Below are 125,525 nucleotides of genomic sequence, written 5' to 3'. Positions count from 1 at the left end.
GTAGCACAAGTCACATTAGCCTCTGAATATGTTTGACAAGGATATATTTGATGCTATACATGAACCTGAACCAAAGACAATGCAAGCAAATCATAATTCTATAAGAATGTTTCTTCATTGTTTATTTTATTTCAATGAATGCCTTACATGACACATTGTTATGTTATGTTTCTATTACAACATGATGTCACCATATCAGTAGAGCCACCAATGAGAATGTACCGTTCATGTCTATATTTGTATAAGTAATTTGATTCTTTATTCCACTGAACGACATGTAGTTTGCAAAAATCTAATAAAATAATTGATTTAATAAAAATATAGGGTAAAATGTACATGGCAGTAATCTAAATAAATCTGTGAGACTGTGACATGTTGTTCTGCAAGCCATGATTTTACATATGGGAGGACATTACCAATTAACTTATTGTATGTCCTTCGAGGTTCAGAAGCCCTGTGGAAAGAATACTGACAATGAGTGTTCTGGTACCACACTATTGGAATGATCATTAAAGAAAGATGTCATTTCAAATGTGTACATTCAATATAAAGTATTGGTACATTCATTCTCCATACTGTATATCTGATGCCCACATACTCCCTCTGGGTAATATGAAGTAGAAAGATGGCATGAATTATACACCTGGTATGTGTTTCTGCTGACCCTCATCATTTGAGGTTATCAAAATGTTCGAAGCTACAAAAAGGTTCTTCAAAGCAAACATTCTAAACATTATTAACCATAATCCTTCAAGATACATCAACATCCATGCCGTGTTACTCGCCTGATACTGATTACTGCTTTATCACTTTATCATGCTCATCAACTAGATGCCATGGGTGCAGGCTGGGGTAAAGATCACATCAGTTGGGTATCTAAAGGATTTTCGCACATTACTCAGGATCCTGTGCTTGGCCTGTTACAAGTTATGGACCCTGCATGTAGTTCGATATCAAATATTCAGAAGATAGCTAGGTGAAATGTATGTATACAATAAAAAGGCATGGTGGTGATCGACAACATCACTAAATTACAGTCCTTAGCCCAGCCTTATAGATTCATCACAAAATGTCTGGATTTTCTTCAAATAATTCCAGCTGAGGTCTAGCATTAACCTTATTAATTATTATGTTATTAAGTCCATCATCTTGTTAAAGTTGTAAATAGTATGCATCATAAGTGATATAGACCTCTGAATACATAAGGAAGGTTTGACCTGGGCCTTATATTTGTTGTATTTTCAAAATGTATAGGACAAGGTATATTTAATCACGATGCACTGATGTCCATGTTCCAGAACGGGAAAGTACATTTGTGTTAAAAGACTTGGCATCCTCTGTTCAGAAATATTTAACCTTGCAAATGAAAAAAAGGAGCCAGGGATATGAAGGATGCAGAAGAAGATGCTTCCATTCGCTAAACTGAGATAATATAAGGGATTATGCCAAATAGAAAATACTCAGGATCAACCCTTGATCTCATGACAACTCAGGCTGTCTTTTTAAGCAAAGATTAAAAAGTGTTCATATTTTTTCAGATATTAGTTTGAACCAAGTTTCCTCTCAGATGACAGGTCAGGTTGTAAATGAATTAAGCGCTACGTCTCAGAATGCATTAAAGCCACACTAGTTAAAAGTTTCTTTGGAACCAAAGGGGACGGAGACTGTACTAAAATAAGCGGCCTAGAGTTTTGTTATTATTAGAAAACATGGCAAACAGCTGACAGCTATATTTGCCTAGTCCTACTGTCTTCTTATCTCAGATCAGGACATCAGGGGTTACTACCTCCAAGTCACCTTAGATGTATTGGATTGACCCTTGTTAAAATATTGCCCCAAACATGCACCTGACCATATTTTTTTCCTGAATGTGATATATTGTTTTCACAAAAACACTTGTGTCAAGGTGTGGCAGTATTGTAGTTTTGCCATTTTCTTCAGATACTACAATGAGATTGCAGAAGATATGCTGTGTCAATTTAGTAATTAATATTACAATATAGAGGCATAAACTCAATGTGTCAACTGCATATGATCTATGTGTTTGCCAGGTATACCCAGGAAGCCAGCTATGTACAATATCCCAGTGTGAATATGAATTCTATAAAATGAAAGAAAGAAAAGGAGCACTTACTTGATGTAGAAGCTACAGTTGCCCTCCTCTATGATGACAATTCTTGCCACCGATGGGCTGCCTGAAAAAGCCAATCTGTGGCATGGAAACTCGCCCATTGAACTCGATGAGAGTGCTTTCTGTACATGTGCATGGGATTCTGAACAGACCCCCGCCTGCAGTGTTTCCCAATCCAGCTCTGGAGCTGACAGTTAGTATATGTGCTCACTATATGTGCATTGAGATGTGTTCAGTTGAACAACTCCTCAGCCATCATATGTATTAAACTGGCCTGATCGCCTTTACTATTATAAAGTGGTTAGTACAGATGTCCCTATGGCATATGTGTAAGGGCTCTCTTGGTGATTGAATCAGTATTTTCAGCCCCTCTCCCCGTGCAAGCAGAATTTTCTTGGAGGTTTTGATGGGGAGGGACCCTCTTCTGGCAAAACTATCCAAACTCTTCCTTGTTTCTTCTGATAAGTGTGTCAGGCATCTGAGGATATGGGCAAACGGGATACCTCCATTATGCTTTATTAACGTGCAACTTGGTCGGACCCCTGTGGGTGTTTCAGTTACTCTCAGTTATTTTTGAGGCCCTGGTTTCAGCCAGTGCCCTTATCCCCTTATTGGGACCAACAATTCTCATGCTCTCTTTGAAATTTGATCAGTTGCTAGCCTGGGTCAAGTTCTTGTACAAGATGTCAATAAACACTTTTATACTTTAAGGTAGATTGAGTTTTACTAAATGGCTATACTCTTGATAGAGGTTTTGACTGATTTGGTTGTTGGAATCATTTGACGTTCCTCCCATCCTTCTGCATGAGCACTGGGAAGTTTATACTGTAGAATCTAGCAAAACGAAGTAATGATGTCTTAACAGTTTGTTATTATATTGCGTTCCTTGGCCTAGAACTGGTCTGCATGTTTCACAGCTCCTGTTGGTTGCTGAGAACCTGCAGGTGAGGTTGAGGATGGAACAATAGGACAACCCACAGAATAGCAAAATAGTGTTGGTGGTGCCCACTGTAAATGGGAAAGTAGCAACAGAATAACACTCCAAGAAAGATTGGAATCCACAAAGAGTTTGGTCTCTCTCTTCTAGACCCACTTTTACCTAAAGCGATTTACCAGATAGGTGGTGGGGGCATGGTAGATGCAGGCTTGCAAAATTTTATGTGCATATTTTTTGTTTTAGGATTGTATCTTTTGTTTTTGCTTAATGTAATGTTTTAATAGCCCTATATCTGCTAATATTTTCCAAAACATCTGTGTATAATAAAAAAAAACTCAATAAAGGCAATTAAAGGCAACATAAACGAAGCCCTGTTTATCATACAGCCCAAGCCATGCTCTCTGAAGTACTTTCCAAGAATAGCTCTTGTTGTAATATCATTTAGGAACTCATGGTTCCAAGGGATACGTGACAAGTGATAAAATTATGACTTGGCTTAACTGCGTACTGTTAGTTGAGAGAAGGTCCAGACAAACGTGTATAGATTTGAGGAGCGCAGTTAAAAGTTTTATGAGCCATGAACGTGTGCATTCTTTGGAATCCATGTCGAAGACTCCCTCTGCCTGCCTTAATACTTTTGGCAATAGAGCACAATGATTTGTGACTCACCCTAGTATTTTACAGTATTTGAATTTCACATATGCAAGGCAGTGATATGTGGGAATGTCAAATGGTATTGGAGATATGTAACTGAAACATTGCACATCTGCAATGCATTAATCCTTTTATCACTAGAGCCGCATCTCAGATTTTAACAAATGTCTTGAGATATGAATTCTGCTTTGATAACAGTGAACACCATGCATATCTCTGCATTTCCATACTACATGCGTGTGAGAGTGTATGCCCATTATGTTAAAACAGAAGCTGCAAAGTACCGTTCAAGTTCTTAGTGACAGTGTATATTTTGTAAAGCACACCTTTCACTTAACCCAAAACAAACACTAAATGGTATAATATATTAATAATGATTACAGCAATAAGAAGAAATCGATGAAATGTTAAAAACACACACATACACATATATATTGTGTTTGTGCTTGTACACAATGAATACCCTTAGTATTTTTTTTACTTTATTTTCAGTTAGAAAAATATACCAAGTTCACTGATCAGACTGTACACTCACACAGACAACAGGTGCGGGAATGGAAAGATGTCTTGGAGGGACAGTCTTCTGGACAGCTTGGGCCAGCTGGCCCTAAAGTGCTGAGAGTGGGTACTTGCATACCTGTGACTCTCAATATTAGGGGGCTTGCATTTAGTCATTCTGAGTGGATCCTATCAAGCTAAATCACTGACCAACCAATCACAAGACCACATTCTACAATCTCTATTTGGTACACCTGGAGCAAGAAGAACAATTTGATTCTTTGGTTCAGGGGACTTATAGAATCTCTGAACCTACCATTCCACCCGCACATTAGTACGCTATTAGGTCATTGCCAAGTTCCAGCAGGGTATGCAGAGTCAGTTAAATCTACCTTCAAAGAGTGGATTGGTCCAGTCCATTTCCTGCGAACAACATGTTAAAGAACCAGATATAACACACATCCACCTACACACACAATAACTACACTTAACAAGCAAAGCTGCGTTACATATAATGAAGCTTGTCAACATATCATTTTTTCAACTGAATATATGAGTTCAACTGAGCTCATTTTTTTTGCGTCAAATTAAATGTTAAAAAATCTTACTTATGCTATATACTATCTTTTGTAGATAGTGTTATTTGGTTGACAATATCACATCGTCCAGTTCATTAGTCATATCTTAATCATGGTATACGTTGTTTGTATTTTCTAAAGCGTTTCCTGTGTTGCTTGTCAGCCAAATATCAGTATATATATATATATATATATATATACATACATATTAAACTTCAGTCTACTTCCATAATATGTTGTTTGCAAAGCACAACATAAAAAATAAGATCTAAATGATTAACGTGTTATATGCATAACAAATTTTAATTGGCAGCCTTTGTAGACAAACAAAATGTTCTAAAACAGCACCACAAAGTATACAAAGTATATATAAATTAGAAGTAATGTTCAGAGACACTGTTTTATTCTACTATATTGGATGTGAAATACTCTTGCATTGCAGACTAACTCATGTGTGTATGCAGACAAACACCATGTGCACAGTGCCAACTGGCAGTCATATTACTTTAGCATTTTACATGTGTTACATGCAAAGTGTGAAACCAGGCAAGACCAGGCCCAGACATAAAATGGGCATTTGCACTTTAAGACCAGTGGCCCATAGATCACAGGCTTCCCTCTACTTGTTGAGTACATGTGGCTACACAGTGGACTTTTACATCTGCCTAGATGTAAGGAGTATAGCTTGTTGCCACATATATCCTATCCTACAGTACTTCATTCCATCGCAGTCTGAGTGTCTTTGACAGTATGTTGCTGGACAGTAATTTCCACAGGGCGAGAAGGGGATCTGCCCCAGGTGGCACAAGGTGAGGGGCATAATTGAGCTCCTTGACAGAAATGCCCCCGCTCCTGCTTCCAGCATGGGGTGGAACCTCTGAACCTGACTCAGGAGCCAAGGGCCCAGTTAAAGGTTTGGTAGGTGGGAGGTGCATTGGACATTTGCATGGTGTGTGTTGGTCCCTGTCTGAAATCAGGTCTTTGTGCCTTCTCTTTTTTTTGCTAAGCTGTTTTGGCATTTATACTAATATTCATGAAAAATGCTCAGTTGAAAATGTACTTAAAATCTATTGCCTGATTTCCACATGCCTATAACTTTTATGTATATACATACACACATATATACATACATATACACATATATATACATACATGTACACACACACATTTATATAAAATCACAAAACCAGTTGTAATATAGAAGTCACAATACCACATTAAGCCATAAAACAAAAGCAAGGTATTGCATACATGTCATGCTCTTGTAACACTTCAAGCAGTGTCATAAAAAATAATAACGGGACAAGCCCTGTATATATTACATTTAAAGTAACATCTATGTTACATGTCAAACACTGTATACCCGTGCAGTGCTTTTTATAAGTACAATACAAGGCAGAACATTCCCTAGCCTCACAGAATACATGCTCTCTTTATCGGGACAGCACTGTGAATTACACATAGACAGAAGCTCAAACCTTCCACATGTAAGCAACAGAGAAGAAGCAAACGCATCAGTGGTAAGACCACATAAATGAGGACTGAACCAAACCACTGTTTATTTTGTCAACATGTAAAACCTCATATGCCTTCCTGTTCCACGGGTCAGTGTTTCTCAGTCTGGACCCTGAATAAGAAGCAGTCACATTGTCACCTCCCTCTTATAATGATAAGACCAGTATGGTGTGAAAGTCTTATCACACAGGAGGAAGGTCCCAGGTTGCTGTTGGTTGGGGAAGGTAGTCAGGTGCATGCAGGAAGTTCAGCTTAGCTGGCGTGGTTGGGGTGTTGGAGGGTAGGTGCTATTTCTGCATGTCACACTGCAGAAGCAGCACTATAGAGGGGTCACTTTTAGCTGCCTCTTTAAACTCTTCTAGGGTGATCTGGTCATCTCTGTCCTTGTCCATTTTTGTGAAGATTTTATCAACTCTCTGCTGTGGAGTGAGGCCGTCCTGATTCATTCGCATCATAATGACAGTGCCCACCATCTTATAGATTGCCTAAAATATAAAACAAGAGAGAGTTAGACTATAAGAGATAGTGGTGTATATTTAAACAAAACATTATGTGACCCCAGTAAATGCATGTGCACCGGTGAACCAGATGTGCCTTTTACACAGATAAATATTGTTATAAATATACACAGTATAGATCAGAAAACTGACTCATGTCATAACTTAAAAAAGTATTCCTTCCAAGCATCTTTCTAACCTATAAAATTGGGGTATGTGCAACAAGCAGAATGGAGTTGGCCTAAGAAACAATCTAGCCATTAATTAATTAAGCCTTTTTGCTTTTTACATTGGATGCTTTACTACTAAGGAGTCTATCTTCATTAAAATTTTGATTTTTTTTTGTCCTCAATAAGAATGATTACAAAAAGTCACAAAAAGTTACACCTGGGATTCTCTAAGACACTTCAGAAGAAAACTCGGCTTTTCTGAGCATTGTGATATCTAATTTCAACTGATTCAATGTGTCAAATTTCAGTCCAGTTGGCTTTTTCCCTTACAGAAATAAAAGATTCTGCAATGTAAGTAACATGAACTATCTGGTTCTTCCAGAAGGTGACCTCTGTTCTGGAGACCTTGTATTTTTACAGGAGGTTCTCCCGGACAAGATAAAACAAATAGGTAATCCCTTTCACAACCACCTTTGGTTGCTACTACCAGATTATAAAATAACTACAGCAACATATGATAAGGAAGTATGTTTTAAATTCATTATTAATATGGATAGAACTCCATTTTCCCCCTTTTTTCTCAGTTTCCTTCTCTTACTGCTTACAACATTGTTTTCTCTCTTTCATGACTATTCCTCCTTTACAGATATCCAATAACATGACAAATCCTTTTTTGTCACACTGTCCAATTCACTTCCCACTCGTTGACATACCTCGATAATCTCCAGCATCTCCAGGCGTGTGATTTTGCCATCTCCATCCAGGTCGTACATCTCAAAGGCCCAGTTCAATTTCTGCTCAAAGCTCCCACGTGAGGTAACACTCAGAGCACAAATGAATTCCCGGAAATCAATGGTCCCATCTCCATTTTTGTCAAATGTGCGGAAGGCATGCTGAGCAAACTTAGAAGCATCCCCATATGGGAAGAACTAAAGGCACATATTGGATAGAGGAAAGATTGGAGGGTGAATAACATCACAAAAACACATATCATATATTGAAAAGGACTAGAGTGATGCAGGCTCAATTAGGGTTGCCCTAACCCTCCTCTTTTAAAATGTTTAAAACTAGAATGTGGGCAAGGCCTATGTTTTCGGGTCTACCTTATGCTTTGCACTCGGTGGCTAACTTAATAAATAACTGCCCTAAACTGTTTTTTTAACTTCCATAGTAGTACCTTACTAATCATCATGCTGATAGAGCATTGCTATGGTCTAATTGTCAATAAACATTGGTTAAACCATTAAAAACAGCTGCACTGTTGCAAGTGTTTGCTAAAAAGTTTAGATATATTTATAAACAGGTGAATGTGTATAAGATAGAGATCCTATACAGTCCTATACCATGGAAATGATGACAATATTCCACCCTTTTAAGGCCTAGTAGTATCAATGAACAGTGGCCAGTACAAATCAACACAAAACATCACTAAAAAGGAACAAATGGGTAGGAAGCCCATTAAGGAAACACAGAAATGGTGTCTGACCAAAGGCCTACATTGTGCAACTCGCAGTATCTCAATGGACTCTAGCAACCGCTTGAAAGGCCTTCACTGGCCTGGATAAACTATGGGAACTTCCAGAGTGTCATAACAGGCTGGTACTTTTGCTTACATGGGTTTTTGTTGTTGCTACTACCTCAGGATGAATTGTTTCATTATATTTTTTTTAAATTCTACATCATTTTGTTCCACTTCAAGAATTTTCAGGTCCAAAGCCAGGTTTGATATCACCTTCACAATTGCATTGCTAGCTACTGAAGGGATCCGCTTGTTGGTAAATGGGAACCAAACCTGTGTATCTCCTGTATTATTATTATTATTATCTTTTATTTGTATATAATGAGTATCAATATATGGCAGAAGATAAAAACACAATACCTTAATGTAGAGCTGCTGGAACTCTTGCAGGTTGAGAATCCCTGATGGGCAATCCTTCAGGAAGCCTTTGTACCAATGTTTGAGCTCTTGCTCTGTGAATTCCGTGCTTTGGACAAGGTCTTGCAACATCTCAGGTGCCAACTTACTGTTTGGTTTTCCCATTGCTACCAAGAAAGGCACCACAATCTAGGAACTAATAAGAGGATTTATATGGGTATAAATCTTTTAATAATGTTTTGCTGATGACTATAGAGAATGTAACAGTTTTTATCAATCATAATAAAACATTTTTAGTAGGGTGTGTCAAGCTACTAATGCATATTAGAAAAGGGTTAGTATTCAAGGAGGGAACAAATATAGACTAGCATACCAGTTCAATCATGCATTTTAAAAGGAACCATTCACATATGATCATTTAAACATATTCTTTTATATGCATATATAGCCAACATTCAATCCCCTCCACCAGACATTCAACAAAACTATGTAAGCAGAAAACCCATAAAAAGGACGCAGAAAAGATTAGGTCACTGTCTGAATGTAACCTAAATGTCTTTCGTCTAGATCTAGACTAACCAGTGGCTATTTGAAACAGTAAGTAAGACACATAATACAAAAACAAATGCTTCTGGCATTTTTATTCCATCATTGTCTTCCCTTGCAACTAGGTAAAGACTCCAGGGTGTTACTCAGCATCCATCAGACCTTGTTGTGCATAGGACATCAATAAGCAAGCAGGCAACCTAAGCTTGCACAATGACAGTAACGGCCTGGAACTGGAGTCTGTTTTAGACCTCACCAAAGCTCTTCTATCTGATGGGTGCTGCTGTGGTGAATGGGTTAAAATGCATACCCACCCTGTGGGCTATATGACAGCACTTGCAATGATGTCCTCTCCCACAACAAGCGCTGCCATTTTGGTGGAAGTTCACACCGGGTTACCAGCATACCTGGGAACTCTCCGGGTTTGACCCGGAGATTGCCGGGTGATTGCTGCTCCTCCGGTTCTCTGAGTCAAGACCCGAATCCTCCGGGTCGCGGGGTCTTGACACACCCCGCTCCCCCCCCCCATTTTTTCCTTCAAAGCGGGGTGTTTCCCCCTGCCGTCAGCAGGAACTCCCCCGACATCAGCAGGACCGCCCACAAACATCAGCGACCAACGTCGGTGGGACTGTCCACCAACGTCAGCGGGGCCGCCCGCTGACGTCAGTGTGCAGCCCTGGCCACGTCATGCAGGGGAAGGCTCCGGGTACCCGGAGCCAAGAAGTTCCCAGGTATGGTTACGGGTTATGTCCACAGAGATGCGGACGAAGAAAGAAGATACCAGATTAAGGATTGAATATAGAATAGAAAGAGAAGGGAGAAGATGAAGAAGATGTGGAAAAGAAGCAAGTGTCTGACCTGGGTCCGACAAAAAGAATTACTTTTCTGGAATTGTTTCCTATCGGCTGTGGTGAAAATTTAGGGGACAGTGTTAGGAACGGCAAACAATTTAAGAGTGGTTGACGCGATTAATCACTTATTGTCATCCTCACTTCCTGTTACTCGATTGCTTTAATACTTGGTATTGCAATGTTTGCAGCATGACATGTGGATTAGGGCGGTGTACGTTCTGGCTGTTGACAACTGTGTTGCAGATGATTTATCTTGACAGCAATAGGTGAGGTTCTACGAGTTGGCACGAGTTTATTTCAATTGTGGCTTCAGGCTTCCCATGTTGAATGATCAAGTATTATTTTAGCCCAATAACAAAAGTATAATTCCATAGCACATTACTTTTGGAAATTATGAATGCCCCCCCCAGTTTGACTGTGGTATCTTGTGTGCCCCCCCTATATATTGTTTCTAGCGTCGCCACTGGCTGTGTGAATTACAGCGTAACGAGATTCTAATACCTGTATGGTGTAGATCGTGGGACATACTTTTAGATTGCCAGGCTAGATTGTTTATGTTATGTTTAAAATGTATGACACCAATTTCAAATCCAGAAGGTCTCTGCCCTTGTCTGTTATTTTGTGGGGTGTTTAAGGTAAAAGTGGGGGAAATCCCTGACATGGGCAGTGTGTCATGTCATGTGCAATATCTACTCAGGCCCTATTCTTAACTTCTGACAGTAAATGTAAAGTTCTGCCTGTCACTGAATACTATCCATATGCTCACACCAGGGAACCATTTAATTACTTAATCATGGTGGCTCCTACAAGATCCATGCTGCAATTTATTGATTTCCTTCCATGAGTCACCATCAGCAGCATATTACATAGTTACATAGTTAGATAGGCTGAAAAAAGACATGCGTCCATCAAGTTCAGCCTTTCCTATATCTGTTTCTTGCTGTTGATCCAAAACAAGGCAAAAAAACCCAGTTGTGGCTCTTTCCAATTTTGCACAAACTAGAAAAAAAAATTCCTTCTTGACCCCAGATGTCTCCTTGGATCAAAAGTTGTTTCCCCATAATTAAAAAATGATATCCCTGAATATTATGTTTTTACAAGCATTCATCCAATTGTTGTTTAAACGTCTGTACAGACTCTGATAAAACTACCTCTGCAGGCAGATAATTCCACATCCTTATTGTCCTAACTGTAAAAAAAACCCTTTCCTTTGCCTTAGATTTAATCATAGTCCTGTTTATGAATAGATTTCCACACAATGGTTGGTATTGGTCCAGAATATATTTATATAACGCTATAATGATACCTTTCTGAGGCACTGTTTTTCTAAACTAAACAGATTTAATTTAATTAATCTTTCTTCATAACTAAAGTGTTCCATTCCTTTTATTAATTTTGTAGCCCATCTCTGCACCTTTTCCAGTGCTATAATATCCTTCTTTAGAATGCCCAAAATTGCACAGCATATTTTTATCCTGCGAATTGATGCCCCTTTTTATACATGAGAATACCTTACTGGCCTTAGCAACTGCTGACTGACATTGCACATTGTTGCCTAGTTTGTTGTCTATAACAATTCCCAAATCCTTCTCATTTGTTGTTATCCCTAATTCACTACCATTTAGAGTGTAAATTGCTTGTGCATTTCTTACCCCAAAGTGCCCAGTCCCCCAATCTATCTAAATCCCTCTGCAGCAAAGTAATATCCGGCTCACATTTTATTACTTTACAGAGTTTAGCGTCATCTGCAAACACGGAAACATCACTTTCAATGCCTATTGCAAGGTCGTTTATAAATACGTATCTGAGGAAGCCTAAAGGCCAAACGCGTAATACGTGCTGACGTTTACAGCAGGAGGAGATTCTCTCTATCGTCCCATGTGCAGGACAGATTCAACCACAGCAGGACGCGGGATGCCGCGAATTTGAATCTGAACCCGAGACTGCTGAGAAAGGAATAAGTGAACCTTTTTACTCTTTACCTACTCCCACGTTGCGGATTGTATTTACAAAGAAGCTGAACCACAACATCTTGTTTAACACCACCAACCTTCATTATTATCTCTTGATGTTGATGAGATAATGTCCGGATGAAAGGCAGCACCTTCACTCCGGAATAGGCGCATTATATGGGCTTGGGGAAGCCCCATCAAATGTAAGAGTCCACTGATCTTTTAAATAATTATTTTTGAATAATTACATATTGCACTATTTTTTGTTTCTGTTTCTATATTTTTCATGTGAGACTCACACATCGTTCAACACACCTATTAGGTAGTATTCATTTATTTTCTTCACTGATTGGATTTAATTAAGCGCAGTCACCTGGTGTTAATTTACGTTTTCATTTATAAATATGTTGAATAAAATTGGTCCTAGAACAGAACCCTGAGGGACACCACTTACCACTTTTGTCCAGCTTGAAGATTTACCATTTATAACAACTCTCTGTACTCTATCTCTCAGCCAATGTTCTACCCAAGAACAAGAATTTGCATCTAGACCAATTTCTTTCAGTTTTAATACTAACCTATTGTGCGGAACCGTGTCAAACGCCTTGGCAAAATTCAAGCAGATTACATCCACTGCAACACCCTGATCTACACTTCTACTTACTTCTTCGTAGAATGCAATTAAATTAGTTTGACATGACCTATGTTTCATAAAACCATGCTGATTTTTGCTAACACTGTTCTTCCTGAATATTATCCCTTAATAGCCCTTCAAATAATTTCCCAGCCACAGAAGTTAAGCTCAGAGGTCTATAATTTCCAGGCAGAGTTTGAACCCTTTTTGAATATAGGAACCACATCTGCCTTCCTCCGATCCTCTGGTACAATTCCTGAAAGAAAAGAATCCCGAAGATTAGGGTAAGTGGTGTTCCTCAGGGTTATGTTCTGGGACCAATTTAATTTAACATATTTATTCAGGCCCCGGTGCTTTGTGGACATTGGTCTGCATTTTTTTGTAGTAGTCATTTGCATTTCCATTGCCATAGGTTCCTTCTTAATATATACTGAGGAAAAATAGTTATTTAAAGTTTCTGCTTTTTCCTAGTCCTCGTTAACTAACACTCCCATGTTTTTAGTGTATCTACACTTTCCTTTTTTGTTTTTTTTTAGAATTTATGTACTTAAATAATTTTTTGGGGTTACTTTTGCTCTCTTTGGCTATCCATCTCTCATTTTCTAGTTTAGCCCATCCAATCACCCTTTTGCATGCATTATTCATTATTGGCTTCCTTATATCTTATATAAGATGCCTCTGATCTGTATGATTTAAATTTAAATGCTTTAAAAGCCCTTTTCAGATTTTTAATTTCTTGGTTTACTTCCCCACTAAGCCACATCGGTTTCAATCTCTTTCTTTTATATTTATTACCCAATGGTACATACTGAGAAGTGTACCTTTCTAATATTTGTTTGAAGATACTCAATTTCTCCTCAGTGTTTTATCACAAAAGAGTTTATGCCAGTCAATATGTTATAAAGGTGCACTTATCTTATTAAAATTGGCCTTTTTGAAACTATCTGTTTTAGCAATTCTTTTTTTAGTTTATTTCAAAAGACACCATATTGTGATCACTATTACCCAAGTGCTCCCCAACTTGAATGTTTGACAGTAGATCAACATTGTTTGTTATAACAAGATCCAGGCAAGAATCCTTTCTACCGTATTTACTCGATTATAAGATGACCCTGATTATAAGACGACCCTCCAAAATCTGAATATTAATTTAGGAAAAAAAGAAAAAGCCTGAATATAAGACAACCCTATAGGAAAAAAGTTTTACCAGTAAATGTTAATTCATATAAACTATGTGAACAATTTTTTTTTAATAAAAGCTATGATTGAGAAAAATATTTTGTTTTTATTTCCTTTTTTTTTCAACCTTCCCTCCCAGTTATGCACATCTGCCCCAGAAATGCCTTATACCCCCTATATGCCACTGTGCCCCATGATATGCCTTTTAACACTCTAAATGCCACTGTGCCCCATGATATGCCTTTTGAGCCCCTATGTGCCACTCTGCCTCCAGAATTGCCTTATACCCCTATATGCCACTCTGGCATTTAGGAGGTTAAAAGGCATATTATGGGGCAGAGTGGCATATAGGGAGGTATAAGGCATTTCAGGAGGCAGAGTGGCGTATAGAGGGTTAAAAGGCATTTCTGGAGGCAGAGTGGCATTAAGGGGGTTAAAAGCCATTTCACAGACCACTCTGCCTCCAGAAATGCCTTATGCCACCCATTTAACACTCCCTTCCCCTCCCTCCTCCAAACTTACCGGTGCATAGTCCGGGCAGCGTGTAGAGCTCTACGCGATTCGCGTAGACAATTTCCGCTGCAGCCGGGAGGAGGTGCGGCTAGCAGCGGGGGTTGTCTGCGTCCATCGCGCAGACCTTCCCCGGGGGTCAGAGATCACGGGAAACTCTGATCTCTGACAGCCGGGGAAGGTCTGCTGGATGGACGCAGACAACCCCCGCTGCCAAACCGCACCTCCTCCCGCCTGCAGCGGAACTTGTGTACGCAAATCGTGTAGAGCTCTACGCGAATCGCGTAGAGCTCTACACGCTGCCCGGACTAAGCACCGGGGACTCAGAAGTACCGGTAAGTGGGGGGGGGGACAGGAGGATCCAGGTCCCCTGCATCGCTGCGGGGATCTGGATCTTAGTCTCATAGTCAAACCTAGTTGAGGTCTGATTATAAGACGACCCCGATTATAAGACGAGGGGTATTTTTCAGAGCATTTGCTCTGGAAAAAACTTTGTCTTATAATCGAGCAAATGCGGTAGTTGGTGCTTGTACCAGTTGTGACATGAAGGTGTCATTTAACAGATTCAAAAACCTGAATCCCCTTGCAGGACTTTTAGTCCTTCTACGTACAGTAAAACAATGGCTAACACTTAGTTACAAGTATTTAGCTCTATTATTCTTACCTTTTCTGCAAATAAATACCCAAACCTAATTCACCTTACCAAATTGTCCCAAAATCAAGAAGACCGCGGACTGATTATGTTTGTTTTTCACCACATGACAACCCTGGAGTAAGGGGAATGTCAAGAAAATATGCCTCAACAATGATGCTAGAGTTTTTGAGAAATGTTGCCCTACTAATTCTAACAATAGTATTTCAAAGGGCTAGATGACAACAGTCCTCCAATGCTTCCCATCGGCAACCACACATCTACGGATCCCCCCAGGGAACACGTGCTGAAGACAAATAAATATTCTGGCTTTGCACTCCAAGAATAAATATAAAGTGCTTTAATATGCGATAAAGCGCCAATATACACGCATATAGGTGGGAGAGAAAAGTGCGAAGCCTGAATATTTATAACTAATTATAAGCTTGAAGCGTGAGTAGAAGAACATGTCATAAAAGTGTTATTGCATTATGAATTTAATTTACACAGCAATTCCTAACTTTGTCATTTTATTAACATGGCAACTGTATGCATCAAAGCCCATGTGTTATCCTATTCACATAAAAGGCAACATCCAGGCTCCAGCCATTTTTCAGGAATGCAAGGAGGCCGCCCCGCTGACATCAGCGAGCACTTCCCCTGACGTCAGCCCACTGCCCTGCAGGCTGTTGCATGCATGCAGGGAAACTCGCGATGGTCGGAAGGGAGTGGGCAGGGAGTGGGGCGTGCTGCAACCCTGCTCCTGCAACCCGGAGTTTCTCTATGGTTTCCTGAAAGTTCCCATAGGTTTTGCCTGGGATGAAATTTGGAGTCTGACAAAATCATGTAATATTTTTACTGGAAAACAACATGTATGCTTACTTCCCAAGTGTCCCAGTTTTCTCAGGATGGTCCTGATTTTTTAACTGTGTCCTAGTGTCCTAATGTCCTGGGTAACTGCTCCACTGATCTCCGCTGACTGGCCCAAGGAGCTGTAAATTCAATGGATTTACAAGGGGACACCCTAAGAATGTAAGGGTTCAGATATACAAAAGGAAAGACAAACAAAACAAAAAGGGAGTCTATGTACAAAGATCAATGGACAAATCAATACTTGAGTGGTACAGCGTGCAAAGCATGAAATTATCAAGATGATTTGGACTGCAAAATGGACATCCAAGTTGCGAACATCAACACCATTTTCATAATTGTCCTTAAACCAATTTAAACAAATAGTAACTTAATAAACATAGTTTAACCATATAAAATACTGTGAAAAATATGTGATTATTTCCAGGGGGTCGCTCCTCAATTAGTGAACAGTCTTCAATCAGTTTCTAGCAACCCCATTTTAAATGCCAAAGACAATTTGCTGTTGAAAAAAGCCTTAGCTGGGATGTAGGATGCACCCATTGATGTAAGATGGTCTTTCGAGCAGCAGCCAAAAGGATCCGTAGTAATGTTGAATGGGAATGCCTATACTCACCCATAACCCCATGAATTGGCATTACAGGGGTGAGGCAAAGAGTAAGACAGCTAGGACATCTAACCAAAGGTGTCATATCTTTCCAAAACCTAGGACAGGTCCAAAAGTAATGGTAGAGATCGGCTGCTGCAGCAGAGCACTTAAGGCAGATATCAAAGTATTTCTAGACTATACCCTGCAGTTACTAGCATCCTAAATAACCTCCCCACAGCAGCAGAAATTGTATCCTTATCATGGTTAAGTGCTAACAGGGGCCGGATCCTGTATGTGTCACCCCCCCCCAAAAAAAATAATATTATTGGCAAGAATATTTATTTCACAAAATTGTAAATTGTATGTCAACTGCAAAAAAATAGAAATCTTAAAAAATAAACTAAATAAGTTTAAATAAATAACATTTACTGATCAGATATGGTACAGCATAACTCCTATCACTATACACTGAGGTAGACATTGACAGCAATGCAGCATAACCCCTATCACTATATTGTAAGCCAGACATTGGTGTGATAGGCCTCTGCACCTTTAGCATCCTTCCTGTGCTACCTTTGCCCCCCCCATCCTGCCTGCCTGTCTGTATGTCCCATTTCTGCCCTTAAACACTCCTTCATTCTTTCACCCCTTACCTCTCATTCCACCACTGCCACTTTTGCAAACTACTTCTATTATCGACTCAAGCGGAGTGTTATTTGAATTTTAATCTTTATTCATTTATTTTTATTGTGCATATTTGTGGTATTTTATAGTTTTACAATAGATCAACTGAAAGCATGCTGGCTCTTCAACATTTTGTGGAACATCATGTGTTACCATGGTAGCAAGTGGCCATATTGGCTAAAGGCTGTGAGTGGGTGTTTTTTTAAACCTTAGGTTATTATCAAAGAAAGTGCTGATCCGTTGCAGACCAATAACACAGAATATTGAAAACTGTTCTCCACGACTGAGCTAAACCATTATACTGGACTTTCAAAGTGACATAATATTGTCTCTAATATGTCGCTTTGGTCTAATGTTAGAGACCTGAAACATTTTCTGTTGTTGATATGCACATAACTATGAGTCTTAGGGCTGGAGAACACTGTCATACACTCGTGATCCACAAAAATATTCTGTTCTCTTAGAAAAGAGGGAACCTAGAAGAGAACAGAGGAACAAATTGATTGTCAGACAGCTAAAGCATGATTTGACAACTAAAACTGTACCTCCACCCATGCTCAAGCTCACTTAATGGAAGGTGTAGTCCAATTCTCCAAGAACTGCTGAATAACCAAGGTTATCTACAGCATGGTTAGAATCTGTACAATACAACCAAAATGGTGAAAATATTAATTACAAATGATCAGTTAACTGATAATACTAATATGCTAATTTACACCTTCCATAAGTTAGGTGGTACATGTGGCTGCCCTCAAGGGCAGATGAATGTTAGCTGTGTGCAACATTATACAAGGTATAAAAAAAGCATGTGGACTGACCATCACACCTATATGAGCTTGTTGGCTCCAAAACCAAGGACATTAATATGGAGTTGCCTCCCCTCTTTGCAGCTATAACAGCCCCTCTGGAAGTTTGCATCCATTCTGCCAAAAGAGCACTAGTGAGGTCAGGCACTAATGTTGGACAAGAATAAGTGGTTCGCAATAAGTATTCCAATTCATCCAAAAGGTGTTCAGTCAGGTTAAGGTCTGACCACCCATGTTTCTCCACACCAGAAAACAGTGGGACTCTGGTACAACCATCTACTGGAGAAGTTTGGTAAAAAGTGACCTTCATAGAAGGCTTGTGGCCAAAAAGCCATACCTCCAACATGGAAACAAGGCTAAGCGACTCAACTATTCACAAAAACACAGAAACTAGGGTGCAAAAAAGGTCAGCAGGTGCTCTGGACTGAAGAGTCAAAATTTGAAATACTGTGCTGTAGCAGAAGGAAGCCAAAGGGCTGGAGAGCCGCACAAGAAGAGTCTTTGTAGGCAACAGGGAAACATGATAGAGGTTCCTTGCAAGTTTGGGGCTGCATTTCTGCAAATGGAGTTGTCGATTTAGTCGGAATTAACAGTCTCTTCAATGCTGAGAAGTACAGGCAGATAATTATCCATCATGCAATACTATCAGGGGGCATACGATTGGCTCCAATGATTGCTGTATGACAATGACTTCATACATACAGTGTAAAGAAGAACAAGAAGTCCTGAAAGCCCTGATGTCAACGTCATCGAGTCTGTCCAGGAAGAGAGAGAAGCAACTTAGGCTGTCTAAATCCACAGAAGAACTGTGGTTAGTGTGCATTAGCAAGCCATTGTCTGCTCAATATGATCACTACATTTCCCTTATACACCAGCCATAACATTATAACATATGAAGGTGTGCTGTGGTATCTGGAACCACAGCATTAATAGAAGATTCTTTAAGTTGCAAGGTGGGGCTTCGATGGATCAGACTTGTTTATCCAGCACATCCCACAGATGCAAGATTGGATTAAGATCTGGGGAACTTGGAGGCCAAGACAACACAAAACCTTCAACTCAGGTTCACCTTCAACTCATTGTTGCGTTCCTATTCCTGAACCATTTTTGCTTTGTGGCAGGCGCATTATCCTGCTGAAAGAGGCCAATGCCATCAGGGAATACCATGTCCATGAAAGGGTGTTCATGGTCTGCAACATCCTCATGAATGGCAGGACTTAAGGTTTTCCAGTAGAACATTGCCCAAAGCATCACACTGCCAGCTTGTCTTCTTCTTATAGTGCATCCTGGTGCCATGTGTTCTCAAGGTAAGGGAAGCACATGCACTTAGCAATCCAGGTGATGTAAAAGAAAACATGATTCATCAGACCAGGCCTTCCTCTGTTGCTCCGTTCTTATGCCCATCGGCAGTGGATAGGGGTGAGCATGGGCACCCTGACTGGTCTACAATAGGCAACAAACTGTGTGTTCTGAAACCTTTCTATCAGAACCAGCATGAACTTTTTCAGCAATTTGAGCTAAGTAGCTCGTCTTTTGGATTTGTCCACATGGGCCAGCCTTCACTCTCCTCCGCTGATTCACCACTTTTCCTTCCTTCGACCACTTTTGATACTGTACAGTAGTACTGCAGACCAGGAAAATCCCACTAGAGCTGCAGTTTTGGAGATGCTCTGATTCAGTCATTTAGCCATCACAATTTGGCCCTTGTCAAAGTCGCTCAGCTCCTTATTCATTTTTTCTGCTTCTAACACATCAACTTTGAGGACGACATGTTAACTAGATGCCTAATATATCCCACCCGCTGACAGGTGCCATGATAGAAATAAAATGACGTAATAGATTTTTCAAAGTCGCATTTCTCTGCTTTGGCGCAGAGGGAGGTCACTTGGAGGAGTTGCAAAACATTTGTTATAATAATATGGCTGATCAGTGTACAAATCTAATACTTTTTGATTTACCCATAGGCAGTCACAGCACAACTCAGCCTGGATATGGCAAGCTCCAGACGGCATGATGCACAAAAATTTTGCATCATTTTGCATCAGATTTCAGGGGATAGGAAGCAAGCCACAGACACGAGGCGCCATTAGTCAAAGAAAGTTTTTGTTCCCAGAAAGCTAGTTAGTATGCTAAATAAATGTCAACAGCTAAACAATTACCCATCAGATAAGACACAGAAGTAAAAATATTATTTTACTTCTATTATGAAAGTTGCTTCTGTCTAGCGTTGCTATGTTGATAGACATAGAGAAACAAACAGGGCCAGTATCAGGTGGGGTGCAACCATTACAGTTGTAAGGGGCCTGGCTGTCCTGGGGGACCTGCTCTGGGACACAGTCTCCCTCCGTTTGATAATAAAAGAGCTCTACACTGGACCACTAATTAGGGTGGGCTTCACTAGAGTGAAAGAGGCCTCAGCCAATGGAGGGGGGTTAATTGTCTGAGACTGCTCATGACTGGTAATGGAGGGGGTTAAGTCTCTGACACTGCTCATTGTTAATGACAATATGTATATTATAATATAAATATATCATTACATCTGAAATCAGCATGCTTCCCAAGGCTTTCTAATATTTTTTTTTTATAATAATGCACCATATTTGCCACCATAAAAGATGAGTAGAATAGAAACTAGTGGTGGTGTGGAGGGGGAGGTCATCTGAAGAGGGCTCCGAAACTTCTGATCCAATATGCAGGAAGTATAGACTCATGGAAGCAGGGCCGGTCCGACAATGGAGCCGAGTGGGACTTTGCCGCCCCAAGCCTTTTTTTTTTTTAAAGCGAAAGAGAGAGAAAGGGGCGCCGAGTGGTCAGTACCCGCTCGGCGCCCCTCTCTCTCTCCTCTGCGGCAAGTCTCCCTGTTCGGTCTCGGTGCCAGCTTGTAATTCTGAGTGCAGGAAGATTTCCGGCGCTCAGCATTACAAGCCGGCACCGAGACCGAACAGGGAGACTCGCCGCAGGACTGCTGAAAGGTAAGTACAAGGGGGGGAGGGTAGATAATGGGGGGTGGGGCGGCAGGGGGGAGGGAGAGGAAGGGTAGATAAGGGGGGGCGGCATTTTTAAATTCGCATTTTGCCTTGGGTCGGCCCTGCATGGAAGGGAACCAACTAGTCAATTATACATCCCCCATAATGCAGGGCAGCATTTTATCTGGTCAGCAATATCTAAAAAGTATATGTGTCCTGGAAAACATGGCTGATGTGGTCACCCAAGTTGGCAGCCCTGGACACAAATACATACATATATACGTACATACCCTGATATACTTAATAGGCACAACCACTTGCATGCATGCAAAGATATCCCCACATAAATTCATACACAAACATGCATACACTGTTACTTTCATATTCCATTAATACAGATACAAGTTGATACCCGGAGATGATATCTTTTCCTGTACCTGAAGCTTCCTGGCTGAGGCATTGTAACACAGTAACTCTGAGCCTTGCCTTTTTATTACAAGCAGAGAGCCATGCAGCTTCCACTCTTACTGAATGCAGCATGTGACTGCAAAAGGGGCTACTTACTCACAGACCCTTTAACATGACAGGAAGTAGGAAGCTGACTCTGCCATTATACCCATAATGGAATCTATATCTCTGCAAACATCCTGCTGCAGGAGACAGGCTCTATGTACCAAGTGGGCCCCATCTGGGCCCCTACATCACACGGCACAGGTCCTGTATTCACGCTGTGCAGTTTAGGGAAATACATCAATTGCACTGAATCAAGTGGCCCCTTGCTACTGGGGGTGTTGGGGTAAATACCGCTTTTCCCATGATGTTAATTTGCTCCTGGTTATGGTAGCTTTACTCTTCTGTATGTTAGTTTACCATTTTTACCACAATGGTTTACAAGCCAGGTTTGTTTCTAAAAGGAATGGTACTAGATCACCCATTTTTGAGACCTTGTATTCATCAATAGATGGCCCATATACAGCATATTAAGGTATTATGCATTTGGAGGAGCGTGTAAGCAGCACTGTATCTCTGTGTACAAGGTCATCAATATACATTATGTGCATGATATTGTGTTTATCAGTATATTAGTGTATGCGTGGACATATTTGTTAGTCAGCTTGCATGTTTGTCAGGTAGTGTTTATATTATATATTTGTATATGTATTTATGTTTATTATTATGTTCGGTTACATGCCAATAACATCTATGTGAATCTGCATTCTGGGATGGGCATGTGGATGTATATTTATTTATCATTAGTTATATAAGACAATTGTATCTGTATATGTGTATATTAGTGTGATGTATGTGTGAATCATATTTTTTTTTTATATTTCCTACCACAGCTTTTCTCTTAATGTTTTTCCTAAAAGGATATAATCTTACACTATAACTACCACACTTACACAAACACTGAACTTGCTACACCTAAAACATATCACATATTGCAACATTGGTCAATATGTGCTTTGTATGTCATTTACATGTCAATTATCAACATTTATATACAAGTCACCAACAGATTCCATAGTGCTGTCCACAAAAACAGGTGTTATGGCGCTCTTAGAATATAAGACACACACACACACACACACACATATATATATCTATATATAATTTTATAGGTATAGGATGAATATTTGAATATTAGTATTTTGCATTTCTGTACACCTGACAGCTTATCAGTATGCCTCTGGATGTGCATGTGAACATGTTAGTATATATACAGGTTTTTATGCTTTTCATCTTGAATTATGCCAATGTATCAGAATGCATATCATGTATATCAATTTATCAGTGTGTATATAAATGTACCTTCCCCTCTCCCTCTGCCCCTCCTGTCCTAACTCCCACCCTCTTTGTGCAGAAGGAGCAGCCCTGTTTTCCATCCTGTGTAAGTGTGAGCTGGTACTGAGGTGGTTTCCATGGTAACTGCTGGCTGGTACACACAGCACTTCCACAGTGCACTTGCGAGGGATACAGACACCTTCATTTTCATTGTAAAACCATGTAAGCCTCATTAATCACACATACATGTACGCATGTGTCCTGCTTTAATCATTTCATTCATGCTATGCCACACATACACCTATTGTGTGTATATATATATATATATATATATATATATATATATATATATATAGATTAACATTATAGCAATATCAAGTTATATCAAAAATCCTTTAACAATTTGTCGCTGTGTTCATCATTGAATTGCCTGGGTGATGTGATGGTATGGGGAAACGCATGTGATATTATAGCTAAGTAGACATATGTCATATGTGACCAAGCCAGTGAAACACAAGCATTTCATTTCACAGAAATATGTCTGCGACATGGAAAGAAATCTGTTTTTGAAAACCAGCATTTACATTGCTACTCACCTAAGTATGCTATTACATAACATTACTCGGTTACACAGATCATACATACATGCATTGCAGTGAACGGAAAACTGAATGTGAAATAAAATCATTCATGCTAGCGTGAGCATTCATGAAATGCATTAGACAATTGCACATGTACACGTAGCCTTGCGCCAAGACAGTAATGACGTGAAGGTCCCACAGTGTTGTCCTTATTATATTTGCTCCACCTGTTGGATGTGTATTTGGATTATGTAGGTGCCACATAGAAGGCACCATCCTTAATCACCTTTCATTCCATGATACATTGATGATACAGAACGCAGACAGTGTGGTACAAAAAGACAATCGTGAAAATTATATACTGTGCTAGCAATTAGCTTTCACACTGGCGTACCTTTCTTAGAGCAATCTCTTTCAAGGAGATTATCTCCCTGTTTACTGTACACTTGATATTCCGCAGACTATTGCAATATAAATCATATTGTCGTAGGTGCCGTAGGTGCACAGTGTACCACGTACAGCGTTCATATATGTTTCTGCAAGAAAAACAAAAAAAATCACTTACCGTGTGAATAACAGATAGCCTTCTGTATATGTATCAAATTTTCTCTCTTGCGTCTTTTTCTCTCTGATCACAATGAGAAGATTTTGGGGGGCAACAAGCAGAACCTGGATCACGATGTGTCTCTGTCACAGCTGATTTGCATAGGACCTACCCCTCATATGAACTGGCTCTTGCCATTGGTGGGTGGCCCTGTCAGTTAGATGAGGTGCTGTGTGGCTGAGTAGACTGCCGTTTGTAAAAAGGACAGGTTTGGCTACTGGTAGCTCAAGAGCCAGAAACTGAGAGCATGTGGTCCAATGCTGAGGTAGTGCAGACTCCATAGAGAACAATCCTGAGTAGTTTCTATGGCAACAGTATTCATCTGTGCTGCTGAAACAAAGATAACGTAGAAAATGCACAAAACATGCATCAATGTCCACATATGCAGTAGGTTTGCAATACATTCTTTTAAATACCCTCATGAAAACTGCTCACTGAACTTGTTTAATAAGCATATAATAAGAATGCCAGCTGCTTAACCAATACCAAATACATTCCATGAGGAGATTCTTGTTTAACTTATATACAAACAGTTTGACTTGTCACGCCAGGTACAGGTGCCAGAATAAGGATCCACAATGCAGAGTTGGCATCCTTGGTTCGTATACAGCACAGGAACAACAGGATCGTAGTCAAGGCAGCCTGAGGTCAGGTACATTGGAGCAGGACTCAAGACGTCAGGATACAGGGATTAGGCAGAAACGAAGGTCAAGGTCAAACAGAGGTCTAATACACAGTTGAAGATCCAACGGCAGCAGTACAATAGGATAAGACAAACTCGTGGTCAACCCTGCGTAAAACCTATGTTTTAGGAAGATGAGGCCTTAGGTCTGCCACTGTCAAGACTATCAGGAATGTAGTTAAGATTACCCCTGTCTGTAAGAAACACATTTATATCCTCAAAACTCACAAAGCCAAGTGGAGCACATGGGTGGGCTTGTCAGGATGAGCAACATTGAAGGCGCGTGCACAGCACAGAGGTGAGCTGCAGGCCCATGCAGGAGTGGTTGTTGTAGGCTCAAGGGGCCCAGTCATTCCTGGTGGGGCCCATAACAGCTGCCCCTTTTGCCCCATGTTAACAACACCTCTGAGGAGATGTCTCCATTATTTGAGAGCCAACTTGATGGCTAATAACACTATCTCTCTCCTCATAGTTTTCTCATAGCGCTTTTCAGTAGATGAGCATCTTTTAGAGAAGAACGAACAGAGGTATGGCTGTTTATGGGCTTCAACTTCCATCAACTTCCACAATGAAAGGTAGAGAGGGATCTGGATAATGGAAAACGGGAGTCGTGGTAAAAGCTATTTTTACTACTCAAAGGTGGGAAGAGCCTTTTCTTCAGATTAGCCCTTTCCTGGTCAAGGCTACGACAGGCGCTATGATGCAAGATAAATTGGGTATAAATCTCCTATAATAGCTCACAAACCATAGGAAACATTGACCAGCTCTAAGGTTCAGGTTAACAGGCCAATCCATCACAGCTTTAACTTCAAGTCCATCTCTAGACCTTTGGATAAAATGATGTAACCCAAAAATGACATAATAGATTTTTCAAAGTGGCATTTCTCTGCTTTGGCACAGAGGGAGGTCACTTAGAGGAATTGCAAAACCCTTGTTATGTGACTCATGTGTTCTGCCATAGATTTGGAATAGATATACCACCTACGACCAATGTTCCATTAGTTGGCGTGCGCAGAAAATTTCTCTTGTGCAAAAATTTTCACAGAGCAAAAATTTTGTGCGCACAATATCTGCGCCGCATAAAGTTTCAAAAAAAATATTATTTTTTTCTTTTTTTGGGAAAAACTATTGTGCGAACAATTTTTGGACGCGTGCGCTCTCTAAAAAAGCTATGTGCGCGCGCACAGCTTAGAGGAAGCACTGCCTACGACCTTAACATTTCTCTGAAGATGTCATTGACGAAAGACTGAAAAACTGCATTACACAGGTATTCACAGTGGCCATACCGCGTGTTAAATGCAGTTTTCCCACCTTCCTTGATCCAAATGAGATTATATGCTCCTCTAACACCCAATTTTGCTAAGTAGTTGGATCCTTGGAGTTGGTCGCGTAGTTCGGATATAAATGGTTGCGGATCCGGATATATGCTGATGACCTCCAAGGTTAATATATTCCTAATGCAAGACCTTAACAGAGAGACTTAACGGAATGGTGTCATGGGTCACTTGACTGGAACCTACAGTAAAGGTTTGCCATCTAGGGCACCATGGGTACTTAATTGTGTTTAGCCCATGTGTGGTCAATGTAAATGCATACAGCACCTAAATCAAAGAAACTTACTGTGGTGGTCCTATACCTCTGCCAGGAGAGGCTCACAGGGACTTAAATGCAATTTGGGGGATTAGAGGTATGGCATATGATTAGAAACACTCCTCCATTTGGCTGTAAGCTTGGTAGTTTCTTGGCTTCTGGCAACCTTCACATACCAGGTGACCCTTTTCTTTTTAAGCACTGTAAGCTGTTTTATCCTACCCACCTTCACAGGATCCTCAGGTGGGGAAGTGATGGTAAAGATACACTTACTGGAGATGTGGGAGGATGATAAGTAGAGAACAGGCAAGGATGGCATTTGTTCTCCTCTTTCTTAGCATGTCGGTCCTGGATACGGTTATCAAGCTGAAAACACATGGTTACAAATTCCTCCACATTGTCAGGAAGTTCTCTGCAGGTGAGCTCATCTTTAAGGCATTCATTTAAGCCTCTCCATCAGGCGGTAATCAGGGCAGCATTTTTCAGTCAGTGTCAGACGTTAAGGTACTAAATATCACCGCATATGCACTAAGTGGCCATAATGCTTGATGAAGATCCATTATGACTAGGAGCATCAAAAACTGATTTGAAGGGCTTAATGAATTCGCCATAACCCTCCAATAAATGCAAGTCCTCCTCCACTAGGGGGTTTACTCAGGCCAAAGCCTCACCTGTCAGCAGAGAAATGATAAAAGTAACCCTTGTAGAGGGTGACTGGAATGTGTCAGCATCCAATTTCTAGGCAGCACTGGTTAAGGACTCCTCTGCATTTAGGATGGCCAGCATATTTCTTAGGAAAAGGCAGTTTGGGAAGCTTATAAGAATCCCAGGTACGTGGAGTTTCACAGGAATTATGGCTGACTGCAGGAATGGGTGGAGGCCATAATACAGAACATCTCAAGCCGTATGTTGGATGGCTTGTAGCTGGGAGTCATGTGAAAAAAAGAGTCTGCTCCTGCCTGGATAGGACTTGACTTGCAACTCTTTGGAATCCATTTTTCTGGCCCATGCAAGAGTGTCACGCCAGGTATACGTTTCAGAATAAAGATCCACAATTAAGAGTTGGTATCACCTGATGCACAGCACAGGAAAAACAGGATCGTAGTTAAGGCAGGCCGAGGCACAGTATACTGGAGCAAGACAAAGATGTCGGGATACAGAGATATGGCAGGAACGAAGGTCAAGCAGAAGTCTATTACAAAGATCAAGATCCAAAGGCAGCAGTACAATAGGATGATAAGCTTGTGGTCAGGGCATGGCTAAAAATGGAAACCTGTGCAGGACTCAGAACAAGACAACCCAGAGACTATAGATAGTTCTTGCATGGGCAAGGGCTACAAGGAAAGTAAGGTTATTTAAGGGAAAGGAAGTGAATACCAATCAATTAGAACAGGACGTGTGTTCCCCGTTTAAAAATAGAGGCCAGGCTTTGCCCTTTGAATCCTTAATGAGTAGCATGCAAACATACCCCGGGATACCCAGTGGGACCGAAGCAGCAGGAACCCAGGGACGCATGTGACATCAATACTACATTGAAACATCAAATGTTATGTCAAATAAGAATCATTTGGCCCATCTAGTCACCCCATTTTACCTAAACCTTCTACAACATTAATTAATTGGTCTAACTATTCGATTGGACCACTCCTCCCTGTCATCACTTGAAACCTCACTTGAATAGACCAACAGAAACACAATTGTGACTAAAGAAAACTGTTCTCAAAACTTAATCATTCTGATCCACCCTAATATTCTGCTAAACATATTTTAGGAAAATGAGACCTTGCGACTTCCACTGCCAATAGTATCAAAAGTGTAGTTAGAGGGTACTTAATTAATTATTTCTGTTTGGATGGCTCTCATCAGGGCCAGCCATGATGGAACACATGAACATCAGCTCAATACGATATACAGCATAATCTCCCTCTACGCCTCGTCAACTAAGCATTTCTACAACAAAATTCTATCAAAAAGTATAAGATAAGACCAGCAGCTATCCCCTTTCTATTTCTTCCAGTTTGAATGTGATTTTATGACAACATCAATTGTGTTCATAGCTGTCTGTATTGCCTTTTTTTTTTTTGCATATGTAGACAACTTGTTATTTATTCTTTCATAAAGAGATGCTACAGTTACAAGTTTACACGTGTTAATTGCTGGGTATAATACACATGGTTGAAATGAACATTCTATTTTGCATTATTTTTTAAAAACGTTCCTATCCCTAACCAAATCTTTCATCCACCCTGTATGGTCAAAAAAAAATGAGTTTGCTCTGTCCAAAATGCAACAGGGCCTTGTTCTCTCTCAGTCAAAGTCACTGGATGGAGAACCACATAATTAAACACCTTTGTGGATATCTTTAAATACCGCCTACCAACCCATAACATTCAGTTTGTAACACTATCAGTCTTGAACCCCGACTAGGATTGAGGAGCTTTGCTTAAAGGGATTTCTGCTTCTTTAACATATCCCCTTGGTGAAGGATTAGTTGTAGATTCACCCTCATTAATGGGAATATATAAATAACCCCTACAAAATTAGAAGTTGGTACTCTTCTACACATCAAACGGGACAAAGACACATACATTCTAGACACATGCACGGGATTCTGCTCTAGACTTCACACCGGCAAAACTCCACCATGTGAAAAATTAATTATCGGGGTCTCTTACACTCAACATGAAATAGCCTTATAAGATTGCAATGGAGATGACCCAATAAATTTTCATTTAAGTAGTGGGTTTTTGAGAAAAGGGTAACTGAGTTTCAACTAGTTTCTAATGAGTGACTACTTAAATATTCCAAGGACAACCTTTAAGGATAAACCACATCCTCCCATCCCCTGCGCACTTGAAGAGCAGCGGGCATCCACAAAACTCATCCGAGGGCCATCCAATCCTTTAACACATAGTGTGCAGCTGCCTGTTGGAGTCAAAGAGCTGCATTAAGTATGATGCCACACACACTAACAATTCAATGTAAGGGTGCATAGAGGACTGTGTTTGGCCACATAATACATACAGGCAGCCACATAATCCAATGCTAAAGTAGATCGTGCATCTGCCTGTATTCATTATGTAGCCACATGCAGTCAGCTATGTTGGAGACCACATGCAGTCATCAATTCTAATTAATAGTTGAACTTAAACATTGACAAGCCCAGTTTTAGCCTCATCATCAAGCGTTGTAGTTGTATGTAAGATGATGCAGCTAGAGCTGGGCTTGGCCAGTGTCATAATCATCAACTGAATATAGCCTATCTTTTGTGCTCCCGCTCTTCTCTCTGGGGCCTGTGGGTTGTCACTGCTGTGCTGTCTTTTAGAACATGAGGTCATAGTCTAAAACTAGAAAGTCAGTGGTTTTAATGTAATGTAAGGAACTTTTACTTTACCGAGAAGGTGGTCGATATATTGAACAGCCTCCCATCAGATGTGATTGAGGCTAATACAGTGAATTTTAAAACATATATGGGATAGACATAAGACAAGATCTGATTAAGACTACAGTCCTACTTCTGGAAAAATGGACAAATGGACAAATGGACAAAAACGGCCCATTGCCGTTCTTCTCTGCTGTTAAATTCTGTAAGGGCAGCAGTATGTCAGTGACATCTGACATCTATCCTTTTTCTCTTATCTGTGGTATATTCAGAGATGCTGTTGCATTGTGTCATGTTCCACTCGTTGTGGTTTTGCCAAGGTATCTCAATTTCTGGCTCAAAACCATCCAAAGTTCAAGTATATAAAATATGTTTACTAATAAAATGTATCTATTTTTTATTTAAAAGATATTTTTTTCCCTCTCATTATCGCTGCCCGTTTCTTAGTCTTCCTACGAAAATCAGTTAACCTCGTTGTTAAAAAATGTGTAAAATGTTTTTTTTAAAACTTTAAGAAATGGCCAAAAAGTACTTATTTAGAAGAAATCCTAAGCAAATTTGTGTTTTTGTTCTCATTAATGTTTCAAATACATACATACACACACACACACACACACAGTACCGTGCAAATGTTTTTGGTAGGTGTGAAAAAAATGCTGTAAAGTAAGCATGCTATAAAAAATAGACATGTTAATAGTTTATTTATCATTTAACAAAATGTGAGTGAACAGAAGAGAAAACGAAATCAAATCAATATTTGGTGTGACCACCCTTTGTTTTAAAACAAAATTAACAAAAAAAGAGAAAATATAGCCATGCCCTTTTCCAGGTATAATGAATAAATATATATTTAGAAGAAATCCTAAGAAGATTTAGTAGTCAGCCTTCTAGGGTGAATGATGCCCAGCATACGTCCAACTCAGTTTCAATGTTTATTCTGTGAAAGTAACACCATAGGTCAAAGTAAACATAACAAACTACTTGCTTTTACTTGAGCACTTGCTAGACACAGCAACAGCTATCTACAGTTGGGTCATTGTCCCACTTACTAAGTCAGATTCCAATAGCAACACGTGTTTTAGAGAAAACCACTCCTCAGTCCATCAGTTCTCTTAGCTGGCTTAATAATGCCTTCGCTCTGCTGCATTAGGATGATTCCCTCTATTTACACAATAAATGATCAGCCACAGGTGAGCTCCCATTAGTCCACACCTGTCTAACATAAGCAGTAAATGTTGCTGTTGGAACACTGGCCCACCAAGCTCTCTAGATGCTCCACCCCATGGACCCTACCCATGGTTTGCACATTACTAGCAATGTATGGTGTTTGCAAACCCAGAATCTTTGCCCCGGGACATTCTTTAAACCCGTTAATCCCTTCGTGACAAAGGCTGGTGTTATTTTTTTTGTACCCTTTGTGACAATGGCTGTTAGCATTTCTGTTGTGCTCATGTTTAGCTGCAATTTTCTTCTTTCCCATTTACTAAACCCACACAAGTTATATATTGTTGTTTTCAGGACAAGAAGATTGTTCTTTTGATGTCATTATTTTGATTGTATCATATCATTTTCTATAAAAAAGTATAAAATTTGGTGAGGTTCCCGAAAAATCATGTGTCTTGCAGTCTTCAACACTAGTCCTGCCTGACGGTTAAAGTTTCGTGTTCCCGGTGGCCATGGGGAGAAGGAAGCATCGTCTGGCAGGTGTACCCAGTCGGGGTACAGGTCGTTCCTGTCACAACATGGAAACAGAACTGCAGGTATAAATCAAATGAATAAGACACACAAACCCTGTATTTGGAGGTATATATGAATTATGTATGAAAACATACCATAGCAGATATAGATCAACAGAATAACACAAACCAGGTATAAATCATCTGGAAATCACATGTAAACTTATGTATGTATAAAAACCCCAAATTACAGACATAGCTCACAGGTTGCACACCCTAAAGGCCAGACCTGGCGTCCACATTGCCCAAATAGAACCATCACCCAGATTACACAAAAACAGATTACAGTCCAGAGTCTGTCTCCAAACAGCCCACTGTGAGCCAGCTTTGTCCCCAAACAGCCCATCTTGAGCCATCTTTGTCCCCAAATAGCCCATCCTGTGCCATCTTTGTCCCATAAACACCCTGTTTGTGCCATCTTAGTCCCCAAGGCTCAAACACCCTGCTTATCCCATCTTTGCCTTTCCCTAAATCACATCCATGATTCACATATCCATTAATGCATTATCACAAATCATTCAAGCAATTCACCCACACATTCATTAATTCATTCTCTCATTTATACACACAAATCATCCACACTTATTCATTCTCTCACTCATTCACATAATTCATCCACACAATTCATCCACACATGGATTAATTCATTCTCTCACTCATTCACACAATTCATCCACATATTAATCCATCCATTCTCACTCTTATATTTCAATATTCTTACTACCCCCCCTTTCTAACTATCTATATGACATCATATTCCCGCGCTCAGCGTGAAGTGCCGGCACCAAGACAGAAGCCTTACGCTCTCACCACTGCGGTCAGGGCAGGGCTGAGGCGGGTGGTGGCAGGGAGTGGAGGAGACAGGGGGCCGCTGAAATCTCTTTCATGAGCGACCGCTCAGTGCCCCTCTCTCTCCTCCGCCTCAGTGCTGTACAGATTTTTGATTGGGGGGCATACAGGGGGGCACAGCATGACCTTGTGGGCTGCTAAACAGTCCCAAATGAGACATAGGCTTTAGAATATAAAATTTTAAAATTTACATTTTGGAAAAGGGAATGGTGTTGTTCCATTTTGTGCCCCATAACTTTCAAAACTCATAAAAAAACCTATGCACGTCGGATATTTCTGTAATCTAGAGATGCATATGAATACATGTTCTCCAGTTCCCAGTTACATGTAATCTGTGTAAACAATCCTGAGAACCATGGAGAAGTTTGGAGAAAAAAAGCAAAAACAATTAACATTATGGCTCCCTTTTGGCAGGGATTGCTGACAAACTGGTTGCATGATAGGTGTCCAAATGCTGTGTATGGGTGTGTATTTTAGTGTAAGTGCCACCCCCCAATGGTTGTAGTTCATCTGTGTCTATAAGCTGATATTGCTGCTACGTGATTGTGTTATGATTGATGTACCCTCGATACCCGGACCAGGCTCCTCCCAAGTTAAACTACCCCATAAAACAACATTTTGGGGATAAAAAGGACATAGCGGATTAATTTTTGTTAACCAAGTATACTGCCTCCCTCATTGATTTTATATTATTCATGTATTGTCAATTCTATTTAAATTTATATATAATAGGATAAGTTTACTTTCTGGCTTATCAGAAAGTAATTTTAATGTTTTAACATTTGTTAATATCGGTATTGTGCATGTATATACTGCATATAGTGTGTAAAAAGCATGACTGAGGTAGCGCCAATGTGGCGCCCTCCTCTGTCCCCCCCAAATAAAGACACAAAAACACCATAGTCATTTCACAATGCTTTATTATAAAGTCGACTATGGATAATTTAGGCCACGGTGCAGTCCGCTTTTCGCCTTCCACACCGTGACACAGATATAAATAACTTTATTATAATACAAAATACAAAATTTGAAAACACATAAAAGACGTGAAACAATATGGCAATGCACGTGGTTCACCACCTGACCCACTTGTAAACACGTGCAAGCCCTGATAACTATAATGTGTTAATTGTTAAAAACACCATAAAACCATAACACTGTAAGGACCACCGGAGTCCCATGCACGGCAGCCTTTTTTATCACAACTGGATTCACTCAGGCACAAGCCCAAGGAGTGTCCTGCACTTAGGCCGAGGGCCTGCGCACCACGAGTTAAACCACACCTAAAGGTGGGTAACCCTTGCTCTAAGCCAGCCCAAGAACCAACCAAAAGTACCAGAAAAAAGGGGCGGGAGGAAAAACCTTCCCAGGTTTCACATATATATATAGTGACCTCCACCCCTTACGCTTACAGAGATGACCCCTGCCTATCACCCACTAGCTCAGGCTGTCAATCATTTCCTGACTGACAGCCCACCATGACTAGGCATTAAAAATGGGGGGGGGGCTGCCTGTTGTCCCCTCCTGCTCCATACTCTCGCCCAGGGCTTTCTAGAAAGCTGACCTAGGAAAATCAATTAATTTTAAAACGGTGTATTGTAAAAAAGAGTCTTTCTTGGCCTGGGCGTTCCCCTTGATGGCACATTAGCCTGTTGAGCATGAACTGGTGCTTAAAGGGCCATGGAAACTCATCGGATTGCGCAATGGTAACTCATGTGGGAGCACAATGGCAAGTCCTTTGGGTGCCATGGCAAGTCCTGCTTGTGTGCAATGACAACTCCTGCGGGTGCAATGGCAGGTTACTTTGTGGACTTGGTGATATAATCTGCATCATAACAACCAGTTAATATAACAATAATTATGTTAATTATGTGGGTTAGACAGAGCATTGATGCAATGGATGTGGTGAATTGTCAAGTAAGTATCTGGTAGTATTTGGACAACACAAAACAATTATATTCATTGATAAATATTGGTGACTATATTAGCCATTGAACCGAGTTCCTTAGTAGGGTTATACATTTTCATTTTTATAACAAAAAAAAGAAATGTCTGTGAGAAACAGTGATTCCAGTTTTCGTAGGTGAGGCAAAGATGGTGGCTGGCATGTACGAGAACGTATTCATGTGGTATACCAGTCCCAAGTAGGTAGAAGCATTCTGCCTTGTGCTACCATGTGCTGCATGCAGCAGCAATTCCAAACATCGCTGCTTTAGTAGTGCTGAAATCTTGTCCTCCCCACCTACCAAAGTAAGATGCAATTTTAGTAACTACTAAGGAGGGGTCATGTGGCTTGGTTGGATTCATGGCAAAGAGAGCTTCTAAGCTATTCTATTGTGAAGTATGGAATAAAACCACTACCAGTGCCACCACAACCACCGTTGATGCTTCCACTACTGCGAGCACTGCCAGCACACCTCAGATGGGCAGGCGCAGTCAGATGATAGCAGCAGATCTATTTTTGGCCCAGAATAAACTGAGGAAGTGTTGATGATGGCGATGGCCTGGATTTAGATTATGAGCCCCAAATGGAGGAGTCAAGCGACACATAATTGTAATAATTTCTCCAATACAGGGGTTGCTCATTCCACTCTGCAGAAACAGCAGCGTAGCTATGCCACATGTTCCCCTACATGCACTGGCATCACTATCTATCACAAACATCACTTATACTATCATGAAAAAAACCCACTAGTACCACTGCTACCTCATCTATTGGGAAAAGCAGTAGTAACGTGTGGGATCATTTTGAGAGTGTGGGAGGTGTCAACAGCCATAGAAAAGGGCATGGTGAGGCCTCTGCCTTTACTAAGAGTGCGACTGGCTCCCAGTGACGGGGGAAGCATTCACTGTTCACTCTACCATAGAACACTTTGGGGGTTTCCATTTAAGGAAAAGCAGCAGTCAAAGCAGCAGTCAAATAGACTGACATGACTGCTTGGTCAGCTTCTCGCTGTCGGAGATTCCTCATTCTCCATGAGTGAGGGGGAACCCTTTAGACAGCTGCTAGAGGTCCTAACTCCCCACTACCGTCTCCCCGGTCGCACCACCTTCATTGGGACTGTAATGACCTCATTTTACTAGTCTTGTGTCTCATTGTTGAAGGGCAAGCTGTCCATGGCAGCTGGACAAACCATCCACTTCACCTCTTACATATGGAGCACCGCTAATGCACAGCATTCCTTTCACTGACAGCATACTAATGACCAGATATATGGAGAACAGTATCACTGTTGGGCTGACAAGAGAGGGAGAACTGGGCCAGAAGAGCCACAGAGTCATTGGTCTTTTCTACTCCATGCTGACATTATGGATAAGCAGCACACATAAACTGATATTTTGGCCGCTCTTAGGAAAATGCTGGTGAAGTGAATTGGACCACAGGCAGACACAGCAGTAGAAATAGGAGTGGTGATGACTGACAGGGCAACAAAAAAAGTAAAATAAGTTGGGGTTTGCACATCACATATACTATACCTGGTGGTAAGGGCAGCTATGGCAAATGATGGGAACTGTAGGCTCTCGAAACGGATTGAAAATTACCTTGAGATTGCTGGGCACTTTCACCACAGCATGAAGGCAAACCAGCAGCTGAGGGAGGAGCACATAAAGGCATGTCTACTCCACCACCGTCTACATCAGGACATATTCACCCGCTGGAACTCCACCCTGGACATGTTGGAGCCGACACTAGAGCAGCAGGGGGCTCTTCACTCTATGTCATCTGAGCAGAACATTGGGGTGTCCAGCCCATTGGGCAGAGGGGAGTGTGCATTAATAGGGCAGCAGGTGGCGATTCTGAAGAAATTCAGACATGTGTCCAAGTGCTGCCACTTTAGGCCAGCTCATCCCCCTACTTACCTACTGTAAACAAAAAATGCATGACTTCCTGGAGCAAAATAAGGTCTTTCTGGGCGACAGATTACATGTGGAGGTTGAAATGCTGATTTTGACACAAATGAGCCAATGGATCTGTCAGACCTGTCAGTACCCATCGGCCACCCTATGTGATCCAAGGGATAAGGGCAAGGTGTCCCTTAAAAATCCTGCCAAGCGCCTTGTCTGGGGGCTATCCTGCCAAGGGCCTTACCCGAGGGCTATCTTGCCAGGTTCCTTGTTCTGAGAACTATCCAGCTTCTCCCCTGTCCATGGTATTCTAGTTCCTTTTCAGTGCTTGGTCCTGGCTGTGCTAACCATTACCATTCCTGTCGATCTTCACTGCTGATGTTTATCTTGGGTGCATAAAGCAACATACAGTACTTTCAAAAATAAAATTAATAAAGTAGATAAAATTATTCATGTCTAATTAGACCCATTTCCCAATATGAGACATGAATGTGTATGCAACAACAAATAATTAAGATTCAGTAGAATTCAAGAGACCATATTGGATGCTATGTGGGAGTAATATAGCTGACTAAAACTAGAATACTAGAATATATGACTAAACATACAGGGACATAACTATAACCCCCTCAATGGATTTATGCTTTTTCATTAAAGGAACAGTCCTGTTTTTTTTATGATACCTTCGGACCTTCTTTCAGATGCTCCAGGGTCCTACTTACAGTGAAGGCAGTGAGTCGAAGCCCGCATTGAAGCTGGGGCACTGCGGGTTAGATATTTCGTTTCTGTGGGCAACGTTTACGGACGTGTCCAATTTGGTCGCAGAGGAAACACTGATGTCCCGTTGGTGGTCAGAGAATATCAGGCTGCTCTTCCCAGAGACCCTCTTGGAAACTTGTTTATTTTCTTAAAAGGGTGCCATCATCTTGCAAGAGGCAAAATCTCTCACAGTGGCGCTTGTGATGTCTCTCACTTTTCGGTGTCGCTGAATGCCTCTCTGTAGAGGCATTTCAGAGACACTCTTTAAGCTTAGAAGGTCGACTGTTGAGCACCTCCTAAACCCTTTTATATCAGGCATTTGTGGCCATATTATATATTGCGCACATTGATGCCTGGGGAGGGGCCACACGGGGCCCCTGCTGCCGATATCAGTATTGCTGAGTGTCTCGACATCGAGGCATTACAGCAAAACTGTTTGGGTGAAAAAAAATGTTTGTAGATCACGACTCACTTAAAGTCGTGATGTGTCAATTGTTGTCAAGGGGATACATTTTGTGGAAAAGGCCTTATTACCCTCCCCAAATTTATGGGCACCAACAATTGCTTCTCTAAGATCATTGCTGATGTCTTTCCTCCCTGGCATTGTGTTGATGAATGCTGAATGCTCCACACCAGCAAACTGATTAAACTTTAGCTTTTTATAGAGGTGGTCACACTTGCTGATGATCGATTAATCAGGGGCATTTGATTAACAGCACCTGTCTGCTACTTAGCATCTTAATTCCTATGGAAGCGGTAATGATTTATTTAGTTTTTCATACATGGCTTCTCCATTTTGGCTTTATTTTTGTTGAATAAAACATGACACAGTATAACATGTCATTTGTTGTTCATCTGAGGTTCTATTTACCTTATTTTTAGACCTGTTAAGGAATAGATGATTGTTATTATATCCTGATATGTAAAACCATAGAATTCAAAGAGGGTATACTTTCTTTTTCACAAAACAGTATATGTGTGTAAGGGTAGTATATATGTATGTGTGTATGGGCTAGCATCTGCAAGGGCAGTGTATATGTGTGTGTAAGGGCAATGTATATGTGTGTGTGTATAGGCAGACGTGTGTAAGAGAAGTGTATACGTGTGTATATGGGCAGGCATCTGTAAGGGCAGTGTATGGCCAGCCATCTGAATATATGTGCAGCTGCATGGCCGCTACAGACCTAAAAGAGATCTGTGCCAATTGAAACACAGATCTCCCATCCCCTGTGCATCTGCCTCTCAGAGCCGTACTGGATATGACATTGTAGATTACATGAATATAACCTAATATATGAAATTCAGGCTGTGCTTTGTGGCATGTGGAAAAAGAGAACACAGAATTGGGTAGTACAGGTGCTAAATCACAGCCGGAAGTAGGCATATAATGGATGTTTGACATCATGTTATAGTCACTGTCTAAGCTATTGGTCATGGCATGAGCCAGCTTGTCACGTTATAGCATTGAGATGGATCTCACAAGCAAACCCTGATGTAACTCCTCATAAAAATTCCATAAATGCAGTACCAAAGTGTCGTGCAGCAGATGGACAAATAGCAGAATCGGGTCGGGGCAGCAGCAAACAAGCAATATCGATTAGGTGAGCAGTAATTTAGGAGAAAGCAATCCAGTCACAATTGCTAGGCTATCAAGATGCATTAAACAATCAAACAAAGATGTTATCTTTAGCTGAGCTTAAATAGAGGACACTTGGTGACAAAAGTTGAATCAGGATACCGGTGTGTCATTAGATTGCACCATGACAATAAAAGTGACTGCATTGCATATTGAGGCCACTATAAATTATGTTCTTGTGTCTTGTTGTATGGCCATATGGTGTGTTGTTGCAAAGATGATAGGCCTTTTCTTGAACCAGCTCTCAATGTCCTGGTTACCTGCCTGCTTACCTGACACGTTATGGTAGTTATAGACTACCACTTTGGGAATGCACATTCCTATATAAGTAACTTTAGAATGTTCTAGTTATTCAGCCGTTGAATCCCTATTTGGTATCAAGTCATACCATTGTGCTTTTTCAGTTTTGTTGTCATGCTGCCATAATATTTCTGTATGGGAGGATTTTTTGGTAAGATAGAAAATGAAAAGTATTATCTGTGGCCAGCAGATGGAGCAGTGTTAACATGTAAAAAACGGTTTCCCACTAAATTGTATCCAACTTTCTAGAACCAACCATGACTCTTGAGCCTGCCTTATCACCTGCTATTATGGATGAGGGGATTTTGTCTGACTAGAAGTCAAAATAGAGTTTAAGATTAATGCGATACGCGATAAAGGAAATTAATATATAGTATTTGATGTTGTTGGACACTAGAATATAGACCATAAGCATGGCTCTACAATGCTTCTGTTTCCACAAGCAGTTTACTTGCAAAGTATTTATGAATTTTCCCAATATTTAATGGAGACTGAATAATATGTAGCTCCGTGTCCTATATGTTAGTGAATAGAGATCCAGATGAAGATTATTACTGTGTATTAAAGCATGTACTGTGATTTGCATTAGTATTTGTAACACAGTACACAGTACAGCTCCATGTAATATGTAATGAGAATGTTATTGTTGCAACAGTTTGAAATTCTATTTTTGTTGGGCAGATCATTAAAAAAAACAGGACAGAAAAGGTCTCTGAACTAAGATCTGCAACACAATACCCATTGTGTTGAGAATTAGACCCAGTGAACGACAATAGCTCTTCATACAATGTGTTAATCTTGATAAAGATGAAATTTAGATGAAACATTCAGTGCTTCATAACACTGGTTGCTACACTTTTCTATCTGGCTACTGTAACAGGACACAAGCCTGTTAATGGTTAATTATTGTTGTATATCCCAGTTGTTCTGTTTTTGCTATTTTTGTTCATGTTATTAATGCGCTTTTATATATGTTACCATGTATTTGTATAGTTAGTTATAGTTATGCTCTCGTACCCATTACATACATCTAGTAACCATTACATACACTGCGGTGAGCCCGTTGGTGCATACGTGACCACTTGCATTTCTTCTCAGAACAATTGGCACCTTCCCAGTTGTGTCCAGCTGTCTAGATTTCAGTTTGTGGGCCACTTTGAAGGGACGATTGCCTCTCACCTTCAATGCCCCATTGGCTGTAGATAATGATAACTGAACCAATTTTAGTCTTGTCTATTTACACATGATCGCTTTGTCTTTTGTGTATAAATACCTAATGTTTTCCCCCAATAAATGTTTGACATTTTGCATCTAATTCGTTCTCTGGGAATGCACCTTATTGTGAGGACCTTATTTGCTACCCACCTGTAGGGCAGGCAAACATGCATGTAGTTCAACATGTTCTTCCACACCAAACACATACAACCATGTCTAATTTATGCTATTCTGTCTATTCAGTCTTCTGATTCTCCCTGAGATACTATTGGGAGAAGATGTGACCTAGGATAAATCTACTAGTCCCATGGATACTCTCATTTTTAAAGCTCCAGAGTTTTTATACTCCTATTTTTATGTCTTGACATACTACGCTATATTTTATTTCATTTGCAATTTTTATATTTCAAGTTATCTCTATGCCCTGTACAAATTTGGAATTCTCAAGATGAGTGGTTTCTGTATATATTTATGTTCTATTTTCTTTGGTGTGGTATAAGTGCACTGTCCTATATATATATATATAGGATATGTGTGTATCAAATAGGACACAGGGACATGATTACCAGATTTGAAAAAAAAGATTTTTAACTAGAAAAACGCTACTTTTACTTAATGATCTATAACTTGCAAAAAAACATAAAAACACTGGGTATTTCTAAACTCAGTACAAATAGTAGAATCTATTTATTAGGTTTTTTTTATTAGCTTTTGTAGATGAGTAAAAGAATTTTCAAATTAAATTGAGAAAAGGTGCTTTTTATGATATGATAAAAAATTATATCTGAACAAATCCTTTGTGTTCTGAAAAAAACAATACATAACTTGTGTGGGTACACTAAACGAAAGAGAAGAGAATTAGCTTATGGATCTGAGCGATGAAAAGGGCCAAGTTGTGATGGCTAGACAACTGGGTCAGAGCATTTCCAAAACTGCAGCTCTTGTGGGGTATTCCTGGTCTCCAGTGATCAGTATCTATCAAATGTGGTCCAAGGAAGGAAAAGCAGTATACCGTCAACAGGGTCATGGGTGGCCAAGGCTCGTTGATGCACATGAGGGGCGAAGGCTGGCCTGTGTGGTCAAATCTAACAGACGAGCTACTGTAGCTCAAATTGCTGAAAAAGTTAAGGCTGGTTCTGATAGAAAGGTGTCAGAACACACACTACTCGTTAAGGGCATTACTACTCTAAGGAGCAGGTCTACGTATCCCAGAACAGGTTTTGCTGGGCAGCGTAATGGGTATCCAGACTTAAGTGTATCACTAGGCAGTGTAATGGGTATCCAGAGTAAAGAGTATTACTGAGTAGTGTAATGGGTATCCAAAGTAAACAGTATCACTGGGCAGTGTACAGTGTATTGCATGTCCAGGGCAGTATGTATTATTGTGTGGAGTAATGTGTATCCAGAGCAGAGAGTATCACTGCAGTATATTGCATATTCAAATTGATATCTGGAGTATCACAGTGCAGTGGACTGCCTATTAACATCCAGAGCAGAAAGTATTATGATGCAGTGTGATGCAGCATAACGTGTATTCAGAGCAGAGGGTACAACAGTCAGTGTAATTGATATCCGCAGCAGACATTATGACGGTGCTGTATAATGTGTATTCACAGTAGAGAGTATGATGGTTTAGTGTAATACATATCTAGAGCAGAGAGTATCAGCATTCAGTGTAATGTGTATGTAAGTCGGGGCAAGGCGTATCACGGTGAAATGGAAATTCTATTAATATCTGGAGCAGAAACTATTATGCTGCGTAGTAATGTGTATGACTTTGGTTTTGTCCTTGAGTGCCCGAAAGTAATTATACGTCTGCTCTGCTTAATACGAGTGGTAATTAAGAAGCTGCCTTTGTCCACCAGTTACTTGACCATTGTTTGAAAGGAACTATGTAGTATAGGAACCTGGAATTTGCTTCAGATTTTAATGGGTTTGGATTATAGAGCTGTGGCTATAAAAACAGATAATACTGAATTTCCACCAACAGGTTTCATTGTGACTTTTAATGGACAATAACCAATTTGCTTAACAGCAGCATGCTAAATTACTAATGATGTCACACTGCCATGCAGTTAATGATATAACTTAAAGCTATTTGGACTAATACCAAGCGCAAGCAGATGAAAATTTAGCTGCAAAGCGAGATGTAGCATGCAATTATCTATGTTGTAGTTAAACCAGTGTGTGATTACACGCAATTGGGCCTCTTCAGTAATAAATAATAACGTTTAGGAGTCGTAGTTAACAAATTATATAATATTAACCCGCATCCATATTAAATGACATGACTGCAGTAAGGAGGGGTTTGGTGTATCACACCCTTCTGCCACATCCTAGGTGAGAGTGAAGATAGTTGATAGGGCAGATCTAAAAGGACACACAATTACTCAAGGTCATTGACCCCTATCTGCCTACAACCATTCCAACCCTGGTGACTTGATATTTGGGTGTTTAGAATCCAGCAGTAGTGAGAATAGATTTGAGGATTTCATTGGTTGTCTCCTTGGAAACTTATGGTACTGAGGACAGCTCCTCTCAGCTGTGACTGACATTTCCATCAGCCAATCATCTGCTTGCTTTCTGCCTTCACTTCAATGGTATTTTCATTCATATTTTTTGTCACTGGATGCGCAATAAGAGTTGCGTTATCGTTCTGAAACCTCTCTACCTGGCCACGAATATGAAGTGTGTCTGCTGTGAGACCTGCATGCTTGCTGGTTAATTCCTAACTCCATTACTTGTATGAATTGTATTGAATTATGCCTAGTGACTGGATAAAATAGAAACAGTTGGCTCATATGGGAGGCGAGCAGCTCCGATCCTCTGCATAAACGCGATGTTGATTTGCTGACAGTGTATTTGCCCCGTTATGTAGGATGCTGGGGGAAGATCTGACTTTATGCTGTCTAAGGAAAGGGTTAATGTGCCCTGAAATGTGTGCATGCGGAGGGTGGGGGGCATATTGGGGGTTAATCTGCCCATGCAGACGTCACGGTTGGTGTAGGGGGAGGGTGTCTGGTTTTGTGATGTATTTTTGCACAGTTAGCAGCTGTGAGACTCCTTGGTACAGACACATATACACACAGCCGCACTGTGCTACACACTATCCTCACACGCTCCTGCAAGCCGGCTGAGTGGTAAGTGCTGTGACTGTGTGTGGCGGGAGGACACTCACACACACACACACATACATACTTACACACACGTACATACATACTTACACACACATAAACATACATACATAGACCCATAAATGATACAGACCTACGATCAGATGTAAACTTAAGATGTAAAAGATAAATGTGTCTGATATTTGTGATCTGCATATAGCAGGGTGTCTATATGGGATATCACATATATATATGTGTGTGTGTGTGTGTGTGTGGCAGGGTATGTGTTTATAATATATCCACTTTCATACTTAAAACAAAAGGTGTATATAAAACAATGAATGTGGTATTCAACGTGTATACTGTATATAGCAGCTTTCATTGTGATATGATATGTATAAATGTAAGAAAATATTACTATGTATGCTACAGCAGGGTGTGTGTTATATAAGGTGCTCATGCAATATAGGACACACAAAGCATTTAATAATACATGGTTTTATGGTGATAAAGATATGTGTGTACTGAGATATAATGTTCAAGTTGAGTATCAATATTAGGGTAAAATGACCCTTAAGGTGTATATAACAGAGAGGCATAATGTTCAAGGCATTGGTATAACAAGGTGATTAGAATATTTATGAAGTGTATATATGCAACAAGGGTACATGTTTTTTTTTAAAGGGTATTTTTTAAATGTGGTGATATAATGTGCATGGCTAGCATAGAATAATGAAATGCTAAATGGGTGAATATAACATGATGAGTGTTTTTCAAGGAATATAGAACAGGGCAGTTTAATGTTTATGGTTTGTGTACAACTACATGATCAAAATGTTTGCATAACACTGTGGTACAATTTGTATGGATGCATATATACTGTAGTTGGTTGATAGAATGTTCATTATAGGGTGATATTATGTTCAAGGTGATTATATAACAGGGTGATAGGATCCCCAAGAATTCTATGCAGCTGAATAGCAGCTTGCATTGTGTTATAAAATATTAGAGTGTATTGAAGGTGTAACATACTGATAGATTATCACAGCTATTTGCATATAATGGGAGTATGTGGTGTTCAAGGTGTGTTTATAGCATAGGATGTTCTTTGGTTAAGGTAAGAGGTTGTCACATGATAGGTTTGTATGTATAACTCTTCATTCATAGTCACTGTCTGTCTATACCATCTCCTGGCTTCGTGCCTTATCTTCCTCCTCTCCCTTTTCCCTCCATTTTTCTCTCCTTCACTTCTCCTGCCGCACTATGCCTCACCCCCAACACACTCCCCCCCCCCAGTGGTGCTGGATAATGGATTTGCACTGTTATACACAGCTGATTCGATGGAGAGTCAGTGAACATGGAGGGTAGGAGGTGCCTACAGCCCAGTAGCAACAGTGGTACTGTGCATACGTACAGCAACGTGACACCCCATTGGGGAAGCAGAGGATGCTCTTTTTTTTTTTTTTTTTTTTTTTTTTTTTTTACTGATGCTAAAACAAAAGGAAATTGAATTTCGAAAACAAGGTTATTGTTTCGTAGAAGTTAGTCTATAAATATGAGACTGATTCATCTATGGGTGAGTTCTTCACTAGACAAGGGACATGGAAAAAGCTTTCAAAATCGAGGCTTACACAATGTTTCACCTGTAAAACAAGAAAGAAAGAAATCATTTTTAGTTCTTCCCCTTCTGTCAAGAAATAGAAGAAGTGAGAGTTTGGGAATCAAAGCAGTGACGCTGGGCTTGCACAACAATGTTCTTTAAAATTGTCAGGCACAGGGAAGTTGGAGTGACATGATGCTGTGATGTGTTGTGCTAAGGAATCTTAAAATGATAAGCTTGTAGGCTGGGGGATAGTTATGAGAGTGTAATATTAACACACTTAAGTATGGTTCAGTGGGCTTAATGTTTAAACTGCGTGTTGCAGGTGAGCTGCGATAAAAGGTTGCATAATGAAGGGCTAGCCCAGTGAACTCCGGTGACATCGTCCCATTGTAGTTAAACCAATAAGATTAGCAGATTATACTGAAAAGGCATATTTATCATAGTTATCTACTCTAATGTGGAGCAGCTCTGAAGAAAAGTATGAAACCTAGAAAAATCACGATTGATGCCAATGAAAGACTACTGCTGATTGCAGACAATTTAGCTCAGTGCATCAGCATTGCTTGCGTTGAGAAGCGTATCCTACGAGGCACTGAGCAGCAGTGTGATGCATTACACAGACAATTCATAATGGCAAGTTCAAATACGAGGTGCTGGGTAAAGGTAATCATGCAGTGAAATGCATTTGACACATCGTTTTATCTATCCTACAGTGCACTTGCACTGGTTATAAAGTAGAGATCTGCAGCGTGCACCAACTTGCAGTGCACCGAGAAGGATTGAAGTGCAACGAGATTAGCATGCAGTAACATTTTTTGCTCAAATGGGTTATCATGCAATGCAAAGAGATAGATTACAATGTGGTTCACCGGAAAGACTTCTTCCACTGGCATATTTGCTGCAAACTGTGATTCTCTGGCTTTATCTCTTCTCTGTAGATCACTGTGTGCTGATGAAGTGACTCCAGGTGCCTGTCCTCCAGCTGCTTGGATAGAGCTGTAATCGGTGAGAATCAGAAGGGAAAAAATGTCTGACGGGTACAGCGTGTAGCTGGCCTACTTGTCAGACGCATGCACACATCCCCTTTTACAGCTCTCTATATTAGAGCACAGTATACTTTATTTGTGTATCACATATAATACATCAGTACATAGGTGACACATAATAGGGATGTATACCTTTACACGTTCAACACAACATGGATACCATAGGCAGGTTGCCATATAGAAGTGGCAGTATTTTAAACCGATACGCTTGGATAACTAAAGTCTAAAAATCCCACACAGTGATAGACAGCACATGTTTTTTTTTATTCATAAGCATAGGCTGAAATCTTTCAAATGCCCTTCTTGATTACGTGTCTGTGCACAAGCAGGGATTGTATTGTGTGTTGATTAAATAGTGGTTGTCACACAGGAAGTGCAGAGGATACGTAGTGACTAGCAGCTTCTTCCTGCTTTTCAAAAAACAGAAGTGGTATCACAGAAAGCTGCATTTCCGCAGAGACGGTAGCCGATACAGAGAAACATTCATATAAAGCAAGATGTAAGATTAGGGGGAGATTTATTTCCATTTGTTTCGGGGGGGACAGGTGTATGCCGTGACAGATTCATGGGTACTATGCATTTGTGATACAGGCTTCAATGCTGGGCTTGGTGTAATATTTCTTTTTAATCACTCTTAGGTCTTCGGGTCATGGGAAACCTCATTAAGGTCCTTGGAAAAGATTTAGAAAATTGTCCTCATTTTTTCCTGGATTTTGAAAGTAAGTCTGATCTTTGTTTATTCAGTTGCTTGAGAGCAGTGTGAGTCGAGTGAGTAGTAGGATCGGAGCTAAGACAAGAAGAGAGATGTGAGATGGTGGAAGATATAGGTGAGACCACAAGAGTGAATACTATATTAGTGGAAAGAAGAGAAGAATGCAATGGATGGAAAGTGTTACGTGACCTTAGTCGTACATGACTCTGAAGGGAGTAACCATGATTATAAGAAAAGAGATCAAAGCAGGTTTATATTAAGAGATGTGAGACTGGTTAAAACAGGGGCAGATGTGGGTAAATATAAACATAGTGTAAGAGGTGGAAGAAGAAGAGAGCCACTGAAAGCTTTGCTGCACTAGGTGGATAGAAAACATAAATATATAAGTATCCGATATATAAAAACATATTTGAAATGAGATAAAGGGAATATGTATGAATAAGTGGGATACAACTCATGCATACAATCCTTCTAAATGGAATTGGGTAAATCAACATGACACTTTGCAGTACTTATTCTCATATGAGAGTGTGTCACGGGAGTGGTGGACAAGCACTGAGGAGTCCTGAATGCAGAACAGAGGAACCAGCAAGAGCCACTTAGAAGGTAAGGTCCAGGGGTCACTAGCCAAGGTCGGTACACGGGAATCAGAGAGAGGGCGAGCTGCTTAGTAGCCGGGGTCAAGTTTAAGGAGGTAGCAGAGTCAATAGCCGAGGTCGGTACACAGGAATCAGAGAGAGATGTTTAGTCACCAAGGTCAGGGGTACAGGAGGTCAGCAAAGACCAAGGGAATATCCAGGTTCGGTACATTATAAAAAACAAAAACATAAATAGCACGCTTCACAGCAGGAAAGGTATAGAGACACAATAGCTGAGTTTTAAACTCGGGGAAAATGTGTGAGGGCGAGTAGCGGGTACTCAAGTGAGTTACTGCGTCGGGGTCTGGTACACGGACCCTAAAACAGTGTTCACTAGTGGATAACACAAAGGGTGTGAACAGTAGGTGCAGAAAGAAAAGAATGTGTGTGAATGAGTTAAAACTGGTTAAAACTGTGAATGAGGGGGTGTGAGTAGAAATGAAGATAAGGTAGAGAGTGTATGTGTAAATCATATAGGATGTGTGTGTATGCGAGAGCACCAGCAATAAAACTTGTACAATAGGTGAAATGTACTTGCATGTTATTAATATGTTTGATCACAGCTTGTTGTGTAGTATATGTATCGAAAGGTTAATCATGGTGCAAGAGTTGGGCATCATTTTACAGTGTTTGCATACAAAAATGGATCTTACACACTTGGTGAGATTCCATATATGATTCTGAACACTGAATTAAGTGATCTGATACGGTTTGTGTGGGAGAATGCACTTTGCTGTACAGTACCGGTATGATTTCCTGAAATGTTTAAGGGTTCCAATGTTAAGACTAGTTTTCCAACATGAACCTAAAATCGTTTTCCCATTTAAAGTGCATCATTAGACTTATCAGGGGATCAGTGGAGCTACAATGTATGGTAAATGTTGTGCTTTAATACTTCAGAATCCTGATCGCAAAGCTACAAACCTGCATGTATCCAATAGAATTGGACTTTAGTTTCAGATACATAAGAAAATGGCTACCATTATAGCTGTATTCAAATCTAGGAATGAGTAGGGTTTCAGGTTTACAGAAGGATGAGAGACAAACGACAGATGATTAAGTGAAGAAAAACTGGAGTAACGGATGAGTAGAGAAAGGCAATAGCAATAGCCATTTATGTATCTAATTTAACTGGATTGCATGTTTATTATTAAGTGTTTAAGGAAGACAAAGACTATCATGGGGTATGAGGGTAAGCTATCTCTATCTGTCTATGTAATGTCAGTTTTGAATTGATGTGTTTCAAGTTGGGTACTTTTGATTTGACTACGGTATAGTGGGAAATGTGTCTATAATATACTGTTTTGGGAATTGTTAGTGTTTCAGTGCTATGCTCAACTCGCAGCCCACTGGATTCACATCACAATGTCCCTCTGAAACTAGATGTTCAAGAGCCTGTGGTTCTCTTGGGCCTTTGTCTGAAATAGTTTGCTATATGTGAAAATATCCTCTACGTTTCTAGAGAATTTAGTAACACCTGTAATTGAATATGACAAGGTTGGAAAAGTTAATGTAGAACACGCATGGGACAAGAAATTTCACAAGGCCCACATTCAAAAATGCAAAGGCAAATTAAATGATGAAAATAGGAAAGGTAAATGGTTAGATGCCATTCGCAGGCAATATGTCACTGACCAGGCTGGTTCTCAAATCTACTGAAGTTTGCAGAAAGACAAACTGTTTGGCATGGTTTGGCATAACCAGTAAGGTTTCATACATAAAAGCACAAGCTCTTTTAAAGAGAATTAGATATAACTGATGTCTAGCACACTGTCAAGTGATCAGGATTATGCAATAACAGTTTTATCACCCAAAAAATATGAGTGGGATGTATTGACCCTGGTTTGCAGCATTACAAAGGCTGTAAAACCATTCGTAGTAGTGGTAGTAATAATAGCGGTATTTGATTCATATAGTGCCAATATAAACAGGACATAACAAGTAGTGCATGACAACAATTTGAATTTACAGAAACAAAAGATGAGAAGAGATCAAATAAGCTTACGCTTTAGAAGGATATGGGTTATATTAAACAAAAGGTAAAAGTGCTAATGTTTGCGATGGACCAGCCACACAAGAGTATCTCAATGTAAAGTTTAGTTAAAAGACAAAAGAGTAAAAAGGTAGGCTTCCCTGAAGATGCGGGGCTTCAGAGAAGGACTGCAGGGTATTGAAGGACTGGAGGGTAAAGTCAAATAAACCAGGGAAGATCATTCCACAGAGGAAGAGGGCAGCACTAGAGAAGTCTTGTATGTATTGTTTATAAACCCAGAACTCTGCTTGCTTTTTCACGCGCTTTATTACATTGTCTGCTTACTATTATGTTCTCGGAAATAATTACTCCCAAATCCTCACTTCTGTTGTGGCCTCAATTTTTTTTTTTTTTTCTTTGCCTTGCAATTATTATGTTCCAAGTGCATTATTTTACACTTATGAACGTTAAACTGCAGCTGCCACACTATTGGCCATGCTTCTTATTTACTTCACTTGCCTTCATTTGACTTGTTCCACCAGGAATGTCTTTTCTGTTGCAGACCTTGGTATCATCTACAAGAAGGCATGCCTTACCATTAAGATCTAGTACCACTAGTAACAAGACCTTCCTCTGAATATCCACCATTAACTACCATTTTCGTCTCCTGTCACTGTAACATTCAAACGCTGAGATATATTTTTGAGTCTTTTATGGGGGACAGTATCAAATGCATTACTGAAATCTAGATAGGCTGTGTTTACTGCTCCTCCCTGGTCCATTGCCTTTATTTAAATAATATTGCAATTGTACACTATAGCTTAGGAAAGCTAAGCAACATAATATGTAGCAATCATGCATATACCTTCTTACAAATACAGTTTTGATTGTGCTATATTAAACATGCTCTGCCGAAATGTTGCTAGGAACCTTACATTATCTGCGATCCTATTCACTTACCAGATTGCTTGCCTGAAGCCTGTACTCTAGTGAAGTACTGATGCTTTTATTATTTATGCTGTAGGGGATGCTTTATGTATGCGTTTGATGTTGTGTTTCTTGGACTGCTTCATGCTGTGTTATCCTGAAGTTATTACCTTCATTTTTTGTTGTGGGGTGGGGAGGCAATTGGTGGCCACTACCTCTTACAAGCCTTTGTGAACGCACTTGTACCAGTAGTGAGAACTTGGTTACAGAAGGTTGTGTCAAGCAGAAGCGACTCCAAACTAGGGCATAAAATAGGATAATTATTTCATTCCAAGGCATCTGCCTACATCAGCCATAGCATAACTGTTAATCTCAATAGCAAAAGCTAACGTGTAATGTTCTGCCTTCAGGAAGCGCCACTTCCCCTTTAAACAGCATTTCTTTGGTGCAGTTCCTTATGTATCAATTGAAACCAGCAAAGCCTTCAGCTACAGGGCAGCAAATTAGAGCACATGCCACGCGATAACTGCAGCTGCTCGATGACTTTTGTGAGACTGAATGTGTTTTCTGTGTCTATGTCATATAATGTACTTGTGGAAGAATGGCCCTAGTTGTGTAATGAATGAAAGGGTTTTCAGTAGCACAGTACAACATTCTGTTTTTAAAGGTGCTGTTCTTTACAGACAAAACATTCCTTCAGTGTTTTGTCGCATACATCAAAGATTATTAAATCATATAAATCTTTCCTCAGAAGGTTATAATTACAACACAGAAACCTTTTAGAAGTTTTTTTTTGTTTGAATGACAGCATTAGTATTAAGGGTCCCTCCTTGCATTACATGACTACTGAAAATCCAAAAATCAAAAGAGGAAAAAAAAAAAGAAAAGAAACTAATAAAAGTTAACTTTAAATGTATAGATTATCTTTATTTTATTGGTTTCTTTTCTTTTTTTCTCTTGATTTTTGGGTTTTCAGTCACAGGTTAAGCCCTTGTTGCCTTGCTTCATGCACATCCTTGCATTTAAGTATGACTACTGGATAAAATTAACCATTTCTTCAGAAAATATGACTGAAGAAAATATTAAAATAAATAATGTATGTTTCTAATGCCATATGTACACTAATGTTCAAAATTTTGAGGTCACTTAGCTGTTTTCTTGGGAAAAAAAGAAAAATGTCTAGCTGTGTTAACATAATTGCAAAAGGGTTTTCTGATGATCAATTAGCCTTTTAAACTTAAACTTGGATTAGCCGACACAATGTGCCATTGAAACACAGGAGTTATGGTTGCTGATAAATAGGCTCTGTAAGCGTATGAAGATATTCCATTAAAAATCAGCCGTTTCCTGCTACAATAGTCATTTATAACATTAACAATGTCTACACTGTGTTTCAAAATGTGCTTCTCTGTAAAAAACAAGGACAATTGTAAGTGGCCACAAACGTGTAAACGTTAGTGTATGTAATTATCAAAATGTTATGTTGAGCGGAATAGCTTTAATCACTTGAATAAGATAAAAAGGGAAAGGGGAATTGAAAGGGACATATTTGGTATCCAAATAAATATGGTTCCACTTAAAACATTTGTTTAGTGCTAAACTATGCATTAGATGGCATCATTAATGTATGGTGTGAACATGCACTTTTGTGAGTCTGTTAAACAGGGTATTTGTAAGATACATAAAAGTCTATTGCACGGAACAAATCAATGAATCAACATAAAATACAGAGATATAAGATAAAAAGTATAGATCACTTACAGAGATTAGGAAACATACCTTTTCTCAAAAAATAAGTATCCAACCCATTAATAAAGATAAGGAGTCTGGATAACTCTTACTGAGACGACTAAGAACAGTGGTCCTCAGAGGAGTTTCTTATGTGGCCGCTGTTCTGAGTTCTGTTGGCCACCACCGGGTTCCTGCCTTCCGGCAGTACATAAGGAAGAGCCAGCAGCTAGACACACACACTGACTCTGTATAGAGCCAGTTGCCATGGGGACCTAGCGTCTGGGTTTTGTCGAGCCCCAAATTAGCGGGCACGCTCACTTATTGACTCTAGATTGTGTTTGAAGTCAATGACTTCTCTCACTCTGAAATGTAAGATATAGTTCATTCAGGACTGAAGTGTCTTTTAGAGATGAGGTGTACGTAATATAGATTACTACTAGAGATGATTGTGTTCCTGCATTGAAGTAGCACAGGGGTTTCTGAAGCTTTATGTTAAATATGACCCTATTAATACTCAAACATACGTTAGTGCTTATTGACCTTATTTCCATGGCGAAAAGCACTGACTGTTTTTAAGATGCTCATGCCTAGCTTTCTGTTTGCCCGCTACCTCTAGAGAAGCATGTCTCGCAAGCCACAATGGCGATGTACTTACATATAACACATGCATCTGGAGCCATGGATACTATATTTTAAATCCTTGAGTTTAAATTGCAGTAAAGTTTCTGTGTAACCACAAAGGCCAAATATTTAACATTGCAAAGGTTGAAAAAGGTTGCAAGGTTGAAAAAATACCCTTTATAATAATAAAACATACAAAAAATGTTAGAAAGTAAATGTTGGTTGGCATCTAATTAAAGCAACATTAGCTTCTGATCTAAACTTAGATCATCATTGTTGTTGCTGTTGTAATTTGCATTTTTTTCACATTGAACATAAATGAGAAATGGCCAGTTAAAGATTGCATCTGTTTTACTAGCTATTAAAACATCTTGAGGTATAGGAATGAAGGTATGGCTGAGAATAAATTATATTTTTATGGGAGCCATGAAGAATATATCCTTGGAGAGTAACATAAAATAGCACAACAGGTTAGGTGCCAGCAGTAGAATTTTTGGAGCCATGGTTACCTAGCTGTTGGGATCTATCCAGCTCTGGATTATGGACCTTGCTGATTCTCAAAGTTCTGAATTCAAGTACAAAAACAAAACTTCATATGTTATATTATCACACATTCATTTCAAAAGTCAGTGCTTCTATTGCTTCATTGGGATTTACCATATGAAAAATGTTGACAGAGACTGTAACTGTCCCGGGGTGGACATGTTCATGACCCACATCTCCTGGCTGTTATTCATTTTCCATTACGCCTTCCTTTTTGTCTCTTTTTTCAGGTATCAGATGGGGAATCTTCTAAAAGTCTTGTCTTATAACGACCTAGAACAGTGTCCCACTTTTTTCCTTGACTTTGAACGTGAGATCATTTTAATTTTTCCATCTTTTTGCTTTAATTTTGCATTACTTAAGTTTATTTTGTCATAAAACATAACTTGTTTAATTGTGTTGATTTCCATGCTGACCATTAACTTGGACAATACATACTGTACATATAGGCTCCATAGATCTGGGAGTGTCCCAGCTGGTAGCAATTCTAATTAGCTCGTGGTTGTCCACTGCAGCAGACAACCGAAAAGAGATTATGGCACAAAGTTTGTTTTATTGCAACCAATTTAATGGTCCATCACAAGATAAAGCAATAAGTGGTCTGTGATAAGACCATTTTAAAAACTTTGCCTCAGTATTTTTCTTTATACCTATTAATCTAAATTGTCAAATATAGTAACCAGCTCCATGTTACAATGCTAAATGCAATAATAACTGTGAAACTAATTGATGGTATCTGCTGACGGTTCATTCATTACCCATAATTATCATTATAAATGTGGCACTATGTAATATATATGTTTCATATTACCCATTTCTCATTTTACCTGTCCATCAATCTCCTACTTTCGGGACAAGCACTTACTTCATACTAGCTAATATAATACAGATTACATACTAGAGAACACCCTTTAACTCTGATATCTTATCAGAGACTAACCTGGTCGGTGGTACTCTGCTGACTATATTACATTTCTAACATTACCACTGATCAGCTCCCATGACTAAGTTATTGTTTGACAAAGTCCACTAAAATATACCATTTTATACTCTGACCCCAAAATGCCTTAATCTCGCACAGTCTAACACTGACCCCTTATGTGCAGTAAAATATCACATATGGATCCTAAATGTAAGTGTAACGTTGCAGGAAAACATTACATACATCTTAATTATACATTTGTTATACAGTGAGAAGCACTGCTCAATACTTTTGGTGGTGGCTCTCTGCTAGCATTGGTAGCAGATACATTTCCCTTGGGTGTCTGGGTTTAGCAGTGCAGTAGCATGGGAGTGGTTAGTAGGAAAGCATGATGTTTCTCGAGTAAAGTGTAGGGGTGGTCCAGTATTTTAGTAAATAATAAAGAAATGAAAAATATGCATTACTTAATTGCAACACCAACAAAGGAGAATCATACACATAACAGCTGGCATAAAACACTACAACACCCTTAGCACTTTCTGTCTGCTGTTTCCTTACACATATGCTCTATATGACCAAAAGAATGTGGATGCCCCTCCTAATTATTGAGTTTCTGTGTTTCAGCCACATCCACAGTCAACAGTTGTATAAAATAAAGCACATAGGCAGCCATCTTCACATCAAACATTAGCAGTAGAACAGACTGACTGAAAAGCTCACTTACTTTAAACATGGCACTGTCAAAGAATGCCACCATTGCCAGTCCATTCATGTAATTTCTGCCCTGCTAGATTTGTCCTGGCCCACTGCAAGTGCTATTATTAGGAAGTGGAAGCGTCTAGGATTAACAATAGCTCAGCCACAAAGTAGTAGATCACGCACACTCAAGTTCCTTACTACAGAGTTCCAAACTGGAAGCAACATCATCTTCAGGAGGCCGAGGAGCTGCACACAATGCCAAAAGTTGGTTGTTGTGGTGGAAAGCACAGTGCCACTGGACTCTGGGGCAGCGCCAACATGTTCTCTGGAGTGATAAATCATGCTTCACTATCTGGAAGTCTGATGGACAAATGTGGGTTAGGTAGATCCCAGGAGAATGCTACCTACCAGAATGCGTAGTGCCCACTATAAAGTGTGGTGCTTCCAAATTTGTGGCACCTGTGGGAAAAGTCCTTTCCTGATCCAGCAAGGTCCATAAAGACATGGTTTTAAAAGTTTGGTGTGGAGGAACTTGAGTGGGCTCCACAGACACCCGACCTTAACATTTTTGGGTGAGTTGGAACACCGATTGTGAGCCAGGCCTTCTCGTCCAACATCAGTGCCTGACCTCAGAAGTAATGTTTTAGTTGAACGGGCACAAATTACCAGCCCCCCCTGAAATCCTGTGGAAAGCCTTCCCAGGAGAGTGGAGGCCATTAAATCCTCAAAAGGGGAGGGATTAATGATATTAATGCCCATGGCTTTTGAATGGGATGTGCTAGAAGCTCTTACAGGTGTGATGGTCAGGTGTCCACATACATTTGGTCATATAGTGTATGTTGACTCACTGCAAATGTTCTTATGGCCTTGAACACAGCTGACACGAGCCATTTTTGCACATTTAATTATCTGATGGCCACTGAGCTGAGTGAGATTGTGCACATTTACTGTTATCATCATCATTATTGCACACCTGTAGTATGAGTGAAATCCAGTTCCATATTTTACCACCAGTAAAATTGTATTGATTGTTACACTGTTAACACTTAATGTTAAATTAAATACACACCTGGCTATATCTACATTCAGGAATCCGATGATCTTGTTGCACTCACTAGATTGAGATCTGTAGTCACAATTGCTCTTACTGTCTCATTGTGCTTGGGGTCTGCAGATGCCCAGCCCACGGAGGCAGAAACAGTCGTGTGGAATCAAGTGAACTCTGTACTAGAGGAGGCGCAAGGTGTTCTGGCAGAACTGCAGTCATACAGGGGGGCTGGACAGGAGATAAGACAGGTAAGTGCACTTGGAAACCTTTTATAAGTTAAGTGCCCCCTTCCAAATTAGTAGCCACAGAGCCGCTCATGGTTTTTAGTTTATAAACAAAAGTGATACAGCCATATTAGTCCAAGAGATGATAGAGTTTTAACTCTAAGGTGGTACCTTTGAATGCCCCACACAGAAAAAAGTCACATGAGTTTTGGGGTCCTCAAAAGTCTCTGCTTCAGATGAAAAACATTGGGTTTATCCCATTGTACAGCGCTACAGAATTTGATGGCGCTATATAAACAATAAATAATATAGTTGCACATAGTTATCGATGGCAGATCACTAGTGCCATATACTAGTCAACGGATTCCTCCAAACCATTACTTCTTTACTACTGTCCATAGTAGAAAATGCCCATGATTAATTAACTTTGCTCTTTATACATTTTCCCATTCTCTGTGATCCTCAAATAAACACTAACTATTTCCTGTTTCCCCAGCGTGATGGCTGGTTTATATTGAAATGTTAGGTCTCTTTCATATCCCTACATAGCGTATGTGTAAACCACATTAGCTCAACAATTATACACCCCCAATGAATCTGGTCTCAGTTCTGCTTTAGACTAAATTCTTCCAGACAGAACCCTTATTACCTGTCCCTGTTTTTTGTTTTAAATATATAATTGTATCTATAATCTCATGGAACAGCACTGAGCAATATACCCATACACAGCAAGCATGTGGTTATTGGCTGAATATCTTATACATACAGAAATAAACATAAATCTAAACTACTAAGCACCCCCACTCTTCTTGTTTACAGGCAATCCAGAACCCATTGGATGTGCACCTACAGGAAGAGGCCTGGCGGTCTGTCTGTCCTTTGGTAGCAAAACTTAAACGCTTCTACGAGTTCTCCCTCCGACTTGGTGAATATTACACCCGCCACAATCATATACACGCTTACGTTTAGACCAGTATATATCACGTTACAATTACATAACCCATGTCTGGGTTCTATACCCATAATATTAGGATCAGGGCTGCCCTCAGGGCCTGATTAAAGGAGGGTTTACAGAACCCCTTTGTCCATAGGAAGGGGCAAGTTGGGTCGTGCACTTCTAACACCTAGCATCCCTCAGGGAAGTGAATCTTTGGGATATGACATTATATCTTAACGTCTGGCTTAGCTCAGCAATGCACAGACCACGAGGAAGACTGTTATAAGTGCAGAATCCAAGCGGGTGTCCTACTAACCCATGCCAAAGGCAGCCCTGGAAACAATAAATCTCTATTTTTAAGTGATAATTGTAAAACATAAGCCTTTATACTATTGTCTCAGATTTACACATAACACTACTGAATAGTTTTGGTAATAAGTGAGTCAAACCAGAATAAATAGCGGGGTTGCATTAAAATAAAATATTGAAGTGCATGCCCTTGTCATATGCTGCACTAATTAAGGTCCTAACTTCAAGTGTGTTTTCTTCCTCAGAGAATGCCCTCCACAGCCTTCTGGAAGCCCTCACATCTCCTCCCTTTGCTCCAACTCAGCACCTGGAGAGGGAGCAGGCTCTGGCCAAGCAGTTTGCAGAGATTCTACACTTCACCCTTAGCTTTGATGAGCTCAAGGTACGATGTTACTAGCAAGAGAATTTTCATTATTTTTTCATAACTAATTTCCATTTGCTATTAGTCTTAACCAAGATAAAATGGCAGGTTTAAAGGTAGAGCAATCATTGGTTTGTTCAAGCCAAGAGAATGTACAGATTTAATTTCTTAAGGACGAAACAGCTGTCCATAAGTGGAGATCTGGCTACTGCACCTCTTAACCCAGGTTCTATCTAAAGGCTGTCTTGTACCTTAAAGGGATCCATGTATAAAGTGGATATAGAGGCAAAAGGTGATCATTGTTGACCTTATTTGCATTCGCCTACCCAGGCCTTGTGGTTGTGGCAGCACCATGGGATTTCTGGGTTGTCTGGTAGATGTAGATGAGTGTTTAATAATGCTTCTACTACCCCTTAATTTTAGGTGGAAGGGTTTTCCATGACCTTTACCCGCCATAACTTTTGTTATTGGTAAACGTTTTAATTGAACCTTCCTCAAGACAGTTTTGAACACACTAAATATTCTGGGATATTCACAGTCTCAGTGTGTTTTTAAGAACACAGTGGAGATACCAACCAGTCAGAAGGCCTGTTTTTTCTCGCATTTAACATTTCAGCTAAAAAATGTACATATTGGCATCTCTAGGTAGAGGATGTAAAAGGTGAGCTTTGGCTTTTATTCCGTTCCATCATTTCAGGTTTTTATTGTTTCTTTCTATCCTTCTTCAGATGACAAACCCTGCAATACAGAACGATTTCAGTTATTACAGGCGAACTGTTAGTCGTAACCGACTTAATAACTTCCAGGTAATAATAGCCATGATGTGTCTACGTAATCAGGGCCGCCATCATGGGGATATAGCCAGCTGTAAGCTGTCCATAAGCGCACCAGCCCTACCCCTCTCTGCCTGTCTTTCTTGCTTGCCGTGGGCCGGGTGTGTAAAACAGGGCCCAGCAACAGGAGGCGTGGGGTAACACTTGTGACACCAGCATGAGCCTCATGCTGACATCACACAATTCACCTCACACTTCCTGTGGCAGAGAGGGGTATGCAAGCCATGTGATAGATTTAGGGAGGTATTGGCACATGGGAAGTGGAAGGCAGAAGTGTATGGACACTGGAGGAAGGAAGCAGGCGTATGGACATTAAGATGGGGAGGGTAATGGACACTGAAGGGAGGAGGCACTGTGAAGGAGTGTAGACACTGAGGACGGGAGTAGACAGAGGGGTATGGACACCGAGGGGAAGGAAGAGGGGTGTGGTCAACAGAGGTGGGGATAGAGGCAGAAGGGGTATGGATATTGAGGTTGGATGGAACAGATGTGTTTGGACATGAGGGGCTGGGCCGCAGAGTAGAAGACCTCCTATCTCCATTGTATACCCTTAATTCATTGTCAAAATGGACAGAGATCCCATACAGAGACACAGGGGTATGGATAGAGAAACTGAGCGGACAGCTAAATCATAGGGGAATGAGAAACGTAATTGTTCTCAGAGAACATGAGGAGTAGTTGCAATATTTATGGGGGTGCAGCAACATACATCTATACTGGCGGCTTTATACATAATTTAACTCAAACATGAATCTTAATGTGCTCCACTGTTGCCTTCCATCCAGGTGGACCCTGAATGTGATGTAAACAATGAAATGGCTAATCGCATGTCACTGTTCTATGCGGATGCCACCCCCATGCTGAAAACCCTGAGCAATGCAACCACCAAGTTTGTGTCTGAGGTACGTATAGCAGGAAAGCGTAATACAAGCAGTGTATTGTAAAATGTATTATACATTAAAGTGATTCAGAACTGTTAATTGTTTTATATATCAATTGCAGTTTTCATAAACCTTCTATTTCTGTGTTATAGTTTTGGAATAAAGTGCCATAAAAATTGTATTTTGGCCACACTTTGTGTATTTGCAGAACAAATCTTTACCTATTGAAGACACAACAGACTGCCTAAGCACCATGGCGAGTGTGTGCAGAGTCATGTTAGAGACCCCGTGAGTATCCACGTATGCCACCACACAAATTCTGAGACACGCATTTCCATAAGAGTATACACAGGTCATAGTGTACGTACAGACTAAATGGCCTGTGAGAATCTTGCAATGTGCTTAAAGCGTACATTAGTTGAAGAGAAACGTCATTTTTGGTGAACATGGAATAATATGCTGTATACATCGTTATAGAAACAATTTGATGGTAGATAAGAACCATTCAGCCTATGTAGTCTGACCTTATTCATGCTGTAAAGACTCAAACCATAATCAGTCCTTGGCCTCCTCTCTGATTCAAGATAGGGTTATGCCTATCCCATGAATGTTTAAATTCCATTGCCCTATAAAGCCTCTAACAATCATTCTGTGGGGCTGCTTTAAGTCAAACTTCTTTACATTAGATCTAGTTTTAGTTTATAACCTCTTGATCTTATCTCCCTCCTGCACTTTGTTTGCAAAGCTGGTGGTCATCATTATAGGAAGCAATGAGATACTTACTCAGTCTCTTCCACACAGACCTCACTGTCTATGCTGATTGCTTTATGGCAAAGCGTTTAATGTCCATGTTAAGACCATCCTTTATAGACCTTCATTAGTCACGTGGTCACAAACATTAAGCGAGAGGATTTTTGTTATTACGGTTTGGCTTCTTGATATAGTAGTGGTAAAAAGAACTACAATTATTATTAAATAGAAAATATGCAATAATGTTAAATGTTTTTAAGCAGTACTGAGAATTTGAAACAATATCCAGGTACTTCCCCTTTAAGTACAAAATTGCTTTTCTTCCCAGTGGGTATCGTAGCCGCTTCACCAGCACTGAGACACTTCTGTTCTGCATGCGGGTGATGGTTGGAGTTATTATCCTATACGATCATGTTCATCCAGTTGGAGCCTTTGCCAAAACCTCTAAGATTGATGTGAGTGTTGAGAAATAAATGATGGCCTTTAAGATAAAAAAAGGTATCAAAGAGCTATGCAAATGTATATATACAGCTTGGATGTATATACAACCCCTTTCTTTATTTCTTTCTTTCCCCCCTCTCTCTCTCTCGCTATATATATATATATATATATATATATATATATATATATATATATATATATATATATATGTACCCTGTGTAAACGGCATGCATCCTCTTGTTTCCAGATGAAAGGCTGCATCAAAGTGCTGAAGGACCAGCCATCAACTAGCACAGAGGGGCTTCTTAATGCTCTAAGGTGTGTAAATTATAGTATTTCAGTCTGGGAGTGAAAGAGTGGGAATGTAGAGGGGAATAACAGTATTCTGTTCTGTCCAGTAACACATTTTGCTTTGTGTATCAGATATACAACACGTCACCTCCATGATGACACCACATCTAAACAGATCCGAGCTTTGCTTCAATGAGACACTGTGTTTGTCCCCTGCACTGCCACTGTGTATGAGACAGAAGAGGGGTCTTTGTGTCTGTCCGAGTGGGTACCTCATTCCTGCCTTCCTTGTGTCTAGACTATGTTCTGAAAGAGAATCTCATGCTCCACAGAGTCCTGTGTATGCCACTAGGTTGCAGAGTCCCATGTAAATCACGATCGGGAAAATAGTTCTGCAGGTATCTTTACTCTGTAGACTCCTGTTTATATTAGTACTCTGCAGTGTCTTGTGCATGTGACTGTTATGCCAAGAAACCTTTACCTGGCCCTCTGCGCAAAATGGTTGTGTGTGTATCATTATCTGGAGAAGTTGCTTCATCCATTACTAATCTGGAGTCTGCTTTACATCACTGCTCAACAGAGAGTGGAGAAGTTGTCAACTTTCTGTAAACATTCTGCCGAAAACAGCACACACTGCACTGCTAAACCGTTCTAATTTCTGAGAGGAATACTCTGAATTCCGTTCTGTAGAGAGTTCTGAGAATCCAGTGTGTAAACCAAACTCTATCCTTTTGAAGATATGGCATAAAAAATCCAGATAACAATAGAGGCGGTAAAATATACATCACATATCTTTTTTGGTAATTGTGTTGTTTTAAAGAGAGGTCTACCGATTCTACATACGATACGTGCATATCTTTCAGCCGAGCGATATATCCTTACATTTTATGTATACCAGTATTATTCCCAAATATATTAGGTCTCTGCCAACAGCACCATACATCACTGCCCCAAATAATGTGAAGGTTCTAAATAAAGACTGCTGTTTGTATCCACATTTCCACAGCCATCTTCGAATTAATATTTTCTGATGTTTTGAGCTGGTCACTTCACTGTCTTTTCAGTGTTCTCCTGCAAATGGAATTATTTCTGTGTATACTGTCACTCTACAGACCCTGTTTAACTTGCTGCTTGGCAAGTCCTGCGCATATCACTGCTTTGCAGGGATTCCCATCTATATATACTCAGTGCTCCTCTGTGATCAGCTCCTACTGTAACCAATGCGTCACCATGCTGTCGTTGGTTAGTAACATCAATTTAGCTACACTGAGCTGAAATACAGGGGCTGACGCAAATCTCCAAGGTGTGAGCGTTGGACACACATTATTTTTATAGCACTGAACGGAGTTGTAAATATACTTTACAAGCACATTGTGTCCAGGGCTTACAGTGCCATAGCCTGTACAACTGGTGCGTGAAAGGGCTTTCCAGATTAAAAGTTGGCCCAGGCATTTCAATTCAGCCAAACACACTTACTAGTATAAGCTTGTATAGAAAGGCAGTACTTGTGCCTTCTTCAAGTTAATCATACATATACCTGCATCAGCGCTATTGTATTTGCAGTGTGGTATGCCGGGTAGAGAGTATGCCGTATACAGACTCTGGCTGTATGTACTAAAGCTGACCCATGAGACTTTGTGTGAACCGGTTGTCTCTGCAGTGATTCCTCTTATAAACCTGTCTCAATAATAAAGTTTGTCCTGGTTAATCTCATATTGTCTGCTAGTTACAAAGAATGTTCCAGAATATACTTCTTTGCTATCTGGTCCTTAAACTGAACAATGATCAACTATTACCATCAAGGTTAATCTTAATGTATCTATCCGGAAGGGAAGATAGTCTTAAAGCCCTTCACATTCCACAAATGTGCTTTTATTCATAAGACAGTGTGGCATTTTAAATCTTAGACAAATCATGTCTACAATTACATGAAATGACATTGTGTTGTTTTGAAGCACACTACTATAACAAAACAGCAGGTGGCAGTGTATCCTCCATACACGGGTACAATAGTTTACCCAAGTTAAAGGGACTCATCCCATGGAGTTTTAAGATATGTGGCAAAGGCTTTAACATATCAATTCATTTTCTGTGCTTTTTTTAATCATCCGTGTGCTTTCACAGCCTTGACAAAGGCATCCTGAGCCATTCAGCTTCCACTGAAAAAACGTGAGCGCTAACAGTAGAGCCAGTGCTATCTACCTGCTCATTTGCGTACCTGGGAACTTCTTCACTCCGGCTACCCAGAGCCTTCTCTTGCGGGACGTGGCCAGGACTGCCCACTGATGTCCGTTTCCATTAACGTTGGGGTGGTGCCCGTTGATGTCAGTGGGAAAACCCCCCATTTAAAGGGAAAATGGGCAGGGACCGGGATGTTTCAAGACCCCGCTCTCATGACCCAAAGGATTTGGGTCTTGACCCGGAGATCTTCGGGTCAAACCCGGAGAGTTCCCAGGTATGCTCATATGACTCCGTCACCAAAAGCGGTATACAAGGGCCCTTGGAGCAGTCCTGGCTAACAGTTAATACCGTATTTGCTCGATTATAAGACGAGGGGCGGGCAGGTTGGCAAATGAAATAAAAAACAAAAAAATATTTTTCTCAATCATACCATTTATTAAATATGAAAAAATAGTTTACATGAATTAATATTTACAAGTAAAACTTTTTTCCTATAGGGTCGTCTTATATTCTGGATTTTTCTTTTTTTCCTAAATTAATATTCTGATTTGGGGGGGGTCATCTTATAATCGAGCAAATACGGTATGTTGCTGGGACTGCTGGCATACTTGTGCATGCAGGAGATGGGGCATTCCATGTGTGAGTATTGACCATTGTCAGTCATGGAAACATAGACTTTGACAGCTGATAAGAACATCGAGCCCATCTAGGCTGCCCATTACGTGATATTCGGGGTGAAGTTCCCTGCAGAAACACCACTGATCTTATTGTTTCTGGAAGTGATCCTGGATACCACAAGCAGCATGATAGGGTGTCTGCTAGTTGGGTGAAGATGACATGTGGCTGATAAGCAGCTGCCTGAACACATATTATGCAAAAACTACAACTGTTTTTAAAAAGAAAAGACACTATTTTAAAAAAAACGTATTTTGATAACCGTAATAAGAAAAAATAGAGATTGTTCCCCTTTAAGAATGGCTAAGTGTATCAGCACTGGTGCTGATGTTTATAGAAAGCTGTGTACAATCCAAACATGTTTACCAAGTTCTGGCCTCACTGCCCCAAATATGCCTTCAACTCCCACCCACTAAGCCATGCCAATTCTTTTCAGGACAGCCTTTGCCTCCGTATTGTTTGAGTACAGCTCCCATCGGGCAGGCTGAACACAATAGCAATTCCATTACCAGAGCCCCAACTTCACTTGTCGTTCTCTATTTATCCCCTACACTGGCTGGAGGTGATGGTGGTTGTAGTCAATACTGCGTTACCGAAACTGCGTAGCCAGCAAACCCTCAGGTCTCGCGTGGCCTTTGCCCTCTTCCGCCTCCTCTCCCGTGTTGCCCTTTGCCCTCCAGTCTCCCGCCACAGTGCCGCGGCACTCGGCTTTTGGCGCTAAATCCATTGTGTGCAGGGCGCGGACTCAGAGACACTCCCCGCAGCCTGGCTGCCTGCCCAGCGACAGCACAAAGAGAGCGCGTCCCCTTCCACCCAGTGACACAGAGTCCGTGCGCTCTGTCAACAACGGCCACACGTTACACCGAGTATCACTTCTTCAAGCGGTTCAGCGCTACAAAGAAGCAGAACCCCGAGCAGGAGGGGAATGAGGAAGAGGGTATAGAGCCGCTCAACGGAACACACGTATGAGGCAACGACTCTACAAACGGGCATTCACGCGCTTCTCTGGTATAAAAGTAACACGATATTGAGCAATGCGCTAATGCTCTTAGGAAGTGTCTTTGTAAGGTCATTGTGTTTGCAGAAGTAAAGTTGGGCGCGTAAAAAAAAAATAACGGAAGGAATGCGATTTGTAGAATTATTATTGCAACACCAGGGACTTTTAAACGCCAGTAGTGACAAAGATGTAAGCCCGGTAATCGGTACTGATCCATCTTTTTTAATACAATTAAAACAGCCCAGACCTTCCCTTTCTACCCCCCATTTCCCTCAGTTTTTCCTGACTTCTGAAACCTGTGTACAGACAGAGCATGACTTTGCCGGAGTGACATGCATGTCAAATGTTGGCTAGCACCTTCTGGCCTAGGAGGCAGCTGAAACCAAGTGGCCCCATTGGCCCCTGCCCCCCAGTAACCAACATACCCCGTTACACACACAGTCTCATTCTAACATGCATACATGCTCCTTACCTCATCCTCACTTTTATCACAGGTGTCATGTAACATTATTATTTTATATAGCGCCATCAAATTCTGTAGAGCTGTACAATGGGTAGACAGGACATAACAAGTAGTATGTAACATAACAAACTGACTTACAGAGACAACAGGTGAGGAGGGCCCTGCTCAAACAAGCTTACAACATGGCCCCACTGTGTTTCCACCTCTGCACGTAGCCCAGTCTGCGTCGGACTAGCCTAATGGACAGTTGCCCCCTGGGCCAGCCCTCTCATGCATGTTTAACAATGTGCTATGCATGCAGCGGTGAGGTTATTTTATCTTCTTTCAATAGCTGCATATTTCTGTATTTGGAGAACTGTTTCACAGACTAAAACTGTGAATAATTTAAAGAATATTTATAAGAAAAAACTAAGAAAGCTCAATATATATAACTTGGAGAACAGGGGATGTGACGGAAACATTAAAATATATAAAAAGGTGTGAAAACAGACCGTCTCTTCCTTTTGTCTCTGCCACTCTTAATACTTTTTAATGTGGTCATCTATTCACAAAGGAATTTATTCACTATATTACCGTGTTTCCCCGATAGTAAGACATCCCCGATAGTAAGACGTATCGGGAGTTTCAGAGGGGTCGGCTAATATAAGCCGTACCCCGAAAGTAAGACATATGTCTTACTTTCGGGGAAACACGGGGGATTTGCTGGAGCAGCAATAATGTTTTCCGTGGTCCATCAGGACCAGGGCCGGCCTTTGGGGTGTGCGACCTGTGCGACCGCACAGGGCGCCACACTCCAGGGGGCGCCGCCGCGGGGTCCGCCGCAGCGCGGTCCGACGCCACTGCCGTCGCGGGGTCCGCCGCAGCGCGGTCCGACGCCCCTGCCGCCCCTCCAGAGACGGACAGTAATGTCCGCCGCTGGAGGAGCAGGCTCGCAAGGGAGCAGTATCGGAGGTCTTTAACAGACCTCCGATACCGCTCCCTTGTGATCCCCGCGGCAACAGCTGCTGTGCGCCGGGGTTTGCTGCCAGATCCCGGCGCACAGCACTGAAGCCGCGCCCACCGGTCTCCGTGCCCTCTGACCCGGAAGAAGAGAAGACAGAAGAACTAAGAAGAAGAGCGAAGAGGCGGCAAAGAAACTGAAAGAGGAAAGGTAGGAAAGCATAGAGTGACAGTGAGAGTGGATTGGTGTATATGTGTGGATTAGTATATATGTGTGGTTTGGTATATATGTGTGGTTTGGTATATATGTGTGGTTTGGTATATGTGTGGATTAGTATATATGTGTGGATTGGTATATGTGTGTGGTTTGGTGTATATGTGTGGTTTGGTGTATATGTGTGTGGTTTGGTGTATATGTGTGGATTGGTATGCGTGTGGATTGGTATATATGGACAATTTTTTCCCAATATAAGACATACCCCGAAAGTAAGACATAGTGGGGCTTTTAGGGATAAAAAGAAAGTAAGACACTGTCTTACTTTCGGGGAAACACGGTAGGAGTCCACAGGCATTTGCTGTTCCAACTCCCAACAGAGGGTCAACCCCATGGAGGTTTCTTTCTAATGTGGAAAAGGCCTTTATTTACTCAATGTATGTAAGTAGACATGCGATGCCTGCTCGCTCCTACTTGTAGGAGAAACTTGCCAGGATAGCCTATCATAAACATATAATAAAACTGCAACTCCTGCTTGCAAATTAACATCTTTTTGTTAATTCTCAGCAGATGTCTCTTCACCAACCAATAGTGGGCACTAGCTACTCATAAAGGGGGTCTGTAAATACCGAATATGTCATACAAATCAATATGTTGCACGCTTATAGGCGGTCTTTTGACCACCCATCAGGATGGGTTTCTTTGCCGACACAATTTCTGTTCATAGACTGCGCTTACTGAAACCATGCCTTGATAATTCACTAGATTGATAAACTGGAATGGTAGACACCAAATCATAAAATTAATACGTTTGACACCATTCAATACATATGTATAATGCAAAAATTATTTCAAGATCTAATATCCAGTGGATTTTTTAAGCAGACTGTGAGTTGACCTAAAATAGCCACATCCAGTTTGTTTGTGCATCTGTAGAATTTACAGAACCATGTGAATGAGCCAAAGGAATGACAAGAACCAGAAACCCACAAACACCCAATGTATTTTACAACTAGATGCAAAAAAATACCTTGGAGAGAAAAGTCATATACTTTATTATAGGTTTAAAAAGAGCAGCAAACGGAGCCATAAAATTCCAGCAGAGCAAGCAGCATGAAGATTCCAAAATCCAAGCAAACGTCCAGAATCTCCACGAAGATAGAAGGTTTCCTGAACAGTTGCAGCTTGCTTCATCATCTGCATGTATCGTCCGCACTCATCACATCCTCGGTACTCTGCTGTAACGGCTTACGTTTATTATTTAGCGGCAAATCCTGTACACAGTCAAGGTCACGGGTGCAAAGTTGTTCTTGTAACTCTTTGACTGCACCTTCTTTATCAGCAGTACATGCCAACTCATTGCTCGTGAGCTCTGTGCCAAACTGCTCCCTTTCTTTATCATTTCCTGGATTACATGCCGCTTCCAGTTTCCTTCTCTTTTTCACATGATGAAGATGCGATTTTGATTTTGTGTGAGCTGTGCCAAGACAAAAAGGAACACAGTGTCAACACATAAAAAGTACGCAGAAGGTTTTTTTTTTTTTTTTTTTAATGGGAGTGCACAGTTATATCGTCAATGCAGGAAAGTCCTGTAAAAACCTTAGCGTACAGTTACCTGCCCACTCTCTATCACCAATGATGACTCTGTCACACAGATCACACAGGTGTCTGCTTCTCTTGTTTTCATTATCAGATTCCATCTGCAGAGGTTGAATGGCCGGGGTCTGTCCCTAAAAGGGGAACATTATATATTTCATAGATAAACTGCCGGCAGTAATACCCTGGTGCTGATGCAGTCATGACTGTATGAGAAAAAATTAAGATGCATTGATGGCCAGGCTAAAGACAATCTATAAAATGGTAGTATTGTAAACCTGACAAACCTGCTTGAAGCTGCTGACAATCTGTAGAGCTGGAGACAGAACATGCTCATCCCAGGAAGAAATATCAGAAACCTCCAGGCCAAAGACATGGGGCACGTTAGGTCCAGGGCCTACGGCACAGAGAAGACACAAATGGTCCAAGTTACTAGAACGATAAAGACGGGTTAGTCCGAGCATCGATTTACTCGGCTCTGACTCTGTGTGCTGAAAATGATTAGATGTGATTGATTCATCGTATGGCTTTGTAACTAGAGCTTTTGTCACAATACTTGGATTTCCTAAACAAATACTCTTTATGGGCCTTTTCTTTAGACGCACAGACTGGTTACAACGAGCGACAAGATAGCAGGACATGCTTTCCACCTGCTGTTCATTTACAGCAGCACTCAAAGCAGGCTGAGCACCTGTCAGCTCAACATTCGAGTCCCAGCTGCTGATGTTGGCAACTGTCCAGGAGAAGAAAGGATTGCAGGAGGAATTTGTCTGTATTACCAACCAACCTTTACTATATAGTACTAGGTGCAGGGTAAGCATTATGTATGGACAGCAAACATAAATATGGTGACAGTATGAACAACTTACACGTTGCATTCATAGGGAAACCGGTACCACCAATCACATGATATCATAATAAACAATAAAAAATACCCTATTTTCCCATAAAGTAAATAATTCATGGGGAAATACGACAAAGTTACCACCCGCCTTAGTAAATGTATCCAATGGATGTGGTTGTACATACATGCAGATTTCACAGACAGTACACAATATATATGACAATTTAGGCACATAGTAAAGGTGTAAGTAAATATATTTATATATATTCATTTTTACCATTATTTTGAGCGGACAAAAGTGACAATTCCTGATCCCTGTGTGGTAGCAGGGATTAAGATGTTTTACCACCTAGTTGGTCTCACAACAGATCACATAGTAGAACGTTGGCACTTTAATCACTTGTGTAGCAAGCTGTCATATTAGGATGCTGGCTCCATGGACCGACCACTGCTCATATTATTTTTGTTTGTTTGTTTAGTGGAGCGGCTGATCCATCTTTGACTCTGTAAGAGGAAAGCCAGCATGCTTAATGTTAAATGCAAGGCTTTCGTCCTTAACTGAAGTCTAACAGAGGCAAGATGGCTGCTGACCAGCTTAAGAGCCCATCAGCAGCCATCCCTGCACTACAGAAACGGTTTCTGGGGTATAATGCTGGTTCTGATTTCAATAAGCCCATCAACCTGCAGTAATTGCCTCCCTCCTACCTGAAAAGAATCAATTAAATTCAGTTAAAACGTGAAACATTAGGTGTCCATTGCAAGCCCTACAGTTAAACGTCACTAGTATAAAATCAAAGGAAATGCTTATTGTGGTGGAAATAACTGGTAAAGAAGAAGAAAAGGGGCAGTTGATCAGGATGCCAGAGATAAAACATGGAAAAATAGTGTCTTTATCATTCAAGGCACATACAATAACTTACGTTTTAGGAATCTGTTCCGCACCCACTTATTTTGCTTTCGGGCATATTTCTGTGTTCTTTGTTTCAGTGCCTCAATGCCTGGAAAACATAATTTGACACACAGAGACAATGAAAGACTCATTTTTTTGATAATGGAAACTGGTGGGTTTTATGTACAAAGAGCAATCAGCATTAACATCCCATCAGGAAGCTATACTGACCATATTAAAACAGCTCTATATACATAGCCCCAATGTCTCTTTTTGGTACGGACCTATCATAAAAGTCTTCAAATCCCATCCCAAGTCTAGGACTCACCTCTCTGCAGCAGAAGTTCCCTTCTATGTGGCTCACAGTCGTCTTCAGTTATCAGGTACTCGTGGAACTCCTTAAAGCCAATTGACTGAAAAATTCCATGCTGGTAATCCTGTCTAGGGAATAATAATATTAGTAAGTATAGGACACAGACACCTGGCATCCCAAATCTCTTCAAATAAAAGATCTGTGATTTTGAACTTGACACCCTAGCACCCACCCCGTAAATAAGAAACACACAGGTAAGAACCATTTGGGGCATCAAGTCTTCTAAATTTTTCTGCTATAAAGACTCAAACCTTAATCAGTACTTGGTCTCGTCTTACATTGCCAATCCCATGTTTATTTCAATTCCCTTACTGTATTATTACCACTTTTGATTGGAGGTTGTCCCACATAGCTACTGTCCTCCCAGTAAAATAAAACTTCCTTACATTACATCTAAGACTCTGACTCTCTTGTTCTACCGTTTCTCTTCCTTAGAAAAGGGAAACCATGAGACAAAGAACCCACACTGCTTATATTTATACAAACTTCTGTTTTTCAATCTCACCCAGACTGGGAGATGAGCTTCTCGTTGTATCGTTTGTGAAAATCCTTTAATTCTTCGATCAGGCCAAGATGTAGCATCTCATCCACTCTGGAGCTCAGTCTGGAATCCAGAACTATGACATAAAGTGAAATGTTATGTGAATGTAGTATACACACAACACACAAATCTGCTAGACACAAAACGATATCTATTAACACCATACCACAAATGGTACATTTTATCATCCGAGCACAGACAAAATGTTTGCCCACCTTCCTGGTCGGCATGCAGCCACAGGATGCATGGGTTGGGATATCTCAATGCTCCCCCCAATGGACTTCCTCCTTCCTCTTGCTGTCTCCTGAGATGCTCTGAGTGTGGGATACCAGATTCCTCAAACACTTGGAGGCTCCTGTGTGACACAAACATTATCACTGGACCAGCATGCGGCGCTGTGTGCAAGACTGCTCATCCCCCTATTACCAGAGTTCTCACTAGGCCTGACATGAGATAGGGTGCGGACTTATCTCCCAGAAGCCCTAGGGAAGGGAGAGGCAAAAACTACACACATTTCCTAAATGGGTTACTAACGAGTCCCTGCTTGCTAGAAAGTATGTAACCAGACTGGCTAGTCAACTAAAACACTTACAACACAAAGAAGGAAGTATAAAATCAGGCAGGCAAGTGCAAATAACAAAAAAAAAAAAAAAGCACATAAAGGATTGTAACTTGGCGAGTGTGCCAACAGATTAACTTTCACTAAGAAAGTTACGTAACCAGGAAACGATTACACTGCATTTCTTGGTCACATACGAACTAGCATTGTATTAAAACATAAAAGGATGTCTCCAACAATAAAAATAATGTATTAATACTGAGGCCTAACAGTGCTTTCTGGAACTTAATTTGTATTAAAAGACTTATAAAGCCACAAAGTTTAATTTATTAAAACGTGACTCTGAAGCAGGACTGTGATATGTGATATTTCTTTAGAAACATTTTATATATATATATATATATATATATATATATATATATATATATATATACACACATATATACATATATATATATATATATATATATATATATACATATATATATATATACACACACACACACATACATACACACACATATACACATACATAGGCAATACATGAGTGGGATTCGGAAGATCAATTGTAGAAGAACTTCTTCCCTTGAAAGAAATCATCACTGGATGAATACAAGCTCCCGCCTCAACCTCCTAAAATATTGTAACCTTGCAAAGAGGCCCTCATCCCCATCCTTAAGAGTATGTCTTGTGTGTGTTCATGTTTGACAGGTTTGGTTATTTCGAATTTTAACTAAAATGCTAAATCTAGCATTCTGTAAAAAAAAAAAATGTAATAATGGCACAGTAAACAAATATACTGTAAGTATGTTATAGTCTGACATGGCACACACTACAAAAATAAAATATAGTCTTACATATCTTCTTAATGCATAAGAAGTTCTAGTAAGGCAGCTATGCAGTATTTGGGCTAATATGGTAATTTTGGATAAATAGATGTTTGTATATATTTAATTAAAGTGTAAACAATTACAGCTAGAATTCCACTAACCACTAGCAGACGAAGAAAAACTCGGTTTAGTGTATAAAAAAAAAACCTGCGCAAATATTTCCTTTCACTTCCTGTCTGCTGAGTAACGTATTTTTCTTTTTTGCACAGTTGGTGGAAAGAACAGGAAATAGGACAACTGTTAGCTCAACAGGCAACGTGAAACCTGTTATTATTAGAACAGGCTTTGTGGCATTGTACTCATTACCATTAAGTGGCACGCTTTAATAGAACAGAGGTAAAAAAGAATTAGGAAATAGGAGGAGACATCATCCCAAAAATATTGAAGGAAACAGCCCAGTGACCTCCCACTAACCCCAGTAGCGGTGCCCACCTCGCCACTTTCCGTTTGTCATGCGGGTGTAATTTAGAAGCCCTCTCTGGGTCAACGTTTTGCAGACGTTCGTGAAGCTCATGGCTGTCAAGCTGCTCTAACTCTTCCTTTCTGTCCGGCGGAGTGTGGCTCTTCTCTGCCACGTCACTGGGTTTCTTTGGGCCGGTGGCCGATACCTGCGGTTCCCGTACATTGAACCAATCAGAAACGCAAGCCGTGGGGAGAATTAGGCAAGTGAAAGCATAGGAAAGAACCGATGTACTTACCAATACCTTCCACAGCAGGGATTCTATATAATAATTGGTTCCTCCCACAACAATCGGGATCTTATCTCGGGAAAATATATCTTCGATGTGCACAGTTAAGGGCAGAGCAAGAATACACGTTGTTTGGGTTGGCAAAGAGGCTACGCAGTTAAAGAACCATTAGAATCTTCCAAAAAGAATGTATACGGATTCAGATAAAACATCTAAACACCCTTGATCGCTTTGACCATGGGGCTGCAGAGAGAGCTTCTCAATCTCAGAATTTCTTGTGCCCTCACACTTTCTAAATGATATTAAAAAACAACGAAATACATACATTCCAAAACTTATAACATATAGAATGACGGCAGCAAGGAGGCTGCTTTCGGAAAAGAGTAGCCTCGGGTCATCACAATGTAAACAGTCGTTTCGCCTAAAGATCTACGCCGTTTCCAGCGGACAAGTATTTATCCTAAGGGAACAGCATCCAGATGATGTGCAGGAGTGGTCCTCCAGTGAAGGTGGTACCACAAACACCTGAGCGTGGCCTGGCTAAGGGTTATCAGAGTTGCAGTCCCACTGATGGAATCAGAAAAGGATATCAGGGAAACCGCCTTGTTGCGGAAGTCCACCACGGTGTAATTGGTGACCAAGGGGTCCACAAAGCTGATCATGTGATGTGTACACAGGCGCTGCTCCTCCGCGGTCACCTTGTTAGTGATGATGTCCAGCCCCTCATACACCTTTAACAGCAACAGAAGAACAACGCTGCATGTGAGTTCGCGTGGGTGAGGACACTAGTGTCTGCCTGCCGCACTGTACTGCGAACCCCACTCTAAGCCCCAGTCCTGTCACCTGCATGGAGTCAGCGCTAATTATCTCCCCTCCGAGCACGCGTCCGAGCTGGATCGCCAGTTTTGATTTCCCGGTCCCCGTAGCTCCGAGAATCACTACGAGAGGTAAGCGGCGACCCAGGCTGTGCGCCGCCATGTTTACTACGTCATCGGTTGCCAAGGAGAAGCGGCCGTAAGTGAATGGCGCCAACGCGCTGTAATGAATGACAGAAACACAATGAGAATATAATAGGCCTGGTGCATAGCTGGCCTTATCACTATAGAACAAATGGAATATTCCAGTCAGCATGAACTTCCATGCACGTTATATGTAAACCATGGGGAAACATACTAAATACCCTCATGTTACCCTCGCCTGTCGTTAAATTGCTGGTTTATGTCGAATGGTTCAGGGGTTCTTTGTAAGGCTGAGGTGGGGAGAAGAGAGGGAACTTCAGGACAGGAAGTTTACAGGATATAAAACAATTAATAATAATAATAAAATTGCTGATCTCCTCTGCTCCTATGGTGATCATGGGGGGGGGGAGATACTGTAGTGCAATGAGCTGTTGGTGAGTCTTCAGCCAGAATTATCGTTTTTTGAAGGGGGCTGTTTTTGCCAGTATATAATGCGATGCATGCTTTGTCTGAAACTATATCTGCGTATGTTTATTATGGTTTACCATATTTACTAACTATAGCAAAACATTGAAAATTGTCCTGACACTGGAGCACAAAGAGTTAAAGAAATCCCATGGGTTCTTGGAGTCTATGCTCACCCAGTTTTAGCATAATTACCTAATAGTTAAGTGGGTGAGCTAAAGTTGTCCTCCTTAAAGCTGTTGTTTACTAAATAAACCGCATCATTCTAAACAATACTTCGAAAATAACATCTGGAAGCAAACACACAAAGGCTTTTGGAATGTGAAGATAAAAATGCTATTGCAAATGAAATGGCCATTTACTGCTTTCAGTTACTGGTCAAACCCCAAATTGTTATTTATTTATGGATGTTATAAAGAAGGTGCGCTTCTTTTTTAAAGAAGCAGAACTTGGTATAATAATCATTATATAAAAGTAAGGTTTTAATACAGAATAGAAGTTGGTTCTTAATCCCTTTACTTGTCTGCATCAGGCAAAATTGTTTTCTGTTTAACAGTTTTTAATTTGACATTGTTTTGAAATCCCTCTTCCTTCTTGATTCAGGAACATAAACAACAAGCTCAGCAACAAAGTTAAATTTATGCAATCGTCTTCCTCCTTTATCGTAGCCTCTAGCAACAGACTAGAGATAACCAAGACTTTTATCCAGACAGATGGAGGCTGTTACCTTGGAAACAGTGTGGTAACTGGTCCTCTTTCAGGACAAGGTACCATGGCAACAAGAAGTGAGGATGGTACTATGGAAACAGAAAACCAGCCACTGTCCAATAGCAACCAGGAGCAGCTCTGGTAGCTGTTGCCATGGAAACAAGTATGCAGAATTTATAGCATTTACCACGTGATGTGTGAAATTATGCGGTGTGTGTGCAAGTCTGCTCCTGGTGCATGAACAAGGCAGTATTAGAACAAAGACAACAAAAGAATGGGATGCTCCCTTCTAAAGGGACAGGGTTCATCAGTTTCACCTGTCATAAACATCATTCTTATATAAACATGTGTATCCTTTACTACATAAAGCACATTTATAACATAAGTGGGAATATTTTTGGTTTTACCCTTTTGTCCATAATGTGAGATGCTGCACCACAAGCTATACCTCATTTTTGTCAGTGGGGGGCAGATTAGCAATGCCTAAATATACACAAAAAAAAAAAGGGGGCAGCTCTTTAGATATTTGATTTACATATCGCCACTGTATTCCAAAGGACTGTACACATGCGTTTGGTCTTTGTTCTTGGCCACACCTATGAGATGCTGACCACTTATCAGCATAGAGGCGTTCATTGCCATCACAAGCCAACTTCTATGACCAGCAATGTCAAGGGAAACTAAAATAGCAAATCTAGATTTTATGGCATCTCCAAAGGGTGTTTATGAATATGGAACATGTACATCTTGTTGAAGATCCTGTTTAGTGTTGTACACTTGAGCGTTGTTACAGAGCTTAAAAAGACACATCAGCCAGCCAATAAAAGGTTATTGGGGGGGGGTTTGAAAATCAATGATTTTTCTTTGCCGAAAAGCATTTATGAGCAGACATTCTAGCCTTTCATGAGAATGTATACTGGAAAAGGTGCTAAAACCCTTCATTGATCTGTAAGCTCAGCTATCCACTTTTGTCATACAGTGTGGGAATAAGATCTCACAGTAGGCCATTGCTTGTGTTAGAACACCGATAATCATTACAAACTAAAAGACAGCAGACATCAGGTGCTTTCTGGCAAAAGCCATATAGTATCCAGACATTAAGAGCTGCTAAACCGAGCAAGAGCACAACATGCCATATATTGAATACATCAGAATATTCAATTTTCAACACGTTCTTGGTAACTCCCACACGTCTGTAAAGGAGACGCAGTAGTGCTGTCTGAGACGCTGCATTCTTCATCATACACACGAACCATGTCACTGAAACCAGAGACCACACAGAGTAAAGCAGTGATGCGCAAAGGGTGGTTTATTAAGCAAAACAGACAGTTCCTAAGAGTAGAGGTCCTGCCATCTACCTTCAGTGGAATACTAAATATCTGCCGATTGTGCTTAGCAGGGGTGAGACCCAGGTGGTCCCAAAATTTACATTACAAAGTGTTTTAAATGAATGTAAATTCCCTAGCTAGGGATCCCTTTTGAAACACTTCCCCATTCCCCTGCCAGGTTTTCCAGCCACTGAGGCAGTGTAATATGATTCAGGACAGTGGGCATAGCATTAAGTAATCCATCAAGACAAGTACGCTATAGTAAAGCAAATTGTCCCAGGGTTACCAATAGTGTAGACAATGTCTAATGGCCTGAGGCTTTCAAAGCGTTAGCATTTATATTTAACAATATGTCCAAATTACCAAAGTAAATAGTAGTGTACAAAGTAGTTTAAATAAATATCCATCTACTAACTAAGCTTTTATATCAATTTACCTCCATGACTATTACAAGAGTAGCCAAGTTCTACAAAACATATGAACTACATCGCCCATGATTCTGTGACTGCCAAAATCAGGTGGTATGTAATTTAACAACCAAAAAGGCTCTCCTGGCTGTTCATGGTCTATACTGGTTCTGGCAGCACAGGATATTTCTGCAGAAACACAAGACACAACACATATGCAACTTTGACAAATAATTCTTTAGTAGTATGTACATTGTATGGTTTTTTTTTTTGTTTTTGTTTTTTTCATCTTTGTTGAAGGTCACCAACACTTCAATCACTTATAAATTTCATTTACCAAACTGGATACAAAAATACAGTATAAACTTTGTTCAGTACAAAATTCCAAGAGTCAGCAGCAGATTCAGACAAACAAAACAAAGTGTGACCAAATAAGAGTGTAAAGTGGCATAGAGTGAGGTATAGAGCAGTTCACACATGCAGCTTTAATGTTCTCCCCAAAGACATTACCCAGGATCTGGGTTTTTTCTTCGCCCCGTAGGCAAAACTCAGAACACGGAAGATAGCCATCATAAGTATGGATGCCATACCTACAGCTAAGGAATGTCTTCCTACAAACCTGATAAAACTAAAATCAGTGAGTGATATCCTATTTGTCTGTAGCATGTTTTTGATACATGGAATAGGTCAAACGGTTACTATTAAACTGTAGTTGTACCTATTTAGCTAGAATTCCCCAAACCCTTTGCAAGGAGGATCAAAGGAAACCACTCCTACTAGTGGAAAGCTACAGTTTGATAACCCAACACCAGAGTCTTAATTTAATTCAGATTTTAAAGAGTTTTCTTCTATCTGCTTTAAAAAAAAGTGATAGAACTTAAGCAACCACTAATTGAGCAGTCAGATTTAGCATGCAACTAGTGTGATGGGAAACGCATGCAGACAATGCCAAGGAGGAGAACACAAGTCAGCCGTGGAACCAGAGGAATCATTCATAATCACCTGAAACAAGACAAGCCCCTTTTCCCATTGTGCTCTGCAGAACACTGTCTTTGAAGTAGTCTCACATATGTGCATACTAGTTTAACCCTCCCCATCCCCAATAAATGTGCAAATGTGCATGGCAGAACACTGCCCAATGTCTCTCAGCGGCCTCTCAATCGAGACAGCTTCCTCATGAGCTGCTGGTGACGGGACCGGAGCTTTGATTTTTCATTGGCAAGCCGTTGCTCCTCTGTGATAAGGTCCCTCAAATATGCAGTTGCTTTGCCAAGAATGACCACCTTAGGCGTTTTAGAGGTTTTACCCAGTCCTGGGACCTCTTCTCTCAATGCCAGAAAACGGGAGCGCAGGTCATTCCTTCTTTTCCTTTCCATATAGTTGTGATTCTTTCGCTTTGCAATGTCCTCACTGTCTGAACTTCCAGAAGCCAGAGGAGAGTTTGCTGAAGGTGGGCTACAGGGTTGCATAGAGTATGAGCTCACCTCTCCAGGCTCCTCTGTGGTAGTAGGTGGACTCTCAGGAGATGGTTCGCTAGGTTCAGGAAGCCGGGCAGCATAGTTGTGTTGCTGCTGATGGATGGAAATGTGGAAGAGCTTTGTTGAAGTGTCTAGTGGATCAGCTCGTACCGTGATGGTCACGGGCTGCCGACCACCATAAGCTTTCCTCTTCTCCACAGTCACTACATCAATTTCATCTTCTGCAAAGAGACAGGATTTAATATAAAATTAAATTGTTTGTAAAGTTTAGAGGAGGAAAAAAAACTCAATTGCGATAAAGCTTGCTTACATAGGAAATGTACTATAACTACAAAAATGTTTAAAATTTAGACATGACTTCCAGGCAGTTTGTTTTCGTTAGCTTTTACACCATGCACTACCACATACTTTAATGTGTTTGGATTGTACCAATGTATCAGCTGAAAGGATTTAATAAAAATCTTTATTAGAGAATTGAGAGTGCCAACAGTCTGTATTTCCCTCTACCTAAACCCAGTCCCAAACCAGACTTTACCCAGCAATCCAAACCCACTCAGTATGAGTACTCAATTAAAAGTTTAAATAGCTATGAATTTTAGCATCATGTTATATTTGATTATATAGCAGGACCCTCAAATGCTACCCTCCAAAGCAATAAAAGTGTTAAGAAGCATGATACAAAGGGTCTGGCAGGCTTAGCATTGTGTAAGAGCTTTTTTAAAATGGGTGGGGGAAGGGTGGGTGTCTGAGGATTCAAAACAAAGGGACAAAGTAGAGATCTGCATTACATGAATAAGCTCATTTCCCCATTAATAAATCCCAGCCACCCGCCCCAGAACAATGTGATTGGCTGTGTGCGCACAGTTCAAACGCCGGTCTTGCTTCAATTGGCTGGAAGCCGTTTGACCCCACCGGCTGCAAGCTGTTGCTTTTTGTCTGGCCATGTGGCTGCAGCATGCATCCGAGAGCCTTTACATCGAGCTTGGTGGGGGAGGGGGAGTGTATGCCCAATACTTAAACCTGCTTCGTCTGGGGTAACATGTGAGAAGATTTAAAAATATAAATAAATCTCCTTAAGCACAAGTCACTTTTTAATTTTTTTAAAGAAGACAGCAATAAACTCCTGAATCAAAAAGCCTCTATATAACAAAGCAGTGACCACGTAAAAGCTGCTCTAAAAGCCACCAGCTGCAAGTGTTGGAGCTCATCAGACAGCATCAGAATTAACCAATTTATTAATTAGAAACGTCTCATTCAGTCAGGCACACCAGAGGAAACAATAACATAAGTAGGTATACGCAATCTATTCATAACCTTATGGATGCACTGCATGGAAAACTACAACACGAAGCAGCATTCCATTCTTGATCTTGCAAGCTTCCTTAAAATTTACATCTAAAGCCAAATCCTTCGAGGCCTTGAAAGAATACTTTTATGTAACCAAACAAAAGTCAGATTGCCATCACCCACACCCACCACCCTATTGTTTGCTCCAGCCACCAAGTGTCCATTAGCTTCTTACCATTTGCTTTACCCTCCCATTATCTCCTTTAGATTGTAAGCTGTTGTGCAAGACCTTCAGAAACCTCACTTTTGTCACACAATGTATATTTGTTACGTACACTGAAGTGTGTAAGATTCACAAGCAGCATTGTATCTCGTTTCCAAAATACTTATTGACCTGAAGTGGCCTCTTTTGCCCACAAATAGTTTAACACAAACCAATAACCTAAATACGTGGACATGACTTAGACACTAGATAGTTTGAAATTTGAGTAGACCACATACGGCTCTAACTGTGCTTAATATGTGCAGAAACACATACTCTCACAAGTGTTTTCACACTTATTTTACAATGAAAAAAAGCACGAATTGGTAAACCGAAATGAGTTTACCAGTAAACGTTCCACACATTGCCGGCAACTAATTACTGGCACCTGAGCGAAGCTTCCCACAGCATAAGCCAAGTATGGTACAATGTACCTGCTATACGCACTAGGCGTGTTCTGAGTGCAGGTACCAGCATGTCAGATGTAGTACTAGGAAGGGAGCAATATAGCAGATGAAACCCATTCCAACAAAGACAATAAAAGTGTTCCAACAAGCTCTGGTAGAAAAGTTGTAAAAGTTAACATCTGAAACTGATGCAGTCCATTCATGTGGACAAAACAGTTTCATCTTTTACCCTTGTCATCAATAAGTGTTCTGAAAGCGGTCAATGTGTTTACAGAATGAGAACTCCAAGTGCTCTAGTACTGATGTGCTCTTTATGACCAAGTGTAAATACAATAGCCCTTCCAGATCTCTTACCAGAGTCACTAGTACTTTCTGACCCAGAAGAATGTTGAGCCTTTTCTGGAACTTGGGTTGGAACAAGATGTTGTGCAGAGATCTGCTCTGGGGGCTCAACTCCAGTTTCCGGCAATTCGGTATCCAAAGGTGGTTTGGCACCACTACCTGCCCATGAACTGCCACTTGATATCCTCTCGTTTATGACTTTTTCCAGGCGCTCTCTGGTAGAGAATCCACTCCACATACAGTCTCTCAAAAGGACTACTTTGCTGAGGCCAGATAATTTCACAGGAGATTCCCAGCCAAGATCCATGAGTTCTGCTCCCCAGTCATTACCACCTCCACCTTTGCATCCTGCAGCGGATAGTGAGCAACCAGGTACAAGTTCAAACTTTTTCCAGATGTCCTCACTTGGAGCAATACATCGGTAGAAGTCTTCTTTCAGATCCACATCATAGAAATAGTGCGTATTATAAGAGCCAAGATCCATTTTCCTGCACAACATAAATTAGCAAACTGTTGGAGAAGTTGCATTTTAACCCTGGAGTCATAAAATGCATTAGTAATGCCTTATGAAAGTTAACTGGCCCATCAGAACCCAAGAGATGAGACCGGTATGAGAAAAGACAAGAAGTAGAGTACAGATGTATGGGGTGGGCGACAGTAGCTAAGGGTAAGCATGAAAAGTGTATGGGGGGGTTATAACGGAAGACAGGAGTAGATGAGAGGTTATGACAGGAGTAGGCAAGAGTTGTATGGGGGGGTGCAACATTAGACAGGTGTAGGGAAGAGTTGTATGGGGGGGGGGTTATGACAGGAACACAGATGAGGTGCATGGAGGGGTTTCAACGGAAGGCAGGAGTAGACAAGGTGCATGTGGGTATTATAACAGAAGACAGGAGTAGGGAAGAGCTTCACGAGGGGACAACGAGCAGAGACGATAAAAGATGAGGCTACGGGTAGGGTTACACTAGAGAAGTGTAAACAAGGGAAACGTATGAGGGTAGTGGCAGAAAAGGTGCATGGACGTGGTGACAGTAGCCAGAAGAGGTTTATGGCAGGCGGTAGCAGACAATGTGTATGAGGTGGTGACAAGACTTGAGAGCAGAAGTAGCAGAAAGCAGTTAAGGGACGGGTGTAGGATAAACGTTACCGAACTTCCGAGAGCAAAGAACCCGGTACATAACCCAAGCTGAAAAGAATACACGAACACCCATAATATTTATGCGCAAAGTCCAAACGAAATTACACTATCAAGTCTATTAGCGTTCTCCTAATACTCCTCGCCTGTCACAATAGGACAAAGGTAGCAAATGCCAGTCATCCCTTTATTGAGAGAGTCGCTGTACATAGACTCCGACAAGCACTCCCAGCACCAGCACGTATTTACATAGCCACAAAGTGCTAACCAAAGCCCGCTAAGAAAGCCTGCCCAGCTCCAATGCCCGCTCACGCCGCTTCCCTCTTACCCCAGTGTGCCTCTTTATCTTTCTTCGGACACGCTGAGTCTGGCCAGACTCATTGTTCCCTGTACATCTTTATATCAGCTCCGGACTCCCCTCCCCCCAGTGGGCGGGTCCCGGGAAGCACCTTCAGAAGGGGCGGTGGCGGCTGTGGTGGTAGTGCGTGTGCGGGTTTTACACATTCGCTGAGGTGCGGCATGGGCTGTGGGACACCTTAGGTGGCCAGTAACGAGCGGCATGTATCTGCCGGGCTACGATTCCACGCCACCGGCACTCTGCGGAAACAGTTTATAATAACAACGTATTTATTATGGGATTGGGTATGGACTGTGAACTTACCACACCCTTTCAGTTACAAGCGGTAAATAAATGCGTTTCCTGGTTTCAACTTAAGTCGGTTCGCCACTTACATTCCGTTGGCGAGTACCTCACAAGTTGTACGCTTTTCCATATTTGTGTACATTAAACTGTATGAAGAGCTGCATGTGGTATATGGGACAGCCATATAACCCTATACTGCCCCTGGGGCAAATCACAGTGTCCTAGAGAAGCACCCAATCTGTCCCTCATAGAATGGAACAGATTCCTAAACTGAAACAGAACAGCTGGTCCATTACATCCCCTCCCCCACCCAGAGAATCCCCCTTTGACGAAATCCCCTACCCCCCCACTAAACAATAAAGAGTTAATGTCATTTGCGTTTTTCACACAAAGACACAGACTAACCCTGGGGGTTATTTTGGGGGTAGGGGGGGAATTACATTTGGATAGTTGTCGCAATTGTCTCGCATTCTTACTTTGTGCTGCAAGAGGGCATTTGCACTAAGAGGACAAGATAACATTTTAAACCAAGCCTACACCGGAGAAGACTTACAGAGGAGTTTAATGAGAAATAAGAACAACTCACAACATAAACTCTAGCGGCGGCCAGTAATGTTATAGTGGATAAGAAGCCCTACGCTATTGGGACTAATATTATGGTATACTAAAACACAATATACCGTACACTTTGCACAAGTTAGATTGCGCAATACAATAAAAGTTGGGTTGGCTAGCAGTAGATTTGTAAAACTTGGGTTCATGGAAATTGGAGGATTTGTCTGATCAATAACCATGTGTCGAGGCCTCTGGGTGTGTCTCAAGAGAGGGTAGAAGGTTAATGTCACTGGCCACCTATGCTAACTTATGGCTCTAGAGAAATCAGATATTTTCCAATGTAGATAAAGTTAATTTGCATAGTCTAATTTGCATTGTGCGATATCCTGAAACGTTTACCCCAAATAATTGGCATTTTCCTAACAATGTAGAACACTGATTAGCATACATACATGTTCCCTACTGTAACAGTATCCTGAATGTGTAAATATATAAACTTCTCAGGACCGGTATAAAAGCCTAGCCTAAATACCGTAATAAATGTGCAGACCACCAGCATGTACAAATCCTAATTATATATATATATATATGTTTATCACAGCCACAAAACTGAATACAGTGAAACATCTGCAACCACACAATCAATTGTCAAAAGTAAGAAAGAATGTAGCTTTCTGTCACAAAACAAAACAGCTCTCTGTGTCCCAATTTTATCAATTATACAGAGCAAAAGGAAAAAAAAGGCAATTTAACATAGTTTTACAATTTCACAATTGCACAACCACTACACTGGTTCAATCTGACATAAAGAAGGTAATCCTTAATAATCTATTCACCATTCTTGGCCCTTTAAATATTATATGAGCTGGTTCCTTGATCCACTTTTCTAATTTCTACAAGTTTTTAAGGTAAGCATTATTTATTTATTTCCTGATTATTATGACTGTTGCTGCAATAACATTTTTTGAGTTTTTTTTTCAATTTTTTTCCCAACTCTTGAAAACATTCAATGTTATATCCATAGCTGGGAACTCTCCAGGTTTCACCTGGAGACTCCGGGAGGGATGCGGTGGCTCTCTGGGTGGACACTCGAATCCTCTGGGTCGCAGGAGTGGGATCCTGACACAACCCACTCCCCACCTATTTCCCATTTTAATCGGGGTATTTCCCCCAAATGCCAACTGATGTCATAGCAGTCCTGGCTGCATCCCGCAAGGGTAGGCTCCTGGAAGCCGGAGCACACAAGTTCCCAGGTATGGTTATAACCAATAATATCTTCACTTTTTTGGAATACCTCCATATATGAAAATAATTTCCTTCTTCTATGTTGCATCTAGAGGGTCCCTAATACCATCTGTTTATTACCTTAATATGTGTTTCTACTAAGGACAAACAGTGAACTCATTTGTTTACCCTAATTATAGATTTTTACAGTCCCTATGGGATTCTTGCTGTGGATCACAACTATTGCATTGCACGGTTCACTAAGTAAATAACCCAACATAAAAGTGTTTAAAATTAAAAAAGAACTTATAAGTCTTTTGTTTATACTGCAGGGAGCAGCCACCTCAATCTCCTTTTCACAGGATTTGGATGATTATTCCTCCCCATTATTTTTCCCCTTTTGTTGAATTACTGTTCAGGCAGCCTTTGAAAAGGACAGGGTGAGGAAAGGAGAAGATAACATCAGGGCAGGAAACTGACTTGCTAGCTTTGCCCCCTTTTGTCCCAAGTCTCAGCTTCTATAAGGTTTACAAAAAAAAAATGTAAAAAGTATTACATTTTTAAGATTATTTTTTTAAAAATAATGATTTCTGCTACCCTGTCCTTTACTTTAGCGCCCACACCACAATATTACCAGAGTTTTAATACATCTGTTAATTTTTTTTATGTTGAAAGCTTTGAAAGCGAAGTTCCCCATTCATGTGATAGAGGGCTTTTTATTAGACACACATTTGGTATGGTACTTAAATACATGGATGTAAATGCATTTTTTGATGGAGATCTGGCTGGCGCTACAAAAAAACCTATAAATAATAACAATAATAAATACCCTATGTGCCTCTTCCACAAGCCTTATCATAGATACAAGTGTTCATGTCTTTGGATAAATATATGCTCAGCCTTCATTGTTCACTAATAGGTACTGGCTTTTCTAAAATGTTTCAACGCTTGAGGTGTCTGATTGTGCCCCATAATTTTCTTCTGTTTCAAGCGGTTGGAAAGAACTAGTGTAATCCCCCATGTCATTGGCTTTTGGCCGGTACTCATTGAAAAGTGTCTTAACCCCCTGCCAGTGAAAGCATCCAACTGAAACCACTACAGTTGTGAGCAAGCTCTAATTTGCTCAAGAAAAAGTTACATGTTTAAGTGGATTGCACTATGATTTTTTTTATTTCTCTTTATTTTCATGTTCTAGCTTAATATACACTTTCACTGGTGAAATGCGTGGATGTTAAAATGCACAACATATATATACCGTATATATATATATAGATATATATATATATATATATCTATATATATATATATGTTTGCACTACACTTTTTATTATAATTGGGTTTTCACTGTTACTTTTATTGTTTACTTATTGGTTTTATTTTATTTACCTGCCTTTTGAACCCTTTCTGGGGCTCAAAGGGCATCTTTAATTGTTATATTTGGAGTTATCTACAGGGTATGGGGGAGGGATGCTAATTTAACATATGGTCCTCTATATAGGAAAAGAAGACATTCTAAAGGCAATGTGAGGTATATACTAACCCAGGACAGGCTAGTATAATGCCTGGGAGCTGCATACAGCCCAGAAAGTAACGCCACCTGTCATAGAAAGACATAATCTGTACAAATATGAGGTGTGGAGTGAAGACCAGTAACCAGAACACATTTTTGTAATTCTATTCCTTAAACATTTTCCAAGAGCATTAGATATTACACATTTACTGCCATAAAGTAAAGTACCAGATTCTCCGGTGGGCCCCTCACAATTCTGGGGCCCATAGGCAATAAACGCTTTCTTACTACTAAATTATGTTGCCTAATCTTTCTGATCGCATAAAGTAACAGATTTATCCCAATAACAGAAAAAGGTTATTAAAATGATTGCCAAATTTATGAAACTGATAGCCCTCTCCTGTACTAATCTCTACATACAGTCTTTAAAATGGTTAAAGTGATCTCAATAATGATTGACACAGAGCAAAGTGGCTAACTTCAAACGTCACACAAATGTTATCAGAGGACATGCTCTGGCACCCTGGAAAGGCTCACATTAGATCTTTAATGGCTTAGCATATCTGAAACTTACCATGCTGTAAATACTAGATACGGGGTTAACAGTTCATTGGCATCAGTGGACAGGTTTCGAGAAAAAAAGAGTGAATAGAACAATGTATACACTTTTTTTTATTTAACAAATACATTTTGCTGATATTTTACAATGCTCACCATTTTCAATGACCGATGTTATACTGTTACAACTTTCGCGTGTAAGGTGCTCGTGTGATAGTACTTAATGTAAGTTACACCCCTGTGTCATCAACTTTGGAAATAAAAATGTTGAAACATAAAAAAGCGCTGCACCTATTTCCACTGCCACTTAAGAAACCCTTTAATAAACTTCCATGGACATCTGTGGTATAATGGAAGGGGGGGCAGTAAGCTCCCCCCCCCGACAGTAATTCTGCCTCTAGCAATTTTGTAAAGTGCCTCACTTCCCTGCAGTAAACGCTCCTAAAGCTGAGAGCTTGAAGGCTCTGTTTCATTGTGCACTGGGGAGCCCCCATTGGAGTTACACTTAACTCCGTGGATGTAAATTTATTCAGAGTCATCTCATATATGATTACTTAGTCTAATGTCCTCAGAGAAGTAACGTAATGCCAGAGACCTGTAGGGTAAAAACACTACTTTAAACTCCAAATGTGATCAATTGCCTCAGCCGTGTAAGCATTTATGGGATGATCCAATGGGTTTTACCCCAGTGGACAACAGCAACAAAACTGGATGAACTGGACTATTTTAGACCCAAATGGCAACTATTTAAAAAGAGAGGAGCCCTCAAAATCCCACCATTCCCTCCAGGACCTTAACTGTACCATAAGAGTAGATGGCAAGTTTACAGGCAGGGCTCTCAACTCCTGATGTATCTGTATATATTAATGTATATTGGTTATGTATGTGTTAACTGCCCCATTTAAATTGTATAGAACTGCATAATTTGTTGCCACTTAAATAAAACATAATAATAAAAGATTAAGGCAGCATTATTTTTGTTCATTTTAACCTTTATGTATCTTTAATACATGTCTTTTCAATTGCCACAAACAGAGTGTATCATCCCTGCGCCTTTATATGTAACCATGGAATCATAAAGATGTTTTATTATTTACTTTCTTTTCTTATTTCTGCACCAACAAAATACAAAGTTTCAAAATGCAAGCCATAAGCCAATCAGGAAGAAGGCATTTGACCAAACAGACACAGATACTGAATACACTATCCATTTATGGACAAAAAAAACCTATAATGACATCCACGTACAACGCGAGTGTACAATAAATGGGTATGAACAATCAGGTATACAGGCAACGTTTCAATGGATGTACACGAGCGTGTTATGAAAAATGTCTTAACACAGCAAGGCCTGTTATGGTTTCTTGATTCATGCACTCTTCTTTATTACAATTGTTCATTTTATGATTCTTCTAGATTGTTTACTCGCTAAACCTGAACCTTTTTTTTACCAATTACATTCTTTTAGATAAAATATACATCAATGTTACAGCTTCCTTATAAAACCATAGTACATGTGTCTTGGTGTCTAAATTCCTCTCCTTCAGGCCAGATTTAAGAAATATTAAATAGCAATCATAGCTGTTGTTCAGTAGCCCCAATGGTCAATCGAATTGCGCAATTGTCTTCCATTGAAAGATTTTCATAACCAGATGCATTTCTTGAACTCCTATATGCAGTTTCACATACTTCTAAACTATAATAAGATGCAGAAAAAAAAGAAAAAACAAAGCTTCAACGTAACTAAGTAGAAAAGGGGTATCATTTTATTTCAGGCATTGTGTACAATATTTTAAATCAATTTACTAGCCTAGGGTGTTCTAAATCTATCTGCCTTCTATATAGGAAGAGTATGGATTAAAAACCAACATGAAAACAAAATATAATGTTGCCTACCAAATGTAGCTCTGCTTTTGTCTACTCCGCAGCTTTTCTTTTAGTAGTATATGATAAATACAATTAAAAAAAAGAGTCTACAGTACAAGGGAAGACTGAAATTCCAACTCTGGTCTGGACTCCCAGCTGAAGGTCATGTGTCTGGAAGTTCAGGTCAAATCGTTCCCTTGTATTATATGATTAACAAAGTACTGTCTGGGATTCTCAATTATAGATGCCATCCACATTAAAATGTTGGATAGCACTCCTCTGAACAATATTGCTTAATTAAGTTGGTTTGAAAACTGAAACCCTGAGACGTTCTTAAAACTTTATAATATGATTTAAATAAGTTACAAGCAGAGGAGCAGGAAGTTCGCATTGTATTTAAAACAATTTCTCCATAACGAATGTATCCTTGAGGTATAATCAAAAATAAACTTCTAAACATAAGTTAAATAACATTTATCAAAATCAATATTACAAATATTATTTTTAAATGTATTTAATAAAATATATTGCAAAAGGTGATGTTCACGAGGTTATTCACCAGTAACAGATTACTCAATAAGCACACTAGGCGCATGCGTATCGCCCCTGTGCTTTATTATAGCCACAATATCTCTACCAGCTGTATAGTAGTAGCCACACAGTGCAGATTACTATAGCTGAAAGGCATGGTCCGGCTGGGGAGATCCAAGGAGATGAAAAAGCAAAGGAGGGCTGTGCTGTTGCTAATCGGGTAAGGAGTGCTTCTGGGGCCAGTCCCACCAAATCCAAATGATGGGGGTATGCATAAGATCATCGTGCAGAACTATTATAGCAGCTCCTGCCACATTATAAAGGGAAAAGAGCTAAAAAGAGGTAACGGTGCCTTAATGTGAATGAGCCTAGGTGCTCCAAAGGGTCTTACTCTGGCACTGCCATTGATGTTGGCTAATTATATTTAAACCAAAAGAAAGCTGCTTTTGAGATATAATTTACAATTACACTTGAATTAGATTAGTTAAAATATGATTTGTAACACAATGTGGGGATTATACATTATTTAGTTCTTCCAAGACTTCAGACTCATTTAAGTCTTATTTAAGTCCTCTGCATTGAAACCAGTGAACATTAATATTTAATCGTGTTGTATATGCTCATTGGTATTCCCATTAAGGACACAGAAGCAGCAAGTTCAATGTATGCTAGCTAATCAGTGTTCAGACAGTATATATGTGATTGGATGCAGTTACTCACATTAATTGCATTGTCAATAACTAAATGCCTGAAACCCTGCTCTTATTTGTATGCCGTACAATAGGCGGGATCTCATGCCCCACTTCTAACCATAAACACTCGAGATGTTGGGGGCATAGAATATGTATTTAACATGAAAATAGGCAGTAGAGCGCCTTTAAACATTAACTACATGCTCTATGTCTATACTGAAAATAAAAAAAACCCTTAATTACAGAATATTCCTATTAGAAAAGGGCAGCTACTGTTCATGTATAACAGTGTATTGGTGTTAGATTGGGGAGTCATTCATAGTCTTAATTTTAGCACCACAAAGTTTGTTTATTAAAACTACCTGTAGGTTGAACTTTTTTTTGCTTTCTAATTGTGAAATTCTTTTGGGCTCTTTTATCTCAAAGAATCAGTGATCTGTGACAAAAGGTGTCAATGTGACAATGAATGTTATTTTCCCCAAACCATTACAAAGGTCTTGAAACAAGCACTTGCCCAATAAGATGTGTAGTGAGTAATCTGAGTAGGATTAAACAAAACATGATTTTTAAAAAAAGAGATAGATCCACTTTAAATAACTCCTACCTTGAAATATATTTTAAAGGCCCATCCAGTGTAACAGACCAAATAAATATTTTATGTTTTCCTGTTTTTTAAAAGTCCTTACAACTATTTACAATTTGGTGATCCTAGAAACTTCTTATCAGTAGCCAATTAATGACAGTCTCCCGTATTGAAAGAGCCAAGCATGCACATCAGATCATTAGCATTTAAATATAAACTTTGCATAATAGTATATGAATGCAACTGAATACATTGAACTTAATGAATGCTAAATATAATAACACAGAGAAATGCCTAATTCAGGAAATCTAAGGTGAATACATTGAATTTACAATTAAACTAGAAAAAACTGTTTTCCCAACAAATGATAACACAGAAAATGACACTTTCGTAGACAGACCCAGGGCCAGACTAGTCTCAAAGGGATGCACTCAATTACTGGAGATAAACCAATCACAAGTAATTGAATAGCAGCGCCTAAAACTCCCCCAAGGATGGACTACTGTCCCACGCCTCCCTACAGCGTACCAGGTCATAAGGATTATTGGTGATCTGCACATGCACAACTTACGTAAACAGAAATTTGCATCAAATGTAATCAGGAAATCAGGTAAACCCAACAAGCAGCACTTCTTAATAAAACAGCGATAGTTTAAATGGACAAAGGGCATCACTGTTTTCTTCACTGGTGCCTCAACGATCTGTGAATTACCACCCTATCCAAATAAATTATGAAATAATATGATAAATATAAATATTATAAAAATAAATGATTCATATGCCTTTCAGCGTGCATCTGGTATTGTTGCGCAACAGCTACAAAGAGCTGTTAATATTCTTCTCTCCCCCGGTGGAAGAATAAGGATCGTGTAAGATTCATTTCAGGAAGACTACCTGCCAGTAAATTCCTTTGAAGGTAGTCTGCGCAGCCACAAAACCTTGCTCAACAAATATAAAGCCTTTCTTTGGTAGTAGATCTCATTTCAGTCTTACAGCAAGAGTCTGATTGATCCGGCTTATCAAGTGCAAATAGCACATAACCTTAAACTGATCGAACACTAGTTCACCATTCACCAGACGTCAATTAAGTCTTCTTAGTTCACTTGGTTCATTTCTTCCTAACCCTGACCAGGTAGATGTGGGACCCTGCGCGGAGTTTAGCAAGAGGGTGGAAAATCTATATTGGAAACATAATTTATAACCTTGCCACATAATAGTCTAATTCACGGGCTAAATCACAGAAAGGCCTAGATATTGGGTGGCCTTAAAAATAACACTGCAGTCGCAGCAAAAATGTTTTGTTTTTTTCAGGGAAAAGTGAAGCAAACTTGTCTGCTAGAAAATCTGTGGTGACGTTAGATTTTCTTTTTATCACTTGAAGTTTATTGGGTTTACAGAAAGTAAAGTAAATACATAACATAATCCAAGTACAACAGTGCAAACAAGCAATAAAAGTACACACATTAAATGTAAACAAAAACAAACAAAAAATAAATAAATAGCAAAACATAGACTGTAGCAGAACCGGTAGTGAACATACTCCACATCAACGCAGTTGGCCAAGAAGAGACAACAGACTACCCAGAAGAGGGGCAAGGACAAGACAAAACAGAGAGACGAAACAAAGGGAAAAGAGGGGAGTGGGGACCAAACGAAGAGTGAAATACACGAGGAGAGCCGTCAACGGGCGCAGAGAAACTACGTTTCTATACAACGGCGTATGCAGAGAACCTAAGATGAAACCCTTAGGGGTATGGCAGAACTGGATTCGATAGAATTGATGCCAACTCTCCCAGATCTCTTCGAAAAGGTGAGGTGTATCTGTTGCAAAGTGGGCCGCTCTCTCATAATAACATGTCGTAGAGAGAGAGTAGAGGACGTCTCAAATGGTGGTGGTGGGTGGGCAGATCAAGGACTTCCACTTCCTAGCAATACAAATCTTCGCTGCAATGAATATGTGAGCCTATAATTTACGTTGAGGTCCGGAGAGACCATCCGGGAACATGTTGAGGAGGGCAATTTCAATGGCCGGAGGAACACGGATAGGCAACAACTGCTTAATGACATCGAAGACATCCTTCCAATAAGAATGCAATGTGGGACAATCTCACCAGACATGTACCATTGTACCCCTACCTCCACATTGTCTCCAGCACAATGGGGACCCAGATAGATGCCAACTTAGCCGGAACATAGTACCAACGAAAAAAAAAATATTACTGTTAGTTTCAAAATGTGTTACATTTTTAGAAACACCTCGAATCGGCGACAAAGCTCGAAACCATGTGGAGACATCAAACGTGCGACCTAAGTCGCGTTCCCAAGCTGACAAATATGAGAGTTTGACATCTTCTTTGAGATCGATCAGGGTTAAATAACATAGGGAGATGGCCTTAGGTACATATTGGGCTTGCTGACAGAGCTTGACGATAGGAGAGGGAGAGATAGCGGTCGACTCTATTGACAGGAATCTCTGCAGAGCAGTGCAAAGCTGGAGATGCTTAAAGAAATCTGCAAAAAATCAACACACAAATCCTGGAAGGTGCGCAGTTGGGAAAGAGTTGCGAAATCGACTGGATAGCATTCCGAGTGTCACATTACATTTTCAGGGAATCGGGTTAGGCACAAAACACAATGTTTCTTATACAAATACTTTTGTTTTCAATATGAAAATTTTGTGGGCTTCAATATTTTCATTTTAAAAAAGAAAAAAAATATGTTTCTTTGGGTGCTTCAATGGGAACTTTTATGCTTCTGTCTTTAATGTGAGTTGTCTTGCAGGTGTGTTAAGGATTCCCATTCTCTCCCGGTCCCAACATTTTGCATCATTGATTGGCTGCTTGAACCAGCCAATCAGTGTCAGGAAAGTGCTACCATTCCAATTGATAGGAGCACTTTCCATGTATGTACACAGGGTCAAGCCAGCGCTGATGCTGATTGTACATGTGCAGATGCGAAGAGATGTATTCAACACATCTCCTGGATGAAAAATAGCAGAGGACAGGGAACTGGGCAAATGCACACAGGTGGATTCTGCAGAATTGTCCCAAGGGGACAATGTGAACATTTAAAGGCTCTTCACAGCTATTATATTCATTAAAGCGCACATGATGGCTGGAGTGTGCCTTTAAAAGTTGTAAGGTATGTTTTTGAGCTATTTCAAAGGATTCAATGATATAGTTTGCTTTTTCAAACGGTTCCTCATACTGTAAGGACACCTAGTGGCCATTGTGCAGCTAGTGCATAGAGATGATTTACGAACATTGACAGCTAATCTAATGATGTTCATTTGTTAGAACAGGTGCTTACATCACTTTTATTTCATTAAAGGAGAACTGTCTTTTAGCGTAACTGAATTAATTTATGAAAAAGCTGTATGTTGTGGTTTTTGTTTTACCAATGAATGTAATAATTTTAAGGCTATTTAGTTCAAACACAAGGTACTAATTTACCCAATTGAACCTGAAATCTTTGACAAAAGGTGGAAAATTAAGCATTATCTAATCAATGTCCTAAGGATAAAGTGGCACCCCAGACAAGGAGCCTCTTTGTTGTCCCTCTTCATACATAATTTTCAAGGTTTTAGACTACACATTGCATTTATAGACATAGTCCTCTTGTGTGTGTCCCACATGTTGCAGAGGTTTCTGATATGCCACTTGCATGGCCACTTGACTTGTATGGCCTACTTCCCTACTCGACCCACTTCCACACATTCCATAACACACGTCTATTCGATCATCTTGGTATAACATTGCTTCTGCAGCATCTCTGTTAAATTCCATGACATTTAAACTTCTTGAGGATGACTGGTGGAATGAGTGTGAGAATGCGAGAGAAGGTGAGAAAGAGCAAGTAAGAGCATGAGTAAGAGTGTGAGACAGAATGAGTAAGAGTGAGCAAGAGTGTGAGAGAATGAGTAAGAGTGTTATCAGTGAAAATTTCAAATGTCATAGTTACCCAAAAGGGATGATCATAAGTAGATTCTTTGATCATCCCTTGTGGCTTCCATGTGCCAATAGTAAAAATACATGAAAGCCTCTCATTTACTTAATTTACGAAAGGAACTACCTCCTCTGGGGCTTCTATAAATGCATTCAATAACTAAAAAATAAAAATATCTTAGATTACCTGAATTACATATGTGAAAGTGTTTACTTACTGGAGTATTAGAATTATTGGAAATATTATTTAAATGTTCCCTGTATGCGTGACTTCAGTTGTCTGTAAGTGTGGCCGATATAGTTTGAAATAGAATATCTTACATCAAATGGCATATTTTTTTTTTTACAGCAATTAGTGTATTATTGTGTTGCAGCCTGATTTTTGCAGTACAGGAAAAACAGTGAGCTATATCAACCTGGCTACCCAGAACCAATTGGCAAAAACAGTATGAGGCATGCTCTTGCCCTTTCTACAAATATTACACTAGCCCAGAACTATTTAGATGTTTATACTTATTTGACACCCTAGCGGCTAGGCTAGGGCCTACCCTGTGGCAGCATAAGCAAAAATAGCAACTGGTGTATCATAAGCAGACGCACAATAAATGCTTTGCACAGCCAGGGACTACTCGCACTTAAGTACACCAATAAAAGGGACTTGTATGTTCTTTCAACCATACACGATGAAAGTGTGGTGGCAATGCGTGTCAGAGGAAAGGGTCATGCAAGTCAACACACCCGTTTGCGTAGTTGAAATATTGGAGGGGTCGATCAGCAGTACCTTGCAAAACAAAAACATGGTGCAAAAACTTCCCTCTCTACCTGACCCAAGTTAAATGTACAATGCATTTGTGCTGTACAAAGGCTTTACAGAAGGGGTGAAGATGGACTCTAGGTACCGCTGTCCTTCCTGTCCCTCTCTACCAGAAAACCAACATTGGTCTCGACCTGTAGACAGAAGCAACTGATTAGGTCCGTCAGTTTCCTGCAGGAGGACCATGCCCGCATCAGTAAGAACAACAAAAGAGGAAACAAAACTACAGAATCCTTAAAGTCGATCCAATGCTTGTAAGCAGGGCCAGGCTTTGGGTGTGCAAGCTGTGCGGCCGCACAGGGCACCATAGCAGCAGGGGCACCAGGCAGCAATCCCATCACCAAGGCCAGGGCCAAGCCGAGGTGGGTGTACAGCACCCAGGCATCAAGGAGTGGAGGAGAGAGGAGCCGAGCGGTCTCTCATGAAAAAGTTTTCAGCAACCGCTCTGCGTTCCTCTGTGTTTTCCACTCCTTGCCACCACCCACCTCTGCTCTGTCCTGACTGCAGTGGTAGGAGTGCAAGGCCTTGGTGCTCAGCAGTGAAGCAGCAAGCACCGCGGCAGAGCAGCGAGACAGAGGCCCCGCACTCCCACTACAGGACTTCAGTAGTGTAAGTGAACTACAAAGGTGGGGTGATGGGGTAGATAGGAGAGGGGGTAGGTAGTGAGAAAAGGGGGATGGGTAGATAGTAAGAAAGGGGGGTAGCTAGTGAGGAAGGGGGTAGTAAAAATATTGAAATAAATAAAGAGTGAGAATACGTGAGAGTATGAATTCATGTGTGGATGAATTGCTTGAATGATTTGTAAGAATGCATTAATGTATATGTGTACATGATTTGTGTGAATGAGTGGGAGAATTAATGATTGAATGAATTGTCTGAATGAGAGCGTGAACAAGTCAGGAACTGTATAAGTGATTGTGAGTATCATAGATGTATAAGTGATTTGGGGAAAGGGAAAGATCCCACAAGCAGGATGTTTGAGTCTTGGGGACCAAGATGGCACAGGCAGGGTATTTATCGGTCAAAGATGGCATAGGGCGGGCTATTTGAGGACAAAATGGCAAATCCTATGTGTATAATCTAGGTGCTGGTCAGGTTTTGTGTGGGCAATGTGGATGCCAGGGCTGACCTTTGGGGTGTGCAACCTGTCATCTATGCCTGAAATTTAGGGGGCTTTTATCTATACCTTTAATGCTGAGTTTATTTGTGATTTCCAATTGATTTACACCTGCAAAGCTGGGTTTGTGTGTTATTCTGTTGATATATATCTGTTATGCTATGTTTTCATACATTATTATTGTATACCTGCAAATACAGGATTTGTATGTCTGATTTTGTTTATTTGATCTATACCTTCAATGCGACGTTCACATGTGATTTTCAATTGATCTGTACCTGGAAAGCTGGGTTTATGTGTTATTCTGTTTATATATACCTGCCATCAGGCCTGGACTGGGACAACAAATAGGCCCAGGTATTTAAGACTGAGCAGCCCATTTTTATGTATTTATTTATTGTTAAAGCCCACCCTTCATGTACCATCTTTGCATTTCCCCAAATCACTTAAACATTCATGATAGAAACCAACACTTACTCACTCATTCACACAAATCATTAACACATATTCATTAATGCAGTCTCACAAATCATTCAAGCAATTCATCCACACAATTAATTTATTCATTCTTGTACGCATTCACACTACCCCCTCTCCCCATCTTATCTGCCCCTTCTCACCATGTTCCCCCTTATCATTATGTACCCCCTTCCCCACTTATCAATATGTACCCCCTCTCACCCTTTGTCACTATCTAACCCCTCTCTCCCCCTTCTCACTGCACCCCCTTCCCTCACCCTACTTACCTTGTTGCCGGAGTAAGCAGCAACTGCACAGGGTTTAAATTAAAACATCGGGGGGTTTTTTGTTGTTTTTTTTTAACTTTATTTAACATCCTCCATGTTAATATATATATATATATATATATATATATATATATATATATATATATATATATATATTGTTCATCAGGCTGTGTACAGTAGAGGGCACCAGTGTACTTCTGAACAGGAATAGTCACACATTTTGGAGCTGATACCATCAAATGCGACAAACTACAAACTATTCCCACCTAGCCCCCCGCTAGCATGGCTGCAAATTGAGAAACTTTAGAAAGATGAATGCAAGAAAAGGAGCTGTATGTATTCCTGGACACACAGTCTATACACTTTGTCCCACTGCTGTTTTTTTCTGTTTTCATTTTCTGTGAATTGTAATAAATAAAAGTTCATCAATTCTGTTTTAAGATATCACAAATTGCACCGACTCGTGTGAACAGAGCCGGCCTTAGGTGTTCTGGCGCCCTGTGCGGACTACTCCTCTGGCGCCCCCATCCCAAAAAAAAGAAAGGAATAAAAACTTGTAACAAAACCCCAATCACTATATACTACGCCAAATATTGATGTGGTGTAGGCCTACCACTTCATTGTCTGGCTTAGTAGTAGGGATGCACCGAAACGAATTCTGGACTGAAACCGAAACGAATTCTGGACTGAAACCGAAAGTGCAGCATTTACCTGGCCAAAACCGAATATGACCCCCCCACACCATAAAGAAATCTAACACTTTTATTTAAAGTAAGTAACACACCAAAATAGGACAAAACAATTAAATAACAATATTATATATATATATATATATATATGATTAACAGCAATCACATTCCTATCATGCCCAGGCATACCTAGATTCCAGGATGTACTCGCAGACTTGGCATGATAGGAGTATGATTGCCCTATCTACCCCTTCTCACTCCCTTCTCCCTATCTACCCCCTTTCCCCTGTCTCACTCCCTTCTCCCTATCTACCCCCTCCTAACTATCTACCCTTTCCCTCTTTGAAGTTCACTTACCTTTCAGGAGTCCTGCGGTGGGGGTGCAAGGCCTCTGCCTCCCAGCTCTGCCACTGTATGGAACAGTATAGAGTGATGGGAGTTATGATGTACTTTTAGAGCATAATTAGATCATGAAAAAGACATTGGAAATGGTACAGCATAACACCCATCACTCTCACACACTTACCAATCCACACATATACTAATCCACACATATACCAATCCACACATATACCAATCCACACACATACCAATCCACACACATACCAATCCACACACATACCAATCCACACGTATATACCAATCCACACACATACCCATCCACACATACTAATCCACACGTATACCAATCCACACGTACACTAATCCACACATATACCAATCCACACACATACCAATCCACACATATATACCAATCCACACACATACCAATCCACACATACTAATCCACACGTATACCAATCCACACGTACACTAATCCACACATATACCAATCCACACACGTACACTAATCCACACATATACCAATCCACACACATACCAATCCACACATATACCAATCCACACATACTAATCCACACGTATACAAATCCACACATATACCAATCCACACATATATACCAAACCACACATATATACCAATCCACACATATATACCAATCCACACATATATACCAATCCACACACATATATACCAATCCACACACATATATACCAATCCACACACATATATACCAATCCACACATATATACCAATCCACACATATATACCAATCCACACATACACTAATCCACACATATACTCATGCACACATATACTCATGCACACATATACTCATGCACACATATACTCATGCACATATATACCAATCCACACATACTAATCCACACATACACCAATCCACTCTCACTGAATGCTTTCCTACCTTTCCTCTTTTCTCCTTACAGCTTCTTTTCCTCCTCTTCTTCAGTTCTTCTGTCCTCTCTGTCTTCCTCCGGGTCGGTGGGCGCGGCTTCAGTGCTGTGCGCCGGGATCTGACAACAAACCCCGGCGCACAGTAGCTGTTGCCGCGCGGATCACAAGGGAGCGATATCGGAGGTCTTTAACAGCCCTCCGGCTTCCTTGAGTGATTTTAAGCCGGGTTCAAGGGAGATCCTTGAACCGGCTTAAAATCACTCAAGGGAGCCGGAGGTCTGTTAAAGACCTCCGATACCGCTCCCTTGCGAGCCTGCTCCTCCAGCGGCGGACATTACTGTCCGTCTCTGGAGGGGTGCCGGGTGCCCCCCTGATGAGCGGCACCCGGTGCAGACCGCCCCCCCCCGCTAGGTACGCTGCTGGCGGCAGCGGTACGCTACTGGCGGCGGCGGACCCCGTGGCGGCGGCGGACCCCGCGGCGGTGCCCCCTGGAGTGTGGCGCCCTGTGCGGTCGCACAGGTCGCACACCCCAAAGGCCGGCCCTGCGAAGACACAACTTCGCCAATACAAAAAATGTTCAGTCGCAAAAATCTGCACAACCGCTTTTTACATTAAAATGTGTATTGCTAAATATATTTTCTTATGAAGAAAAGAATCTGGCTCATCTTTAAATGTCACCACAGTTCCAGAGCTTACCACAAGTGATAGGCAGTGCATCCTTTACTATTTGCTAAAGTGTATTCAAGCACACAATCTAAATATTATATAGAAGGCAGACTGTGACGCATCATAGAACACATACAACAGTTTAACCAAGTACATACAGCCCGGTCAATAACTGAACCTGTGTACCTGAGACAATGAATCAAGCATTGACACAAAGCATACTATAAAGAAGCAACGGTAATCATGACACATCAGCAAAAACATTTAACAGTTCCAGGAGTGCCAAAATGTGGTTATGTTGGCAGCAATGACACCTGAAAAGTAGAATGACAAGTCTAAGGGCTGAGGAGGAACAGGGGAGTAAGGCATGTAGATTAGTCCTCCTAAAGTCCACAAGACTGTGAATGACGGAAGCCTGAAGGCAAGCTGAGGATCAGTCTGCAACAGTCTTGGACATGCTTACTACATATATTGCCAAAAGACATTATTTCACAACCGTTTGGGCTAAAACAATGACCACCAATGGTTCAAAATAGAGTATAATTGATTCTTCAGAAAAAGATAAACTTATTGATGACGTCATATCTTAATCCTTTTTCTCTTTTTAAATACCTCGTGTGAAATATATGATGTGTAGCGAAGAGATATAGTAGAATTAGAGGTAGATTGGAGCAGGGCCAAACACTTAGCTTCCAAGTGTCTCATTTCTATTTATTAGGGGATGATTTTTTAACATTCCACCTAAACAAATGTGGCTGAATCTCTCCGCTCTGTGTATGAGAGAAAGGTTTTTTTTTGGCTACATATACTACACCCTTATGGTACAAATCTTTTGACCAGATAGAACAGAAGCAATTACATTAACAAATTGGTATACAGTGCTACAATTTCAGGATTAGAACTAAGGGCCCAAGGGTGAAAAACACCAAAAAATAGAGCAAACCCACCAGCAAAATGCAATGATTCCATCAAACAAGTTAAAGGAAAGGCAGCAGTATAACAGCCAGTGGGTAAGTCAAGACCAAAGCCAACATAGTTACTGTACAGGTGTCTACAAGGACATAGTTACTGTACAAGGACACTACATCCAAGGCAGCAGAAATGACAAAGTTAAGTATTAAATTAGGATGAGACAAGCAATGCAAATGGCGAGGATAAATGTAAAGGTAACACATGAGAACACAAAAGGTAGAACACACACCAGAGGTGGAATCATACAAAGGCATTGATATAAGAAACATCAACTAGAAACTAAATCTGTGAAGAATCTAACAAATGCAATTGGAACCGGATTAAACAGACAAACTATACAATTATACAAAGTTCTCAGTAGTCTGGCAATGGTGGGATTTAATATGTACTTGACAAACTAAATTATGTGCAATTATAAATAGGGGTTACAAGAGATTAAACTGTCTCTGGTCTCTTTGGGGTTCTAAATAGCCAACATCTGAAGAGAAGATTATCATACGGTTGATTAGGTCTCTCCTGCTTCTGGTCCATACTACTGGAAAGAGTGCTGAATATGATAGCAATACAGTTACTGCTCTTGAAAGTGTTATCTGGAAACAAAGTAATTACAAAATGAAAAGCCTCTTAAATTAGATTAGGATGTTAAAGTATTTGAACATCAAACACTTTAAATATTTGTGGTAACTGTTGACCTTTCTCAATAATGAAGCAGCAAATAAACAGAGCGTTTTAACCACACACACCACCAGCTCCTTCTCACTTTTGTTCTCCTAATAAAACTGTCCATGAGCGTAAGAGTCATTGCCCTTGGGAAATTAGTGGTTGTTGCTTTTAAAAAGTGCTAAAAAAAAAGCTGAGGTTTCTCTGCTTGCATGACATTGTAGCATCACAATCATAAAAATCCCATTATTTCTATGCCAGCGTAGACATAACAACTACAAGCATTGGTACTAGCTGTGCTGTGAGAGCATGTGCCCACAATCCTCCCTACTATGACACAGAATGCTATGCATGTAATCACGTATGATCAGGCAACAGACAAGTTGAAATATGTTATCATTGCATCCCATTGTGTCATTCCCAATAATTTGGGATATAGTCCAGCGTTACGAAGTTGACTCACACCGCATATTATTGTGTTATGTTTGTTCATCTCAGTATACGGTATAAGTAGTATATGTAGCAGGTGCAAACTGTGATGACTAAGCAGCACTTCTAGGACAATGACCAAATGATATGTGGCCACAAGCCGGACACCCACAGCTACATGTTACGTTTTTATGCACTCACACTGTGCAGCCATACGTATGTAATGTGTGTTACTTGTCTAATCGGTGTGTCATTACTGGTGGTACAGTTCTTTGGTAGTCTTTCCCTGGAGAAGTATACTTTGCTTATGGAAGTAGAGTGGCTACCTGCTTGTAGCCTTCTACCACAGTGAGGAAGGTGGCAGCGACGTTCAGGGACCTCTTGGTCAACCCGCTACAATGAGGCTTACCTAGTTATTCTGTTGCAGCAAGTTTTAAAAATGGCTGTATCATCATAGCTACCACTTCAACTGTGAATTTGGCAGGGGTATTTTATTTATTGCGTTGGTGGTAAAACCATTTTTCAACATTTATACTTTTGCATTCTATATGTTCTTCTGTGTGACAGAGGCTTGCATTTTGGCATGTTGTAGGATGAAGGTATTAAGGTCTTATGATAGTTCATCAGCTATCAAAAGTTCTGGAAACCTACCCATTTTCCCTTTTTTCGCTATTAAATTTGCAATTGGCTTGAGGCAGACATAACTTGGCTGAACCACAATGCAGCTTTGTAGGATTTCTTTTTTCTCTGGAGCCTGGTTCTTCTCTAATGTTTCTAGGCACCAAAATTCCCTTATCAGTTACTAGGGCTGCATTTTCTAACTACACTTTAAATTTATTGTAGACAAGTTTGCCACCAAATTCCATATTTGGTGAGTGTCTTACCATGGTTTCCACTCATTTTGTCTTGAGATGCTGATTATGGAGAATCTAAAACATTATCACAATCTGTATTTGTTGTATTTCTTTTTTTAAAGCCCTCCTGGCCTGATTTTTGTACATCTCCTTGATTTTTTTCCTGAAGAACTGTTGTGCTGAAGCAACAATGGTGTATCCATGGTTATTGAATAGGCACTTACATAACTGTAACTGTAGATGCATATGATTACACAATACTAATCTGAAGAAACATCATCCAGACATGAGTGGTTTCATGATAACCTCTCGTAGAGTAGCAGGGTCAGGCATGACGTGTGCTAGAGATGGAGTCCAGCCCAGCAAGGTTAATTTCAGAATACTCCATGTCTGAATTGCAGTCAATCTCAAAATCCTATCCTATTGAGATTCAGACAGAACTGAATCTGCTACCCCATTCCACACAAAAGCAGACTTTAAAGGGACAGTTGGATGTTGCTGGTACACCATTAAGCAAGAATGTATATTAAGGTACTCTGTCCTTAATATGCATTCTTACATGACCTAGAAGCTTCTCTCCACCACTGTGGTCTGACATTTCTTCAAATAGCCAACTAGTACCAGGAAAGCTCTCCTGTTGAAAGCAATAGGAGCACTTGCTCACAAATGTTCCACACAATATATTGTAAGACATTTATAGTATCTTTTAAATAAAACTTTATCGAAATCACTAGGGGCTGGAACAAATGATCAATACATATTGAGAGATTGGAAGAATTTGATTGTAATCCAGAAACAATAGGTCGTCCCGGAGGAATTTTTAGATCTTTGTGTATTTTGGATAATATATAAAAAAATGGGGTTTTAGGAAATGAAATATTCACAGTGGATATAAAAAGTCTACACACCCCTGTTTCAATGCCAGGTTTTTGTGATGTTAAAGAATGAGACAAACAGTTTCCATTTGCTAGAAATCTGAAGTTTAATCCTGGAAGACATTAAAATCATGTTAAATCATGTGTCACCACCCAAGGGGCATTGACATGATTTTATTAAAGACACCATTAATGCCTTAAGTACATTTTCAATGTCACTTTTCAATGACAATGTCACTGGCATATGTACAGAGCCATACTAATCAAGCCGAAACTGGAGCAATTCTGTAACTATGGTGAATGCTAAATTCCATATTTTAAGCTAGGCCAAATATAGCACATAGTATCTAAGACTTATCCCATGGCATATAAGGTGTAAAATGTATTGTGTAAAATTAACGGTTTTATAATAAGGAAGTGCAGATCTGTGTGCAGCACCTAAACTCGGGGAAAGCTAACTTGGGATCCAGCAAGGTTCTCCGTGTCCTTATTGGCCAGCGTCTTTGTATACTGGCTCTGCCGCCTAATTTGAGTCACATTTAGAGATAGTACTGCTTCTACAGCTGTAAGAATCAATGTGGTTTTCAATGAAACAGCCTTTTCTGTTTCTACCCAAAAGCATCTGTCGTGTGGTTTTAAGTAATATAAACCTTGTTCTAAAAGAGCTTTATTTGCTGTGGTAAAGCTTCATTCAGCACACTGGTGATTAGTGGAATTCATACCACCAGCTGAGAAACGAAGCCAACCACTGTAATCCGAGTTTGCCTGCCTTATGTCTATTTTTACAGTATAATAGTTTGATTTTTTTTTTAGAATATACTTTAGTAAATATATTAAAGCAAGCTCATCACGTGTCACTTTCTCAGGTATATCGGCCTAGGTGGAATAGACCTAGAGTAGATTGTAAGCTTGCGAGCAGGGCTGTCTCCACCAAATGTATCGGTTTGTCTTAGTCTGTCAATTCTTGTCTTGTCATATCCCTTGAATTTATGTATTGTATTAAGCGCTGCGTAAACTGTTGGCGCTATATATATAAAGAATAATAATAATAATAAGTAGTAGAGTAGCAGATTCAGGGTGGCAGTAGCTTCTAAACTACTTAAGTAGGGGCAGCTCTCGCTATTGGGCAATCAGACTCCCCAGTGCTCTCGGGACCAGTTGGGTAGATTTCCCATTTGTGTGGGTGCCACAAACAGGATCTGCCCCGGGTGCCAGATAATCTAGGTACACGCTTGTGTTTATACATTTCTGAACTGGGAATCCACATAGAGGCACCTCATCTCAACCAGTGGATGGCAGCAAAACACTATTAATGCTTTATGTTTTAAGTGCAGCTCTCAGGCTCCATGGCAGGTTAGTATGATTGTGCTAGTGAAATTGTGGGGCACAGCATTCTGTGACAATCTGTGTGCCTCCAATATTTCAAAAGAGAATGGAAGGATATTTCATTTTTGGGGAGATTGGTTAGATATGTGGCTAGGGGCCTTTGTTACCTGTTGATACTTGTTTATGTAATTTAGTGTTTTATTTGCATGGTTTAACTTATAAAAACATTCTCGTGTTCTTACATTATTGTAACTTTTTGTGCTGTAGTTACGAGTGCCATGCTGACACTCACTCAATATTCTAAGCTCCTAGAAAGGTGGAAAGGAAGAAGTCCAAAGGAGGAACTCTTTCTCAAAATGAGAGGTACCTGGGAGCTTTCTAAATGGTTTGACCCTGAGACCCTGTAATTACCCAGCATTAAGATTCTTTTTAGTGACATGCTAAATGTGTTAACCAAAATGGCTCTAATTTCCATCCTTGACTTATCATTATTTAAAGATACATTTAATTGAGCCACCTGCATTCAAGCAGGGATATCAGTTATGAGAAACCGGTAGCAAAATAACTAACTGGGACACATATGATTACAACAATTTAGAATAAGAAGGAGTCTATTCCATGTATGACCCTAAGGATATGCACCTTCATTCTGAGACTCTTGGTCAAACCTTGAGAGTTTCCAGGGATGGCCATTAATGAAGCAAATTAGTTAAGACAATTGACAGATGGTATACATCCAAGGGTACTTAAGGAGCTAAGCCTAATTCTGGCCAGGCCACTATTTTTGATCTTCAGTGATTATTTCAGTTCAGGTATAGTGCCAACAGACTAGCGTAAGGCAGATGCGGTGCACATATTTAAAAAGGGATCAAAATCTCAGCCAGATAACTACAGGCCACTGAGCTTGACATCTGTAGTGGGGAAATTATTCTAAAGGCATACATTCAAGAATACATCTTGAAACAGAATATAATGAGTAGACGTCAGCATGGTTTTGTCAAACCAACCTAATAGCATTCTATGAAAAGGTCAGTAAACTATTGACCTAGGTGTGGCAGTAAATGTCATCTGTTTGGATGTTGTAAAAGGAGTAAATGTATGTACTTGGATTGGAAATTGTGGTTGTAAATTATTTTGTTTTCAGACTGGACTTATAATATTAAGTGGACCTCAGGGATCTGTCATGGGCTCTCTTTGTTTTAATGTATTTATTAATGATCTCCCATATTTCATTGAAAGTCATGTCTCTGTGTTTGCTGATGACACAAAATTAGGGAGGGTAATACACTCTAACCTTGATGTTGCTTCTCTACAAGAGGATTTAGAGTGGGGGAGTGGGCAGGCATGTGGCAACTGAAGTCCAATACAGACAAATGTAAAGTTTTGCATTATGGGAACATAAATGCAACATATACTTTAAATGGTATCTCCCAGGGAAAAACTACTAAGGAGAAGGATTTAGGAATAGTTGTAGACAACAGACTGAGCAACATTTCACAATGCCAGTCAGCAGCTGCGAAGGCCAAGAATCACAGAAACTGTGTGGCGGGTGCTTCAGGGAATGGGTTTCCATGGCTGAGCAGCTGCATGCAAGCCTCGCATCACCAAGTACAATGGCAAGTGTTGGATCGAGGGTTGTAAAACACACCATCACTGGACTCTGGAGCAGTAGAAACGTGTTCTGTGCAATGATGAATCACGCTTCTCTGGAAGTCTGATGGACAAGTCTTGGTTTGTTGGATACTTTTAAAAGTATTAAGGGGTTGGAAGGTACAAGGTAGTATTGATTTTAGGCCCTGTTCATCCTGATTTAAACCTGAGAGGGTATTCTTAGACAAGCAGGAAAATTTGGGACAGGCACAGCCTGGTTCCATAAGTTATAACATAAGATATTTTTCTTTTGAAACTACAGTGTTTTTTTAGAGGGAGTATGTAAATGAAAATTTGGAATGAGGTTAAGAGACAGCGGGAAGCTCTAAGTCAGAGAGCAGTTACCTTCAGCCATCAAATTACTAAAATGGTTCATTTTCCCACGGCTTGTGGCTGGTTGAGTGTGGCTGAAGTTGTAGTCCAACAACAGAGAGTGGAGAGCAGTAAACTACCAATGGATTATGTGTATAGCAAAGGGGTCATTAGGAGGGTACAGGGAGATTAGTACAGAAATGTAGATGGTAGCAGATCTGCAGAGGAATTAAGGATTAGTCACAGGATTTTAAATTGAATTCTACAGGATATAGGCAACCATTGTAAGAGTTTAGGCAGGAACTGCAAGCATGTAAATGTGGTGAAGGAATCTCGCAAGGATACTTTCCGAAATATTACTTGTACCACTTTTTACTACAGGAGTAGCAGCAGGAGTTGAGGAAGAGATGAATGCGTGGTGTGAAAGTAATGTAGGAAGGAGGGATTTGTGTTTTTAGAGAAAAGGGGCAACTTCAAGTCAAATCCCAGACTCTAGCAGGGATGGTCTGCACCTCGATGATCAGCATAAAAAACAGCTAAATCACAATATGTAGCTATATCACGAATTGGTAACACAAAGGAAGTTAACAAAGATTGGTGTTAAGTTTGTTAACCTGATGTAACAAATTTAAGAAGCTTATCTAACAAAATGTGTGAACTAGAGTTACTGGCAAGTGAAGGACAGTACGACCAGGCCCAGACTGGCCATCTGGCAAATGCCTGGTGGCCAACAACACACTAAAGTGTGAGGCCTCTGGATGGATATGCACAGCTTCACACTACAAGAGCAGAAAAGCACAACATGCGGCCTGTCATATCCATTTGTTGGCAGCATATATGTCATGAGGCGGCCACTGAGAATGACCTAATTGGGGTCACAGAAATGTGGTTAGACAAATCTTATGACTTTGCAGCCTTCCCAAATGAATTAACAATCTAGAAGAATCACATTAAATAGTCCTGGCAAAAAAAAAAAGTAAAACCTGATTATCCTGATTATCTGTGCAGGGTTTGAGCATTTCTTAAGCTTCATTTAGTTGCAAAGGTGTTAACATCAGCACGCTAGTTGGGTGGCACCTTTAATGCAGCCCAAATACCGCTTTGGAGAAGCACGGTGGCCCTGTATTTAAAAAAAATACATTATCACATTATCTTGTCTTTCCTCAAAATGACTGAAATAATAAAGCTGTCTCTGTCTATGTTCACTATCAGTTCTTTTCCGTGGAAGCAATGAGATACGACATATGCTCAGTTTTGCACTCACTTCTGTCACAGGACCCTGCAATTGAGTAGGAGATGTACCCACTGAAGTGAGACACTTTAAAAAAAACAAATAGAAATGATACTTTTTCACTCTTTTTCTCTATTACCTATTCAAAAAGTCAAATTTTAAAAAAGCAAAACTAGGTAAAATTATGTGTTTGTTAATTGTGTGAAGTAAACTACTGTGATTATGGCTCCAAAATATATATTCTTTGCTAAAAACCCACGTGCCCCTTCTATAGATGCATCTATTGAATTTGATAGCACAGCCACTGTAGGGAGTGAATTCTACATGTTTGTTGGTCTCACCCTTTCGCATCTTTAGTTGAAAATGTATTTCGTCTGTATGGATAACTTTTTGCTGCTTGTACAGTTCTATTAACAGGTCATCGGAGTGATTTTTGTATTATTATATGTAATATTGTATAAGGACACCTTTCTTCTAGTGTAAGTAAATACAACTTTTCTAGTTTTTTCCTAACCTAGATGTTTTTTTTTAATGTTAGAACACAACTTGCCAGTTGTTCTGTATATTCAAGGTGGTATTAACATTAACTTATACAAAGGCAAACTTGTATTTTGCTTCCTAGAGTCAATCTGCCATTTAATACATTATGTCCACATACACTGACACACTCATTCACACAAATTCTGACATATGGTTACAAATATATACATGGACTGACTAATGCATATTTATGTACACCGAGGAACACCAACCAACACTCACATGCATATACACAATAATGCATTCATAAACACAGTGCTATACTTACACTGATGCTTGTGGACATTTTTGCACAACTAAAACATACATAATTATCCTTTTCTATTTATTACATTTTTATAATTTTTTTTACATTGGCTTGCATGACCCACACAATGACAGGAGACAGCTGGGAGGAAGGTCTCAAACTTTCTACACATGGCAGATAAAAGTGTTATGATGTCAGGAACTGAATTTCAAAGAAAAAAGAGATACGATAGACTTTAAGGCTAGTGGTCGGCAAATTACATATTTGAAGTCATCAGCTGAATGTACAAAGCTGCACATTAACTTTATATAGTTTAGACCTGGTCTGCGGCCCTGTCGGCCAATGGCCCACCAAGCATTTGCCCAGTGTACCAAACGGCCAGTATAGGCCTGTTACTGTTTCAGGTAGCCATGTGTATAGACTCAGAAGTAAGCAGTTCTCAGCCTTTTGTATTTGTGAAAAAAGAATGTGGAAAGGACTTATTTGGCCTATGGTTTCACAATCAGTAGTATGTCTATCCTTTAAGGCTTTTAAGCCAATTCTTTGGCTACACTCTACATTTTAATTTTAAGCCATGAAATATGTAGTTTCTTAAAGGCTTCAATATATTTATTTAATTTCAGAAGCCATATCAGTTGTACTTGGCAATTGTATTTCAAGCTGAAGGCTAAAGTGAGAAAAAAGCAGCAGGGAAGGTACGTCTGTGGAGGAGGGTCATGTTTCTGTAACAGTCAGGCGATTTTAGTATTTGGAAGAGAAGAGATTGTGGAATGATGTAAGTTTGTTGCAGAATGTGGAACCATTCCAGAGAGTTTGTGAAATAAGCAAAGGAAAAATAAGGATTTTTTTTATGCTATGTAGCAGGTGTTTAGGAAATATTAGGAAAATATTAAGTCAAGGTCAGCTGATAATATGAGTCCAGCATTAGTGGGAGAGGTTTCCCACCACCCATAAGAAGATAGGAAAAGAGAAAGTTGATTTTGCATGTGATTAGAAGTAGGAGCTAGTAATAAAAAAGAAAGAAAGATGATGAGATGAAGGGTAAGGAGATGGTGTAAAGTACATGTGCTTGGAAACAAAACCCATTTTTCCTGGCAGCCACTACCAAAGTAAGCTCAGAGCCAATTGCGTAAATCCAGGGTATAGGGCCGCCACAGTCATACAGTTGGACTGAAGTCCTTGGATATTTCAGTTCATTCCATTGTGATTGCATAGTGCAGACCACAGACAGGGGTTTTAAAGGACAGCGTGTAAGCACATATTCAAGGAATCCTACAGACAGGGAGATAATAGAACCAGTAAGAACCAGTAGTAAAGTCCAAATTAATATATTCACAGTGAATTATTCTTATACTGTAGTTTTACATCACACTGCAAAACAAAAATAGTGTTTCTTCCAGTCCAGAAATAGCTTATGCCAGTGAGCATATGAGATGGCGTACATTTGACATTTTGCTGATCGGCACAAGGAAAATACTACCCTGCAGTATGTTGGATATCTGCTACTAGCTAATTTAGACTTGATCCGTGTCATGTCCTGTTGCTGCTAACCTCCCATTCCTGGTGTGAAGTCCATCCTGTCATACTGTAGATAAAACATTGTCAGAGTTGACATTGTCAACAGTTGCTTCATATATAGTTACAATGTCACAAATTAACATCCTGATGAACACAATTTGCTTTTGTATTTGCTCACTGGGCCATTGTATAGGATGCATGGCTCGCTCCTTCCCACTTTTCATACATATAATCTTAGTGGACAACAAGAAACATTATTGTTCAACGTTATTTATTTCTGAAAATTGAAATGCTGGTTCTCTGACCCATCACAACACCACAATAAAATCTATACACTGAGCTTATGGTCACATTTGGTCTTTCAGCTCAGTTTTTTTTCATAAGATAGCATATATACAGTCATTGTCCATACTGGCTAATGAAAGTGTGGTCCTGTTATGTGACATGTTAGGTGATGACAAGTATTAGGTCCTCTGCAGCTAAACATTACATTTCTGTGGGAAACTAGTGTTTGTTGGATGGCCTATAATTATCATATCAAACAAGTTGAAAACAAGTCATTGGATGTACATTAGAGTTTAGCATTTCCTCAAAAAGAGATGGTTCCTGATGTTTGCGTCCTAACATATGTATCTGGTTAGGACTCTTTGTGTATTTTGCTGCGTTGTGTAGAAGTAGGTGTTATGAGGTTGGTGTATATGACCATTACTTCATACCTAGGTAAATATATAGTGACGATTTTTAATGGGATCAAAACTGGTCATTTGCAGCTAAACAAAATATTCACTTCCTAGGAGCATCTCTTAAAATTCTGGAGAATGCTGTTTTTTTATAGATGTCAAGAATGTACATCAGCCTAGACTTTTAGAATCTGTCTTTTTTCCTCAATCCAAAATATTCGAGGATCTACCTGTTACTTTTTTCCAGCCATCCTCCAAAAATGGTTGTGCTTGTTACTCCACTGATGGATTTTGCTCTTCTTTCTATTTTGTCAAAAGTTTTGTATTCACGTGGCTGGTGCAGTTGTAGTCTAATATTAACCATTTCAGGTTTAGTGATTTTTGGCCAGTGTTTTTATTGGTACCGTGGCAGCTGACATGTACAGTCCAGTGACTAGCAAAATTTAAATAAAGAACCACAACATTTGGCTTGGCTTATTGCAGGTCCACACTACTAGATTTAAAATAGCTTGATGTCACATTTAAATATATAGTATTTAAGACTAATGTCCTGGTTACCATTTCTCCAGTAGAAACGTACCTACGCTAGTGGTATAACGCCACACCTGAATAGCTTGTTGGGCTCCCCATGTTTGCATGCTGTTAAGAATGTATAATGATTATCTCACTGGAAAATGTCACTCAGTGTGTATGAATCTGGCACTTGCTTATGTACATTTATAATTCTGTAGTCTGCAGTCTCCTAACCTGGAATGTGTGAAGTTTTTCTTGTGTACAGAGGAGGAATGGTAAACCGTGGAAAGTTTACAGCACTGTAGACATATTTAGCCTGCTATTAGACCAAAAGAGTGAATGCCTTATCTAGTTTATAATGAATTATGATTTTCTTCCTATATAGCCTATTAACAAGTCACAAAGTTCACAGTTTATTGAATATTATCATATATTTATGAAGCAATGGCGAGACTTTCAAAAGCAGGTAAAGCAGAATCTACTCAGGAATTGACACAGAATGAATATAAGTGATGTGACTAATGCTACGTGCTATCTTTATTGGAGATATGAGAAATGGCCTCAGAGTGACAAAGACCTGCAACAATTGGTGATTTGGAGGAGAGAGCAATGTGCCAACAGAAATGATAGTCGCGTGATTATTCTGATTGGAAATCAATGCTAACAACTCTGCCTGGAAATATGCAAAAGAATAATCAAACAAATGCCAGAATAAAATTTCATGATGAAGAAATAGAACTGGTAGCCAAGAACACTTTACACATAAAACAGACCTTATGTGACTTTTTAAGTTCCAGATGTTACTAGATACACAACCCAGAAATCTTCTGACCTGCTCAACAAATGCTGCATTCAGTGACCACTTTATCGTGTGGGGTGGGGGGTCTCAGAATCCATCCAAGCTTTGAGCTATCTTAGAAATATGTATGCTAGCTTGAGGTGATGGTTGGCCAGGAGTAGACACTCCATAGGTAATTGCCCAATTCTTAGTTATTTTATAGAGGAGCTGTCGGAAGAGGGTTGATGTGCTTCAGTGGTACCTCCACCAATTCTGTAACCATTTTTTAGACATACTTGAAATGTTCCAAATTGACACAACTGGACTACAACTCAAGGTTTCGCAAATAAGCTCTTAAAATACTTCAGGAAAGAGTGAGTTAATGGAAGTTTGACTCTCTTTCTGTTTGATTATAAAACCCTAATGTCTCTACATCTCGGAATGTGCAAACACTCAGAAACTTTCATCTCTGCAAGAAATCATGATTTCTCAATTATTGCCACACAGTCTGGCATAAGTTTGTCTGTTCTGTGGCAAGGTGACAGAACAGCATTGAACAAAGAGGGGAAATATAGTGACACTTGGGCACTGGGTGGGTGAGTGTCTTCTTTTGTATCCAAATGGTAAATTTTTATATGTTAAATATTTACTGGCTAACTTATTTAAACTTTTAAAATTAGCTGGTATGAGATCATAAATGTTTGCATGAAGTTTAGATACTTACCTCTGGACCCCGAAAACTCTACGATATCATCTTCCCCAGGCCTTGATCATCCATAATCTCAGACTAGGTTACCTTTAGTAAAATGCTTCAAGGTTTTATTGTTTACTGATAAACACCACATTTGTAAGAAACTTTTGACTTTGCCAGCTATTCTTTGTATACAGCGCCATATGTTGATCTGAATGTGAGGGCTTTACAATAGTTTCACCCACTCTTAGCCAAGCTGAGGTAAATTCACTGCAGAGCTTTTCCATCAACTTTGCTTAATTACTTTTGTATCTAAAATTGGAGGGAAAGGACTGACAGCCTTGAAAGAGCACAATAGCCTATTGTCTATAGCTATACTTGATTCTGTGTAGTCATGTAGAATATGAGTCAGTAGAGTTGCTAGCTACATACCTGCAGGTGATACCTGCTTTTGAGTCCTAGAGAAAAAAATAAATAAACATAATACATGCATGTATGAACGGTAAAGTGTGAAGTGTGTTATACTAAGTGCACAGTATTACTGTCTGTAGCCCCCTTAAAGCAGCAATAATGCACATTTTAGTTTTAATTCCTAGTGATCAGAACAGCTACAGTGCTTATTCACTCACTGTATTCGCTATTCTTCGATTCAAAACATATCTATACTATGAGAGTAAAACTCAGGTATTTTATTGTTAATTATAGTACAGTAAGATAAGGACTCACGACTTTAGCAGACTGAGATAAAATGAGAACTTTATTCCCAAACAGCAAGAAGACAGCAGTCAAAACACTGCGTGTTGTGTAAACCTAGTGGATAGAAGGGCTGGGATCTTGCAACTCTGGTGGAAAGCCCAGCCAAACTGGTCATTAATACACTGGTCCAAAACACAGAATAGACAATGTGCACTATCCAGTTGTGCCCAACATACATTTACCAGTAGGGATTGCACAAAAAAGGGAATAAATGAGTATAGAAAGAACACAGCAGAGCATTACATGGATAAGTGTGTGCAGCCATACATGATGCCACAGAGACAACAGCCGTAACCTTCAAAGTCTGTACGTTTCATAGGAAAGTGGCTAGCACACTGTATAGGTAAAATACATGACATTACATCATTTTTTATATTATTTTCTTTTTTTTTTTACAGATGCACTTTAATCGTTATGCAACAGTAGTGTGAGCCGCAACATATTTATTGGGGAACCTTGACCAACAACTTTGCCTTGCTCATGTGCTAATGAAACATTTCTAACATGTCACAAATGATGTAATCAGGTACTTTGCAGCTGAAATACAGGCCAGAAAATTTCCACTAGGTCACATAAACTTTTCTAATATTAAATGGAGTATTTATTATTATTTATTAATTTTTCATAGCTCCATAATTTTATTTTTCAAAGGTTATATATATATATATATATATATATATATATATATATACAGCCATAACAACCATGTAATCTTTATTTGTGCAATATCTTGAGTGTTAATGTATCTGGCTATGTGTGTCTATTTTTGCCCTCAGACACATCATCACATTGATCCAAAGGTTATGTTTGTTTATTTATTAGGCGCCACGTGGTGATGTTTGAAACTGTGTGACCTGTGTCACTGACAAGTTGTCAGATGCCGGTTCTCAGTATAATTGGCCTGAATAGTGTACTTTCTCACTGAATTGCATGCTGAGCTGCTTGTGAATACAGTTGTCTGGTGCACCGCTGTGACACTCTGCTACTGTCGCTGCCTGACACTTGCATATTCACTGTGTGTGGAAGGGGGGTATAAAAGGAGTTCACAGAATTTACATAGACTTACATATAAAGTTAGTGTTAATATTGTTGCTTCTAAAACATCACTTGAACTTTGAGAGTCCTTATGTTTTGGCCTTGGATTATTTCATTTATTATGAAGTTGGTCTCCTCTTTGCAGCTATAACAGATTCCACTCTTCTGGGAAGAATTTCCACAAGATTTTGGAGTGTCTCTGTGGGAATTTTTGCATGTTCAACCAGTAGAGCATTTGTGCCCTGGGCTCAACCCCATCGAACACCTTTGGGATGAACTGGAACACAGATTATGAGCCAGGCCTTCTTGTCCAACATCAGTGCCTGACCTCACAAATGCTCTACTCGATGAATGGGCAAAAATTCCCACAGAAACACTCCAACATCTTGTGGAAAGCCTTCCCAGTATTGTGGAAGCTATATATTAACATAACTAGATATGAATGTCTATGTATTTAGAATGCTATGTCATCAAAGTCCCTGTTATTGAAATGTTCAGGTGTCCCAATGCTTTTGTCCATATAGTGTACATTTTATGGTCACCTTTAAGGCTGTAGATACTCATACCCAACTTTCTATGCTGCTAAAAAAAAGAGGGACACCAGGGGTAGAGAAAGTGACTGAAGGAGTTGGGTTCCCTCCTTTTAAGAGACATGCAAGCTATGAAATGCAATTTTTATGGAGTTGGTGACCAGAGGTACTGTTGAGTTTAAGAATAAGCAGATTATTGGCAAGAAAGGGGTGAACATAGTAATCTAGAAGTTGCTGATGAAATTAGTATTCTGATTGTTCTTGGGGTCATAAGAGAATTTTCCCCCTTCTAGGAAAAAGTAGCATCTGCTAATTTTTTTCTGGATTAATGCAATTAGGGATATAAAAAAAACAGTAAAACATTTTAGCATATGTTATATCTAACCCAGTGTGTGATATAATTTACTGTAGCATCTTTGTTTTTTATTGGAATCTCACTGTGCAGGTGTTATGCAATAGTGACCTGTCAAAGTGTTCTGTCCGGTTTAGGGCACAGTGACAGGTATTCAAGGACTCGACCTATTAATTTCAGCAGCATCAGCAGAATTTAAAAAAAGAAAAGGGTTTTAAATGTGATCTTTATTATGGTAGCCACCAGTAAAATCATCCAAACAGCAACTTTATACTAGTGATTGCTACGGTAGCAGTAAGCACATTTAAAACTTTGTACCTGAATTGTGTCGGCTTAAACAGAATGAAAATGAGAACTTTAAAACAGGGCTGTCATTTGGGCTGTGTATCATATTGATTGGACCCTGGGCAAGCAGTTGCTTGGGCCCCAAATGCTACCTAGCATGCAATCCACCCCAACACCCAAAAAAACACCAGTTTTCCGAGTGAGACATCCTAACGCCACATGCGCAGGGCCTGGGGCACAATAGTATGTCAATCCCATGGTAAATCAATGCATGGTAAATGCATTTGTAGAACTTGCACCAGCTACATTAGTGCACGCCTATGTATTTGCCCCATCACCTAGATTGCACCAACAGGACTTGCCACAGCACCCACATTGCACCCACAGGAATTGCCCAGCACTCAGATTATACACAGAAACATGATTTTCCCAGATTGTATCCACAGGTTTCCCCAGCACCCAGATTAAACCCACAGTGGTTTCCGCTCAGAGTGTTAGGTCTCCTTTCAGTCAGGGCTCCTTTCGCAGCCACTCTTCCCTCACTGAGCCCCAGGAGGTCAGGTCACCCCGACACTCTGATTTCCGCATACATATAGGGAGTGCGAGAGGTTGCCTGTCTGCCACTACAGAGAGAGGACTGGTGAGGGGAGAGGAGGTGCCCTGCTAGAGATCCTCTCAGGAGTTGTTGCTAGGGCTCAAAAAAAATGTCATAGTTGTAGGTAAGCAAGGGTGGAGACACAAAAAGGATAGAGATATTAAATGTTGCATGACCCTACGAGATTGAACATGACTCCTATCAATATATATAGCTAGCCAAAGAAACACAGTGGTACAGCATAACTTCTACCATTGTATATTGAGACAGACATTGGTGATGGTATAGCATAACTCCCCCTAACTATATACTGAGCCAGGCACTAATTGTGGTATGCTATTACTCCCATCACTATATACTGAGCCAAACATTGATGATGGCACTGCAAAAGTCCTATCTCCCATCATCATTTTGTTTGCATTTTGTTGATTTTTCACTTTGACTCACACTCTCCCTCATGCTCTCACAATCCTACTCTTACTCACACTCTCACTTGCTCCTACTCACTCTCTCACTCATTGTCTCCCTACCTTCTACACCCAACGGCTACATGTCCCTGTCTCCTTTTCCACAGCTCCACCTCTTCTCTATGGCCAGCGGCAATCCTACCAGCCATCACATTTAACCATCACACCTCACGCCCATCACATCCAGTTCCCACACCTCACACTCATCTTCTATTTCACATCTCTCCTTCTCTTTGTTCCTTTTTCTTCTAGTTTCCTCTCTTTCTCTCTCTCTCCCTCTCGATCTCTCTTTTTTGTCACTTAATTTTTTCTCTATATTTTTCATTATTTTCTTCTCTCCTTCATTTTTCACTTTCTCTATCTCTTTACATTTTTTCGATTCTTCTTCCTTCTTTTTCGATTTCTTAATTTTTTCTCCCGCTTCAGTTCTCCTCTTTAATTTCTTAACCTTCTTTCTTCTCTCTCACTTTCTTCTCTCTTCTCCCCTTATCTCTTCCTTTCTTCTTCTTTCTTTCTGTCTTCTTTACACATCACAACTCACTCACTAATACCACACATATTACGTGTCACTCCCATCACTCCCATCATGCCTCATTCCAATCACATGCCACACCTATGACAACCAGCCATCAATCTAATCCCCATTTCACCCCACTCCTATCACAGCCAGCTATCACACAACACACCCATCATAGCCAGCTATCACACATTACTCTTTATTCCTATCAAATTCATCCATAACAACTCATCCTTTCCTCTTACCTTGAGCAGAGTTAGGATCCCCAGCATATGCAAAAAAAAAAAAAAAAAAACAGGAAGCAATGAGAACAGGAAGGAATGAGAAAGGTGGTAGATGGCTAGATAGTTCCTCAACTGGGGTGCCAGGAAGTACGGAAGGATGTATACCAGCATAGAAAGGCAATATGTTGATTGACCGGTGTATTTGGTTGTTATAGGCAAATTTGTCCAATTGAAGGCGAGTACACTCCTTTTGTGCGTAAGAAGTGTAGCAGAGAAGGAGAGAGGAAAAATTGTTCCAGGGTATAGTTGTTGCTCTCTGCCTGTCTGTTATAGCTGATGTGGGTATTTTACCGGTAGGTATAAAATGGTCCATTTTCGTTAAGTGGTCCATAACCACCATGGTAATGATATAATGGTTGGATGGAGGCAGATCTTCAATGAAATCCATAGGCAAAGCAGACCAAGGTCGAGAAGGTATGGAACAAGGTTGTAAGAAATCATGCGGCTTGACTTGAGGCAACTTGGATTGAGCACAAACGCAATAGGACGTAATGTAGCCTTTCTATATCCGAAAGCTTAGAGGGCCACCAAAATGTTCTTTAGACCAAGGGTCTTGCAGGTGGTCCTGCTTCCTCAAGGTTCAGGAAATCTAGAGATAAAGGGCACAGGTACAGTCTTCTGAAAAACAAAGTACACCCTCTTTGAAGTCTATGGTTTTGCATAACAGGACATAATAACAATCATCTGTTCCTTAGCAGGTCTAAAAATGAGGTAAATACAACCTCAGATAAGCACATGAACAACAAAAATAAAACCAAAATTGAGAAGCCATGTGTAAAAAACTAAATACATCTTATGATTCAATAGCTTGTACAACCACTTTTAAAAGCAATAACTTGAAGTAATCGGTTTCTGTATGACTAGTCTCCCACATCAGAATTTTGGCCCACTCTTCATTACAACATTGATTCAGTCAATTAATGTTTGCGGACATTTGTTTATGCACAGCTCTCTTAATGTCCTGCCACAGAATATCAATAGGGTTGAGGTCCGGACTTTGGCTGGGCCATTGTAGTGTGGTGTGCTGCCCCGTATCTACTAGGTGCCTGTCAATATCTAAGAGGCAGGGAGATGTTGTATCCTCTTGCTCACGCCTGCCATCTTGGATCTTACATAACTTTGCCAATCCGGCTCCAGGACACTTATTTGCAGGTCATGACAGAGGTATGACAGCAGCTGATAGGCCATGGAAACCCATCTCATGAAGCTCCTGACACACAATGCATGTGCTGATGTTGCTTCTGGAACTTTGTAGCTACGCCCTTTAACATTTAGCATCCCCACTCAGCATTCCCCAGTGGACCGTGGAAGATCTAGCAAGGCAGAAATTGAACTGAGCTCTTCAGTACAAGCCATTCTGCTGCCAATGTTTGTCTATGGAGATGGCTGCCTATGTGCTTGATTTCAATACACCTGTTAGCAATGGGTGTGGCTAAAACATCGAAACTCAGTAATTAGGAGAGGTGCCAAAATACTTTTGGTTAGCTTTCAAAATGTTACTGAGTTACAACCATAATTCTCACAGCCATCATGTACAAGATGTGAGTACGGGATAGCTACTTGTTGGTTTCTGATCTATATTAATTCAAATGTGTATTGATTATATGCTCTTTTCAAGACGTCCTGTTTGGCGCTAAAGGGGTTAATCGCTGGTGTCCTGGCTGAAGCAAGCAAGGTTTGGCAGGAGTACCCAGTCAGGGTACAGGGGTCCCATCACAACTATATACTGAGCAAGGCATTGATAGTGGTACACCATAACTCATCACTATATATTGAGCCAGCACAGATGGTAGTACACCATAACTCCTATCACTATATACTGAGCCAGACATTGATTGTGGCACAGCATAGCTCCTATCTTCTATCATTATCATAATCTCAGGTTCACTCAAAATCTTTCACACTCTCACTCACGCTGTCTCACACACTTACTCATGCTCTCTCTCACACTCTCACTCAATCTAACACTCCCAGACTCTCTTACTTTTTCACTCTCTTACGCTGTCTCATACTAACTCATTCTTATTTACTCTGTCTTATACTCCTACTTTCTCATGTTCTCTCACACTCCCACTTACATGCTCCCACTCTCAAACTGTCTCACAATCTCAATCACTCTTTTTTACATTCTCTCACACTCTGTCTCAGTCTCTCTCACGTTCTTTCACACTTTCATTCACTCTTATTCATGCTCTCTCACACACATTCCCTCACAGTGTCACTCATGCTAGCACCCACTCATGCTCTCTAACACTCTCACTCATGGTCACTCACACTCTCACTCATGCTCTTTCATGCTCTCTCACTCCCTCGCTCCATCACTCTCATACTCTTGCTCACTTTAATTCATGCTCTGTTAAATACTATCACATTCTCACTCATGCTGTTTCTCATGCTCTTATTCACACTCACTATCGCTTTCTCACTCTCTCACTTGTTCTCTTACATTCTCTCCCTCAATGTCTCGCTACCCTCTCTGCCAACCGGTTCGAAGTCCCTGTCTCCTTTCCTGCAGCTCCACTTCTCTTGCCTCTTTTTCTTCTCTTCTTTTTTTGTCTTCTTTCTGCTGTCTTTTTGTCTGTAAGACCTCACAGGAGAGAGAAGTGAAAGACACATATGCCGGGACAAAATATTTCCGGGACAGTGCTTCAAAAATCGTGACTCTCCTGGCAAAATCAGAACAGCTCCCAGTCTTCTCCATGGTGCATGGGGGTCTGGTTAGAGTGTCAGGCCAGTGCTAGAGCTGACAGGTCATAATTATATCATGCATCATGAGTTGTGCTCCACTGAACACATCACCTCCTCCATCAAATAGGTGGGGGACAGGAAAGGGGCAAATACATATGGGGGAGGCGGAACTGCAGAATGACACAAATTTAGAAGGAGTTCTCAGCTATCATAAGTCCATATGATTACTGGAGTGTACCTTTAATATAGACTGTTGTCTCTCATTGGTCTCATTCCTTGCATTGCTTGATTTTACCCTTAAGGATTACATTAAGAATCCATGTTGAAACACGTATAACTCACAATAATAATTACACATTTTTATTTTTCCGCACTCATAACATTCTGTTCATTACTAAATTCTCTCCAGGCTGTCGTTATCCCCTGCATATCACATACATACCTTTTTCCATGCTGTTGATTCACAGGAAATGTCTTTCTCTTATTAAGACAATGTTTACACTATGGTTCTTTAAGCTTTACCAATGGGTACCATGCCTGGACTGGTCAGACTGCACAGGTCACTTAACATTGCTGCCACTCCAGATACGGTGCTTTAATGTGCAGCTGTGGGATCGATACACACGGACACGCATGTTGTGTAGAAATTACCCTGTAGTATAGTTAGAGCTGAACTTTTAACCCAACCACTTTATGCTGTAAGTCTGACTCTGTAGGCTAAACTACAACGTAGTGGTCTATATATTGGGTGCTACAGGAAGCATGAAGGGAGGGGTTTAAAATAGCCCCACCTACTTTTGACCATGCATCACCCCTTTTGACAATGCTTAAAACCTGTGTGCATGGTAAATCATGCTTTTCGTTAGAAGTCCATCTCTTGAATGGCAAATAGATAGGGGTTGTGAAAATGGGCAAATGCAAATGGGGGGGGGGTCTGCATCTGCAACAGGGGACCACACAAACACCGCTCAGCAAGTAAATGCATAAAATGGATGTGATAGATAGTGTCCCTTTATGTTTTTGATATTTAGTGGAAATATTCTTCACAGGGAATGCACAAGTTGTCTGTTCCTTTTGCCTTTCACGATTTGCCTCATACAGAAAGTTTGTAACAATGAGAGACAAGGTGCACACACAAGAAAAAATATAAAAAAAGTTTTAAAAAATATTTCACAATAATAGGCAAGTGCTAATTTACACAAAAGTATGTGACATTACAGCCAAAGCGGAATTTCTCTGAACCATGAGAAATGTCAACCAGCTGGAATATACATTATATGTGAGTTACTTTAACGTGCACCTGCCTTTAGATGGATTATATGATGTCATTAATATCAACTATATATTATGTCAGCTGTTTTGCTAAAAATTGTATAGGTGCTTGGTTGTTAGCAGCACAGATTTGGACAACTGAAATTTTGGGGTGTGTGGCTTGGGTCAGAAGTGGGGCCAGAAGTGGGCACATGTGAACACTCACTCCCCTTGCCCAGATTGCAACTTTACGATGCTATATCATGATGAGGCAAAAAAAGGAGCTTTAATTGAGATCTATGTTGCTATAGCACTGGCCCTCATTTCACCTTCTTGGGCCAGTCAGGAGAGATCAGATGACCTTACCAGCCAGCCCATGTTCCCGATGCCAGCAAAAACGGGGTAGTTGAGCTACTAATTGGGACAGTCCCTGAAAACCAAGACTGTTGGGAGGTTTGGAAACTGATACCATCACATCAAATGTCAATATGAAAGGACGTATTTGTACACCAAGAAGCCTTGGGGCTCTTTAAGATCTGGGCCCTTACAGGGCTTCAAGAGCTTATGTTACACCCCTGGAATGCACCAGACCTTAGTTCCCATGGGACATTAATGAACAAACAGTAAACCTAAGCCTGTACAGTGTTGTTTAACAAACTGAGTGGCCTTGTAACTTTTGTTTTAGAAAACCAACCTTGGTAGGGAGAAGTCAGTTATAGTTAGTCAAAGTTATAACAATTGATTACCCCTAACATGGAATATTACTTCCAGTATTAAAGTAATACCAGTTTCCATGACTGCAAATTTGTGCACTCTTGGTTTACCGTCATAAGGATATCCTGTTGCAGGACAACAAAAGCTGAAATGAAGGCCGTGTTTAGAGTACAAACTATCAACAGGGAAAGTTAATAGGACAGCGAAGATGTAACTGTGGTCAGTCACTTCTTATCTGTGAGTCTTCGAGTGCGGTTTAGGTGAGTACATTTAGGAGCAAGTCCAATTCTACACGTCCCCTTCAGCATACCAAGACGTTCTAGACAACGCTATGCTTCCTACTTTACGGGAACAGTTTGGGGAAGGCCCTTTTCTATACCAGCATGACTGGGCCCTAGTGCACAAAACAAGGTCCATAAAGACATGGTTGGATGAGTTTGGTGTGGAAGAACTTGGCTGCCCCACACAGAGCCCTGACCTCAACCCCATCAAACACTTTTGGGATGAACTGGAACGGAGATTGCGAGCTAGGCCTTCTCATCCAACATCGGTGCCTGAAACACTCCAAAATCTTGTGGAAAGCCGAAGATTGGAAGCTGTTATAGCTGCAAGGGGGGGGGGCATCATATTAATGTTTATGTATTTAGAATACAATGTCATTAAAGTCCCTGTTGGAGTAATGGTCAGTGTCCCAATACTTTTGTCATATAGTGTGTGTGTACATGTATGTGTATAAGTATATTGTGGAATATGATGTATATGTATATATTTATATATGTGTGTGTGGTGGGGCAGAATATAAGTTAGAAATAGAATGGAAGGGGCATACAATCAAGATAAAAGAATAAGGGGAGTTAAAGGTAGGGGAAATATGTCAGCAAGTAAAGTGCAAAAAAGAGATAGGGCAAAAAAAGAATGGAAGGAAAAAAAGACTGCAAACAGCAATAAAAAAGGGGGAGAAAAGAGCTTGCTAAAGGCAGGAAATCCAGAAAAAGGGCTGTTCCTGTACAATTGCTCCAGGGCCCAAAGCTTCTTAATCTGACCCTGGATCTCAATATGTATAGCTTGGATGAGTGGGGAGAAGAGAGAGGGGATGTTATAGAAACATTTAAATACCATATTTGCCGAATATAGGCCTCGCTTTTCCCCCCACTTTAAGTCTTTAAAGTGGGGGTGCGGCCATTTACGCGCATCGCCGCAGCTGGTGAACGTCTGCACGATGCGCTTAGACAATCTCCCGTGCCGGCACTGGAAGTATGCGTATTGCGTAGATGTCCCCTGCTGGCCCGGGGGGGGGGGCACATCTTGGGGGCAGAGTGGCAGCATATCTCGGGGGGGGCAGAGTGGCAGCATGACTCAGGGGAGAGCAGAGTGGCAGCATATCTCGGGGGGGCAGAGTGGCAGCATATCTCGGGGGGCAGAGTGGCAGCATGTCTCAGGGGAGGGCAGAGTGGCAGTATATATCGGGTGGAGGGCAGAGTGGCAGCATATCTCGGGGGAGGGCAGAGTGGCAGCATGTCTCAGGGGAGGGCAGAGTGGCAGTATATATCGGGTGGAGGGCAGAGTGGCAGCATATCTCGGGGGAGGGCAGAGTGGCAGCATATCTCGGGGGAGGGCAGAGTGGAAGCATATCTGGGGGGACAGAGTGGCAGCATATCTATTCAATTTTTTTTTTCCAAGAAAATTTTTTCTTTAGAAAAGCATTTATCTTTTAGGGTGCGGCCTATATTCGGGTGCGGCCTTTAATCGAGCCAATACGGTACATAAAAGGATTTAACCAATTACAGGAGTGAAGTTGATTCCAAAGGAGGTGAAATTATAGAACAAGAGGTCATAATCTAAACCTAGAAGGTCTTAGGTGAAGTTTTACTTTACTGAGAGGGTAGTGGGTGGGTGGTACAGTCTCCCAGGAGAAGTTGTACTGGGTTAATACAGTAAGGGAATTCAGATATGCATGATGTAGGCATATTTGCTATATTAAATCTAAGATGAGAACAAGGACTGGTTATGTTTTGAGAGTTTACAGCAGAAAAATGGTCAGACTAGATGGGTCGAATGGTTCTTATCGTCTGTCAGACTCAGTATTTCTATGAATCAACAGTTATTCATTATAAGTGCCTGAACCTATCTTTAAAATAATTACTGCTTGGAAAAAAACACCAGCCTTGTCCATGTAGAAAAATTATCTGATTTTTAATAAAAAAATGTGGCTGCAAACTATGCGTATAAAAAATCTCAAGATCGCTTTATTTTTCAAGCACATACAAGTTTCCACCACTTTGTATCTTGTATTATTGAATAACATACAAAAAGTTGTGAGAATTAAAAAGCTTCAAAAAGGATTAAAACACAATTGTTCCTCTGTTTGATGTCCTATATTAATATAAAGCTTTACTCATTAAACGTACAGAGAAGCAAAAATTTAATTAAATAGAAAACGCTTACAGTCAGAAATAGCACTATTATTTAAAAACTCTTCTCTCTGTTTTAATATTATTCCCAGCATTTATACACTGCTACAATCCTCATTCTACTGTTGCTCAAACTTAGAAATGCTGTACCATCTTGTGCCTTAAATCCTTTCAACTGTAATTATATATTTTTGAATTGCGCACAAGATTTCTTGGAAATATGAAGGCTGATTATCTATGACGATCTCCACCATATTAACATTTATCTGTTAAATGGACTAATAGTGCCAAAAGTCACTATCATTAAAATCTCATTAGGTTGGAAACTAGCTTTGAAGACTTAATGTGCAGTCTATCAAGTCTAATAAAATATTTTAGATCAACTATAACCTAGCAATATATTCTGGGGAGGCAACCCCCCTGCCGCCAAACCGGGGAACAAATTGCCCTCTTGGGCGATCTGCGCGCCTCTCCGTTATGCCACTGCTTAAAGGGCTGGTTACAAGGAAGATCTACCCAACCTGCCCCTTTACACTTGTGCCGGCTCGGCATTGGGATCCATTACAAGGCACATTTAAGACAGGAAGGACCTGGATGTGATGTCATATCCCTGCGCTCTGGGGGTATGACATGACAAAGTGAGACTATTAAATAGGGTGTCCAGATCTTTTACGTGACAATCCTACATCAACTTTCTTGCTTGATGCACTTTTTAATGTATGCCCCCAGATAAAATATCCTATACTGTAAAACCCCCGATCTTCCAAATTGAATTTCATTAATCTCAATGTTAATATTCATATAGATATTCACAAGTAAAAAAAAAAACCCAGTTTACAGTGTATTTATTTCCACAATGTTTAGTGAATAAATGTGATTCCAGTTGAGACATAAACCCAGGGTCAGAGGATGGAATCAGAAACGGGTATGGATAAAGTAGTAGAAGCAAATGGGAAATGCAAGTATATGTGTAATGTTGGGGAGAACATGTATAGTTTGATACACATACACATCTCAATGTAAATATATACTCGGTTGGTTTGTAAACATTACTATGTAAAAAAAAAAAAAAGAAAAGAATATCTTATAATGCAAAATACAATAAAATATGAGATACAACATATCAAACATAAATTACACTTTGTGTACAGTAAACATAAGTAATGGTAAGTTGACCAGGCGCAGCATCTCTTGACGTTGATGCATCAACCTTCCTATATGGGGCCAACATTTTCTCCGAGTTGTGACTCACAACCCCAATCACCTGGAGGCATCACTTCTCGCATGGTTGCCCATTGTGAGCTACAATTAATCCACACTTTTGAATATTGAGTGTCCTGTGGGACATTTTTTTTCCATACCTCTCTCTTTCTCCGTAAGAAATATATCACGAAGGGAGGGGGGGTCAGTGTTTTTCCATTTACGAGTATGAATCAGGGAACATATGAAGTAATGCATATGGTTAAAATGTGAAAAGAAAACTCCAAGGTCTGAGGAACGCTATACCCTTAGTATGAAGAGGTTAATCAATGTTTAAATAACTCCACACTCTCCTGCCAACTCCCATTTTAGTGAAAAAACCCCAAAGCCATCTTTATTGCATGGCAGATCATTGAGCATTACTAGTGGACAGCAACCACAGGACACATTGCACGCTCTTCAGAACAGACTACTGGCAGGGGCATGCCATGGTGGGTGCATG

At 40.3% G+C, this 125,525-nt stretch overlaps 4 protein-coding genes and 1 long non-coding RNA gene across 9 annotated transcripts; 2 read left to right on the top strand and 3 right to left on the bottom strand.

Annotated features, from left to right (window-relative positions):
* Positions 1–5,786: 5,786 nt before the first annotated feature.
* On the bottom strand, positions 5,787–24,202 carry HPCAL4 (hippocalcin like 4). The gene is made up of 4 exons (XM_053454642.1): positions 24,006–24,202; positions 8,860–9,052; positions 7,694–7,909; positions 5,787–6,798 (listed from the first exon to the last, which is right to left on the bottom strand). The coding sequence occupies exons 2-4, from the start codon at positions 9,019–9,021 to the stop codon at positions 6,601–6,603; spliced, it is 576 nt and encodes a 191-aa protein (XP_053310617.1). The 5' UTR covers positions 9,022–9,052; positions 24,006–24,202; the 3' UTR covers positions 5,787–6,600.
* An 18,845-nt stretch (positions 24,203–43,047) lies between these two features.
* Positions 43,048–61,638, top strand: LOC128472713 (CYFIP-related Rac1 interactor A-like). Of its 4 annotated transcripts, XM_053454638.1 has the most exons (13): positions 43,048–43,179; positions 45,694–45,760; positions 46,440–46,520; positions 53,176–53,255; positions 55,741–55,862; positions 56,658–56,763; positions 57,330–57,466; positions 58,174–58,251; positions 59,064–59,180; positions 59,368–59,447; positions 60,238–60,364; positions 60,598–60,668; positions 60,774–61,638. In XM_053454638.1, exons 4-13 carry the CDS (start codon positions 53,183–53,185, stop codon positions 60,835–60,837), a joined length of 975 nt encoding a protein of 324 aa, XP_053310613.1. In that variant the 5' UTR covers positions 43,048–43,179; positions 45,694–45,760; positions 46,440–46,520; positions 53,176–53,182; the 3' UTR covers positions 60,838–61,638. The 4 variants fall into 4 exon arrangements, with proteins under 4 accessions (XP_053310613.1, XP_053310614.1, XP_053310612.1 ...); XM_053454639.1 differs by lacking the exon at positions 53,176–53,255; XM_053454637.1 differs by lacking the exons at positions 43,048–43,179; positions 45,694–45,760 and adding an exon at positions 46,230–46,300.
* A 5,503-nt stretch (positions 61,639–67,141) lies between these two features.
* On the bottom strand, positions 67,142–73,487 carry TRIT1 (tRNA isopentenyltransferase 1). Its single transcript, XM_053454633.1, has 11 exons — positions 73,335–73,487; positions 73,082–73,222; positions 72,501–72,587; positions 72,235–72,410; positions 70,569–70,708; positions 70,318–70,429; positions 69,768–69,880; positions 69,471–69,548; positions 67,994–68,103; positions 67,726–67,840; positions 67,142–67,587 (listed from the first exon to the last, which is right to left on the bottom strand). Exons 1-11 carry the CDS (start codon positions 73,467–73,469, stop codon positions 67,304–67,306), a joined length of 1,491 nt encoding a protein of 496 aa, XP_053310608.1. The 5' UTR covers positions 73,470–73,487; the 3' UTR covers positions 67,142–67,303.
* On the top strand, positions 73,160–77,005 carry LOC128472710 (uncharacterized). 2 transcript variants are annotated; one of them, XR_008346206.1, is made up of 3 exons: positions 73,160–73,253; positions 74,519–74,786; positions 76,900–77,005. It is a non-coding gene; the product is annotated as an uncharacterized LOC128472710 (long non-coding RNA). The 2 variants fall into 2 exon arrangements; XR_008346205.1 differs by lacking the exon at positions 73,160–73,253 and adding an exon at positions 73,310–73,438.
* A 196-nt stretch (positions 77,006–77,201) lies between these two features.
* On the bottom strand, positions 77,202–81,681 carry MYCL (MYCL proto-oncogene, bHLH transcription factor). Its single transcript, XM_053454632.1, has 3 exons — positions 81,598–81,681; positions 80,147–80,622; positions 77,202–78,057 (listed from the first exon to the last, which is right to left on the bottom strand). Exons 2-3 carry the CDS (start codon positions 80,616–80,618, stop codon positions 77,504–77,506), a joined length of 1,026 nt encoding a protein of 341 aa, XP_053310607.1. The 5' UTR covers positions 80,619–80,622; positions 81,598–81,681; the 3' UTR covers positions 77,202–77,503.
* Positions 81,682–125,525: the final 43,844 nt, after the last annotated feature.

The sequence above is a fragment of the Spea bombifrons genome, chromosome 2, assembly GCF_027358695.1.
Source record: "Spea bombifrons isolate aSpeBom1 chromosome 2, aSpeBom1.2.pri, whole genome shotgun sequence".
In the NCBI taxonomy this organism is placed as follows: domain Eukaryota; kingdom Metazoa; phylum Chordata; class Amphibia; order Anura; family Pelobatidae; genus Spea; species Spea bombifrons.
This window is presented reverse-complemented; position numbering and strand designations above follow the sequence as displayed.

What these genes read in the sequence shown, in the direction of transcription:
- HPCAL4 (XM_053454642.1), bottom strand. Translation starts at nt 9,021, where the DNA reads ATGGGAAAACCAAACAGTAAGTTGGCACCTGAGATGTTGCAAGACCTT. An exon ending in TCCAGCAGCTCTACATTAAG is followed by an intron (nt 7,910 to 8,859) that starts GTATTGTGTTTT and finishes ATGTGCCTTTAG; the next exon opens with TTCTTCCCATATGGGGATGC. An exon ending in AGATGCTGGAGATTATCGAG is followed by an intron (nt 6,799 to 7,693) that starts GTATGTCAACGA and finishes TTTATATTTTAG; the next exon opens with GCAATCTATAAGATGGTGGG.
- LOC128472713 (XM_053454638.1), top strand. Translation starts at nt 53,183, where the DNA reads ATGGGGAATCTTCTAAAAGTCTTGTCTTATAACGACCTAGAACAGTGT. An exon ending in CTGGACAGGAGATAAGACAG is followed by an intron (nt 55,863 to 56,657) that starts GTAAGTGCACTT and finishes TCTTGTTTACAG; the next exon opens with GCAATCCAGAACCCATTGGA. An exon ending in GGGCTTCTTAATGCTCTAAG is followed by an intron (nt 60,669 to 60,773) that starts GTGTGTAAATTA and finishes TTTGTGTATCAG; the next exon opens with ATATACAACACGTCACCTCC.
- TRIT1 (XM_053454633.1), bottom strand. Translation starts at nt 73,469, where the DNA reads ATGGCGGCGCACAGCCTGGGTCGCCGCTTACCTCTCGTAGTGATTCTC. An exon ending in CCCTGCTGTGGAAGGTATTG is followed by an intron (nt 72,411 to 72,500) that starts GTAAGTACATCG and finishes CGGGAACCGCAG; the next exon opens with GTATCGGCCACCGGCCCAAA. An exon ending in TGGTGATAGAGAGTGGGCAG is followed by an intron (nt 67,588 to 67,725) that starts GTAACTGTACGC and finishes GTCTTGGCACAG; the next exon opens with CTCACACAAAATCAAAATCG.
- MYCL (XM_053454632.1), bottom strand. Translation starts at nt 80,618, where the DNA reads ATGGATCTTGGCTCTTATAATACGCACTATTTCTATGATGTGGATCTG. An exon ending in AGAAAGTACTAGTGACTCTG is followed by an intron (nt 78,058 to 80,146) that starts GTAAGAGATCTG and finishes GTCTCTTTGCAG; the next exon opens with AAGATGAAATTGATGTAGTG.